Here is a 142,890-nt window from a genome sequence, read left to right on the forward strand (position 1 = left end):
TTGAGTTGGAGGCGTGCGTGGCCACGCAGTCGTGGGTGAACAGGGAGTACAGGAGAGGGCTCAGAACGCACCCTTGTGGGGCCCCAGTGTTGAGGATCAGCGGGGTGGAGATGTTGTTGCCTACCCTCACCACCTGGGGGCGGCCCGTCAGGAAGTCCAGTACCCAGTTGCACAGGGCGGGGTCAAGACCCAGGGTCTCGAGCTTGATGACGAGCTTCGAGGGTACTATGGTGTTAAATGCCGAGCTGTAGTCGATGAACAGCACTCTCACATAGGTATTCCTCTTGTCCAGATGGGTTAGGGCAGTGTGCAGTGTGGTTGAGATTGCATCGTCTGTGGACCTATTCGGGCGGTAAGCAAATTGGAGTGGGTCTAGGGTGTCAGGTAGGGTGGAGGTGATATGGTCCTTGACTAGTCTCTCAAAGCACTTCATGATGACGGAAGTGAGTGCTACGGGGCGGTAGTCGTTTAGCTCAGTGACCTTAGCTTTCTTGGGAACAGGAACAATGGTGGCCCTCTTGAAGCATGTGGGAACAGCAGACTGGCATAGGGATTGATTGAATATGTCCGTAAACACACCAGCCAGCTAGTCTGCGCATGCTCTGAGGGTGCGGCTGGGGATGCCGTCTGGGCCTGCAGCCTTGCGAGGGTTAACACGTTTAAATGTTTTCCTCACGTCGGCTGCAGTGAAGGAGAGTCCGCATGTTTTGGTTGCGGGCCGTGTCAGTGGCACTGTATTGTCCTCAAAGCGGGCAAAAAAGTTATTTAGTCTGCCTGGGAGCAAGACATCCTGGTCCGTGATGGGGCTGGTTTTCTTTTTGTAATCCGTGATTGACTGTAGACCCTGCCACATACCTCTTGTGTCTGAGCCGTTGAATTGCGATTCTACTTTGTCTCTATACTGACGCTTAGCTTGTTTGATTGCCTTGCGGAGGGAATAGCTACACTGTTTGTATTCGGTCATGTTTCCGGTCACCTTGCCCTGATTAAAAGCAGTGGTTCGTGCTTTCAGTTTCACACGAATGCTGTCATCAATCCACGGTTTCTGGTTTGGGAATGTTTTAATCGTTGCTATGGGAACGACATCTTCAACGCACGTTCTAATGAACTCGCTCACCGAATCAGCGTATTCGTTAATGTTGTTGTTTGACGCAATACGAAACATATCCCAGTCCACGTGATGGAAGCAGTCTTGGAGTGTGGAATCAGATTGGTCAGACCAGCGTTGAACAGACCTCAGCGTGGGAGCTTCTTGTTTTAGTTTCTGTCTGTAAGCAGGGAGCAACAAAATGGAGTCGTGGTCAGCTTTTCCGAAAGGAGAGCGGGTGAGGGTCTTATATGCGTCGCGGAAGTTAGAATAGCAACGATCCAAGGTTTTGCCAGCCCTGGTTGCGCAATCGATATGCTGATACAATTTAGGGAGTCTTGTTTTCAGATTAGCCTTGTTAAAATCCCCAGCTACAATGAATGCAGCCTCAGGATATATGGATTCCAGTTTGCAAAGAGTCAAATAAAGTTTGTTCAGAGCCATCGATGTGTCTGCTTGGGGGGGAATATATACGGCTGTGATTATAATCGAAGAGAATTCCCTTGGTAGATAATTTGGTCGACATTTGATTGTGAGGAATTCTAAATCAGGTGAACAGAAGGACTTGAGTTCCTGTATGTTGATGTGACCACACCACGTCTCGTTAACCATGAAGCATACGTCCCCGCCTCTCTTCTTACCAGAAAGATGTTTGTTTCTGTCGGGGCGATGCGTGGAGAAACCAGCTGGCTGCACCGACTCCGATAGCATCTCTCCAGTGAGCCATGTTTCCGTGAAGCAAAGAACGTTACAGTCTCTGATGTCGCTCTGGAATGCTACCCTTGCCTGGATTTCATCAACCTTGTTGTCAAGAGACTGGACATTGGCGAGAAGTATGCTAGGGAGTGGTGCACGATGTGCCCGTCTCCGGAGTCTGACCAGAAGTCCGCTTCGTTTCCCTCTTTTACGAAGTCGTTTTTTTGGGTCGCCGGCTGGGATCCATTCCGTTGTCCTGGGTGAAAGGCAGAACACAGGATCCGCTTCGCGAAAGTCATATTCTTGGTCATACTGATGGTGAGTTGACGCTGCTCTTATATTTAGTAGTTCTTCTCAACTGTATGTAATGAAACCTAAGATGACCTGGGGTACCAATGTAAGAAATAACACATAAAAAACAAAAAACTGCATAGTTTCCTAGGAACGCGAAGCGAGGCGGCCATCTCTGTCGGCGCCGGAAGGTAGCTGATGCTTAAAGTTAGTGAGGGAGATTTTAGTCTTCAACTTCAGCGATTTTTGCAATCCGTTCCAGTCATTGGCAGCAGAGAACTGGAAGGAAAGGCGGCCAAAGTGTGTGTTGGCTTTGGGAATGACCAGTGAAATATACCTGCTGGAGTGCGTGCTACAGGTGGGTGTTGCTATCGTGACCAGTGAGCTGGGATAAGGCGGAGCTTTATCGGAGACATATAGATGAGGCGGAGACATATAGATGACCTGGAGCCAGTGGGTCTGGCGACGAATATAGTGCGAGGGCCAGCCAACGAGAGCATAAAGGTTGCAGTGGTGGGTGGTATATCAAATGTATTTTTATCAATAAAGCCCTTCTTACATCAGCTGATATCTTACACCCAGGCTAAAACCCCAAACAGCAAGCAATGCAGGTATAGAAGCATGGGGCTTTGGTTACAAAATGGATGGCACTGTGATAGACTGCATCCAGTTTGCTGAGTAGAGTGTTGGAGGCTATTTTGTAAATGACATCGCCGAAGTCGAGAATCGGTAGGATAGTCAGTTTTACGAGGGTATGTTTGGCAGCGTGAGTGAAGGAGGATTTGTTGCAAAATAGGAAGCGGATTCTAGATTTCATTTTGGATTGGAGAGGTTTGTGAGTCTGGAAGGACAGTTTGCAGTCTAGCCAGACACCTAGGTATTTGTAGTTGTCCACATATCCTAAGTCAGAACCGTAGAGTAGTGATGCTGGTCGGGCGGGCAGGTGCGTTTAAGAGCAGTTGGAGGCCACGGAAGGAGTGTTGTATGTCATTGAAGCTTGTTTGGAGGTTTGTTAACACAGTGTCCAAAGAGGGGCCAGATGTATACAGAATGGTGTCGTCTGCGTAGAGGTGGATCAAGGAATCATCAGCAGCAAGAGCGACATCATTGATATATACAGACAAGAGAGTCGGCCCGAGAATTGAACCCTGTGGCACCCCCATAGAGACTGCCAGAGGTCCGGACAACAGGCCATCCGATTTGACACACTGAACTTTATCTGAGAAGTAGTTGGTGAAGCAGGCGAGGCAGTCATTTGAGAAACCAAGGCTATTGAGTCTGCCGATAAGAATGTGGTGATTGACAGAGTCGAAAGCCTTTGCCAGGTCGATGAAGACGGCTGCACAGTACTGTCTTTTATCAATGGCGGTTATAATATCGTTTAGGACCTTGAGCGTGGCTGAGGTGCACCCATGACCAGCTCGGAAACCAGATTGCATAGTGGAGAAGGTACGGTGTGATTCAAAATGGTCAGTGATCTGTTTTTTAACTTGGCTTTCGAAGACTTTAGAAAGGCAGGGCAGGATAGATATAGGTCTGTAACAGTTTGGGTCTAGAGTGTCTCCCCCTTTGAAGAGGGGGATGACTGCAGCAGCATTCCAATCTTAGGGGATCTCAGATGATAGGAAAGATAGGTTGAACAGGCTAGCAATAGGGATTGCAACAATTGTGGTGGATAATTTTAGAAAGTACTAGAAAGTAATTTTTGAAAGTACTGCTAAAGGTTATAAGAACTGGTCGTCTAGTGCGTTGGGAACAGAGAGGAAAATGAGCAGATTTCTGGGCATGGTAGAACAGATTCACTTATATTTGTTTATGCCACACAAACTACCAAAATTTACAGGTTAAGAATGGACAGAGAGATAGTCCTGGAATGTGTTCATCTCATCATATTTCTTCAATGTCAAATCGGTGTCTTGTTTGTAACTGTCACGAATATCACCGAAGGTGGCTCCCCTTCCCATTCGGGCGGCGCTCGGCGGTCGCCGTCGCCGGTCTACTAGCTGCCACCGATCCCTCTTTTCCCTTTTCGTTGGTTTTGTCTAATTGTTTTCACCTGTCCCTTGTTGGGGTTTTTGGGTTGGGGTATTTAAGTTTGGTTAGCCCGCCTATGTTTGTGGGTGCTTGTTACTGTTTATGTTAGAGGTGTACTCTGATTATTGTTGGGTTTTCGCTGTCCGGTATTACCAGTTGCACTTGGGTTTGGTATGTTACGCCTTACATCTGAGACGTCATCCGGGAATCTGAGCATTGTACTTTCAAAAGTTAGACAGAGTAGGCTGTCTAACTGTCAAAAGGCAGAGTAGGTTTACCAACTTAGGAAAATGTATGATTTAACTGCAGGCTATGCTTCTTCTGTGGCTTAACCCAACGGGAGAGGGTCACAAGTGTTTCCATAAAGGCTGTCTGGGTTTAAACATCTTCTATTGTCTTCTAGCTTAATCAATTGATAGTGAGAATAAGATTACTTACCAAGCTTCTCAAATCTGGCTTATTGTGAGGTCAATAACTACATCATGGGCAAGAAACATATTGTTTTTGATCAAATCAATTATAGTAGTAGGAAGCTATCAAAGTTGACCTCTGGTCCTCCTTCTCATCTTTAAGTTCTCCTCAAACTGAACAGAACATGGGCTATAGGCTAGTCCGCATGCAGTTATTTTCGGAAGAAGCCTTTGACTCTCCTCCTGAACTGCCACAGTAGGATTGCACAGCACAGCCATTGGTTAGGCAGCACACAAAAACGGTTTCGATCAGCAAGTGCGGAGTAGGCCAGGGCTCAATGTTGAAATAACAATTTGCAGTTTATAATGCAGCCTAGTTTAATTTAGATCCCCCAGCAGACCTCCCCCCCCAGCAGCTATTTTTGAAATATTTATTTTCTTTGTGCTTCTTGAGCATGCACTTTGTAGCCTATAGGATATGAATCATTTGATTGAGACCACACAAAATAGCCTATAGGCGCACTTGATATTGCACGCCCAGCGGGAAATCAGAAATTCACAACATTGGGTCAGAAATGAGGGACGGCATCAGGCACACATCGATATATATATATATAGCCTAATAAGCAGCCAATTCTAAAACACTGAAAAATATTGACATTTCATCAATTACAAATTACATGACCCTCCCTTGGACTACATTTAAAAAAATATGAAACCCTCCGCTTGACTGAATTGAAAAAGCACGACCCTCCCCCATTTTCTTCCAGATACCCATTATGTAAATTTCAATCAATCTCTTACTCCGTCCCAATGTTGTGAATCTTCCAACCAGGATTTCTGGAAAACCTGGGAAAGGTACCAGAATTATGCAACCGTACTCAGGAGCAGGGTCAGAGTGGTGCACTGTGTCCAACACCTCAACCGAGTCAATCCCCTGAGGCAATCCAATCCTCTCCACACAGCTATTTGTCGGTATGGCATTTTATTCTCATACATAATTCACTGACACTCACTCTCACTCGGGCGTGGTGGGGTCTTTGAGAAAACGCTGGCTGCATTTCCTCTTTTCTCTCCATCACTTTGCTTGCAAATGACTCCAGTGTGGCGGTAAGATCTTTGGCAGCTGTAATGGAATAGACTCCCGGATGCGTCACAAATGGCACCCTATTCCCTACATAATGCACAACTTTTGACCAGAGCCCTATGGGCCCTTGTCAAAAGTAGGCAGCATCCCAGAGAGCATCCTTCTAGGCAGCATCCCAGAGAGGGTGGAACGCTTCAAGTTCTCTGCGTACACATCACTAACAATCTGAAATGGTCCACCAACACAGACATTGTGGTGAAGAAGGCACAACAGCGCCTCTTCAACCTCAGGAGGCAGACGAAGTTCAGCTTGGCCCCTAAGACCCTCACAAGCATTTACAGATGCACAATTGAGAGCATCCTGTCGGGCTGTATCACTGCCTGGTACGCCAACTGCACAGCCCGCAACCGCAGGGCTCTCCAGAGGGAGGTGCGGTCTGCCCAACGCATCACCGGGGGCACACTGCCTGCCCTCCAGGACACCTACAGCACCCGATGTCACAAGAAGGCCATAAAGATCATCATGGACATCAACCACCCGAGCCACGGCCTGTTCACCCCGCTACCACCCATAAGGCAAGATCAGTACAGGTGCATCAAAGCTTGGACGTAGAGACTGAAAAACAAGTCCATCAGACTGTTAAATAGCCATCACTAGCCGGCTACCACCCGGTTACTCAACCCTGCACCTTAGAAGCTGCTGCCCTATATACATAGACATTGAATGATGGAATAATAATGGAACACTAGTCAGTTTAATAATGTTTACATATTATTTTACTAATTTCATGTATATGCTGTATTCTATTCTACTGTATTTTAGTAAATGTCACTCCGACATTGCTCAAATAGTTATATATTTCTTTATTCCATTCTTTTACTTTTAGATTTGTGTGTATTGTTGTGAATTGTTAGATACTACTGCACTGTTGGAGATAGGAACACAAGCATTTCGCTACATCTCCAATAACATGTGACCAACACAATTTGATTTGATTTGATATACATTTGAAGATGATTCCTGGGCTTTGATGGACAGTAAAAGGGTTGCAAAGGAAGTGAAGCTGATCAAGCATGGTGCACAAAGATCACTATCTCACAGTCAATCCATAGCCAACCATAAAAAATCACATACAGCAAGTTTTACCATCCTAAAGTGACTCTTCCCATATAACAAAATACTATAGCGTATACAATGGTAGGAACACTATAATTTTCACTGTAGTGTTTTTGTCGACATTACAGTGAGTACTTTAGAATTGACTATATTATTTACAGTTTACTATAATATAAATACTGTAGCAAAAAAAGAGTAGTATAGTAATTACTGTAGTGTTTTTGAGGACTGTAGCATACTGTAGTATTTTCTGTAGTATTTTGATATATGGGGGAGAGGAATGGGCAGGGTATATGCAAATTAAGTACTGTAGTAAAAAAGGTTTTTGCAGACTGTAGTGTTTTTGCAGATATTTCGGTAGTATTTACTACAGTAGTTTTTGTGAGGATAATACTGTGGTATTTACTATAGTAGTACAACACATGATCGAGGGACACTACAGTGTGTAGTATAGTATACTACATTTGACTTCAGACTTCTACAATAAGTATCTAGATAAACAGAATTGATATAGAACGTGGTTACAATGTTCTCAGGATATACAACATTCTAGACACGTTTTACTTTGAAAGAACATTTGTGTCTAGTTTTCTAAGAGTTAATCCATAAAAGTCTGTTGAATGGAAGTATGGAGGTAGTTTTGTGGCAACAAAAATAAGGGGTTAAATACTATGTATCCAAAAAACTAAAATATTTCCTATATCTCCTAGATATCGGACAGCAACTTCAAAACGTTATTCCTTCTAATTATTATTTTTTACTGTATTTTTTTGCCTTTCATGAATGTGTTTCTATGGGCTATAGTAATAAAGGCCAAATTGCATATTTGATCAAATCATTTATTTTGGGAGGGGTACCTAAAGGGTCCTAAAATTACAAATCAAATAGCTAAATGATCCATGGTCTGACCATCTTAAAACAATTCCATATGTTAAGGTCAGTAGAACCTCCCCAACCGCTTCGAAAACATAGTGTTTTCAACTTAGATAGTAGACACACTTGATTACATTTTGCATGTTAATTTATACAGTAATTATTAGTCAACATGTCCTTACCTGGGATATAATCTCACAACCTCTTGGTTCACAACATTCAGATCTTCCTGCTATGCCACCATGTCTGCATCTGTTATTTAATTTGACTATTTCTCATCATTAATTTGATTAACTTATTTAAACAATTTCAGGGCTTTCTGTATAGTTATCTGTTGGTGGGGCATATTAACCTATATTAATGATACTCTTGAATCACCATGATCAATAAAAACAATTATTGAGTGTACTTTTAATAGAGCTGAGCTTTACATCAAAATCCATATTCACCCTATTCTTACACATATCAATTTTTTTCAGATCTACGCAAGTAGGGAGGAGGTGTCACGTCCTGACCTTAGTTCCTTTTTTATGTCTCTATTTTAGTTTGGTCAGGGCGTGAGTTGGGGTGGGCATTCTATGAGTTGTTCTATGGTTTTGTATTTCTGTGTTTGGCCTGGTATGGTTCCCAATCAGAGGCAGCTGTTTATCGTTGTCTCTGATTGAGAACCATACATAGGCAGCCAGTTTTCCCACTATGATTTGTGGGTAGTTGTTTTCTGTCTTTGTATTAGTTACCAGACGGAACTGTTTCGGTTGTTCTTTTTGTATTGTAGTGTTCAATTTAAGAAAATTACAAACACTTACCACGCTGCATATTGGTCCAATCCTTCCTACTCCTCCTCAGAAGAGGAGGAAAACCGTTACAGGAGGGGTTAGGGTTTCTTCTGGACAGGTTCGTACTATACTGGGCCAACAAGCAAACAGTATTCCCTAGAGACATCCCTTATTGGCACATTGGTTAGGGTGTTTGAACAAATTCTTATTTTCAATGACGGCCTAGGAACAGTGGGTTAACTGCCTGTTCAGAGGCAGAACGACAGATTTGTACCTTGTCAGCTCGGGGGTTTGAACTTGCAACCTTCTGGTTACTAGTCCAAAGCTCTAACCACTAGGCTACGCTGCCACATTGGTGCTGGTAGCCTGGGTTCAAGGCTCAAATTCTTAGCAACATATGTCAATGTCATTATTTGGTAACAGTTACAAGACACCAACAATATATGATCTAATTCAAATTAGTTTTTCATTAAAAGATGAGAATCGGTAGAATTCTAGATAGCTGAGCATCTGAAAGCGAATTCTCTATCCTTTAGTTTTTTTTATTCACACCACATGTAGAACAAACGTGTCTCTGATTAGGAATCACATCAGCTCTCGTTATTGTGTTATCTGTAACATTCGTTGCCGAAACTTGGCCCAGGTAGAAGTGTTGCTTCTTGGATGCCATATTCTCATGTGTATATTTACAGTAGCATTTCTGTACTTTCTCACATTTGCCAATGTTAATGCCAGTTACACCAAAACAATACACAACACAGAATTCCATCTCCAAGTTTTAATGTGGAAAAAGACATTTGGGACAAATCCCAGGAATCACAATATGTTAAAGGGGCTAGGAGGGGTTCTGAAAGACACTCATGGGGGTTTCCACTAAAAGTTGATCAGCAACAAGAAACTGGGACCTAAAAGACACCCACCATGAACACCCACTAAATTTGCCCAAGAGGCAAACAGAAAAACCCATATCAAACTTAAAGACAGGAAGCAAACCAAAAAGTGGAGCAAAACAAAAACAGGGAAGATCAGACAAAGGATTGTTTTTCAGAAATCTAAAGGTGTTAACCCTCCACATCTCTCAAGCCAAATGGAGCACTGGGCCAGCCACTCTTAAATATCTCCTGTGACAGCACAGGTGAAACACCTTCTGACTAACGAGATGATAAGCCAGCACAATATGAACATGGTGTCTACTGGCTGTCAACAATTAAATACTAGACAGAACGGCAACTTTTTAAAATAATGTATATATTATGTATCCTTGTAAAATTATAATTTTTACAATCTTTTTCTTATTTTTTCCCCTTTTTTGTACATAGTTTTCTTTAAATTGCTGCCTAAAACTGACGTTTTGAGAAATGGGTAAAATGAAGTATGTTTCTATAACTCTCATCCTCTTGGAACGAGCACAACCAAAACAAAACTCATCTCGAATAGAGCAAAACTTGCAGTCAAACCAAATTTGTGCCAGGGCTACACACAGGCTTAACGCTACACACAGGCTTGACTGTCCACCATTGAACGACAATCAGTAACCAAGTTGTCCTTACCACGGACATGTCTGATTTCAAGGGGAAACTCCTACAAAATGAGTCTGTGATTTGTGCAACGTGTCCTTTGCAGGACAACGAGGGGGTTATGATCAGTATAGATCACCAGAGGAGTAGAGTGCTGAAGAGCCAGCACCAAAGCAAGTCTCCTTCTCGATAGTCGAGTAGGGTTTTTGAGGCCAATATCTTTGAAAAGTATCCCACAGAGTGCTCAACATTGTTATCGTCTTTCTGTAGGAGCACGGCCCCTGCTCCTACATCGCTGGCATCGGTGTACAAGCAAATGGATGACGGAAATCCGGAGCAGCTAGCACCAGTGCAGAGACCAAAAGGGTCTTAGAATTTCGTAACCTGAACGGAAACAGATTATAGACAGGAGTTACAAAAGCAGGCAACTCATTGGCGTGCTCAGTTAGAGGGATCTGCCAATATCCCTTCAGTAGATTGAACTTGCTAACTTTACATAGCAGCGCCAACGCGGCCCACACAATTGTCGACCCTTGGTAAAGGGTACGACTCCGACTTAGTAACGCCATTGAGTTTTTGAAAATTGGAAACAAATCGCAGAGACCCATCCGCCTTAGGTACTAATACACTGGGTGAACTCCACTGACATTTGCCATGTTGTGCAATGCTGTGCTCAAGCATGAATGCCACCTCACAACCAAGTTTCTTTGGGTTTTCAGGGTTCACTCAATAGGCATGTTTGATCGGGGCAGAGTCCACAATGTCAATGTCATGCTCTAGTACATTTCTCTGAGTTGGCACATCTGAGAATAAACCCTGATATTCTAAAAGCAGAAATGTTTCCTTTTTCCTCTGGAGATAAGCGTGCCAGAAATACTTAAAGGTTTTCTAGAATCTCTGAGTTACTCAGCCGTCCCACAGGCACAGGGAGTATTGGGCTTTCTTTGCTTTCTTGAGGAAGACTATAGACAATGGTGACAGCAGTGGCTACAGGCAGAACGTCACCGCAGGTTTCCACTGACTTCTTCGCTAGCGGGTGAAGTGTGGTTTCAACATGTTGACATGACAAAGCCGGGTTTCTTGCGCTCCGGTGTAATCTAGATGACACATTTTTTTCATTATGGGGTAAAGGCTTGAAAAGCGAGCTTGCAACGGTGACCCCAGAATGGGACAAAAAAAACAGGACGTGGTCACCCACATCAAAAGTGCGGCTTCGGGTTTAACGATTGTGCCACACATTTTTGTTTGGGCCTTCTCCAGATTCTTGCTGGCAAACTCACAGGCTCGGTGCAATCTGTATCGAAAAGTTCTTAACGTGCTCCAACAGATTTGTTTTGGTGTTGAACGTGTCGCCCTGCAACAACCTCCTTCTCAGCAAGCTCAAAGGACCTCTAACATGATGTCCAAACACAAGCTAATTCGGACAAAAACCCGAGAGATTCCTGAACAACCTCCTGCACTGCAAACATCAAAAGAGGAACCCCTTCATCTCAATCTTTATAAAACTCAAAGCAGTAAGCTCTCAACATAGACTCTGGGTGGTAGGCACTAGAGGCAATGGGTAACGCCCAACTTTAGCAGCAATTGCTGAAATTCAAAACTTGGTCTGATTGCACTACTCACAGATGTCCAAACATTAAAAATAATTTCACAAGGGCCTTAACAATACTGGGAGCTGTGATTTTCCTCAGTGGAATGGCCTCAGGGAAACGAGTGGCAGAACACATGATGGTTAAGAGAAACTGGTTAACACTTTTATTTGGGCAAAGGAAAAACACAATCCACCAGAACCCTGCTGAAAGGTTAGTCAAAAGCAGGAATAGAATTCGAAGGTGCAACCAGTACAGCTTGGTTCGGTTTACCCGTCCGCTGTCAAAATGCAACAGGATTTACAGTAAGCCACAGCATCCTATTTCAGACCAAAAGTTACTCAAGATACGGTCAGACATCTTGATGACTCCAAGATGGCTGGCCATACTACCATTGTGAGCCACCCTCAGTATCTCTTGTTGAAGTGTAACTGGGACAACAATTTGAGACACACTGGGCCAATCGTCATGCCCAGAAGTGGTGCGAGAATGCCATTTCCTCATCAGGACACCATCTCTGTCAAAGTAACCCGTACAAACGTCACCAAACAACTCCTCTGGATGTATCGCATCAAAAAGAGGGGAGAGGGAAAAATCTTTACTCTGTTCAGCAATCAGCTGCTTCCTAGACATCAAAGTGTCAACTATAGGGACCCTCTCTTTCTTCACTGGTTCTATTTACTCACTCACCTTTTAGTTTAAAGGAGAGGTCAACTCAGTAGGTTTACCAAAATCAGGATCATAAATGTCTCAGATCAAATATGGAGGGATCGCTGACATCCTCAACACTAGACTTGCTCCCTGCGACTTTCTTAGACATAGCACGTGTTACGACGTGGGTACTTTTCTGATAACCCACCAGGTTCCTCTTCTCTGGGTTCCCAAAATCGTTTCACAAAATGAATGAGACCCCCTTCACCAATAGGCTAGGCCTCACTCCAATGGAACCAGAAATAAGATCAGGCTCGAGTTCCACATTATACAAAGGAACTTCCATGCAAGACACAAACGCGTCTAAAACAAAGGGTTGATACATATCTGATCCAAAATCAACCAGAGACATAATAGGCTGGAGTGCTCCCGCAAGAAGAAATGGCTTCTTCTACTCAATTTTTCTGTTTCAATATAGGACACAGAGGCAATGTGTCCTTTCTCACAGTGGTAATGACAAACTTGCGGATACGAAAAAACAGTTTTCTGCCGATCCTTATCACTGTAGAAAAAGACAAAACTCATAGCACAGGTGTAGGTAACTTCTCAGGATTGCTTTTCACATTAGTACTTTACCGAACAATTGTCTGTAGGCATCTGGGACCACCTTGGCCCAAAGGATAGGAGCTTTAACAGTGTCATAATCTGAAATCATAAAGTGGCTTATACTTTGAGCTTTTTCCACAAGAACACTTTGGAGGAGCAATGACCAAACATATAGTGGCCATTTTAGGGATGTGGCAATCCGATCAGAGTAAAATATACGGCCACCTCTTTTTCGTTGAAAGGTCAGTACAAGTTGGCTGTTCTGACCAAGATCAAACTATGTTGAGGGGTGCAGGAGGGCCTGACTGGATTCAGTGTTTCCAGATCCAGCTCTCTTAATCAAACGGCATGCTTACATTCCTGTTCTTGTTGTCAGTCTGCATGTTCTCTTTCCCTTTCCTTGTGCTCAAGCTCTAATTTCTGTTCCCATTTCACCTTCAGTTCTACCTCTCGCAGTTGTAAATCTATGGGGTGTACTCTACACACATTGTATCATACTCCTTCTCTGGAAGGATTTCCTCCAACAAAGCAGTATAGACTGACTACTGCTTTCGAATAGTCATGTGCAACTTTGATGTCATTAAGCTTGGTAATGATGAACAGATTCACCTTCGTACATATATCTAGGGTTTTCCACAAATGCTACCAGCTTAAATGATTCCAACAATCTTATAACCCCTTCGGGTGGAAGTCAGTGACAAACGAACACAAATGCGTATTTTGAAAACTCATATCTGGGCACAGCAAAGCTTCAGAGTAGGTGATTAGAGCGACTGCCATACTCATGGGAAACAATATCCCAGACCAGACCCCCTTTTGTTACAAAAACAGGGAAGAGGATTGTTTTTCCCCAGAAATCAAATAGGGAGTTAACCTTCCACATCTCTCCAGCCACCTAGAGTACTGGGCCAGCCAGTGTTAAATATCACCTTCGACAGCACAGGTGAAACACCTTCTGACTAATGAGATGACAAGCCAGCACAGGTGTAACACATACTAACTAACGAGGTGACGCCAATCAGTGCGCCCAACGTGCTAACTTCAACCTCAAAATATATTTGAAAAAACAAAGCCTGTAACAATATAAAACAACTTGATAGGTGTAAGCAATAGGGTGAATGGACTTTAAAGTAAATCTCAGCTCTGTTAAAAGTACATTCAAGAAAATATTTGATTGATCATAGTATCATTAAAACCGGTTAATATGCTCCACCAGCATTAGATAACCATACAGGAAGCTCTTAAATGGCTGAAATCCGTACATAAAATCAATGATGAGTGGATAGTCAGATTAACTGATGGCATAGCAGGAAGATCGGAGTACTGTGAACCAAGAGGTTGTGACTTCAAATCCCAGGTGAGGAATGTTGAATAATAATTCCTGATTAATTGAACATTCACAATGTAATCATGTGTCAAATATGTAAATTGAAAACACTGTGTTCCCATGTGTTTGATGCCATTCCACTTGCTTAGTACCGGCCATTATTATGAGCTGTCCTCCCCCAGCAGCCTTCACTGGTGTAATAGTATTGGGACACACATTTTTTCAAAGTTCCCATTAAACGTGTCTAGAACATGGCAACCATGTAATGTGTATATTTGGTGGGATGTTGATGGAATATTTTCCTAAACCACATTCCTTGCACATAACAGGAAGATTCCAAAGAAAACGTTAGTTAAAGACCTAATGAGACTCTTAAGGGAACGATCACTAAAGTTGTGGGAACGTTAATTGTTAGCTGGGTCTACAGCCATGCACCAACTCAACTATTTCCTGCTCCCTCCCAACAATTAACCAACATAAATACAGCATATTAGTTGCTAGGTATATAATGAATTAACACTTGTACAATTCACAACAACTAGTTCTCCATACCACTACACAGCAGTCACTAAGAAAACAACAATATCTCTCGTACAATCTTAATATGCTTGGCAAATGTATACATGACACACAGAACTGGAAACGGTTCAGCACTTAAAGGGCCAGTGCAGTCAAAATGTGATTTTCATGTAAAAAAAAAAGTATATTTCCACACTACGAGGATGAAATAACACTCTGAAATTGTGAAAGTGATGATAATGGACTTTTAGTGTAAGAGATGAAAAAAATAAAAACACTTGGCAGTTCAGGTGTGTTGGAGTTTTTGGCCCATAGCATGACATCACAATCTGAATATTCTGACCAGTCATCTTTTATTTGCACATGTATCCTCCTACTTTGAAGGGGTAAGCAGGGTAGGCTCTAGACTAGACGATCTTATTCGCCAATCAGGGCTGTGTATGTAAACATATTTCAATTTCTATCAACACGCCCACACGATCAGGCTGTGCATTTATTTCAATGGCAAAAGGAGGCTCAGGGAAATAAATTATAAAAATAAACATACACAGGGATTTATTAGACATACAGAGATCATTTAAAAATAAGACTGCATGGGACTTTAAGGGATGTTAGGATAAAGAGCACCATCTGCTGGGCATAAGACAAACCGCTACAAAGTCAAGCAAGTTTTAGAGTGAATCTCAATTGTATTTCCTAGGGAGAATCTGTTGGTTTTGCTCCAGAGGTGGCGAGGAGAGGGAACATGGAAACAAAAAAATGAGACTCTTGCATATCATCAGGCAAATTATGTTTACAGGGTTGGAATCCCAAAATAAAAGTGTAACGTGTTAGCTAGTTGTGCGAGACATTTTATATAAAAAAATGTTTTTAAATGTGTGCATGCTTTCCTCTTCTGAGAAAAAACAACAGCTGATTCAAAGGGGATGTGGTGGATTTTACTTCACTTCTGCGCTAGGTCCTGGTAGGATTATTTTGTGCATCCTCTGCTGAACTAGGTAATAGAGGAGGGAAGCATACTCTCCTGTTCACCTACTAACGAATTGACACTCTCCTCTACCACTCGACCACATCGGTTTCCGGGTCACAGAGGAGAGGACGACGGAAGAGTCGAGGAGAGGACCGACTGTTTCCCAAATTGAGAATCTCCCCTAGATTCCTTGCGTCCTCTCTTCGTCTCATCCTCCAATGTCTTTTCAGGAAAAGGTCAGAGCGGAGGAACCACAGATCTTCTACTCAAATGTGATTTTGAAAAAGTGGAGGGAGAATGTGTGTATTCAAGAAAATACAATTGAGATTCACTCAAATGAATACAAACTAACAATCTATTTGGATTGGGGGATTTGTTGTTTATTTACTATTTATTTTATCACAAAGAAAGTCTTCGAAATGCAGACTAGAATTTCTGTATATAAACTGTACACAAAAGCAAGGCACTATACATTCAACATTCAAGTGTTTTTCACAAAGAATTCCATGCCTTTAAAAATACAACTGTTTGTCATTTCTCAGGTACCTGTAAAGGTTAGATGTCATTATGACAGCCCCAGGCAGGTACCATATTTGAGAACGCAAAACAAAAAAGGTACATACTTGGCATGTTTACACCTTTTGACAAGAAACAAAAACACACTCCTACTGACAGATATTACACAGTACTTTCAAGTTGAATACATTGTCCTTCTACCAGATTTTGTATTTTTTTTACATAAATACAAATTCTTCTAAATACTTCACACACACACAACAGTTAAAACATCACACCCAGAGACCACATCAGTGTGTATGTCCATGGTATGAAACTCTGCCCTCCATTGTTATTTTATCTGTTAAACCCTGATGAAGGCTACCAACCAATTTAAACCTGTTGGTTTATTTCAACAATAAACCAGCCTTTTTGTCAACTTCCACTGTCCTCGAAGAGTTGCTGAATTTCCTCGTCACTTCATATGGCATGAGCGGTGTCATAAGTGGAGACTTGTAGTACAGTTTGAAGCAGAGAGAGAAAGAGAGAGTGAGTGCAGGTCCTGGGTTGTACAGTACCTGATATAAAGCCACTCGCATACAATGTGCTTAGCAGAATTTTCATTTTCCTACATAGTTACATAACTGAAAGGTAAAAACAATATGCTACATGACGCTAGCACACCTCAGCAGATCCTCCACCCCACCCCAGCCCACCCCCTCCCCCCTCCCCTGTGACCCACTCAAAGAAGCTGTCCCTGAGAGTGTGTTCAGCAGAGGAAACGGGTGAGGGGTGGATATCTCATAATAATGACTGGAATTGTAACAAACACTTGGAAACCATGAGTTTGATACCTTTCCAATGATTCCATTCAATTGAAATTATGAGCCCATCCACTGATTTTAAAGTACCACCAGCCACTACTGGGGTTCAGTCACACCGCTGGTAAGGAAGTGCTGAGGGGGACAGCTTGGTGGCCTCCATGTCAACAGTCTCTGTGTCCTCTCTCTCTCCACAACCAACCTGATGAAGGCTAGGAGCCAAAAACACGTTGGTTATAACAATAAAGCATCATTTTTATCAACTTCCACTGTCGTCCAAGACTTGCTGAATTTAATTTCTCTCCACACTCCTCATCAGCTTAGCTTTACACTAAAACAGTCCTTTGGCTTTCTTTAAGTTCACTTGCTTCCACCCTGGTAATCCTTCGTACTCCTCTCTCTTCATGTCCAATGCTTTCTGTATAGGGGAAAGAAACAGCTCCAATTATTACACTGAGTGAGAGAGGAAGAAACTCTATGTCACCCGGGGTGGTCAATATATAGTCACATTGGCTGAATTCAAAACAATGTAATGTCAAATAATGAACCATCATTGATTATCATGCTCTGGCCTCAGCAAAGTTCAAAGTCAAATACGTTTTACAGAGAAGTACACACTTAGAAAAAAAGGATCTATTAGAAGTTACTAAAAGGGTTCTTCGGTTGTCCCCACAGGAAAACCCTTTTTAGTTCCAGCTAGATCCCTTTTGGGTTCCATGCAAAACCCTTTCCACAGAGGGTTCTACATGGAATCGAAAAGAGTTCCATCTGGAACCAAAAAGGGTTCTCCTATGGAGACAACCGAAGAACCCTTTTGGAACCCTTTTTTCCCAATACTGTAGTAAACCGCCTGAGCCCATGCTACAAAGACGTGAAGTGATCCACTGTTCTCCACCTTGCTGTGGAGAAAGAAAGAAAAGACCGGTGGAGTGGACGGGTGCAGGTGGAGAAGGCAAGCAGGACAGCCCAGAGGAAGAGGGAAAAGAAGAGTGAACAAGCGTGGTCAGAGGTTATTACAGTGAGTGAAGATGACGTGTGCTTGAAGACAAGTATAATCACCAGTGCTCATTCATCATAGTCTGAGTCATAAATAACTCACCTTACCTGAATCCCCTAGAACCCAGCCTGAAAGGTGAAAGGAGAAGTTAGCCTGGACTAAGAGTTTATTACAGCGCTATTAGACATGAAAGTAATGACGGTAAGATAATCACAAATTACATCAGTAGGTATCAACCATGTCAGGGTAGGAGTGCTGATCAAGGATCTCTGTCCATGTAATCTTATTCATTGTGATCTAAAAGGCTAAACTGATCCTAGATCACCACTCTGAAATGCTTGGTATCTGTGCCATTGGCATGCTACAGACCAAAGACTAAGCATCTCTCCGGGCCCTCTGTCCTCATTGTAACCATGGTCACACTATTTGAGGAGGGGAGTTGACGCCCAAGGAGAGCGAGAACTCATTTCCTGAGTACACAGAGTGAGCTCCGACACTGCAACCACTCTGTCCTCCTCCAGTGTGTGTGTGTGTGTGTGTGTGTGTGTGTTGAATTCTGTAAATAGAGATAAACACAAACGGAGAGGGCCTCTCTCTTGTTGAATGGTGGGAGAGAAGAGGAGTGCACCCAGATTGAGGTAATGTGTGAAATGGAGGGTGACCTGACTGGGCCAGTCTGTCTCTCTCTCCATCGCCAATGGCATCCTATTCCCTATATGGTGCACTACTTTAGGCCAGGGCTCTGTCAAAAGTAGTGCACCGTAAAGGGAATAGGGTGCTATTTGGGATGCACCCACTGTCACTATCAGTACATGTACAGGACACAGTGTGACAGATGCAGCTCTTATTCCAAGCCGCAGCTAGGAAGCAAGGTGGTGCTTCTCACATGTTCTGCTTTTCATCCATCACACAGCGGGGATCACACACACCTCACACGAACGCACACACACACACACTCTGGTTTATGTTTAACATGGACATACTGCATGCATCAGATATCAACATGACTACAATGCATTGATTTCAACAAAACAACGTTTAGAAATATTTCCCAGACAAAGATTTAGCCTAGTCCTGGACAAAAAACTTTCTCAATTAAGATTCGTTTTTTAGTCTGGGAGTCTAGTCTGGGAGTTTTTAGTCTAGGCCTACACCTTTGTCTGGGAAACCAGCCCATTTAGTCTTAAATCAAGGTTTACTTTTCTCACAGGGTGTTGGTGCTGAATGGTGAGAGGGGTGGTCTCACCACATTGTGTATTTAATACAAACTGCAGCTGGACTCCTTTAATCTGTTAATATTAACTATTTCAGAGAGGGTTTGCAGTTAGATACATAAAAAACATTGAACTTAAACTCACTTCAAAGTCCTGGTCTGATAGGTAGATCTCCAGGCGGAGGGGGTCGACGCCCCCAGGTAGGGGACGTGCCAGCAGCTCAGCCAAGGGATAGGTGTTCTGGCACAGCCTGGCCAGCACATCTTCCACCAGGATGATCTGGTTACACACCTCCGCCTCCTGACACACACACACACACTGTTATGGTCCCAAGAAAAAGGACATAAGAGCACTGCACACGTGTGTGTGTGTGTGTGTGTGTGTGTGTGTGTGTGTGTGTGTGTGTGTGTGTGTGTGTGTGTGTGTGTGTGTGTGTGTGTGTGTATGGCCAGAGTATGTGTGTGTAATGTACAAGGGGGCTGTCAGATCACTGTGTGTGGCGTATAACCCACCCTCTCAGTGATCTCTGCGATGTCCTCTCTGTGCTCCCAGCTGGGAAACATGTTGGTAAATGTGAGAGGCTCCAGACCAGCATGGATCAGGTACGACTTCTGAGGCTTCTTCTCATTCTTCTCTATAGGTGGAAGTCAACCCATTTAGGATGCGGCCCCAATGGCACCCTATTCCCTATATAGTGTACTACTTTTGACCATAGCCCCGAGGACATCAAAACTAGGGCACTATTTACGGAATGGGATGCAATTTGGGACACACTTCGGTAACAAATCGTAACTAGAGAGACATGCCCTTAGTGAAAAGTTTGCACGTTAACAGTACAATGAAACTCAATGGTCTTGAAACATAAACACCATGTATGCCCTTCTGTAAATTTAACCAAGAGATACCAGAGGTCAGAGATGACATCATATTTAAAGTGTAATATCACACTGATGTCAAACAGATGACATCATCACATTCTACCTCTGCAGTACCGCAGCACCGTTTCCATGGCGCACTTCCTGTCCATGTCCCATCGTATCCTGGCGGAGCCGGGGCTCTCGCTGTCCTGGGGCCACCAGCCCTGCCACAGGTACACCTCATGGAAGTTATCCACCAGGAACAACGCTACAGGAAGAGAGTCATTTTAGATCAGCTATTTCCAATAGTAAGGCCACAGTGAGAGCAGAGGGACGGTTGATTCCTCAAGTTGAATGTGGACCTAACTTTACGGTACTACTGGTGGTAACAATCAAACAAAGAGGCTCTGACATTTGATTGCAAGTAAATCAATCTAAAACAGACCTAATCCCCTTCCAAGGCTGATCTACAGCATTTGTGTTGTGTTGTACTGTATGGTATGGTACTGTATTGTATTGTAGGACTCACCAGGCTGGGAGGCTTGGTACAGGTCCTCCTGAAGGAAGGGCAGAGAGCTGACCAAGTCTGGAACTCTGGAGGGGTGGTAGAACTCTGTGGCTACAAACTCCCCTGAAGAACTGCTCAGCTGGAACAGCCGAGGGGTGAAGTTAAATTTACCCGGATCTGAAACAAACAAATAATAAGAGTAAGTCAGAAGTATGATGAATAACTGGAGCGCTCTTGTGAATGAGGAATTTCACTGCAATTGTGTGTGTGTGTGTGTGTGTGTGTAACAGTACTATACTGTACCTTGCAACATACAGTCGTAGGCCTTCCTGTCTTTCCTACCGACTGCATCCCAGAATCCAGTGGGCTCTGATCCCTCGTCACACTCGATGATGGTCACCTTACTGCTGCTATGGAGCCCCGCCTCCAACGGACATCTAACAGACAACACGCGGTTCATATCTTCCACATACAATATACAGGTTGTCCCCCAAATTGCACTCTATTCCCCATATAAGTGCCCTATGGGCCCTTGTCAAAAGTAGTACAATATATTGGGCATAGGGTGCCATTTGGGACGCAAGCATCCCATATTACACATTTCATTATGCATTTCATGACTAGGGACAAGGGTTTTTCCTGGTCAACTACTTGGCAATGTAAATTATCAAGAAAAAGAATAGGACCTGGGCAAAAGTAGTGCACTATTTTGGCAATATGGTGCCATTTGAGGCGGAGACTCACTGTTCTTTGACCCTCTGTGCGGTGGTGAGGCCCACTAGGCGAGTGCGTTGCTGGGCCTTGCAGCCGTGCCACAGGTAAATGAGGGCCTTGTTGACATTCAGGAGGATCATGGAGCTCCTGGAGCGCAGGCTGCTGCAGTGACACACTACCTCCAGGAGGTGGCCCTCTACAGGGACATCCCCTCGCACGCAGTACAGACGCCACTCAGCTGGAATAAATTAGAATAACAGTCAGGAGACCTCCCCTCTCACACAGTACAGACGCCAATCAGCTGGTAACAGACGGACACACACGGTCAGTATGATACATACACTGGTACTACTGCTCCTGATCACAGACACACAGGTACACAGTCAGAAGTCCCTCTAACATGGTACACATCCACAAATATGGTTGCACAATTCCTGTAACTTTCCAACCAGGATTTCTGGGAAACCTGGGAATTTGGGGAAAGTTCTTGGAATTGTGTAACTCCATTTACACCACAGCGCTCCTACTAATACAGTAGAGCTGCATCTAACTGCTTAACCAACTCGTCTGAGGGCTATGACGTCATACTGCTAACCAGAAGAGATCCCTACTCTGTGTGTTCTCCTCTTCCTCCTCTCTCTTCCCACAGTGTATGATCATCCCCCCGTTGAAACACTGGAGGAAACAAGGGAGCTCCTTCCCCTGCTGTACCTGGACCTGTTGGGGGAGAGACAGAGGGACAACGCTCACCCAGGTCATATGCATCTAGGGCTGCTCTCAGATCAGTGACAGTAGATACATGTATGCATGGATTTAGGCTCCATCCAAAATGACACCCTTTTCCCTATATAGTGCACTACAAAAGTGTATTTTCTATATAGTGCTCTCTGGTCTGGTATGGGGGCTTAGTTTAAAAGGAGTGCAGTATATAGGGAATAGGGTTCCATTTGAGATGCAGCCTGAGTATTTACAGGTTGACAGTACCTGTGCCCCTCTCTCCTCATCCAGCTCCACTGTCATCAGTGCCGACGTTCCTTTCTCGCTCACGGTGGAGTTCCGTCCCTGCCAGAAGAAGTAGCAGCACTTTTCTTTGCCAGGGCCCGCGCTCCTCAGCTCCGGGTTCTGCCTCCTCCCAACTGCTGCGCTTACCATGTACTTCCACTTCACAACGTACGCGTCCCCCTCATGGAACTGGCCTATACTCTGCTTGGGTAGCCGGCTGAAATAAGAAGAATATCGATTTGATTTATATAGCATTTTCCCACTGTGCATTGCACTTTAAATAGTAAGGACAACAATAGAAATTGTGGTAGACTTTATTGTGCTTTTAATCCTAGATCATTTTAATGTATGTATTGTTGTACTCTAATGGCTGAGGTAGCTCTATACGTAATTTAAAATATGTCAAATCAAGTTCATTGATTTTTGGGGGAAACTGACCTGTAGTCAAACTCCAGGATGTGCCAGACATCCACCGACACCGTGCTGATCTCTAGAGTCCTCATCCTGTCCTCTCCTTCTATAGAGCCGTGGCCTCGGCCCACGTTCATCCCATCCAGCACAGTGCTGACTGCTGTCTGGAGTACAGGCAGCATCAATGCTGCATCATACGGCCTGCACTCCCGCCCCGGCGTCTCCTGAGAGAGAAAGAAAGAGGGAGATAGGAAGGGGTGTAGAGAGAGAGAGAGAGAGTGTCATTCAGAAAACTCTTGGCACATGGGGTCTGATGAAAACAGATAGTGAAAGAAGTATGAAAGGGATAGAGAGGGAGAAGGCAGAGAGAAAGAAGGGTAGACATAGAGCGAAAGAGAGAGAGAGAAAGAGAGACAAAGGGAGCGAGAAAGAGAAAGATCAGGAATGAGAGAGAGAAGGAGAGAGTCAGGAGGACATACCTTCTGCTCACTGACTTGCTCATTGGTGTTCTTTGGTTGTGGTTTCTTAGTGTCTGCCCAGTCCAGGAACTTCTCTTTGAACAGGGTAGTCTCATTGTGCTCGGTCAGCCTGCCGAATATGGCCCAGTCAGGACGCCCCTGGCCCTTCCTGTAGACACACACCACGCATACATGCACAGAACAAGAGAGTGAGAGCACAGGCTTTAGCCTATACTAAAAAAAATCTAGGACAAACAGTCCCTGAGGTGATGATTTGAGTTGTGTGTGTGTGAGAGAGAGAGAGCCTGTGCGTTTGTGTGTTGGTTGCCTGCCTGGGTATGAGTGTATTGCATCCTCCAGGGTCTAGAGGGTTGATGTCACAGCAGGTGTAGTCAAAGGTTCCATTCCACAGGTGTTTAGCCAGCTGGAAGGCTACTTTCCTCTGGGCCAGAGTCACCTCCTTACCGTGCCACACATACACCTCACTGCCAAAGTCAAACACCAACACCTGCAGGGGGGCACAAAAACAACAGTGTGCCAGTGTGGCATCGGAATGGGCACAGAGCAACAGCTAGGGCACAATTATGGCCATTTCGTTAAACATTTGGTTGCAATAATATGAAGTTCATTGATAGCAGAGGAGGCTGGTGGGAGGAGCTATAGGAGGACGGGCTCATTGTAATGGCTTGAATGGAATTAATGGAACGGAGTCAAACTACGTCTAACATACGGAAACCAGAGCCATATATTTAGAGAGCTAGGACCATAGAATTAGGAATTAATTTAATAGGATCTCCATGGCTGGGACCATAGATTTAAGAATTAGAATACTAGCATGGACATTAACCTTCTTATGATGGGATAAAGGTCAGTCATTTTGGTCAGGGCGTTGGTCAACCATGGTTTGCCAGTGCTGTGATAAGATAATGTCTAAAATAATGAAGTTGAATCATTTATCTGCACTGTATGTTTGTTATCTCGCTAGCCAGCCAGTTTTAGAGGAAGGATTCCCTTAATTAAAACAATGCAGTCAATCCACAACCACACACTGGCTGAAATCAGCTGATGACGGGACTTAGACAAGTTATACATGCAACAGGTAGTGATGTTGTATCATACAAGAGCACTCACAGCTTTCCAAGGAAACTCAAATTAAAACATGTCAGTTTACATATATTTTAGAGGCTATTTATACAGAAAATGTGTATAAAACCCATATACACTGTATTATAATTATCAGACAATATTTTCGGTTGACGATCATTCGATTACATCATTTCTGATATATCACATGCCTTACTTGACCAGCCCAATCACGTACCTCTTTGGACTCCAGCAGTGTGCTGTGAGGAACCTTCCCCCACTGGTCGTCATCAGGAACCAGCTTGTCATCCAGCAGACGGAAGATACAGTTTGTCTCCACTATGGCACTCTCAAACAGCTCATCCTCCTCCGGTGGCCCGGCAGCTGTAGGAGGACACACACACACATTACATATCAAGATAACGGCTTCTGATGACTTGTAGCTACATCTTTTCAATGAACTTAGGACCCAATTCTCCACCCTTTCCCAAAGTGTGCACTTGCACACTTCCCATCATGATTTAACAAATGGTAGAAACTCCATCTGCTTTCAAATCAAAGTGTGCAAGTACACATTTTTGGAGGTGGAGAATTGTGACACGGCCATGGCCTCGGATGCTGTTGCTTACACTGGTAGGTTTGCTCTCCTCTCAGGATCTTCCAGAACTCTGTGGCCGCAGTGCTCTGGGGGTTGACCCCCTCCTCGATGGTCTGGATCTGGCTCGCTCTGCAGCCCAGATCCTTCTTAGTCTGGATGAACAATGCCAGCTCAGAAGCCTACAGTACGAGAGAGATACACACAACAACAGAGAAAATGTCACTAACGGAAATACATACACTGTACATGTCAATACTGTACATACAATACAATACCAGTCCTGTCAGCCCTGAAAGGGGCTTAGGTCAGCATTAGATTTACTTGCAAAGGCCAATGTCAGAGCCTGCTAGTTTTGTCCTACGAGTAGTATTTTATATTATAATGATGAGGCATTGCTCATCTTGAGAGATCAAGGGTCTCCATGCTCTAACTGTGGGCGCACTGTAGTTCGATGTCTGCCTAATGATACCCAAGTTGATATCAGTTCAAAATACTGTAGCTAGTATAATAAATATCAGGGTTGAAAAAAACTATGTAGCCTAGGGGAATCAAGCTAAAGTCACTGTGTGTTTGAAACTGTCTACTATACACAAACAGGACACTTTCCATGGGGAATGGGAGCTGCTGTAGGAACAGATGCTTTTACAATGAGAGAACAGCACAAATGAACGGTGTGTCTGTGGCTGAATCCCAAAGGGGACCCTATTTCCATTGAACTGCACTACTTTTGACCAGGGCCAATAGGATATCGCAGAACATATGTCTACTTCAACAGAAAAACACGACAACACATCACCAGCTGTTGCCTGTGTGGGAGACATTAAAGGCCATCCACATTGGCCTGCACCCTAAAATAACCCCCAAGCTTTTAAATCACAAATTATAGCTAACCCAACCCTAGAGGACTGGGATTAACACACAAGACATTTCCCTAATCCTGGAAGTCGTATTTCAACACTGACACAGTTGGAGAGACGAGGACTCACTTTGGCTTTCTCGCCCATCTCACACAGTCATGCCCACACACACAAACACACAGACACACAAACACACAGACATACAGACACACAGACATAAAGACACACAGACATACAGACAGACAGACAGACATATGCATAGTCAGGAAACAGGGACTCACTTTGGCTTTCTAGACACACAGACACACAGACATAAAGCCCATCTCACACAGTCATGCCCATCCCACACATGCCCACACACAGACACACAAACACACAGACATAAAGACACACACACACAAACACACAGACATACAGACACACGGACATACAGACACACATACATAAGCATAGTCAGGAAACAGGGACTCACTTTGGCTTTCTCGCCCATCTCACACAGTCATGCCCACACACAAACACACAGACAAACATAAAGACACACAGACATACAGACACACAGACATATGCAAGACAAACAGGGACACACTTTGACATCGCCCATCAGACACAGTCAGACACAAAGACACACAGACACACAGACACACAGACACACAAACACACAGACATACAGACAGACAAACAGACGCACAGACATAAGCATAGTCAGGAAACAGGGACTCACTTTGGCTTTCTCGATGACATTAGCAAACTCTCCCATCCAAACAAAGCAGTGTTGAGGAGTAACCAGGAGGAAGCAGTCGCCACTGTTCAGGGTCGAGGCTCTGGGCTCCACTAGTCTGGTCTGGACGTGACGGCGGCCTGGGTAGATAAGAGAAAGGGTGAGATTGTGTCTGAAATGGCACCCTATTCCCAATATACAGTAGTGCACTACATGGCACCATATTCCCTGACAAAAGCTTCAAGGGAATAAGGGCCCATAGGGCTCTGATCAAAAGTAGTGCACTACAGTATATAGGGAATAGGGTAACATTTTTTAAACCAACCTGAGGCTCAGGATACAATTCTTTCTCTGTCATGATCCGAGCAACTCTGCTATTCTGGGATTGATTATTTTAGTCTAGAAAGTGGACACGGTCACATCTGCACAGGAAATCACATTCTTGATTTGGTGTGAGAGTGTGTGTGCAACCACATGTTTAACTATCCCAACATGACCCTCTCTTTCCAACTCTAATCCATTTCCTCCTTATCTTTCCCCTTTGCATGACTGGCCCTAATATCTTGTGCTCTCTAGCAGGTTGAACACATACACACACACACACACACACACACACACACACACACACACACACACACACACACACACACACACACACACACACACACACACACACACACACACACACACACACACACACAGAGGTTAGCAGACAACACAGGACCCTGTCTGCGTCTCAAATGGCATCCTATTTCCTAAAAGTGCACTACTTTTGACCAGAGCCATATAGGCCATGGTAAAAAGAACTGAACTATGAAGGGAATAGGGTGCCGTTTGGGTGCAACATCCTACTTCAATGACGCAGAGTTCTCCAGGAATAACTTAATTTGTTCTCTTTACCTGTCTTCATTCAGAAACTACCTGGCTGTGGAATATTCTCTGTCCTGTTCATATTTTCCTATGACATTGGTCAATGTCAAAATAAATGCTGGTCTTGAATTGATACAGCTCACCTCAAAACCAAAGTTTGTCAGACGTTTTAAGACGTTATAATGTGGGATGCGATGAGAATATATCCCATGCTATCTGTACTGTGGATCAAGCTATATGCCTCAATCCCAAAATGAAAGATACTAAAGACACATCTAGGTCATATTCATTAGGAATGAAATGAAAGAAAACTGACAGAAACAGGGAGTTACTGTATCTACATTTTGAAGCAATGTGCACTAATGAATAAAGCTCAGTAACGCAGTAGGCATCTCACCTTTGACCTGCATCAACATGACGTTCTTGTACGGCACAGCGCTGTTGTTGGACATCTGCTCTGAGATGTTGACGCTCCTCAGACTCACATTGCTGAAGTTCTCCTTACTGGCCAGTCCAGCTAGGGCCGCGTCCGAGTACTCCGAAGTCTTATTCACTACAACTCACAGGACAAGGAGCGTGTGAGGGCTAGACACTCTGTGTGAAACACACACACAACACACACACACACACACACACACACACACACTCACACTCACACTCACACTCACTCACACTCACACTCACACTCACACTCACACTCACTCTTCTCATCCTTGATCCTCTTGCTCTCTATGAGGCCGATGTTGAGTCTCTGCTCAGTGTACTCGTGTCTGATGTCCTCCCTGGCCGCCAGCATCTTCAGAGGGTTCTTAGACGACTGGACGTTCCTAGACGGTCTCACTGCTCGTTTGTGCTGCGCTATGGCTGAGGTCAACCTGCATAGGGAGGGACAGAGGTCAGGAAGAGAGGGGGCGAGGGAGAAAGGGACAGGAAGAGGGGCAGAGAGGACATGTAGATGTAGTGAAACTCCATGCAATGGAGCTACACCCAATGCCACATGTCTGCTCCAACCAAAGTAGGCTTGCAGAAATCCTGTAACTCCAGAATTCCTCCTGATTCCAGGAATATTCCAACCAGGATTTCTGGAAAATGTTTGGGAAAGTTAACAGAATGTTGCAACCCTAGAGCAAAGACATCATTATTTGGTAAATGATTTGCTTACTTGGGTGCCTGAGTGCCGAAGATGGCATCAAAGTCCTCGTCTATCTCGATCCTGCTGGGCATGCGTGGGAAGTCAGCCACGTGACGGTAGAACTTGGAGAAGATCTCATCGTCCATCCTCATCACCTCCTTCACAGCCTTCTCTGTCACGGTCAGAGTGGTCTCCTGAAGACCTGCCACTGGGGGGAAACACAGTAAAGTGAGCCTTGTCCAAGCCAGAGCAGCCCATCTGCTCCCTCTCTGTCACGGTCAGAGTGGTCTCCTGAAGACCTGCCACTAGGGGGAAACACAGTAAAAGTCCAATCACTACTGTAAATGACTAATGTAATTAATTAACAGAATACCTTCCTTCTTCACAAGCCCACACCCTTGAAACATCTTTAGCCAGTTACACCATTGAAAAGCATTTGATGGCATGGGTAGAGGCAACTGATAAACTATTAGCACCAACCTTTACTGTTCAGACGTCCCAAAAATGTCTCCAATTTATCGAGCTTTTTATCCGACTCCAAGTTCATCTCTTGTCTGGCTTCAATTTCTGGTGGATAAAACATCAGATCAGACAACAGAGTTACAAATATTCCTGACAGATATCGTATGGTCATGTTGTGATTGTATGTTTTCATAGGATTGTGATTAGGGTTAAACAATTCTGGTAACGTTCTCCAAATCTTGGTTGGAAGATTCCTTGAATCAGGAGGAAATAAGCAGGAAATCCATGTATCCTCCGACCAGAACTTCAGAACAATTTGGGGAAAGTAATTGGAATTCTGCAATCCTACATTGCATCTGTCATTAAGTGTATGACTGACCCTCCTGCGGTTTGATGACAGGCACGTTGCTCTTGAGTTTGGTGGAGACAGGAGACAGGATGGGGCTGATGGCTGAGGAGGCTGCCAGACCTGCAAACACAACCACACACACACACTCTGAGATGAAAGAAAATCATACTATCCTCTAGGGTCCAGAAACCTTTCTTGTGATTTCACTTGCTTTTATAAACTTACTCTAAACAGCGAATCACTTTCTCATCCTTGTTGTGCAATATGGGGGCCCTGAAAAAACACAAAAAAACACCCTATACATCTTTTTAGAAACAGCAAAGCTCTCAGCATAGTGATGCAGGCCTTTAGATGTTGTACAAATGAAGCTGTGTCATTCTGAACTTTATCCGCAACGTTATATTCACTACTTTTGTGCGACTCGAGCAGTTTCCGCTATCCAGCTGTGCCATTCTCCGTGTAGCCTGCTGCTACAGGTAACTGCCAAAATAAAGGAAACACCAACATAAAGTGTCTTAATAGGGCTTTGGGGCACCACGAGCCACCAGAACAGTTTCAATGCGCCTTGGCATATATTGTACAAATGTCTGGAACTTCCTGTGTGGAAGCATCTGCTTTCAATATTCTTTGAATCCCTCATTTTCTCAAGTTTTCCTTTATTTTGGCAGTTACCTGTAGAATGGACAGAGAGGTATCACTCGAGTTTCAACTAAATTTAATAGAACCTTGCGGATAAAGTTAGAAATGGCACAATTTCATGTGTACAACATTTAAAGATCTGCATCACTATACTGAGAGATTTGCCATTTCTAAAAGTAATGTTTTTGGAGCCTTTGATCATGTTTTTTCAGTGGCCCCATACTGCACAACGAGGATGAGAAAAGTGGAAAAAAAGGTGTCTGAACCCTTCTAGAACATGCCATTTACATCAAAAGTAGAGATTTGGTTTTCTAAAAGAAAACTTCTCGTTTAATATCTATTGGTGTGTAGTTGTTGTGATCATCTCATACGTTGTTATGTATGGTGTTTATATATCTGCCATCCTGCCTATTAATTCCCCTTGTGAAATAAATAGTTTTGATATTGATATTATCATTTTTAAAAATTGATGTAGTTGGGTAGCCTCAGTGGACTTGCACATGCTTTGGTTTGGCTGGCTCCTAGCCGAACTCCACTAGGCAAAACAAACAGGTGTGCTCGTGTAACAGTATAACTTTAGTCCGTCCCCTCGCCCCTACCCGGGCTCAAATCAGGGACCCTCTGCACACATCAACAGTCACCCACGAAGCATCGTTACCCATCGCTCCACAAATGCCGGGGACCTTAAAGAGCAAGGGGAACCACTACTTCAAGGTCTCAAAGCGAGTGACGTCACCGATTGAAACGCTATTAGCGCGCACCACCGCTAACTAGCTAGCCATATAACATCGGTTACACTGGCATTCATTCGACCTTCACTTGAAAAAAGAGAAAAAAGCTGCAATAGTACCGTTTGTCCACCTTGAGACACCGTTGCCAGTATAAACTTCCTCAAAATACTCAGATTTAATCTAAGATAACTCCAGAAATCTGTCAATAATTTAGACGTTTTTACCCAGGAGATCTTAGACGTGCAATTTTACATTTAACTAGGATGTTTGGTGCAGTATTTCTCAAGTGAAAAAAATTACATGAAAACGAGTCGTCTATCGTTGACAATGACAACCTACACTTAATTGAAGAATCCCTACTGTTGCCCAATCACCGACATTTGTGTAGACTTTGGTTTACGAACTTCGGCTTGCCTCGAGAACATATTTTGTGTGCACGAACAGCTGACCATCAGTGGGCAGTGCTCTGACCTTTCTTGACCATGCGTGCAGCCACAGTGTACTGACCTTTCTTGACCATGCGTGCATTCACAGTGTACTAACCTTTCTTGACCATGCGAGCAGCCACAGTGTACTAACCTTTCTTGACTATGCGTCCAGCCACAGTGTACTAACCTTTCTTGACCATGCGAGCAGCCACAGTGTACTAACCTTTCTTGACCATTTCTTGACCATTCGTGCAGCCACAGTGTACTAACCTTTCTTGACCATGCGTGCAGCCACAGTGTACTAACCTTTCTTGACCATGCGTGCAGCCACAGTGTACTTTAACCTTTCTTGACCATGCGTGCAGCCACAGTGTACTAACCTTTCTTGACCATGCGTGCAGCCACAGTGTACTAACCTTTCTTGACCATGCGTGCAGCCACAGTGTACTAACCTTTCTTGACCATGCATGCAGCCACAGTGTACTAACCTTTCTTGACCATGCGTGCAGCCACAGTGTACTAACCTTTCTTGACCATGCGTGCAGCCACAGTGTACTAACCTTTCTTTCTGCAGCCACAGTGACTATGCATCCAGCCACAGTGTACTAACCTTTCTTGACCATGCGTGCAGCCACAGTGTACTAACCTTTCTTGACCATGCGTGCAGCCACAGTGTACTAACCTTTCTTGACCATGCGAGCAGCCACAGTGTACTAACCTTTCTTGACCATGCGTGCATTCACAGTGTACTAACCTTTCTTGACCATGCGTGCAGCCACAGTGTACTAACCTTTCTTGACCATGCGTGCAGCCACAGTGTACTAACCTTTCTTGACCATGCGTGCAGCCACAGTGTACTAACCTTTCTTGACCATGCGTGCAGCCACAGTGTACTAACCTTTCTTGACCATGCGTGCAGCCACAGTGTACTAACCTTTCTTGACCATGCGTGCAGCCACAGTGTACTAACCTTTTTCTTGACCATTTCTTGTCCAGCCACAGTGTACTAACCTTTCTTGACCATGCGTGCAGCCACAGTGTACTAACCTTTCTTGACGTGCAGCCACATGCATCCAGCCACAGTGTACTAACCTTTCTTCTTGACCATGACCATGTGCAGCCACAGTGTACTAACCTTTCTTGACCATGCGTGCAGCCACAGTGTACTGACCTTTCTTGACCATGCGTGCAGCCACAGTGTACTAACCTTTCTTGACCATGCGTGCAGCCACAGTGTACTAACCAGTTTCTTGACCATGCGTGCAGCCACGGTGTACTGACCTTTCTTGACCATGCGTGCAGCCACAGTGTACTGACCAGTTTCTTGACCATGCGTGCAGCCACGGTGTACTAACCTTTCTTGACCATGCGTGCAGCCACAGTGTGCAGCCCTATACCTTTCTTCTTGAACATGCGTGCAGCGTGCAGCCACGGTGTACTAACCTTTCTTGACCATGCGTGCAGCCACAGTGTACTGACCTTTCTTGACCATGCGTGCAGCCACAGTGTACTGACCTTTCTTAACCATGCGTGCAGCCACGGTGTACTGACCTTTCTTGACCATGCGTGCAGCCACAGTGTACTGACCTTTCTTGACCATGCGTGCAGCCACAGTGTACTAACCTTTCTTGACCATGCGTGCAGCCACAGTGTACTGACCTTTCTTGACCATGCGTGCAGCCACAGTGTACTGACCTTTCTTGACCATGCGTGCAGCCACAGTGTACTAACCTTTCTTGACCATGCGTGCAGCCACAGTGTACTAACCTTTCTTGACCATGCGTGCAGCCACAGTGTACTAACCTTTCTTGACCATGCGTGCAGCCACAGTGTACTGACCTTTCTTGACCATGCGTGCAGCCACAGTGTACTAACCTTTCTTGACCATGCGTGCAGCCACGGTGTACTAACCTTTCTTGACCATGCGTGCAGCCACGGTGTACTAACCTTTCTTGACCATGCGTGCAGCCACGGTGTACTGGGTGGAGTCGTTGGCCACCCCCTTGCCTTTAGACACCCAGGACTCCTCCCGTGTTGAGATCATCTGCTTCCTCTCCTCTATGGACATCTGAGCCTGGTTCTCCATCTCCTCTCCCATCCTCTGAACACACAGAGTTACACACTGTTACCTACTGGTTAGTACAGGGTTTCACATAGTGTTAAATGCTGTAAGGTCACCAGTGATGTATTAGTATAACGTTGATCACAGTTCGTTGTGACTAAAGTAATGCTCCCTGTACTTTAAATGCATTTTTTCAGCAAAAGGTGGGTAAATGCTCACGCAAACTAAAAAAGGTGCGTAAACAGTGTTTCCCCTCCACTACACCACTGAAGGTCACTGTACCACTCTGATAATATGAGAACCAAAACAAAAAAAGTGGAAATCAGTAGTGGCTGGTGAACGGAGGATGAGTCATAGCCATTAGGCTGGAATTGTATCAAACACGTAAAAACCATGCCGTTCCAACAATTCCGTTCCAGCCATTACAATGAGTCCATCCTCCGACTTAAAGTGACACCAGCCACAACTGCTCTGATTATATGAGGACAGAACCACAAAACCTTGGAAATGATAGCCACAAAGTACAGTAGCTTTGTCTTTGTAGAACTATCCCATAGAAGTGTAATACTACACATACACACCAAACAAAGAGACAGAGTACAGTAGCTTTGTCTTTGTAGGACTATCCCATAGAAGTGTAATACTACACATACACACCAAACAAAGAGACAGAGTACAGTAGCTTTGTCTTTGTAGGACTATCCCATAGAAGTGTAATACTACACATACACACCAAACAAAGAGACAGAGTACAGTAGCTTTGTCTTTGTAGGACTATCCCATAGAAGTGTACACACCAAACAAAGAGACAGAGTACAGTAGCTTTGTCTTTGTAGGACTATCCCATAGAAGTGTAATACTACACATACACACCAAACAAAGAGACAGAGTACAGTAGCTTTGTCTTTGTAGGACTATCCCATAGAAGTGGTAATACTACACATACACACCAAACAAAGAGACAGAGTACAGTAGCTTTGTCTTTGTAGGACTATCCCATAGAAGTGTAATACTACACATACACACCAAACAAAGAGACAGAGTACAGTAGCTTTGTCTTTGTAGGACTATCCCATAGAAGTGGAATACTACACATACACACCAAACAAAGAGACAGAGTACAGTAAGATAAGTAGCAATAGGGGGAGGGGGTTCAAATCATTAACGTAACCAAATGAGATTTTAGTGGACAGGGAAAAGACAGACCTTTCAATGACATGCATGCAGGCGGAGTCTTAAATGACACCCTAATCCCTATATAATGCCCTACTTTCGACCAGGCCCCATAGGATTCTGGTCAAAAGTAGTTCCCTAAATACGGGATAGGTGACCAGAGCCCTATTATGTGCCCTGGTCAAAAGTAGTGCACTACATATGGAATGGGGTGCAATTTGAGACACAACCCAAGCTTCCAGTACAGGCAGAACAGTGAAACATGGCAGGTCCGGTGTGTGTTCTTACCTGACTATGAAGGTCAATAACTTGGCACTTATGGCCAAGGGAGATTGGAGGAAAATATGTGGAGGAAAAGACAGGCTCCTAAGGACAGAGGTGATTGGATACGTGGATAAGAGGAGAAGAGATGTGGAGGGAGGAAATGGAGAGGGATAGGGAAGAAAGTTACAATCAGGCAGACATATACAGAGGAATGCTAGAGAGTAGGGTTGGGCTACCAGGTATATGATCATACCGTATACCGGGGTATTTTGAAGGTATGAAAATCTGGATACTGCCCCAACGCTACTGGAGAAAGGATGCAAAGGAGAGAGACCATACCATTCCAAACCAGAAATTATAATTGTGACAAAGAGACCCAGAGCGAGATACTGAGAACCACTGAGGGACAACTCACAGAGATTATTTTGGATAAATCAAGTCTGAAGTCATGATGATGTTTCCATGGCTGAAGTAGACTGAGCCGGCGTTCCCCAGTCAAACTTTTATCTGGTTCACAGTGTATTTTCCCCTTTAAAGAGAAACAACATCTCCAGAGCACCATCGCCTGAGCCCCTCACATCCATACACTTCACATGTAATGCAAAGACATGCAAAAGAGGAGTCTGGTGAGGGGAGGACGGCTCATAGCAATGGCTGGAATGGAAAAAAATGGAACAGTATCCAACTCATGGAAACAATGTCTTTGATATGTTTGATACCGTTCCATATATTCCGTTCCATCCATTATTATGAGCCCGTCCTCCTGATTGAAAGTCCCACCAGCCACCACTGGCGTGCAAGTGTTAAGTGTTTAATCATGAACATATACAGAGGTGCTTGAATACGAATTAATCGGTAACTGGCCATGCACATTGCAGCTGCTGTAGCTAATACCCATCACGCAGCTGATTCAAATAACCAATTCATCATGCTTTGATTATTTGAATCAGCTGTGGGGTGCTAGGGCAAAAAAACGAAACGTAGACACAGGCGTGACCCCAGAACCGAATAAGGGAAACCCTGGTCTAGACAAGCCAGCGACGACTGTCTCAGTGACACAATCATGAAGACAGGCCAATTGTTCTGTCACTACTGACTTACAGTGGTCTTTCCTTTACAAGTTGTGGCGTACTGCAGCACAGCCTGCGGGGTGCCGCAGAATTCTATGGCACGTTATTTAAGTGTCAGCCATAGTTGCCGGAATGTCGCAATTTACCACAATCTGCCAACCATCTACCACAAACGGTTGCGGCATAACCTCAAAACGTTGAAAGGAAGAACCCCTGTATGATGAATGGCTCTCTCCATCACTACTACGCAGTGTGCAGTTCAAAAGGCAAACATTTTGAGGTGAAAAACAAGCAGTGACTGGCAGCAACGTAGCAACAAACGCGTCTCTGAACACTGTAGCGTAGCTATATTGACTTCAAACCAAGCAAAAGTGCAAGAAGTTCAATCGAAAGCTTAGAAAAAGAAGCAGAGTCAAGTCCATCACCAGCATCCCATAACACAGCCACAAACCATCAGAGGTAGGATAGCATCCGACCACAGCAACTGAAGAGTAGTGAACGGCAACACTGAATAGCAGTGAACAACAACACTGAAGAGTAGTGAACAACTAGAGTATCACTTTTCTGGTCATTTGCCCAAAATTTCCAGGTTTTCCAAGGAGGGAATAAGTAGGAAAATCAGGGAATTCTTCAGATGGGATTTCTGGAAAACCTGGGAATTTGGGGAACGTTCAACCCTCATCAGATCACAGCAACACTGAACAGCAGTGAACAACAGAACAGAACAGAAGAGTCAAAGAAGCAGCAGGTCACACACAGAGCTCAGTGGACCACCGTTGGCACTGGGGCACAGCACCGTCGTCAGGCCTTACCCACAGCTGGTCAGACACAGTGACAGCAGCGAACTCATCAATAATCATCCCTTCCTCCTGAAGACAGGGGAAACACAGAACACGTTCCAAGGGAGAAGGCTAGTTCTAGGCTAGCCTAGTAGAAAATGTGCCAAACAAGACAGAAATGTTGTCTTATCAAATATTGCGTGACATATATTTTGGAATCTTGGCTGGTAGAATTTCACCTTGGCTAGTAGAAATTGTGGTCTGCTAGCCAAACTGGCCAGTGCCCAAAATCTTTCAATTACAACCCTAGCCTCAACCCATTACTGTTGCTACTGTAACATGAGGCTTAGAAGAAGTGTGATCAACGGGAGGATTTAACATGAAGTATTAAGTACACAAACAGACAGGATTTGACCCAGATTACAGCACAATGGGGTGCATCATTAACAGAAAGGAGGGGCGATTCAATTATTCCAAGAAGTCCGTGTCTCGGTTTTAGATCTAATCTGAACTGAATATGCTCAGTTAAACCAGAAATTTTGTGAAGTGGCATAGAGTAGACTAATTCATTAATTCAACGTAATAGTGTACAGTAAAAAGACTGTACATTAAACAATACATATAATGCCATTCTGTAACCATATTGTCAAATTACATATTGGTGGCATTAGCACTAGTTTAAGTGAAACTCAATCTTCAATCAGAGTGAGCAATTTTGACTTGCTCTTGTCCCAGTGTAAAGTAGAAAAGAGATTTCTCCAAGGCCCCAGATTGCTAATTCCACAGGGAGACTGGCCCATATGTTCCATGCAGGGCTGTGTTGGCCCCAGGCACTGGTCCCAAATAGCACCCTATTCCCTATTTAGCGCACTTCTTTTGACCAAGGCCCATAGGGCTGTGGTCAAACTATGGTCAAAAAAAGAAGGGCACAATAGGGAGCCAATTGGTATAAAGGGGGCACCAGCCCACTAAGCTGAGCTGATCTCTCACTGGAGCAGATGGGGCTGATGAATGGCAAGGGGGAAATGAAAGGCACCCTCACATAAAGACCACGAGAGGCCCCTTTAAAATAGCAACCAGGAAGAGTGCCCTAATGAGACTACTAAAAATTGAAACACATTTCATTCATTATCATATGATCTCAAGAGACATTTTGTGAGGTGTGGGGATGCTGCTTGTTGTACTGTTGTAGTTATAGTGCAGTACAGTGAATCTCCACCGAGCGTTTTTGTTTGTATCTCTTTGAGCCCAAAATGTGGCTTCTCTTTCAAGATTCAATTTGGAGGTCCAGCTGTGTGTAGTCTCACCTTCTTCTTGTAAGTCTGCTCTGCCTCCCATCCCTGTCCTTGTACTGTGGAGTGTCTCTCAGTCACAGCCACCTTTACCACTTCCTGCTTCTTATTGATCCTGTTCCTCCAGTCCTCTTCACCACTCTTCTTCAACAGGGCCAGCCTGGGAGAGAGAAGGAAAGAAAGGAAGAGAGAGAGAGAGAGGTTAACCTCCTCACCACTCTTCTTCAACAGGGCCAGCCTGGGAGAGAGAAGGAAAGAAAGGAAGAGAGAGAGAGGTTAACCTCCTCACCACTCTTCTTCAACAGGGCCAGCCTGGGAGAGAGAAGGAAAGAAAGGAGAGAGAGAGAGGTTAACCTCCTCACCACTCTTCTTCAACAGGGCCAGCCTGGGAGAGAGAAGGAAAGAAAGGGAGAGAGAGAGAGAGGTTAACCTCCTCACCACTCTTCTTCAACAGGGCCAGCCTGGGAGAGAGAAGGAAAGAAAGGGAAGAGAGAGAGAGAGGTTAACCTCCTCACCACTCTTCTTCAACAGGGCCAGCCTGGGAGAGAGAAGGAAAGAAAGGGAAAGAGAGAGAGAGGTTAACCTCCTCACCACTCTTCTTCAACAGGGCCAGCCTGGGAGAGAGAAGGAAAGAAAGGGAGAGAGAGAGAGGTTAACCTCCTCACCACTCTTCTTCAACAGGGCCAGCCTGGGAGAGAGAAGGAAAGAAAGGAAAGAGAGAGAGAGAGGTTAACCTCCTCACCACTCTTCTTCAACAGGGCCAGCCTGGGAGAGAGAAGGAAAGAAAGGGAGAGAGAGAGAGGTTAACCTCCTCACCACTCTTCTTCAACAGGGCCAGCCTGGGAGAGAGAAGGAAAGAAAGGAGAGAGAGAGAGAGAGAGAGAGGTTAACCTCCTCACCACTCTTCTTCAACAGGGCCAGCCTGGGAGAGAGAAGGAAAGAAAGAGGAAAGAGAGAGAGAGAGGTTAACCTCCTCACCACTCTTCTTCAGCAGGGCCAGCCTGGGAGAGAGAGGAAAGGAAAGGAAGAGAGAGAGAGGTTAACCTCCTCACCACTCTTCTTCAACAGGGCCAGCCTGGGAGAGAGAAGGAAAGAAAGGGAGAGAGAGAGAGGTTAACCTCCTCACCACTCTTCTTCAACAGGGCCAGCCTGGGAGAGAGAAGGAAAGAAAGGAAGAGAGAGAGAGGTTAACCTCCTCACCACTCTTCTTCAACAGGGCCAGCCTGGGAGAGAGAAGGAAAGAAAGGGAGAGAGAGAGAGGTTAACCTCCTCACCACTCTTCTTCAACAGGGCCAGCCTGGGAGAGAGAAGGAAAGAAAGGAAGAGAGAGAGAGAGGTTAACCTCCTCACCACTCTTCTTCAACAGGGCCAGCCTGGGAGAGAGAAGGAAAGAAAGGGAGAGAGAGAGAGGTTAACCTCCTCACCACTCTTCTTCAACAGGGCCAGCCTGGGAGAGAGAAGGAAAGAAAGGGAGAGAGAGAGAGGTTAACCTCCTCACCACTCTTCTTCAACAGGGCCAGCCTGGGAGAGAGAAGGAAAGAAAGGAAGAGAGAGAGAGAGAGGTTAACCTCCTCACCACTCTTCTTCAACAGGGCCAGCCTGGGAGAGAGAAGGAAAGAAAGGAAGAGAGAGAGAGGTTAACCTCCTCACCACTCTTCTTCAGCAGGGCCGGCCTGACAGAGACAGGACATATAGGTACATGAAATCTTAAGTTAAAAGTACATTTTGCATGAACTACATCATCATGCACTTCTATACACAACGCGTTTAGTGGAAACACACCACTGGTGAGAAAATGCGCATATTTTCTTTTTGCGGATTTTAGAATATCCGCATGAAAATCTGTTGCCAATTGCATGGAAACCGAGCTACTAACAGGCTGACAGGGCCAAGATGAGAGCAGTACTGTTGAACAGTAGCTAAATCTACTGAAACAGCTTTTAATCTCTAAGGATGCACCCCAAATGGCACACTATTCCATTTATAGTTCACTACTTTTTTTGGGGGGTAGGGGGTTGGCAGAGTGGGATTTGGGATGCAGTCAGGTCATAAGTAGTGCAATATATAGGGAACAGAACACGGGTGCCATTTGGGACACTGGGACACAACCTAAAGATGTTTACAGACTGCAGCCTGATCTCCGTCTCCTACCTCTCCTCTCTCCAGGAACAAAGAGGGAAAATGCACAGTGGCCAGAAATAAATCACTTTCACCTCAAAGAGAGGCAGAAACTTAGATCCCACAAGGACACAGGGGGACTCTGAGCGTGCCCCAAATGGCTGCCTATTCCCTATATGGTGCCCTACTTTTCACCAGAGCCGTATGAAAGCAGTGCACTATGTAGGGAATAGACTACCATTTGGGATGCAGGCAGGGGCTCATTCACCACCGCCTCATTCTGTCTCATATTCTTTACATCGTCACGTTTTTTACAGAGACAACAAGGCGAATCAAGTTGAAATCTTTGGCAAGGCGCTATGTCGCCTGAATAATACCTGCGTCTTTCACAACAAAGAGCCCATTCAGACAATTACAAAATTACGGTAACTTTCCCATAAGTATAGAAATGATGGTTGGAAGATTCCCGGCATCAGAAGGGAATAAGACATTTGGAATCGTCCAACCAGTATTTCTGGAAACGTACGTACAGTACAACATCCTGCCATGTCACCACCCCCATTTGAACTACAGTTGGAATTGTTACCCAATCACAGAAACCCAGGCACAGACTAACCTTTCTTTGATGGACATCTGTTTGGAGGACATCTCTGAGAGTTCTGTTTCGCTGGGGGAGAGGAGGTCGGAGACACTGTGTCCTGTGATGTGGTCACTGTGGTCCAGAGGCAGGGACTGAGACTTGACCAGCGGCTGAGGGAAGGACGTGGGCTTGGGCAGAGTCTGGGGGGCGGTCTGGGGAGGAGGAGGCTGGGATAAGGACTGGGGTCTGGGTTGACTGTGAGGGATTAGCTGAGAGTAAGGCTTGGGTAGTGGCTGGGTGAAGCTCCTCTCCCTTTCCTGGGGCTGGGATTGGGCTGGAGGTTCCTGGGTGAAGTGCTGGTGAGTTTTGGAGTATGGCTGGGGCTCAGTTTGTGGGGGAGACTGGGTGAAAGACTGGATCTGCTGCTGTTTCCGCTGGTTACTGGAGGTGTGAGAGACACTCCTGGCCGCTGCCTCTGTTGTCACAGTTCTCAATGACACACTGGTGTGCTCGGTGTCTGTAGACATATAGACAGACACATACACGCACACACAAATTGCATTGTAATAAATCCACAGTGTAATCAATACTCACACAGGGGGAGAAGCAGACCCCAATGGCAGCCCCTCATAGCACACATGCACGCATATGCACGTGCGCACACCGCGTACAGACACACATTCGCGACTGCCAAGATCCTGCATACAATCGTCATGATCGGTGTTCAGTTCACACGGTCTCTGATGCTCAGCCGTCGTCTCGAATGTCCGTGCTCATTAATGCACGGACAATTGTTCTCCGTTCCTTTTAGGGTTCCTTTCCATTGTTCTCTACGAGTGTTCTCTCTCTCTCTCTCTCTCATGCTTGAAGAAAAGACGACCCCGCATCCTCTGGACACAAGGTTTGCTGACGGTCATCCAGACACACAGACGGATGGGCCAGCCGTGTTACACTGTCTATCTGCACTGTCTATCTGCTCTGTCTATCTGCCCTACCGGCACGGCGGAGCACAATGCCAATGCGTAAACCAAAGCCTGCAACACTGACATCCATCCATTGACATCCACACCTCAATCATACTTGATTTCCATCTGGAATCACAATTACAGACAACCTGTCAGTAGGAGTGGTCCTATATTTGCAGACAAAGGGAGCCGCGGGGACAAATGTATGTACAAATATGCTAATTAGATTCAGCTGAAGCCGTGTCTCTAGTCTTCCTGTCTGTCAGATAGTGTCTGTGATGTGATGAGCACAGACGCATTAGGCGTTAAGACAAATCAAACCGCAGACGGACGCAGTGTGTAGCCAATGGAAAGAGTCATGCAATTAACATGCTGCATAATCCAGGAGACAATAAGATATTTCCCTTGTCCTCATCCCAAATGGTGCCATATTCCCTATGTAGTGCACTCTTCTGAATTGAAAAAAACGTCTTGAGTGCATCAACCGTCCGTATAATGAATGCATATAAATATTCCTCTAATCTACATGCATGTTTGTTCAGCATTGGTCAAAGTAGTGTGCTACGTAGGGAATAGGGTGCCTTTTGGGAGGTATACAATGGTCTGTGTTTCCTACCTGAGAGGAGTTCCCTGCTCCTGCTGCTCCGTGTGCTCTCTCTGTCTGCTGTGTGCTGCAGCTCTGTGTGTCTCTCTGAGCTGTGTGTCTCTCCCAGGTAGCTCCCGTGCTCTTCCCTCTCCAGGGTGATGCTGCTGCTACTGCCGTATTTATCTCTGTCTCTGTGCTGCCTGGGCTCCACCAGCAACTCACCCCTCCCGTGCCTCAAAGAGGGAAGCTCGATGGACTCCTGCTGGCTACTGTTGGTGTGCCGCGGCTGGGGCTCTGGGGCTGGGGGCTGATAGTGCTGCTGTCTGCTGTCCCTGTCGGGGGAGTGGAGCCTTCCCTTACTGCTGCTGCCTCCAGCACCACTACTAGCACAGACCTCCCTCTCCTCTCTGCTGGCCCCTCCTTCCCACACATCCTCCTCCTCCTCTCTCTCTCTGTGGCCAGTGGAGGAGCGACTGGCTCCAGGAGCTCCGCCACTGTCTCCTCCTCTCTCTCCGACTCTTCTACTGTGAGCCTGCTGCTGCGGTTGCTGCTCTGAAAGGGGAGGGCCAGGGGAGAACAGATCTGGTTCAGGGAAACCGGAGGACTCACCTCCCTTGGTCAGGCTGAAGTACCTGAGAGAGAGAGGGGGGGGGACACACAGAGAGAGAGAAACACACAGACAGACACACACAGACAGACAGACAATTCATGGTTTCAATACCAGTGAAGGCTGAATTATTTGACACATAAGGAAACACACACCTCACCCCTCCCCTTTCCTGGGTGGTGGTGGGGGGGTTGTAGGGAACGGCCGTAGATTTTCCAAGGTGGACGTTGCTGCTGCTGGAAGTCGCCGTGGTTACCGTGGCGACCGAGACCTGGGAGGTGACGGCTGCCACGGAGCGGACCAAAGAGGCAGACAGCGGCTCCAGCTTGACCCCTCCTCCTCCGTTCTGCAGCTGCAGGAAGCGAGAGGAGGGATGAATAAATGAATGAATGGACGGATGAATGGCGGGGGACACGGAGGGATAAAGGGATGGAGGGATAAAGGGATGGGGGATAAAGGGATGGAGGGATAAAGGGATGGGGGGATAAAGGGATGGGGGATAAAGGGATGGGGGATAAAGGGATGGGGGATAAAGGGATGGGGGATAAAGAGATGGGGGACAAAGGGATGGAGGGATAAAGGGATGGAGGGATAAAGGGATGGGGGATAAAGGGATGGAGGGATAAAGGGATGGAGGGATAAAGGGATGGGGGATAAAGGGATGGAGGGATAAAGGGATGGAGGGATAAAGGGATGGGGGATAAAGGGATGGGGGATAAAGAGATGGGGGATAAAGGGATGGAGGGATAAAGGGATGGAGGGATAATGGGATGGGGGATAAAGGGATGGAGGGATAAAGGGATGGAGGGATAAAGGGATGGAGGGATAAAGGGATGGAGGGATAAAGGGATGGAGGGATAAAGGGATGGGGGATAAAGGATGGGGGATAAAGGGATGGAGGGATAAAGGGATGGGGGATAAAGGGATGGGGGATAAAGGGATGGGGGATAAAGGGATGGGTGGATAAAGGGATGGAGGGATAAAGGGATGGGGGATAAAGGGATGGGGGATAAAGGTATGGGGGGATAAAGGGATGGGGAAAGGACAACATGCAGTCAGAACAGATACCGTAGGTGATGAAACCGATCAAGTAGCTCTTCACATTTGGTCATACAAAAACACTATCGCCAAATCTAAACAAAACATGTAAAGTACTTAAGTAAAAATAATTTAAAGTACTACTTAAGTAGTTTTTTGGGGTATCTGGTTTGGTGTATCTGGTTTGCTTAATATAAGGAATTTGAAATAATGTATACTTTTACTTTTGATACTTAAGTATATTTTAAACCAAATACTTTTACTCAAGTAGAATTTTACTGAGTGATTTTTACTTTTACTTGAGTGATTTTCTATCAAGGTATCTTTACTTTTACTCAAGTATGACAACATATACCTGTCATACAAATAACATCACAATTCACAAGTCATTGCCTCTGACCACATCCCATTTACCCCATTCATAATAAATGACCAATGGAAAGCAGTGTAAGAGGTCATTTTCTTTAGTAGTGCATAATCATAGCATTAAAAATGTTGTGCATTATAATTCATCCTGCTTTTTAGGACTCTTCTGTGATGTTCACCTGAAAGTGAGCACTTACCCTTTCCCATTGTTAAAATGACCTTCACCTTCAGTGCAACCTTAGAACCAAGCAGCATGCATGAACACAACTTCCCTACCATCTTTGACGATGGGTCGAAATGTGACGCCCTCCATCGACCTAATCAAAATTAATTCAACCGATAACATTCCAGCCAAATCTGTATGTATTCACCTTTACTGTACACTCTATTTTCAAGACAAAGACAGCATTTGCACAAGAACCAACCTTGCATGCATCGGAGTCGAATACATTCCTAGAAATAGTATTACTGAAGTGTTCATGCATACTTATTCAGCCACTGGATAAGCATTTTAGAAGAGCAGAACACGATACTAAAGCATCTTGTGGCAGAATATCGTTGTAGTCACTAAACACTACGGCACTTCCATGCCAAAGTCTTCTGTAAGCAAGCACAACGTAGCAGCATAATGTCACGGCGTACTGTAGTCCCTACATGACTATATGAATGACGCACTGTGTGGTTACATCACATCTTCAAAGTGAAAGCCTGAATGAAAATCGTGGACTCTGTGAGGGCTGAGCATTTCAACATCTTCATTAACCTAGCCATAAACACCAAGCCATACTGTTAATGGGCATCAAGGCTGGCCAAACGAACGCACACAAGCTTTTAGGATACTATGAGCAGGGCACTACCAGTCAGCAGCAATGTTTAGGCAGGTTGCTAGGCAGGCTCCTACTTGTTCTCTCTTAGTCAACGGAGGAGGAGGTGGAGGAGGAGGAAGAGAGGTAACCATAGGATCTATCTCCTGTACGGGCACAGCATTACTTCACTTAGAGGGTCGTTTTATACTAGTTCACATGAATGTTTCAGTTCAATATTAGGCTGCTTTTCTTGAATATTTTCTTGAGACTTGGATCACTTACTAAGGGCGTGATTGTGTAATTTCTTTAGTGTTTACATGGAATGATCAACCTGTAGTTGTATTAGGGCAAAGAGAAACTAGTGTTTACATGGAATGATCAACCTGTAGTTGTATTAGGGCAAAGAGAAACTAGTGTTTACATGGAATGATCAACCTGTAGTTGTATTAGGGCAAAGAGAAACTAGTGTTTACATGGAATGATCAACCTGTAGTTGTATTAGGGCAAAGAGAAACTAGTGTTTACATGGAATGATCAACCTGTAGTTGTATTAGGGCAAAGAGAAACTAGTGTTTACATGGAATGATCAACCTGTAGTTGTATTAGGGCAAAGAGAAACTAGTGTTTACATGGAATGATCAACCTGTAGTTGTATTAGGGCAAAGAGAAACTAGTGTTTACATGGAATGATCAACCTGTAGTTGTATTAGGGCAAAGAGAAACTAGTGTTTACATGGAATGATCAACCTGTAGTTGTATTAGGGCAAAGAGAAACTAGTTTCCAAAAATATGGAGAATCTCCATTGGTGGTGTTTTAGTCCAGGACGAGGCTTAATTTGGGTCAGGGAAACTGGCCCTCGGTGTAAGGCTTGACACTTAGAGGCTACAGTTTTGAAAAGCAAGAGAAAGGAAGCCCATCATTTTGTGGTCCCGATTCTCCACCGTTATCCCTAGGTGTGCACTTGCACACTATCTCGCATGGATTTAACAATGGTGGAACCTCCCTACAGCCACTGCTTAAATCATCCCTATGCTTTAAAATCCAGGTGCATACTTCTGGACAAGGGTGGATAAGTGAAACATGTCCATTGTCTATCTGGGTTGAGAGAGGGGCAGGACTCTATACCTGATCCACCTCTCCCTGGGTAATAGGCTGGGTCTGGAAGCGGCTGTTGGCTCTGCGCTGACGGGTGTCGCCCCTGGAGGCCCCGACCCCCTCTGCAGCAGGCTTTGAGGGCTGCTTGGACAGCTGGTTGAACAGGGCCATCTTCTCTGCAAGGCTGTGAGGGGAAAGGTAACATACTGTATGTCAGTGTGTGGTCTGTCACTAGGGTCTATGTCCCCATCACTTCCATTGAATGTTAGCTAGCGGTAAGTAAAGTTAGCTGAAGTTTTTAGTGGCTATTTAAAGAAACATGGATTACAGTTTCTCCTGACCCATAGACTTCTTTCAGGGTGTGGACCCATCTCAAATCAAGTTGTACAATTTAAGACATGTTGCCATGAGTTCAAAGAGAATTAAAACCAAGCTTCAATTGCAACTTATGAAGTGAATGCTGGCTTTTTGCTATTTTTTTCAATGTGATCTATTTTTGCTTCCAAACACCCTTTAATGTGTTTACATAAGAGGATAAGAGTTGAGCACATTCTCTCTTTTTACCTGAGAGTTGAAAGGTCGGGCTCATCTGGACCCAGGTCCTTCATTATCTTGTCAGGCCCAGGCCCTGCTCCATCTCCTTTGGGCTGGGCCTCCCTCTCCCTTTCTTCCTCCCCGTCCTGCTCTCCAATGCTCCGCACCATAGAGCCGTGCTGCGATGCCTCCTGCAGGCTGGGAGGAGGAAGCACACAGACACACGCACGCACGCACGCACACACACACACACACACACATACACACACACACACACACACACACACACATATATGTGACACTGTATTATAATGTACCATACTGTACAATTGACGGACTGTATCTAGCAAGAGCATGTCAACATGCTAGATAATCAATTAGGTAATCAAAACACATTCTGTGAAGTAGCAATACTACATTGTTAATAGTCAGACAAATCTGAAGTTTGCACTGAGCTCAACCACATGAACACAATAATGCTTAAGCCCCGGTGATCCTTATGATCAAACTAACTACTCATCTGCATAAAGCATGTACAGTATCCTGTGAATAGCATCAAGTTCAGTCATTGATATTCCTGATCAGAACATGATGCCGAAACGCTGCAGTCCGATTCTCCACCCTTCTCTGAAAGAGTGCAATTGTACACTCCCTGTCATGGATTTAAAAGCATAGGAGAGTGGAGCACTCAGGATGGTGGATAAGGGTAGTAAGCATTGGCAAGTGCATACTTTGGAGAAGGGTGGAGAATCAAGATGTAGCCATTGGGCGGCAACAGGAGTTATAAGTAGATGTGTGAGGCCTGCACTGAGATAATCCTGGTGCGCATGCAGTCGGCCATCTGTACTAGAGGATATGGACGGTTGGTTCTCTCAGCATGTTAAGTTTAACCTCAGTCGGTAAACAAACCGGGTGCTACACGTTCGCCCGACACGTGAACCTGACACACTGAGCTTTAACTGGCTTTACCTTTGACCTTTTCTCCCTCAGTCATAGCTTTAGAAGACGTGTGACACATTTCAACATAGGAACTTAAAGGGATAGTTCTCACCCGCATTACAAAATGACATGGCTAGGTAAACAAAACCAAAAATATAACCAAAACCAAAGACAGCATGGATTGCTGTCTTATCTTGTCCACGGACTGTTTACAAGGAATCCCATTATGCCATTTTGTAATTTAGGTGAACTATCCCTTAAAGAGTACAAACAACACTGAAAGCAGTAGGGGAGAGTGAGGTACATTGAGCCACCCTTTCTTTCTAGGAAACCATACACAAAACGAATCATGTGACCAAATATTTAGGAAGAGGTCATCATTTCATTGTTTCCACTAGATTGCCCAAACACAAAGTCAAAATTGGCTATTGTAAAAAGTCATGAAAACAATAATGTGCTTTTTGGTCATAATTTAAAGCTAGCATTAAGCATAAGGTTAGCAGTGTGGTTAAGGTTATGGTTAAGGTTATGGTTAAGGTGTGGGTTAGGTTTAAAATGTGATTTTAAGAGGACAAATTGTAGAAGCAGGCAGGGTTTATGACTTTGTGACCGCATTAATTAGTGACAACCACATTTCATGTAGTCTGTGAAGGAAGAAACAACATGGGGAAAGTATTTATTTAGATGTATTTTTTTAATGTCATTTTTATTAATTGTGTTATAGGTTTCATGATGCTTGTATCGAAACTAATGTAGATAGTTGTACGATTTGTAAGAGTCTCTATAAACTACAATATGAGGTCCTAAACCTAACATGAAAGTGCATCCTTGTAAGTGTGTGGGCTAATATAGTCAAAATGTTTGCCTTAGGGTAAATTGAGGCAATGGCCATGGGGTAAACTGAGCCAATGGCCACCATACTCCATACAAATGATGATTACATTTTGTCCATTTTATGCATAATGGGAGGAATTCAGATCTGATTTACGTTGGCATCAATTAAACTGAATTCCCTTTTTATGCACCCTTCTCTCATACTCTGATCTTGAACTTAAGTATTGGCAAATGCATCTGTCCACCAGGTATTCGTTTGAAGATCACAGAAATGGAGGTGTGTCTACAGATATGCTATATTTTGACCTGGACTTAATTCCCTCATAATTCCACCATGCGCAAGGAGACCTTGAATAAAGTCGAGCAACATGCCAGATCCAAGTGGAAAAACATCAACTTTCATTTTTCCGATAGAATGATCTCTTATAAATTGATAAGAGTTAATCCGTTTGGATAAGTAGATTGTAAATATAAACGACAAATGTTTTAGACCTAAGTCATATTTTGGCCTCTTTTCAAGTCTGCCCGAACTTTTCGGTTATTTTGAACCATTTCTCTCATATGAATACTAGTCACTATTGGTAGCCACCGTCAGTAATACCCACATACATAACTGTCACTTGAGTGAAATGACTGTTAGTTTCCTTCAATTTGTAGCCTACATTTTGCATCATACCATTACATCGTTAGTTTACTGTCACACTGTCACATCTGTGTGGTTGGTCCTGATGGTCGCTACAAATAGTGGATCAGATTAGGATAAAGTATTACAAGTTGTGCAATAACTTGGGACGTGTAGCTTATTTGAATCATTATGGAACGCAGACCATACCTAGCAGGTTAAACCTGGCGCCTGGCGCACGTTTCACGACAAACTGGACCTTTTGTCATCACAGTTCTGTGATTAGTGAAGATTAGGGTAGATTTATAGGACTATTGCTCAAACCCTATTGTTCACTTCTCACCTTCCAATATGTCATGGATTGAACTATTTTAATATGGCAACTTTCAGGATACATGAAACCACTGTATGTTTTATATATTTTGTGTGCAAAGGCTGTCCCACTCTGTTTATGTATGGTTCATAAATACTTCCCATACCCTAAATAAAGATCAGAATATTTTTTTTATCTACCAATTGGTGCTGAAAAGGAGACGCATATGCAGGTATTTAGATGGCTTTCTTTCATTGATCCCTATTCTGAACATGTCTCTCGATAAACAGTATATTCTACTGAGACTGTCGAGATTTTTTTTTAAATTAATGGTACACCAAAGTTAAAGGGAAGGCTTTACATAAATGTACTGAAAACCCTATTGAATAAAAACTCCACAAGAGGGTTTTCACTAGTTTAATTGTATTTATTAAAGTGTGCGCAAGGGAGCCACTCCTGAAAAACCCATTACGCACCTGCATACGGTAAGTCTGAATACCAACTAGTGCTTAACTCAAAACGTGTAAAAAGATTATAGATTTCCTAAGTCTGAATCGGGACCAGTATGCATAGTAATTTGCCGTGTGTCATGCATATGAACTCAGGATAGCCGTTTGTATTGTTACAGAGCAGACATCATCATGCCCCGTGTATACAAATGTAAAACAGGCAGGAGTCTAGCTCCCCTTGAGGTTCTTGAGAAAGCAAGAACGGATGAAAAAATAGACTGAATGACACTGAAGAGTTACAATGACAAAAAAAGAACACAAATATGTACGTGTACGAATGAAAGGCTTTGATAGAGTATCAGAGGCATACAAGGTCTTATCTGACGACACGGATTTCTGAGCTTGCTAATCAAGAATTTTGCGGACCAGTTGCATGGACCTCAAATGCAGAGAACTTGCCTACAAATTGTCACTTCGAAACAGCATCCATGTCCCAGACAACTGGTCAATAAATGGAAGGGTAAGTAATATTTAACAGACAAATCTATATCTGAATATAGCATACATATTATTTAAGATATACAATATACCAAACCCCCATTCCATGAAAACTTTGACCTAACCAGCACCATCACCCACTTACCCCAAGGTGGCTCAACATACCCTGCCCCTATGCTCAACTTAACCCATACCAGGGGTAAGTTGTGCCAAGAGATAACTTCTTTTAAAATAAAAATTGGTTATGTTTACATGAATTCTGATTATTTTCAGGGATACACAAAATCCTGAAATATATGTAGAGTTCTTTGTTAGAAAGAAAACTATATTTCCCTGGATGTAAAAAAAGGGCTCAACTTACCCCCTCCCCTAATGCTTGCGGTGTTGAAATGTACTAAAGAATCTATTGTGTTAAAACAAGTTTATTCCCCCGATAAGTTTCAACTTCACACAGCTATTCCGAGAAAACAAGCAAGCAGCATGTGAGTGGGCACTATGAACACTATAAACAGCAGAGGGCACTGTAGAGCAGACGTCTGCCTGCTTAGTACATTCCACCCGTAGCTCTAGACAACAACTACAGGTTTTATTTATTTTACCTTTATTTAACTAGGCAAGTCAGTTAAGAACAAATTCTTATTCACAATGACGGCCTAGGAACAGTGGGTTAACTATCAGATTAATTAATAAAGTTTCAAAATGATGGTAACCTTCCCCAGATTCCCATGTTTTCCAGGAATCCCAGTTGGAAGATTCCTTGAATCTCAGGGAATAAGAAGGACATCCGGAATCAACTAGGATTTCAGAAATGTACTGACATTTTTTGAAACACTATGAATGAATCAATAATAACTTAATATCCATGCATTGCCACTCAAGAAAATGCAAAGCTAAATGGAAGATGAAAAACATCAGTCTTGCATGGAGTAAGAGAAGAGAGGAGGCATGCAAGGTTTAATTGCATTTCAATTAGGTAAACCCATGGTAAGCCCATGTCGAGCACACACACACACACACACACACCTGTAACTGGTCATGGTGGTGCTGACTACAGTGGGGCTGGGGATACGTGCTACTGTGGTGTGGACCGTCACCGATTGTGAGGACAGAGCAGAGACACTTTATATGTGCAGAAAAGTGGCCCACATAGACAGGGACAGTCACATAGGGAAAGGAGTCACAGAGAGATAGAGAGAGATAACGAGAGAGAGCGAGAAAGAGAGAAAAAGCGAGAGAAGTCACAAAGCAGCAGACAAGAGAATCAGAGAAAAAAAAGTAGTAGACAGGGGAAAAGAGTCAAACAAGAACATCACAAGAAGAGAGATTGGAAAGAATTTCTTTACTTTGACCAAGTGTTGTCATTTTTTTTACCCTTCCATTGTAAACAAAATGACAGCAAGGCAGCACTTAGTAATGATCAGAGAGTGTCAGACGTACGTGTGAGCGATGTCCACTTCCTCATTGGTGATAGGCTGTGTGCGCGCACGGTCCTGGACTCGTCTCAGGCGCCTCTCCACGGCAGGGTTACGGGACCGCGGTTTGGGGACGCTATCTGTGGTCTTCTCCAGCTCCTGTGGAGTGGAACGAAGAGACACATGCTTATAGTAAATCTCTGCTCATCAACAACATGCATCAAACCATGGGAATATACTATTTGCGACGGTTCACCGATACACATTAAGTCTAGTCCTGGACTGAAAGCATGCTCAATGGAGAATGTCAATTGAAATCTTTTTAGTTCAGGACTAGGCTTAATATGTGTCTGGGAAACCGGCCCTCAATGTAAACAACTACACACAAGGCAGATACTGTACCCTAAATAGTGACCTCTTAGCAGCCACACTCATCTTAGCTCTCTCATCAAGCTTCTCTTCGTCAGCTGAAAAAGGGAAGGGCGAACAATTGTCAGTCCACAACACATCCACAATACTAAACCCACTGAGGAGTGAGGAGTGGGTTGAATTGTATTCATTTCAGAAATTACAAATTGACCCCAACCCTGGTGTGAATGTATTTCCTTGACCTCAAACACATGTAACCTAAAATCACCCTGCCAGACACAGTACATTCATCTAGAGGAGGATTATTCTTTGTTCAACACCATTCTAATCTTTGTTAACCTCAACACATCCCTCAGACACGTCCATCCATTGTGTTGTCAGATGGTGAGCATTCTGGCTAATGAATAGTTATTCAACTAAGAGTGGTGTTGGTAACTAAATAAAGCAAATCATCTCCACTGATACTTGCCTTCAGGGTTCTGTAGCTCGGTTGGACTCAGACGAGACCTGAGGGTGAAAACAAACAAGACATTGATCCAAATAGACTCAAGAACGGTCTTTTTCTATAGGGCACAAGAGACACATTTATTGAGAGCATAAAATCCCCATGGTCTGCACCATGTATCCCACAAACTCCAGGAGGAGAAAGGAAAGCCACTGTCCACAGTGCCACCCACTGGTGATCTTAGCAAATGTATTCTGTGTACCTTTTCTGAGAGACCTGTCCCTCAGGGCCTTCAATACCTATCAGACTCTGCAGAGGTTACGGACTGTCCTAAACCTCTCACCTATCAGACTCCAGCCGCTCTGCAGAGGTTATGGGCAGAGTCCTAAACCTCTTACCTATCAGACTCCAGACGCTCTGCAGAGGTTATGGGCAGAGTCCTAAACCTCACACCTATCAGACTCCAGCCGCTCGGCAGAGGTTATGGGCAGAGTCCTAAACCTCTTACCTATCAGACTCCAGCCGCTCTGCAGAGGTTATGGGCAGAGTCCTAAACCTCTCACCTATCAGACTCCAGCCGCTCTGCAGAGGTTATGGGCAGAGTCCTAAACCTCTTACCTATCAGACTCCAGACGCTCTGCAGAGGTTATGGGCAGAGTCCTAAACCTCACACCTATCAGACTCCAGCCGCTCGGCAGAGGTTATGGGCAGAGTCCTAAACCTCACACCTATCAGACTCCAGCCGCTCTGCAGAGGTTATGGGCAGAGTCCTAAACCTCACACCTATCAGACTCCAGCCGCTCGGCAGAGGTTATGGGCAGAGTCCTAAACCTCTTACCTATCAGACTCCAGCCGCTCTGCAGAGGTTATGGGCAGAGTCATAAACCTCACACCTATCAGACTCTAGCCGCTCTGCAGTGGTTATGGGCTGCGTCCTAAACCTCTCACCTATCAGACTCTAGCCGCTCTGCAGTGGTTATGGGCTGTGTCCTAAATCTCTCAGAGGACTTGCGGATGTCTCCAGGGGTGATGTAGCGCCGCGGCCTCCGCGCTGTGCCATGCTCCCGATCAGCGCTCCCAGCAGCCGGATCTACTTCCATGGCAGTAAGCTCTACTTTAGTTGGCTCCCTTTGTAGGGTCACGTGTTGGGATGGAGAGAGCGACGAAGGCAACAGAAAAGGAGCATAATAGTGAGAGAACGAACGGCGAGGTCAGTTTTCTTCCACAGCAATCCAGACATCCAGGTTAGAGGTGAAGTCACGCACAAGACGATCACACCGCAAAAATTAACTGTCCTCAAAATGAGGGATTTTGTCACCAGCCCAATTGTGTCCAAATCCACACACAGCACAACATGCAGCAACAAACCCCTCAAGTTTGCCCAACAGGCTGACAATAACAGAATATGTCCAAGCAGCTGGCTAAACAAATAATAAGTTATCCCCCCATACTGGCTTAGAAGATCTCTTGATATCACGTTTGATTATTCAATATACTGCACTCAAAAAACACACAAGCAGAAACATCTCAAGCCTCATGTCAGGATGAGAGTCTATATTAGTGTTAGACAAAGCAAACTGATTAAAGAGTCAGTAAACATGCTGTTCCACCTACAGCTCCGGCTTCCTGTTGGCGTTCTCCAGATATGAGTGTCGGAGCTGGGCCACGGAGACCCTGGTATCCAAGGTCCCCACCTCCCCATTGGGCAGTACCCCCACTGCCACCCCTCCCTCCCTGGCCAGGTGGGCTGCCATGGTAGCCTCTCTGCTGGCGGCTGCCCTCTCCATGCTCCTATAGGCAGCCGAGCGCTGACTTACGCCGATGTCGGACATGGAGCGCGTGCGGACCTTGAGCTTGGGGGGCCCAGCCTGCCCGGCTGGCTCCATGCTCCTGTGTCTGGCCTGAGGGAGGTAGGCACCCCTCTGGAGGTAGACGGCCGAGTCACCCTGCTGCTGGTCCTGCAGGCCGTGTTGACCCTGGAGGTCCTGCTGACTCTGGGGGTGCGGATGCTGCTGGAGAGGCTCAGGAGCCTGTTGCTGCTGGCTGGGCTGGGAGTGGGAGGTCTCCATGCGACTGACTGGACCTGTCTCCTTTGTGTCCTGGCTGTGGCTGGACCAGTGCTGCTGCTGCTCCCTGGGCCTAGTCTCCCACTCCTCCGAGTCCGCCCGACTCGTTCTCCTCCCCCCAGACCTATAGCTCTCATACTCCATGGCGGTTAAGGTGGTGGAGTCGTCCTGGCGGCTGACTGGCCCCAGGTGGGGCTCCCCTCTCTGGGGGTCGTCCACACTCTTCTCCCTGCGGCGGATCTCTGATGGCAGCACGGCCTTCCGGCTCTTCAGCAGCCCCTCGGTGTGAACCTCCTCTCTCAGCGCCTGCCTACCCTCCCTGTGGGTCTCCCTCTGGGTCGTGTAGATGTGGTCAGTGCTCACCCTCCTCCTTGGAGTATCCACCTCCACCATAGGGGCTCCAGGGAGCTTGGTGGCCACAGGGGCCGGCATGGCTAGGTAAGGCTGAGGGTCCATGTGGGCCCCCTGGTGACTCCCCTGATGGGTACCCTGGTGGCCCATGGCGGGGCCTGATGTGTGTGTGCGTGGTGCTGAGGCGTGGGGGTATGGGACATGGGCGAAGGCAGGTTGGGAGGGCTGAGAGGAGGGGCCAGTCCTTTTGTAGGTGGCAGGGTCAGAGCTGTGGCCACGTTGGGGCATGTAGTGAGCTGTGGTGGTGTGAGCACGATCTCGGTGTCTCTTCACTGGGGGCTCTGGAGCTGGACCCCGCTCTGCAGGGGCCCTTTGGACGCCGCTCTCGTCTTTCGATACTCTCTCTCTTACTCTGATTCTTAAAGGGGGAAGAACCGATTAACGAACCATAGCACTCATTTTCAAATTGAAGACAATCAATGAGACACCCAAATAAAGTACCTTGTCAAATTGATGACGTAGTGATTTGAAATGTGTCATCAAAACTGTGTCCAAAATATAGTGCCTGGTCAAAAGTAGTGCACTATTTCGGGAATAGGGTGCCATTTGGGATGCAGATTGAAATACACACCAAGTCGACTATAAATGTCAAGTCACTCTGGACAAAAGTGTCTGCTTAAATAACTAATATGTAAATGTATGTTCCATGTTGTGGTTCAAGTCTAATCCTTGCTCTATCATCTCTAGCTGACTCAAATTTCTCTATGCCAAAATGTGAGCGAGCCTAAACTATTTTTATCTATGACCCCTTGCTCTTAGCAGCCAAAGGTCACGTTAGGATGCGTCCCAAATGGCAGGCCTCTGGTCAAAAGTAATGCACCAAATAGGCAATAGGGTGCCATTTATGACGCAGCCCACGCTAATCTCCTTGTACACCACTAATACCTAATTGACGGGCTGACGCTTCATTTGACATGGCATGGAAGGAGTTTAAACAGTATAACCACGCTCCATAGAGACAACAGCACATCTCCATTGTGATCTAACACTTCACTTATTGTTACTAGGCAGACAAGGTCACACGTAACCTGAGTGCCAATCTGTTTGTGCTACCATGCCAAGTCCTTGTCACTCATGTTGGGCTACGACAATGACAGCAATGGAGTTGGCAAAAGCACAAACAGATCTGGGATCAGGCTAGGCCACACAGGCTGCACTGCAGATCCTATGTTTGTTGGAGTGATTGCCACTTATATACCTGTTGGAAAGTTAAACATAGCTAGAACCTCTTTGTAAATTAACTGCTGTGTCTGTCGAACAGAGAGGCTATTAAATGAACCAGATAGCATTGTCTGCTAATAAATACAAGGGAACAGCCAAGTTTTACAATCCACCCGAGGTGTGTGTCCAAAATGCCACCCTATTCCCTATATAGTCTACTACTTTTGACCAGGGCTCCGGTCAAAATGTGTGCATTACAGTATCTAGGGAATAGGACACCATTTGGAACACAACCCAGACCATGTTTCTACTGGCTTGGTGCAGGGCCTCAGTGGGGTGTGCTCGGTAGACCCACACTCACCTGTCCATACTTCTCAAAGTAAGGTTGGCCTGGCCATGGGCCCAGCACCTCTCACACTTACAGCCCTGCCTTCAGCTGGCCGGTCATGCAGAGGATCTGGGACAAACTCCGCTCCAAAAATATACCCCACTAGCCTAGCGAACACTTTCCTCACGGTCGTAAGACCGGCCAAGCCTAGACAACCCTACACAGTCACTCTAGTGATATCCACTGTGTAGCCTATGTGTCTAGACAGAAAGTTAAGAAGGCACTAATTGTAATTCTAAATAAAACATGATTTATCATAGAAAACGGGTTAGGAGAAATGCGCAATCTGATTAGCTGAAATGCCGAAAGCAGCCATTCACAATTCCCCAATATCCAGCTGACTCTTGTCAACATGAATAATAAGGGTTTGTTTTCAGACTTACACAATCAGGTAATTTCACAGTAATTTTGACTGTGTCTCAGTGAGTGGGCAACCTATATGAGTGCAGACATACTTACTCAGCTGGCATTTTCTGACTCAGTGGACAAGGCCACAAAGGCTGAGTTAGACCGAGCCTCTGACTAATGTTCACACCCCAACACCTACAATACTCAGTACTCACTCACATACAGCCCAACTCTTCTGCCTATCAAACTCAGGGCACACATAATGGCACCCTATGGCACCCTATTCCCAATATAGTGCATTACTTTTGACCAGAGCCCTTTGGTCCTGGTCTAAAATAGTACACAATATAGGGAATAGGGTGCCATTTCAGACACAGGTAGAATCTGCTTGAACTGTGTCACACTGTCATTATGAATTGAATATATGGACATAGATAAATATGTACAACATAGTACATACAGAGAATTCCCCTGAGGGTTCAGGGAACAGAACCGAAAATGTAATTATTTGAGGTACATAACCCGAACCGAAAACAAAAGTCATCTATACGGTTCCGGAACAGAACCGTTATTTTAAAAGCATGGGAACTGGTGAATAATGATATTTCACATTCCAGGCATTTTTTGGGGGGGTGCTACAAAAATCGCAACAAAGCATTTATGCAAAGCTCTTACTCTGTCACTCAGAAACTTATTCCAGCATCTGCCTGCCAGCTGTAAATATTTGCCAGTTGGTGTGTGTGGGGGCTGTGAGCGGAGCAGATCTGGAGTGGAGCGAGGAGCGAGGAGCAGAGCGTGCACAATTTGACTGGAGCTTGGAGCAAGATTCCCAAAGGCTGGAGCGTTGGTCTTCTCGCCCACCCAATATCGTTCCAGTAGCGCTCCAGTAGTGCTGACTTCACAAGCTCAGGGCACGCCGGCCCAGCATGCATTTGTAGTCTACTTGTGTGCTGCTATAGCCCCTTTCTTTAGCTACTGTCATGGAGTTTGCTACATATTTTCATAAAGAAACGGATAAAACACACAAGGTGACATACAAGGCTAAATCAAGGTGACATACAAGGCTAAATCAAGGTGACTTACAAATATGAGGACCAAGAGCAAGAGAGGGAGTGTGGTGATGTAATGTTTCATAACTAAAGAATCATTGTGGAATCTGAAAAGACACGTATCCCAAAAGCATGATGGTGTAACCTACTTGTTATGTGCACATGCTAAAAGAAAGGAACGAGGTGGGTGGCTAATTAAGTGTGTCATTGTAGCAAAGTATTTATAAACTAGAAAACTGATCTCTTAAACTTTTTGTCCATTTTTGTTCTATTACCTATACAACAGGCCATAATTGACTTTGGCCCTATAGGTCTGGCATGTTCCCACGTTCAAGGAGCTTTCTGTTTTGATTGGGTTATTTTGCCTAAAAACCATTAGACCTACCTATAGAAAATAAAAAAACAACTCTGCATCTCTGCCCAGCCTGGCAAGAGTGGCCAAAATGGTGTTTAACATCCCCAGTGGCTCTGCAGGTGTGGAGAGGATTTCTCTGCTGCTGGCCGGCGTTGTGCCGAAAAGCTCCCCCCTGACAGAATTCCCCCTTCCCCCTTCGCGTGAACGAGCACACACTCAATTCTTCATTGCTGCGACTTGCTTGCTAGTTGAGATTTCTGATCACATTAGGCCACGTTTCATTACATTTTTTATGTCGGTTTGATCACAGGGGAGGCACTAGTAATGTCTGAAGTTTTCAGTTTGGCTATTTGTTTCAAGTGTATTAGTTGATAAATAAATCTCTTTGTCAAAATTCATCATCTCTCCCATGTCTTATTCGACTAGTTCTGAAATGTTTATTGCTTGCCTATTTTACTCCCTCCTCTATGTTTAATATAACACACATACATTAATTATTCATTTGGTTGCCTATCCTGACGTGGAGTTTGTTCTATAGAGAGTATTTGACTCAGATGTGTGCCACAGAAAGTATCTGACTCTAGCCACAAAATTAAGGAAATTGGGGGGGGGTAGTATTTCAGCAAGGCTATTTCCTTGCCTTCCTCCCTTCAATCTTGGGACTGCAAGGCCTGGCACACTTCTGAATAATTGTTGGTGACCTATCATGTCCTCTGATGTGTGGAAGTATTAGACTCTCGTCACAAAAGGAAGTGCTTATTTCAGCAATAATCATTTTCAGAGCCCTCTACTGTTCTCTCTATCCATCCCTCAATCCCCCATCCCATCGTGCTTTTCCCTCTTATGGCTTTTCCTGCATTTTTTTACACTTTTCTTTTATAGTTTATAATATTGTAGGTACAGTAGTAATAATAACAATAATAATAAAAATAATACATAAAAAATGTGTACTCTGAGCAAAAAAGAGAGTTCAAATATATAAGTCAACATGAGTGCATATCCATAATCACAGTAAACGGTTATAATAATCGAAAAAAATAATAAATAAATAAATAAATAAATGTAGAATAATATAATAAACAAAATTATGACTGAATGTGCCTCCATGAAGAATCCCCTCCCCAATAGGTCCCTTCCCCTCAGTAGGACACCCCAGGCACCTCCACCATCCCCATCAACCCTCAATAGGACACCCCCAGTACCTCCACCATCCCCATCAACCCTCAATAGGACACCCCCAGCACCTCCACCATCCCCATCATCCCTCAATAGGATACCCCCAGCACCTCCACCATCCCCATCAACACTCATTAGTACACCCCCAGCACCTCCACCATCCCCATCAACCCTCAATAGGACACCCCCAGCACCTCCACCATCCCCATCAACCCTCAATAGGACACCCCAGCACCTCCACCATCCCCATCAACTCTCAATAGGACACCCCCAGCACCTCCACCATCCCCATCAACCCTTAATAGGACACCCCCAGGACCTCCACCATCCCCATCAACCTCCCCCCACCCCTCAACCACAAAACACAATAATGATAATAATAATATAAATTAAAATGTAAAAAATATATACCAAGATATATATACACACACGTACAGTACATGTACAGTGGGGCAAAAGAGTATTTAGTCAGCCACCAATTGTGCATGTTCTCCCACTTAAAAAGATGAGAAGGGCCTGTAATTTTCATCATAGGTACACTTCAACTACAGTGCCTTGCGAAAGTATTCGGCCCCCTTGAACTTTGCGACCTTTTGCCACATTTCAGGCTTCAAACATAAAGATATAAAACTGTATTTTTTTGTGAAGAATCAACAACAAGTGGGACACAATTATGAAGTGGAACGACATTTATTGGATATTTCAAACTTTTTTAACAAATCAAAAACTGAAAAATTGGGCGTGCAAAATTATTCAGTCCCCTTAAGTTAATACTTTGTAGCGCCACCTTTTGCTGCGATTACAGCTGTAAGTCGCTTGGGGTATGTCTCTATCAGTTTTGCATATCGAGAGACTGACATTTTTTCCCATTCCTCCTTGCAAAACAGCTCGAGCTCAGTGAGGTTGGATGGAGAGCATTTGTGAACAGCAGTTTTCAGTTCTTTCCACAGATTCTCGATTGGATTCAGGTCTGGACTTTGACTTGGCCATTCTAACACCTGGATATGTTTATTTTTGAACCAATCCATTGTAGATTTTGCTTTATGTTTTGGATCATTGTCTTGTTGGAAGACAAATCTCCGTCTCAGTCTCAGGTCTTTTGCAGACTCCATCAGGTTTTCTTCCAGAATGGTCCTGTATTTGGCTCCATCCATCTTCCCATCAATGTTAACCATCTTCCCTGTCCCTGCTGAAGAAAAGCAGGCCCAAACCATGATGCTGCCACCACCATGTTTGACAGTGGGGATGGTGTGTTCAGGGTGATGAGCTGTGTTGCTTTTACGCCAAACATAACGTTTTGCATTGTTGCCAAAAAGTTCAATTTTGGTTTCATCTGACCAGAGCACCTTCTTCCACATGTTTGGTGTGTCTCCCAGGTGGCCTGTGGCAAACTTTAAACGACACTTTTTATGGATATCTTTAAGAAATGGCTTTCTTCTTGCCACTCTTCCATAAAGGCCAGATTTGTGCAATATACGACTGATTGTTGTCTTATGGACAGAGTCTCCCACCTCAGCTGTAGATCTCTGCAGTTCATCCAGAGTGATCATGGGCCTCTTGGCTGCATCTCTGATCAGTCTTCTCCTTGTATGAGCTGAAAGTTTAGAGGGACGGCCAGGTCTTGGTAGATTTGCAGTGGTCTGATACTCCTTCCATTTCAATATTATCGCTTGCACAGTGCTCCTTGGGATGTTTAAAGCTTGGGAAATCTTTTTGTATCCAAATCCGGCTTTAAACTTCTTCACAACAGTATCTCAGACCTGCCTGGTGTGTTCCTTGTTCTTCATGATGCTCTCTGCGCTTTTAATGGACCTCTGAGACTATCACAGTGCAGGTGCATTTATACGGAGACTTGATTACACACAGGTGGATTGTATTTATCATCATTTGTCATTTAGGTCAACATTGGATCATTCAGAGATCCTCACTGAACTTCTGGAGAGAGTTTGCTGCACTGAAAGTAAAGGGGCTGAATAATTTTGCACGCCCAATTTTTCAGTTTTTGATTTGTTAAAAAAGTTTGAAATATCCAATAAATGTCGTTCCACTTCATGATTGTGTCCCACTTGTTGTTGATTCTTCACAAAAAAATACAGTTTTATATCTTTATGTTTGAAGCCTGAAATGTGGCAAAAGGTCGCAAAGTTCAAGGGGGCCGAATACTTTCGCAAGGCACTGTATGACAGACAAAATTAGAAAAGAAAATCCAGAAAATCACATTGCAGGATTTTTAATGAATTTAATGAAATTATGGTGGAAAATAAGTATTTGGTCACCGACAAACAAGCAAGATTTCTGGCTCTCACAGACCTGTAACTTCTTCTTTAAGAGGCTCCTCTGTCCTCCACTCGTTACCCGCATTAATGGCACCTGTTTGAACTTGTTATCAGTATAAAAGACACCTGTCCACAACCTCAAACAGTCACACTCCAAACTCCACTATGGCCAAGACCAAAGAGCTGTCAAAGGACACCAGAAACAAAATTGTAGACCTGCACCAGGCTGGGAAGACTGAATCTGCAATAGGTAAGCAGCTTGGTTTGTAGAAATCAACTGTGGGAGCAATTATTAGGAAATGGAAGACATACAAGACCACTGATAATCTCCCTCGATCTGGGGCTCCACGCAAGATCTCACCCCGTAGGGTCAAAATGATCACAAGAACGGTGAGCAAAAATCCCAGAACCACACGGGGGGACCTAGTGAATGACCTGCAGAGAGCTGGGACCAAAGTAACAAAGCCTACCATCAGTAACACACTACGCCGCCAGGGACTCAAATCCTGCAGTGCCAGACGTGTCCCCCTGCTTAATTTAAGCCAGTACATGTCCAGGCCCGTCTGAAGTTTGCTAGAGAGCATTTGGATGATCCAAAAGAAGATTGGGAGAATGGCATATGGTCAGATGAAACCAAAATATAACTTTTTGGTAAAAACTCAACTCGTCGTGTTTGGAGGACAAAGAATGCTGAGTTGCATCCAAAGAACACCATACCTACTGTGAAGCATGGGGGTGGAAACATCATGCTTTGGGGCTGTTTTTCTGCAAAGGGACCAGGACGACTGATCCGTGTAAAGAAAATAATGAATGGGGCAATGTATCGTGAGATTTTGAGTGAAAACCTCCTTCCATCAGCAAGGGCATTGAAGATGAAACGTGGCTGGGTCTTTCAGCATGACAATGATCCCAAACACACCACCCGGGCAACAAAGGAGTGGCTAAGAAGCATTTCAAGGTCCTGGAGTGGCCTAGCCAGTCTCCAGATCTTAACCCCATAGAAAATCTTTGGAGGGAGTTGAAAGTCCATGTTGCCCAGCAACAGCCCCAAAACATCACTGCTCTAGAGGAGATCTGCATGGAGGAATGGGCCAAAATACCAGCAACAGTGTGTGAAAACCTTGTGAAGACTTACAGAAAACATTTGACCTCTGTCATTGCCAACAAAGGGTATATAACAAAGTATTGAGAAACTTTTGTTATTGACCAAATACTTATTTTCCACCATAATTTGCAAATAAATTCATCTCAATTTGTCTGTCATAGTTGAAGTGTACCTATGATGAAAATTACAGGCCTCTCTCATATTTTTAAGTGGGAGAACTTGCACAGTTGGTGGCTGACTAAATACTTTTTTGCCCCACTGTACATAAACATCTTCACAGGACACTCAACTTATCTCTTATCTCTTTTTCTACATCAGATATGCAGGTGACATTTCGACCTGGATGACAGCATATAATCAGCAAGACGGAGATGCTCTTCATCCGAGGGAATGCCGGCCCATTCTGAGATGTTAGATAATCCGAGATGATCACTTCAACTCACACCCTACTGGAATCACTGAAGTCTCAGATTACCCTCTGTTATTAATCTCTATATTGTAATCAATAAAGTGTTTCAAAATCCTGTACTTTTATTAACATATATGTTCAGATCATTCCTGAGAGAGAAGGGGTGTAATATCTCCAGATGGGCGTGTGGTACCCTTCCTCACCCATGCCAACAAGATGTTACTTCTTGTGGGGTCTTTGCCTTGAAAGTAAGTGTACATGTACAATTAACCTACTGAAAGTATACTGACTAAAAGGCAAAGCAGAACTGTCAAATTATATTATAGCTATGTCGTTGTATACTTGCGAATTATAATCTTAAATGTAATATCATTTTGTTGGGGAAAACTGAAATGCCCATCAAATTTCTTTCAAAGGTTTGCTGAATGTGTTCTTAAGGAGGAGTCAATTGTCTTTTCAAATACGGACAAAGATGTTAACATCATGAGAGAAGAAATGGAAGTCACTCTCCTCAATTTCTAACTTCGTTGGGATCGGTGTCCTTTCCATGGGACGGTTGAGCTAACGTAGGCTAATGCGATTATCATGAGGTTGTAAGTAACAAGACAATTTCCCAGGACATAGACATATCTGATATTGGCAGAAAGCTTAAACTCTTGTTAATCTAACTGCACTGTCCAGTTTACAGTAGCTATTACAGTGACAGAATACCATGCTATTGTTTGAGGAGAGTGCACAATTTTGAACATGTAATTGTTATTAATAAACAAATTAGGCACATTTGGGTAGTCTTAACACAACATTTTGAACAGAAATGCAATGGTTCATTGGATCAGTCTAAAACTTTGCACATACACTGATGCAATCTAGTGGCCAAAATCAAAATTGCACCTGGGCTGGAATAATACATTATTATTTTCTTGCATTTCAAAGATAGTACCAAAAAAAATGCAAAAGAACAGTTTTTTTTCTTTGTATTATCTATTATACTCTACCACATTCCTTTCACATTTCCATAAACTTCAAAGTGTATCCTTTCAAATGATACTAAGAATATGTATATCTTTGCATATCCATATACATGTAAAGATGTATAGACTACTTGACATTATGTTTTGCTAGATGACACGAGCCAACTGTGCCACTTCTGTGGGGAGGTGGACATTAATGAGGAAGACACTAACTGGGTAATTGCTTGTTCACTTCTAAAGGAACATTTTTAGGAGTACGAATTTGTGTAAGCAGCAACCAAATGAATAATTAATGTATGTGTGTTATATTAAACATAGAGGAGGGAGTAAAATAGGCAAGCAATAAACATTTCAGAACTACTACTAGTCGAATAAGACATGGGAGAGATGATGAATAATTTTGGTGAAGATATTTATTTAGAGACTAATACACTTGAAACAAATAGCTAAACCGAAAACTGCAAAAATTACTAGTGCCTCCCCCACTATCAAACCGACATAAAAATGTAATTAAATGCAGCCGAACGTGATCAGAAATCTCAATTAGCAAGCAAGTCGCAGCAATGAAGCATTGAGTGCGTGCGCGTTCACGTGAGGGGGGGGGGATTCTGTCAGGGGAGAGCTTTTCGGCACAACACCTGTTCTCCAGGCACCATCGCATGAGCCTGAAGCAGAAGGCTGGCAAAACTTGTGTTTCTAAAAATGAATTCAAAGGCACTAATAAGTCCTTTTTCATTTAATTTGTATTGAATTCTAAGCAAGTTACAGCCTATATGAGCGAATTTATAGACTCTAATGATTTAATACAACGAAATGTTGTTTAAATGCTGAGCCCTTTATTTATTTTTATTTATTTATTTCACCTTTATTTAACCAGGTAGGCCAGTTGAGAACAAGTTCTCATTTACAACTGCGACCTGGCCAAGATAAAGCAAAGCAGTGCGACAAAAAAAACACAGAGTTATACATGGGATAAACAAACGTACAGTCAATAACACAATAGAAAATCTGTATACAGTGTGTGCAAATGAAGTAAGGAGGTAAGGCAATAAATAGGCCATCGTGGCGAACTAATTACAATTTAGCATTAACACTGAAGTGATAGATGAGCAGATGAGGATGTGCAAGTAGAAATACTGGTGGGCAAAAGAGCAGAGTTTTTTTTTTTTTTATAAATATGGGTATGAGGTAGGTAGTTGGTTGGATGGGCAATTTCAGATGGGCTGTGTACAGCTGCAGCGATCGGTAAGCTGCTCTGACAGCCGATGCTTGAAGTTAGTGAGGGAGATATAAGTCTCCAACTTCAGTGATTTTTGCAATTCGTTCCAGTCATTGGCAGCAGAGAACTGGAAGGAAAGGCGGCCAAAGTAAGTGTTGGCTTTGGGGATGACCAGTGAGATATACCTGCTGGAGCTCGTGCTACAGGTGGGTGCTGCTATGGTGACAAGTGAGCTGAGATAGCAAAGACTTATAGATGACCTGGAGCCAGTGGGTTTGGTGACGAATAGGTAGCGAGGGCCAGCCAACGAGAGCATACAGGTTGCAGTGGTGGGCACTGTGATAGACTACATCCAATTTGCTGAGTAGAGTGTTGGAGGCTGTTTTGTAAATGACATCGCCGAAGTCAAGGATCGGCAGGATAGTCAGTTTTACGAGGGTATGTTTGGCAGCATGAGTGAAGGAAGCTTTGTTGCGAAATAGGAAGCCGATTCTAGATTTAATTTTGGATTAGAGATGCTTAATATGAGGCTTTATGTCCCATACTTGTAAATGCTTCACAATGTATTTCTTTGTAGGTGATAGCCTTGAAATAATAGAAATAATATAGCTAAAATAATCCACTTCTTAGGCTCTCTGTCTGGCTCCTGACCTTTTTAGAGTGTTTATATCTGACTATTTGAAATGATTTTAGCTTCTTACATTCACCTTTTCATGTTTATTCAAATACTTTTAATTCAAATCCTTACGTGTTGGTTTCAATACTTAAAAACCAATTGGTTGGCCCAGGTAGTCACAAAAATAGATGGGTGTTGGTTCAATTGTGATTTTAATAAATGGAGTGAATTTGGACCAGCAGCTTTTTTTATTGTGAGCTCAGAATTATTTTTTTTGCAAAGCTGTAGGAAAGGACATGGCCACAGCAGTGTGCAACCGCTCCATGAGCGATGAGCAGGACTCCACTCACATGGGCTACCTGCTAAGCATCAGTATAGAGACAAAGTAGAGTCGCAATTCAACGGCTCAGACACAAGAGGTATGTGGCTGGGTCTACAGTCAATCACGGATTACAAAAAGAAAACCAGCCCCGTCACGGACCAGGATGTCTTGCTCCCAGACAGACTAAGTAACTTTTTTGCTCGCTTTGAGGACAATACAGTGCCACTGACACGGCCCGCTACCAAAACCTGCGGAATCTTCTTCACTGCAGCCAGCGTGAGTAAAACATTTAAAAGTGTTAACCCTCGCAAGGCTGCAGGCCCAGACGGCATCCCCAGCCGCGTCCTCAGAGCATGCGCAGACCAGCTGGCTGGTGTGTTTACGGACATATTCAATCAATCCTTATCCCAGTCTGCTGTTCCCACAAGCTTCAAGAGGGCAACCATTGTTCCTGTTCCCAAAAAAGCTAAGGTAACTGAGCTAAACGACTACCGCCCAGTAGTACTCACTTTGGTCATCATGAAGTGCTTTGAGAGACGAGTCAAGGACCATATCACCTCCACCCTACCTGACACCCTAGACCCACTCCAATTTGCTTACCACAGACGACGCAATCGCAACCACACTGCACACTGCAGTGTGGTTGCGATTGCGTCTTGCGTCGTCTGAACACAGACGATTGCGTCGTCTGTGGTCAGCATTTAACACCATAGTACCCTCCAAACTCGTCATCAAACTCCGCCCTATGCAACTGGGTACTGGACTTCCTGACGGGCCGCCCTCAGGTGGTGAGGGTAGGTAACAACATCTCCACCCCGCTGATCCTCAACACTGGGGCCCCACAATGGTGCGTTCTGATCTCTCTCCTGTACTCCCTGTTCACCCACGACTCCAACTCAATCATCAAGTTTGCGGACGACACTACAGTGGTAGGCTTGATTATCAACAATGACGAGACGGCCTACAGGGAGGAGGTGAGGGCCCTCAGAGTGTGGTGACAGGAAAACAACCTCACACTCAACGTCAACAAAACAAAGGAGATGATTGTGGACTTCAGGAAACAGCAGAGGGAGCACCCCCCCATCCACATCGATGGAACAGTAGTGGAGAGGGTAGTAAGTTTTAAGTTCCTTGGCGTACACATCACGGACAAACTGTATTGGTCTACCCACACAGACAGCATCGTGAAGAAGGCACAGCAGCGCCTCTTCAACCTCAGGAGGCGGAAGAAATTTGGCTTGTCACCAAAAGCACTCACAAACTTCTACAGATGCACAATCGAGAGCATCCTGTCAGGCTGTATCACCGCCTGGTACGGCAACTGCTCCACCCACAACCGTAAGGCTCTCCAGAGGGTAGTGAGGTCTGCACAACGCATCACCGGGGGCAAACTACCTGCCCTCCAGGACACCTAACCACCCAATGTCACAGGAAGGCCATAAAGATCATCAAGGACAACAACCACCCGAGCCACTGCCTGTTCACCCGCTATCATCCAGAAAGGCGAGGTCAGTACAGGTGCATCAAAGCAGGGACCGAGAGACTGAAAAACAGCTTCTATCTCAAGGCCATCAGACTGTTAAACAGCCACCACTAACATTGAGTGGCTGCTGCCAACACACTGACTCAACTCCAGCCACTTTAATAATGGAAATCGATGGGAATTGATGTAAAAATGTATCACTAGCCACTTTAAACAATGCCACTTATATAAATATAATGTTTACATACCCTACATTACTCATCTCATATGTATATGTATATACTGTACTCTATACCATCTACTGCATCTTGCCATCTTTATGTAATACATGCATCACTAGCCATTTTAAACTATGCCACTTTATGTTTATATACCCTACATTACTCATCTCATATGTATATGTATATACTGTACTCGATACCATCTACTGCATCTTGCCTATGTCGTTCTATACCATCACTCATTCATATATCTTTATGTACATATTCTTTATCCCTTTACAGTTGTGTGTATAAGGTAGTAGTTGTGGAATTGTTAGGTTAAATTACTCATTGGTTATTACTGCGTTGTCGGAACTAGAAGCACAAGCAGTTCGCTACACTCGCATTAACATCTGCTAACCATGTGTATGTGACAAATAAAATGTTATTTGATTTGCCCCTCCCCTCTGAAGCATAGGTTACTTTTGCCTACTGACCACGTTACAAGTGTAATTCAGAAATGTGGGAGAGATATTCTGTGGGCCTAATTCAGATAACGCATGTCATGGCAAGATGCCTAGCGCTTTAAGGCAAGCTTCCTCCATCCTTTCTCACTCTCTCACACTCAAAATGTCAGTTGCATCTAGCACCCTACACTGTGACTGGAAGTGCTTGTCCTACTACTGTATACTACATATCTGACCAATCACTAACGTGTGACCAAAGCATTCACTTCTATTACTTGTGTGCATTCAGGTTTCCATCTGATTCCCTGATGAGGACGCTTGATGACATTTGAGAGATAACATTCTTAGAAGTTTTAAGGATCATTCAAATGGATGAGAAGACCAAACGTTAATTTGAAAAATGAGGGGGTTGGGAAGGAGAGTTAAAGAACTGCAATCCAAACCTCACACTGAGAACTAGAAAACAGCAGTTAACTTGGAGATGACAAAGGGGAATGATTACTATGATTATACAGTAATATATAATACAGGATATATTATCATATAAATTATATAGGTTGTCTATCTGTTGGGAGGATGTGTTAGGTAGATGTTTTGGGGTCTACACACACACACACACACACATACGGTACACAGACCTGGGTTCAAATACCATTAGACATCATTTCAAATATGTGCTTGAGTGAACTTGCCTGTTGCAATAGAACCAATAATAAAGTCTCTAAATGACAAACCCCACTGACCTGCAGGCTAAAGCAAATGCGGAAAGTATTTGAACCCAGGTCTGGCCCTACAGTATGTTCCTACCACAGTACCTGGAAGGCCAACTGATGACAGACTGAGTGCCAGCAGCATCATCTTCTGAGTCTGTCTGGAGAGACCAGTCGCTCTGAGACAACACTGCCAGGCTACAGGACCAATGTGGTGAAGATGCCGACATAGCTTAGAATGGTGCTGGGTGATTAGGACTACTATAATACTGTGGTTATGTCCCAAATTGCACCCTATTCCCTATATAGTGCACTACTTTTGACCAGGGCCCAGAGGGCTCGGGTCAAAAGCAGTGCACTATTTCGGAAATATCAATATTAATCAATGCTACAAGAAGACATTTAGACCCTGTCCACTCGCTCTCTCTGGTCTGGCCAAAGATGGTGGATACATGAAGATGTCTTACTCAGGCAGTTTACCATTGGAAACATTTTTCAAGGTTCCTGTCTTTGTAAGTGGGCGTTCACTCTCTCGCGTGAGCATGCTTTCCTGCATGAGCTCACAATTCCTCTCCATAATCTCTGGCATGTTCATGCGAGAGAGTTAAGGCCCACTTACACAGAAAGCATTTCTTTTCAATGAGAAACTGCCCAATAACAGCTGGCACTGGTATAATTATTGTCACCTCCCTGCTCGCATCACCTGACAAGAAAGGATTAGCCAGTGAGATGTCTCGCTTTCTCTACCATCTCGGCTCTGGTCATAGAGTTGGATAGAGGGCACACTTGGCACAAAGCCTGTTTTAAGAGGCAAAGATGAGCACTCTATCTAACTCTATGGGTCTGCCCTTACAGGGCAAGCTGTGAAACCCAACCGAGTTAACAAATCCCCCATCATAGATGGCCCCCTTACCCCTACAAAAACCCACCCTGTAGCCCCTCTGCAGCTCCTGATGAGATACCCAAGCAGGCAGAGTACCTCCTCAGTCCGGATACAACCCCCACTGGCACCACAAAAACACTGTTACCAACAACAGCACAAGCGCAACAAAATACTGCAACTACTCCTTAAAGTGGTCAGTCAATGGTGAAAGCAACTTGTTTTTTACCCAAGCCACTCCGCCCACCCCGGAGACAGTGGGAGCATTCATCACTGTGCCAATATCTTTACATTCTTTTTTTTTGTACTCAGCACCTGCACCTATTTCATACTGAAAGCAACCTGAGCACAGAGATCAAACTCATTGGAGACAGAGTGCAGTATGACATCGAATCTGATCTGAACTCACCCCTGTCTGCTGAGGATGGCCTGAGCTTGCTGCTCGATGAACAGGTCCCCGGGGGAGATGCCGTAGCGTGTGGAGGGCAGGGAGGCCCGGCGGGCCGTACGAGGGGAGCTGGGGATGGCCGCCACGCTGCAGGATTCTCTGGAGGAGGCCCTGGATAGAGGAGGGCTGAGCTGCTGGATGGAGGGGGCCTGGGCATGATCATGGGGCCTGTTACTGGCTCCTCTGAGGCCCCCTGGCATTGTCCTCTCCTGGGCCCGCCGGTAGTTCTCCAGGTTCATCATCCTCTCCCGCTCTGAGAAGGTGCCGGCCCTCTCCCGGGCTGGCAGAGGGGCTTGAGTATGGGTAGGGCCTGCAGGGGCTGGACCGTGACCTGGGGCAGGAGCGTGGCCAGGAGAAGGCTCAGCAGGGTGAGCCTGCATGTAGATCCTGCCCACTCCAGAGCTGTAGGGAGTTCTGCGGGAACTCTCCCGCCCTCCTCCTCCTTCCTCCACCTCCTGTCTTTCTCTATCTCTGTCTCTCCTACACTCTGTGACTGCTGGGGCCACTCTGTCCAAGGCGTCAGACTCTCTACGTGAGCACGAGTAGCGAGGACTGTAGTCCATGTCTATCTCCTGATCCAAGAGGATGCCGTAACGCTCAGAGAGCTGGCGCCGGCGCTCTGCTTTGTAGCGGGCGATCCGCTCTGCCTTGGAACTGAGGCTGGCTGGGTCCACTGGGCCACCGGAAGGGGATAGGACAGGCTCTGCATGGGGGTGGGCGGCCGGTCCAGGATGGTCCCCCGGTCTGCCCCGGGTCCTAGACTGTCTGTCTGGGGAGGACACCGGCATCTGTGGGGCCTCCACCTGCTCTCTGCTGTAACGTCTCACTGTGGAATGAGGAGGGAGACAAGCACACAGTAAGGATGTGTCCCAAATGGCACTCTGTTCCCTTTCCAGTTCACCACTTTTGATATAGGGAACAGGGTGCCATTTGGGACGTACCCTAAATCATATGAACACAACGATGTCTCAAACATGGCATGGTCTCACTGTGGAACCAGGAGAAACCCAGACACACAGTTAAACATACATGCAGACCTACCATGCCTCTCTCCCAAATATAATCTTTCTCCATCCCAAAATAATCAGCACCAAACAACCCATGCTCTGAATAAGGGTCTAGGTGTCATATGCATTCCCCCTCACTAGCATACATTATGAGGCTTCACCTTTTCTTTACGAGGAGCTTAAAAATCTAAGTACAGTAGGCAAAGCCTACAGTATATGTTTCATACAGGGCTTGCATTGCCTTGTGTGGTCAGTATACGTACCCATGATTGGCTCACAGGGGTCTGAGGCCCGGGTGTATCGTGGCGGGTCCTCTTCCAGCATGCGGTTGGCCACCAGACCGGCACAGCTAGGTATCAGGGCAAGAGGAGCCTCACTCTCGATACCCTCCAGGCGCCTGGCTATCCTTTCCTTCCTGCTTCATACCAGGTAGAGACAGACAGGGGGATATAGATATATATGATAATATCATATATTGCCATTTTTAATTTATGATTTTTTTAAGTCTCTTTTGCAAGGGCGCCCTGCTTCTCAACAAGTACACAACAATTGCACAATCAAGGCAGCATAGGAGCATAGGAAATACACCAACAAAATATAACACAATCATGAAAAACAACCACATTCCTCAGTACAGAGGTCCTCAACAGTCACTCCTGTTTATACAGGAGAGGTTTGCAAAATTCCAGGTTTTCCAAAAATCTCAGTTGGAACATTCCCAGAATTAGAATGGAGTAAGCAAGACATAAGGAAAACCTGGGAATGTTGGGAAATTCCCAGAATTTTGCAGCCCTACACAATAACAACATGAAACGGTCTGAGGTAACTACGAGAGTTGATGAAAACTGAAGGATGTATGGAAAGGAGGGACAGAGGGAGTGTTGTCAAGGATTACGATTTCGACATATGCAAACATACCTGTTCATTTCTAAATCACTCGAGACAACGCTTTCAAAATGTTTCTTTAATTCTGAAACTGGGAAAAAATATATGTAAAATATTACAAAACATGGCACGACAGTAATCTGTTAGTTAGTTCATTACTCCTATCGCAATAACTATGTGTGCGTCCCAAAATCCCCTACACATAGTTTACTACATGTGAAAAGTAGTGCACTGTATATAGAATAGGGTGCCATTTGGGATGCTGTCTGTGTTTGGGAAGAAGCTCACCCTTGGGTAGGACTGACAGAAGATTGGCATCGATATCAGTGGCACTCTTGACCAGCTCGGTCTTGTCCCCGAAGGAAAAGTTGTTCTGAAATCTGAAAGTAAAAGAGTTCCAAATAATCTAGCATCTTATCATGAGACTATTGCTATTGAAGATGTACTGTATATAAGTTGTATACCAGTCTTCAGTAAGGTGCCACACAAATTCCTACTGGATATATCATCTCACATATTGGTCAAATGACTAAAAGAAATGATACTATCTCATGTTTCTGTAGCGTGAGGCAGCTTGATGTACACGTACACCCCCTGGACAGCACACTAGTCTCTTGCAGGCCCCTAATCCAACTCCTTAACGCTGAGTGCCAAGCATAGGGTTCCATTTTTAGAGTCTTTGGTATGACCCGAGCTGGGATCGAACCTCCAAACTTCCAATCTCAGAGCTGACACTAACCACAAGGCCACTAAGTTGCTGACTTTGATAAACCATTTTAAGATTGTGAAGACACCGTCATGTCTACTACTATTACTGCCTAAGTGGATAAACATACTGTCAGTCCCCAGGGTCAGTTCGGGTAATTTTGTACTGTGCTTCGACTTCCGTGAGGGAAGAGGGATCTAGCTAAGAACTAGGTTAACCCCTAACCCTAACATGGCACACCTCCAGGAAACGATCAGGATCATGTCCTAGTGGTTTTATCCAGACCAATCAAAAGGACACATAGCCAGGCAAGTATCTTCTAAACATCTCTGCCGTCACAACGAAACATTCTGACCCAAATACGTGTCAATCAAAAGATCTCATAATGGTCCGATGTGAAACAGTACAACTCTATGAAACATTCATGAATGGCCACATGACCATAGAAATCCTATAATTCACAAATTACATTACATTTGCCTACCAATGTAAGAGCGGTCATACAATATAATAGGAATTATAGGGCGTATAGTATCCTACGTCTTGATCGCAACAGGTTGCTTTGACCCGTTCAGTATGATATATTACGTTCGACTGCTTTAGTATGATATATGTAATGACATTAGATTGGTGTGAGCATTGGTAGAAAGGAATGTTTAACACTGTTAAATCCATTTCAGGAAGTGTGCAAGTGCACAATTTTGGAAAAGGGTGGAGAATATTGACATAGACTAGCTTTGAATGGGTACAGAAAATGAGCTGTCAGTTACAGAAGTACACTAATTCCATCAGGATAGGAGGGAGGGACTCCTGAATGTAGGTATTACAGTTCTTCTGTTCTGCCATTTGAACAAAGTATCTTAGGATTAAGCTGCTCCAAGCATGTCAGCTTTTAATGCTTACTGGGCTCATTTTGCCCAGTAAGCATTAAAAGCTGGAGTATTTTGTGGCCCTTGTACTGTTGTTGGTAACGGTGTTTTTGTGGTGCCAGTGGGGGTTGTATCCGGACTGTGGACTGTTCTGGTTTCATAGAGGAGGTACTCTGCCTGCCTGGGTATCTCATCAGGAGTCTAGTCTTAAACCAGTCTGAATTTGTCTTAAACCAGTCTGAATTCATCTTAAACCAGTCTGAAGAACCTACCCTTATCCTTGTCTATCCCTATCTTGATGATGTAGCAGATAGAACATGCTATCGGCCTCATGTTGCTCTTCAGGATTACAATGTGTAACGTTTGCTATAACAACCTGATCAAATTGCCTTACATTTGTTAACGTTCATCTGAAGTTTAATGTTGGCTCAATCACTTTTTTGATAAAAACACTCTCTTTCTGACGCATAATTGTGCGTGCCACAACACGACTGTGAAATGGGTCTACTGTATATGTTAGAATATGACAAGTGAAAAGTGCATACAAAATGGTTTCCTCTACCTTAGAGTTTCTGTTGGCAATGGGGTTGAAGTGCAGAGTTTGACTGGAGCCTCAGTTCCAAAGCCTGGAGAAACAGACAGAGAAAATATGTTAGAAAAATATGTCCTACTTCTGTGTATGTTAATTGGTTAGATTTTTCCTGTCACACGGTGTGGTGAAACAGTGTGGTGAAACTCGCCAAATGACTTAACTGATAAAAAGGACTGATTACATAAATATTACAAAGACATATCAAGAATGTGTCAGAGTGGACCAAAAACAGGAATCCACCACATTTTACAATGACTCAATCTTCCATTGCAATCTGACGATAAAGCATATTACGTCATCATCATAACCTAAATGGAAACATGATGGAATTACACACTGTAGATAACCAGCACATGCCTGCTACGGTGACTAACTCCAGAGTCCAGCCTAAATAAGGCATTCACTTCTTCAATATCAGACTGCCTCGCCTGGTTCACCAACTACTTTGCAGACAGAGTTCAGTGTGTCAAATCGGATGACATGTTGTCCGGACCTCTGGCAGTCTCTATGGGGGTGCCACAGGGTTCAATTCTCGGGCCGACTCTTTTCTCTGTATATATCAATGATGTCGCTCTTGCTGCGGGCGATTCCCTGATCCACCTCTACGAGGACGACACTATTCTTTATGCTTCTGGCCCTTCCTTGGACACTGTGCTATCTATCCTCCAAACGAGCTTCAATGCCATTACAACACTCCTTCCGTGGCCTCCAACTGCTCTTAAACGCTAGTAATTCCAAATGCATGCTTTTCAACTGTTCGCTGCCCGCACTGCCCGCCCGACTAGCATCACCACCATGGACGGTTCCGACCAAGAATATGTGGACATCTATAAACACCTAGGTGTCTGGCTAGACTGTAAACTCTCCTTCCAGACTCATATCAAACATCTCCAATTGGCTTTCTATTTCGCAACAAAGCCTCCTTTACTCACGCAGCCAAACTTACCCTAGTAAAACTGACGATCCTAATGATCCTCGACTTCGGCAATGTCATCTACAAAATAGCCTCCAACACTCTACTCAGCAAACTGGATGCAGTCTATCACAGTGCCATCCGTTTTGTTACCAAATCACCTTATACCACCCACCACTGCGAGCTGTATGCTCTAGTCGGCTGGACCTCGCTACATAATCGTCGCCAAACCCACTGGCTCCAGGTCATCTATAAGTCTATGCTAGGTAAAGCTCCACCTTATCTCAGTTCACTGGTCACGATAACAACACCCAGCAGGTATATCAGCAGGTATATCTCACTGATCATCCCCAAAGCCAACACCTCATTTGGCCGCCTTTCCTTCCAGTTCTCTGCTGCCAGTGACTGGAACAAATTGCAAAAATCGCTGAAGTTGGAGACTTTTATTTCCCTCACCAACTTTAAACATCAACTATCTGAGCAGCTAACCGATCACTGCAGCTGTACATAGTCCATCTGTAAATAGCCCACCCAATCTACCTACCTCATCCCCATACTGTTTTTATTTTATTTACTTTTCTGCTCTTTTGCACACCAGTATCTCTACTTGCACATCATCATCTGCTCATTTATCACTCCAGTGTTAATCTGCTAAATTGTAATTATTCGCTCCTATGGCCTATTTATTGCCTATCTCCTCATACCTTTTGCACACACTGTATATAGATCTCTTTGTGTAATTGACTTGTTTATTGTGTTATTGGCTTGTTTATTGTTTACTCCATGTGTAACTCTGTGTTGTTGTCTGTGTCACACTGCTTTGCTTTATCTTGGCCAGGTCGCAGTTGCAAATGAGAACTTGTTCTCAACTAGCCTACCTGGTTAAATAAAGGTGCAATAAAAAAATCTATCGATAACCATTGGAAAATGAGAACGAAACAACAGCTTTTTAAGCTGGGGGGGGGGGTTTGGCAGGGGGATACTATTTTGCATGACAGGCCTCCAAAAAGCTAGAGCCGGCCCTGAGTATGTGTGGGTGGGTGCAGGTGTTGTCATGGGTGGTGGCCTGAGAGCGAATGTGTCAATCAGGTCATCTAAATCAGAGACAGGTCAGTCGTCCACCCATGACAATGTCCAGTTGGTTCGTGGGCAGCTGTGCGAAAAGGACATGCCAAAGATGAGCTTAGGAGACTGTCTGTCAAAAGTGAGCTCAGTGGAGAAAGGAGATTTCTATAAATACACAGGGGGAAGCACAAGGTGAAAAATAGACCCTGTTAAACAAACTGCACCTCGTCTCAAGGCAGGCAGGAATCACAGGAGCGAATAGACTTACCATGTGTCCGTCCTAAGTTAAAGTCATGGAAACCATCCTCTCTATCAGCCTTCATAGTCTGATAGGAGAGAGTAGGAGAGTTGATCTACGATCAGGTCCCCCCTCTCCATTCCTTAGAATATAAAAGACCTAACAGATCCTAGCGGAAATCTCAATGGATCAGCACCCCTAAGATGCTTGATACAAGCCCTGAAGTACATGGATGAGAGGGGTATAACGATCTGCAGCAATACAGTAATAAAGTACCAAGGATAAAGCACATGTTGACTATTAGGGAAGTTTTTACCAGATGAGAAGAAAGTCATAAAGAAACAGCATCAGATACACATCTTCAGTCCACATGCACAAAGAGATACTTGATTCATTATTCAATGGTGCTACTGCAGCTGTAGCAGCCCACACACACACACACACACACACACACACACACACACACACACACACACACACACACACACACACACACACACACACACACACACACACACACACAAAGCCAGTTGAGTCCCTGAGAAAGCATGCACCATATCAAAGTAACTCAAATCAAAGTAACTCATGTCCTTGGAATCACAGCACAAGGACAGTTCCTTACTATGAATGGTCAATAAGTTCTAGCTACTAAGTGAAAGCCTAGCACACACACACTCCAGAGTCCCCTCCTCCTCCTTGTCCTTACCTTGCCCACCGACACTGTATTTGACATGGCTCAGATAATTAGTGGTCCGTGGGTTCCGGAACATGTTTGTAGGGAGGCTGAAGACAGACAGAACATATGCTGCTGACAGGCTCCCTGTTGTCCCAGGTTGTCCCAGAGCTAGTGGTGCTTACAGTCACAGCAACAGTGATGCAGACAGACTGACAGACTGTGGCAGTGAGGTACTACACAGACAAACACACACACAGCGAGGCAAGTAGCATTAAGGCCTGCCCCCACTGAGTGGATCACCAGCTCAGACCAGCAGCCTGAAAGACAGACAGACACTGTATGTGTGTGTGTAGGTGGGTGTGTGTGTGAGCTCAGCCAGGGAGATCAACGCCGATAGAGAGACAGACAAAGAGAGAAGAGAGAGTAAGAGGGAGAGCAAGAGCAGAGAGAGAGAGAGAGAGAGAGAGAGAGAGAGAGAGAGAGAGAGAGAGAGAGAGAGAGACAGGTGTAAGCAAGAGAGAGAGAGAGGGGAAGAGAGAGGAGGAAAGAGAGAGAGATGAGAGGCAGGAGGCAGTGTGCTAAAGCTGCTCAGAGCCCCTAATCAGATTACTGACAGAAATTAGCCCTGATGATAAAAACGCTGAAAATTGATTGGAGGGCGGTGCCAGGAGGACTGAGGAGTGTAGCAGGAAAGAGATGTAAACGCACGCACACGCACAGACACAGACACACAGAGCCTGATTACATACAGCCACACCCACTCACACATGTACACACACACTGGCATAGACTTGTGGGAAACCTGGACAGGTTTCAATAATGCAGCACAATGGTGAAATAGTTCAGACAGTGTCCAATAATGGACAAGAAATACCCCTTGTCTAAGTCATCACAAATAGAGTAAGACTATAGGGAGGGGAAGCAGAAGAGAGAAGGGGCAGAGAGAGAGGCAGAGAGAGCATGGAGAGAAAGAGATAGTGTGTGTGAGAGTGAGAGAGAGAGAGAGAGAGAGAGAGAGGCATAGAGAGAGGCAGAGAGAGCATGGAGAGAAAGAGATAGTGTGTGTGAGAGTGAGAGAGAGAGAGAGGCATAGAGAGAGGCAGAGAGAGAGGCAGACAGAGAGGCATAGAGAGAGGCATAGAGAGAGGCATAGAGAGGGGCAGAGAGAGAGGCATAGAGAGAGGCATAGAGAGAGGCAGAGAGAGAGGCAGAGAGAGAGGCATAGAGAGAGGCAGAGAGAGAGGCATAGAGAGAGGCAGAGAGAGAGGCATAGAGAGAGGCAGAGAGAGAGGCAGAGAGAGAGGCATAGAGAGAGGCATAGAGAGAGGCAGAGAGAGAGGCATAGAGAGAGGCAGAGAGAGAGGCAGAGAGAGAGGCATAGAGAGAGGCAGAGAGAGAGGCAGAGAGAGAGGCAGAGAGAGAGGCAGAGAGAGAGGCAGAGAGAGAGGCATAGAGAGAGGCAGAGAGAGAAAGAGATAGTGTGTGTGAGAGTGAGAGAGAGAGAGGCACACAAAACTTCCACAAAGCTGTGAACAAGCTGAGAGACAAGGCAAGAAGGGCCTTCTATGCCATATAAAATGAACATAAAATTTGACATACCAATTAGGATCTGGCAAAAAATAATTGAATCAGTTATAGAACCCATTGCCCTTTATGGTTGTGAGGTTTGGGGTCCGCTCACCAACCAATAATTCACAAAATGGGACAAACACCAAATTGAGACTCTGCATGCAGAATTCTGCTAACAATATCCTCCATGCATGACGTAAAACACCAAATTGAGACTCTCCATGCAGAATTCTGCTAAAAATATCCTCCATGTACGACGTAGAACACCACATAATGCAGAGCAGAATTGGGCCGATACCAGCTAATGATCAAAATCCAGAAAAGTGCAGTTCAATTCTACAACCACCTAAAAGGAAGCCATGTCATGGTTCCTCCTGGCACCACAGGGCGGCAGAGACAGAGGCTATTATCACACTCAGGTGTTTCTATTTCCTGTTTCTATTTCCTCATTATTCCTCATTTCCTCACCCTTTAAAAGAGGTGTGTTTGCTGTTCACTTTGCAGAAGCTTGATTTTGGTTGCCCTGTGTGTGTTTGTCGAGTGAGTGAGTGAGTGAGTGAGTGAGTGAGTGTCTTTGTTGTTTTCTCCTGGTTACTGTGATCCTAATGTTATCTTTTCTCAGCAAAGTATTTACGTTTATCCTTAATCATTGATTCCTCGTCTGGTCCATTCTCTGCACCTGAGTTCAACCTCACCACGTCATAGCAAGCTTCTTCCCAAACATAGACCCAGCAGAGATTACCCTGATCAGGAATGTGATAGCCCAGTAAGAAGCACTGTTGGGATGTCAGCAAGGACAACTCTCCCAAATCTCAGAGACCCTCCGGGCACTTACCGATTCCCTCCAACCACGGCACGTCTCCAACCCACAAGGAGCAAATGCACAAGTCTCTTCGCCCAGTGCTACAGGCGTCCCTGTAGTTCCTCCAGGGGAACCTGCACCGGGAACCTAAGATCTCAGCCCCGGAGCGGTATGACGGCCACCCGGGAGGATGCAAGGGGTTCCTCATTCAGTGTTCTCTGGTGTTCGAGATACAGCCCTCCTCGTTCCATACTGATCGGGCCATGATTGCCTACATCATCTCCCTACTCTCGGGCAAGGATCTGGCGTGGGCAACGGCGGAGTGGGAACAGCAGCCAACATCCTGCAGCTCTATATTAGTCTTCATTGCCAAGCTGAGACGAGCCTTCGACCACCCAGTCGGCGGACGAGAAGTGGCCAGCTGACTGTTCAACATCTGCCAAGGGGCCAGACCAGTGGCTGACTTTGCCATTGGCTCCGGTGAGGTGGAATATCAGACCAAGTCCATTCTACTGCAGGTTGGGGTGAACCACTCAGAGACTCTTAATTTATTTTGATCACTGCTCCCGAGAACCCCCTTATGCTAGGGTTACCACTGGCTGGCGTTACATAACCCCCTAGTCTCCTGGTCCATGGGACACCTACTGGACTGGGGTAAGGAATGCCAGACTAAATTTCTTCGACCCCCACCAAGAGCCTCGCCGTGTCCTCCTGCATCCATTGAAGACCAAGACTTCTCCGCTCTCCCTCCCGAATACTTCGCCCTCTGGGAGGCCTTCAGTAAGAAAGAAAGCCGCCTGGCTCCACCCCTCCCCGGGGCTGTCTGTACTCCCTCTCGACCCCTGAAGCAGCAGTCATGGACAATTACATCCGGGAGTCGCTGGAGGCAGGTTTCATTAGTGCCTCTACATTCCCAGCTGGTGCAGGCTCCTTCTTTGTGGGAAAGAAGGATGGAGGTCGGTGTCCTTGCATCGATTACAGAGGGCTGATCCGGATTACGATCAAGAATCATTACCCTGGACCTCCTCAAGGCTTACAATTTGGTGAGAATCAGGGAGGGAGATGAGTAAAAACTGCCTTTAACACCCCTAGTGGTCACTATGAGTATTTAGTCATGCCCTTTGGATTACTGAACTCCCCGGCAGTCTTTCAAGCATTGATCAATGACACCCTTAGGGATATGTTGAATCAGTTCGTCTTTGTTTACCTCACAAAATTTTGATCTTCTAGAAAACCCTTCTGGAACACATACTGCACGTCCGTCAAGTCCTGAGACGCCTCCTGCAGAGTGTGAGTTCCATGTATCCCAAGTTTCCTTCCCGGGTCACATTATCTCTACTGCAGGCATCCAAATGGACCCCATAAAGGTTGGGGCGGTCGCCGATTGGCCCCATCCCACCTCACTCAAGCAGGTCCAGCGGTGCCTCAGGTTTGACCATTTTTTTTACAGCCGTTTTATATGGAGCTCAACGGACATACCACCTCTGACCCATCCTCGTTCATCCTGATCCTTCTCATTCCTTTGTGGTAGAGCAGGGACGGTTCTTTCACACGGAACGAGGAGGGCAAGAAACTGCACTCATTCACCTTTCTCACCATGGCGGTTCACGCCAGCGGAACGCAACAACGATGTAGGCAACCGGGAGCTCTTGGCAGTTAATGTCACGCCTTAGATTCTCTGTTTTTCTATATATTTTGGTTAAGTCAGGGTGTGACTAGGGTGGGTACTCTAGTTGATGTATGTCTAGGGTTTTTGTCATCTAGTGTTTTTGTATGTCTATGTTGGCCTGATATGGTTCCCAATCAGAGACAGCCGTTTATCGTTGTCTCTGATTGGGGATCATATTTAGGTAGCCATTTTCCCCATTGTTAGTTGTGGGATCTTGTCTATGTTTAGTTGCCTGTCAGCACTAGTTTGTATAGCTTCACGTTTCGTTTGGTTGTTTGTTGTTTTTGTTCATTCATTAAAAAAAATGATGTACGCATACAACGCTGCGCCTTGGTCCGATCCTTATGACAAACGTTAAGTGGGCCCTTGAGGGGTGGAGACACTCGTTGGAGGGCGCACCTTATCCTTTCGTAATCTAGACAGACCATAAGAACTTGGTCTCCAAGAAGCCAAGAGGTTGAACGCTCACCAGGCTAGGTGGGCTCTGTTTTTTTAAACAGGTTCAATTACACACTAGCTTATCGCCCGGGATCCAAGAATCAGAAGGCAGACGCCAACATGATGTCTCTAATGAGGAGAGGGACCCCGAGCCCATCATCCCCAGCTCACGCATCTACTTCCATCTTTAAAACATCAAACAGGGCAGGGACTCGGGAGGAATGATATAACTAATATTACATAGTGTAACCATCATCTGTGTACATTTTGTTTATTTATTTGCCTTTCTTTTTATAATCATATTTTTAGTTAATTAAATGTGTCGACTGAAGATTCCACAATACAACAGCAGTAGTGTTGTACCTGTATACATGACTATATGTACTTATTATTATCCCTACTGAAATGAACTGCATTTCATTATCCTCATTGCATTTTACTGTATTTACTGAAATGCTTTACCACTACTGCTACTGCAATATCTACTGGCTGTTTCCAAAGCAGTTAGAATCTGGAGCGTCAACTACTAACACCATAACTTATACACAGACATAGGCAGCCCTACCAAACAGTAGGCCTGCGTCCCAAATGACACCCTATTCCCTATATAGGGAATATACAAAACATTAGGAACCCTTGCTCTTTCCATGACCTAGACAGACCATCCCGGTGAAAGCTATGATCCCTTGTTGATGTCACTTGTTCATTCCACTTCAATCAGTGTAGATGAAGGGGAGGAGACAGGTTAAAGAAGTATTTTTAAACTTTGGGACAATTGAGACATGGATTGTGTATGTGTGCCGTTCAGAGGGCGAATGGGCACGACAAGTTATTTAAGTGCCTTTGGTAGTAGTAGTAGTAGTAGTAGGTGCCAGGCACACAGGTTTGTGTGTCAAGAACTGCAACACTGCTGAGTTTTTAATGCTGAACAATTTCCTGTGTGTGTGAAGAATAGTCCACCACACTCAAAGGACATCCAGCCAACTTGTCACAACTGTGGGAAGCATTGGAGTCAACATGGGCCAGCATCCCTGTAGAACGCTTTCGCCACCTTGTAGAGTCCATGCCCAGACGAAATGAAGCTGTTGAGGGAAAAACAGGGTGCAACTCAATATTAGGAAGGTACTCCTAATGTTTTGTACACTCAGTGTATAGAGAATATATTCTGTATATTCCCATAGGGGCCTGGTCAAAAGTAGTGCACTACATAGGGAATAAGGTGCCATTTGAGAAGCAGACTTTGTTCCTGAAGTAGCAGAGATGTACAGTATACCAGAGGGTCGATGCCTGGCAAATTGGAGCTAGCCTATTGTGGTACCCACTGAGAGTTAATGGAGATTGGACTCACTGCAGAGAACAACACTGTACTGAGGCACAGTGAACATGAAAATAGAACCAAAGTGTAGCAACACACACACACACACACACACAACACACACACACACACACACACACACACACACACACACACACACACACACACACACACACACACACACAGTCTTTTTGGATATTGGAAATGCTTTGCATTTATAAAGACAACATGATTTGTCTCTCTTGAATGGCACCACGTGGGCTTAGATGACAATGTTTACAAGTTTAACTCTGCCTCACCCTTGCCCCTCCCGAGTCCACCTGCCTCCCTCCACTCCCAGTAGTCAACCCAAATAAGGTAACGTGTTAGCTGAGTGGCTGCCTGATGGAGGGAGAGAGAGAGGTCACCCAGTGTTTACCACCAGTGTTTGTGTGTGTGTGTGTGTGTGTGTGTGTGTGTGTGTGTGTGTGTGTGTGTGTGTGTGTGTGTGTGTGTGTGTGTGTGTGTGTGTGTGTGTGTGTGTGTGTGTGCTCGCTTTCCCTCTCCTTCCTCTACTCACCCACCTTCCTGGCAGCCATCACGGCAACAAACATGATCCCTGTGAGCCCCCCACCCCCCACCCACCCCCCCCACCCCATCCCCAGGCACATCTGGCTGTCTCTTTTCTCAAAAGGCCACAACACCCATCACACAAACTCACAATCCAAAACAGACCCCAGTCCCCACAGCACACAGGGGCTTCTTCTTCAAAATAAATCACTGAATGTAACCTCTAGCACAGGCTATGATGTTTCCTCTCACAAGACCACAGTGCTGCTTAGGCACCAAAATTAACTAGGGCACACGTGAAGCACAGGCTGACGTATGAACACTGCAGGTCCATAATTACGAACATTAGAAAAAGTATACGTTTAACCTGAACTTCCGTCTCAAAATGCTCATCAGCCAATTACAATCGTCGACATAAACTCAGCAAAAAAATAAACGTCCTCTCTCTGTCAGCTGTGTTTATTTTCAGCAATCTTAACGTGTAAATATTTGTATGAACATAAGATTCAACAACTGAGACATAAACTGATCAAGTTCCACAGACATGTGACCAACAGAATTGGAATAATGTGTCCCTGAACAAAGGGGGGGTCAAAATCAAAAGTAACAGTCAGTATCTGGTGTGGCCACCAGCTGCATTAAGTACTGCAGTGCATCTCCTTCTCATGGACTGCACCAGATTTGCCAGTTCTTGCTGTGAGATGTTACCCCACTTTTCCACCAAGGCACCTGCAAGTTCCTAGGCATTTCTGGGAGGAATGGCCCTCGCCCTCACCCTCCGATCCAATAGGTCCCAGACGTGCTCAATGGGATTGAGATCCGGGCTCTTTGCTGGCCATGGCAGCACACTGACATTCCTGTCTTGTAGGAAATCACACACAGAATGAGCAGTATGGCTGGTGGCATTGTCATGCTGGAGGGTCATGTCATGATGAGCCTGCAGGAAGGGTACCACATGAGGGAGGAGGATGTCTTCCCTGTAATGCACAGTGTTGAGATTTATTGCAATGACAACAAGCACCGTCCGATGATGCTGTGACACACCACTGCAGACAATGATGGACCCTCCAACTCCAAACCGATCCCACTCCAGAATACAGGCCTCAGTGTAAAGCTCATTCCTTAGACGATAAACGCAAATCCAACCATCACCCCTGGGGAGACAAAATCGCGACTCGTCAGTGAACCTTTTGACAGTCCTGTCTGGTCCAGCGACGTTGGGTTTGTGCCCATAGGCAACATTGTTGCCGGTGATGTCTGGTGAGGACCTGCCTTTACAACAGGCCTACAAGCCCTCAGTCCAGCCTCTCTCAGCCTATTGCAGACAGTCTGAGCACTGATGGAGGGATTGTGCGTTCCTGATGTAACTCTGGCAGTTGTTGCCATCCTGTACCTGTCCCGCAGGTGTGGTGTTCGGATGTACCGATCCTGTGCAGGTGTTGTTACACGTGGTCTGCCACTGCGAGGACAATCAGCTGTCCGTCCTGTCTCCCTGTAGCACTGTCTTAGGCGTCTCACAGTACGGACGTTGCAATTTTTTGTCCTGGCCACATCTGCAGTCCTCATGCCTCCTTGCAGCATGCCTAAGGCACGTTCACGCAGATGAGCAGGGACCCTGAGCATCTTTCTTTTGGTGTTTTTTAGAGTCAGTAGAAATGCCTCCTTAGTGTCCTAAGTTTTCATAACTGTGACCTTAATTGTCAAGCTGTTAGTGTCTTAACGACCGTTCCACAGGTGCATGTTCATGAATTGTTTATGGTTAATTGAACAAGCCTGGGAAACAGTGTTAAAACCCTTTACGATGAAGATCTGTGAAGTTATTTGGATTTTTACGAATTATCTTTGAAAGACAGTGTCCTGAAAAAGTGGCGTTTCTTTTCTTGCTGAGTTTAGTTGCACGTGAAAGAACGCTACATTGTATTTGGTCCCATCAGATAACCTGACACAAGTTAATCCTATACTAACCTCACCAGCTGACAGTGATTATTACCTGTAACAAATTCTGCATCAGCCAATCAAAGATATTAGACTTTATATCCACTAAACAACTGCTTCTCTTAAAATAGGTCAACTTGGAAGGATATTTTAAACCTCCAAATTGAAGGTGTATGTCTGTTCCGCTTGGTCTGTCTCGAGTGTAGAGTGCCAATATTGCATGATTGACTTGGCTACTAGCTACTAACATTACATACAACTTAAAACACATTTTTGCATAAATGACAAAATCCCATGTTTTTGCTAATCAGTTTCACACAAATATACATGTGCTTTTACCAAAAAAAAGATAAAGGAGGTTTATACAGCAAGTTGTAAAACAAACAAGTTTTACATTGTAAAACAGAAAAAAGATAATGGAGGTATATACAATAAGTTTATTGTACATTGTAAAACTAAAAAAAGTCAAAGAGCCTTATTGACTTGTCAGAAAGCTGTCATGAACTTAGAATTGTATCCTAGTGTATCCAACCACTGCTAATAGTGGTTGATTCTAGAATGACAGTGCACATTAACCGTGCTTTTGAGCCCCCTTCGTGTCAGGATATATATATATATATATATTTTTTTTACCCCTTTTTCTCCCTAATTTTGTGGTATCCAATTGTTTTTAGTAGCTACTATCTTGTCTCATCGCTACAACTCCCGCACGTGCTCAGGAGTGACGAAGGTTGAAAGTCATGCGTCCTCCGATACACAACCCAAGCAAGCCGCACTGCTTCTTTACACAGCGCGCATCCAACCCGGAAGCCAGCCTCAACAATGTGTCGGAGGAAACCCCGTGCACCTGGCAACCTTGGTTAGCGCGCACTGCACCCGGCCCGCCACAGAAGTCGCTGGTGAGCAATGAGACAAGGACATCCCTACCTGCCAAAACCCCCGGACGACACTAGGCCAATTGTGTGTTGCCCCACGGACCTCCCGGTCGCGGCCGGTTACGACAGAGCCTGGGTGCGAACCCAGAGTCTCTGATGGCACAGCTGGCGCTGCAGTACAGCGCCCTTAACCACTACGCCACCCGGGAGGCCCCTGTCAGGATATTTTGGGGGATAACACTGTTCACTGCTGGTCCGCGAAGCTCGATTTAAGAAAACAAACATATGTGACGAAGTAGATGATTATAATAATGTATACAAAACGTTGTACATGAACAGCACCAGTCAAAAGTTTGGACACTCCTACTCTTTCAAGGGTTTTTCTTTAGTTTGACTATTTTCTACATTGTAGACTAGTAGTGAAGACATCAAAACTATGAAATAACACATGGAATCATGTAGTAAGCAAAAAAGTGTTAGAAATATAACAGATTATTTGAGATTTGAGATTCCTCAAAGTAGCCAACCTTTGCCTTGATGACAGCTTTGCACACTGTTGGCATTCACCTGTGTCAGTTTAGTATAGGTACAACTGTCCCAGAGTCCCGGTCAGAGGACTGATAATGACCAGCAGGAGACAGGGGTACAATTTACACTTTTTTTCACACCCAAGACAGACACACACAACTTTACAAAGGATGGAACTAGTGGTAGTAAATAGTGTATAGTGTATGGTGGTTGTACGGTCAGTGACGCACTAACGCACGGTCTGGAAGTCCAGGGTGGAGGTTTATCCTAGTAAGGGTCCAGTGGTGGAGTGTGTTGTAGTGCTGCAGTTTTTCTAACCTGTTGTCTCTCTGCAGCCATGTCCAACTGTTCCCTGGCAGCCTGGTCCCTAACACAAAGGTGTGAAGTGGCCTCTGCCACTAAACCACACTGTCAGGCTGAGGCAGGGGAAGGTAGTCTACCTCAGCAGTAAAAGGCTTCAAAGTTGGTATTTTCAGTCACAGAGCCAGGAAGAGAGTTTGAATGGTTAGTGTCTGAGTTTTTAAGGGTTTTGTATAAGAAGGTGGCCCTCTGACCCCTCCCTCTCAGCCCAGTCCTTTTCTGTCCTGGCACCCCAATGGTGGAACCAGTTGAAGCTAGGACAGCAACGTCCCGGGCATCTTCCAGAAACATCTGAAGCCCTACCTTCAAATATGATCTTAAATAATCCTCCTTCTAACCTCGACCCCCCTTCTAGCTCTGACAACTCTATGCCTGTGATATGTATGTTGCCCCACCTAGCTATATTAAGATGAATGCACTAAGTCCATTTTGGATAAGAGAATCTGCTACATGACAGGAAATGTGAAATGGAAATGTGTTTAAGTTAGGCTACTTAGACAGCCGTCAGCAGATCAGCCGTGTGTGTATGGTTTACATGCTGTCTCTACGAGTTAGCCACAAGGAGCCTGTTGCACAACTTCTAACCTGTGTAGGTCTCAAAGGCAGCATTTATTCATTTTTGGACCAGGACAGATATGGTCAGTAAATCTAAATTGACTTAGTCAGATTATATATTTACACTGTGTGTGTGTGTGTGTGTGTGTGTGTGTGTGTGTGTGTGTGTGTGTGTGTGTGTGTGTGTGTGTGTGTGTGTGTGTGTGTGTGTGTGTGTGTGTGTGTGTGTGTGTGTGTGTCACAATGCTGTATCATCCATCATGACTAACCACATTTTAAGGACAGGAGCTTCCCTGAACACATCACCCCCCCTCTGCTCCCCCGAAAGTCTGTCCTCTCTGTTGATGTTCCACAGAACTCAGTGCGTCTCTCCACCTCTTCAACTCAATCCTCCGCTCATCGATACCCATATAAGACCAGGGAGAATTCTGCACTGACGCCCCGAAAATGTCAGCTCCAATGACACAAGCCAGGAATGAACGCAGGAACGTGGCTCTCATGTGGAAGCCAGAGTAAACGTTCTGAAGGAGCAGGATGGGCCTCTATCTAGCCCTGGCCAGGCTCAGCTCAGAGCAGCACATTGCTAACCTAAACACACAGCCTGCCTGCCACTGTCTCCTAATAAAGGCAGGATGGAGAGACAGCGGGATAGGGCAGGGTAGGGGTTGGGCTACTTCTGCGGCTGCACCGAGGGGGGGGGGGGTCGTTACAGGTAAGGTAGCTACTTAAAAAGATAAGAGAGCTTCAAGGAGAGTCTTGGGTTGCCTGTAAAAGTAGTGCAGTACAGGGAATAGAGTGGCATGTGGGACAGTATCTTGTTGACTGGGATTGTGGAAGACATTCCTCACACACTAGGTCCACCTGAGGCTCAAAGAGCATTCTGCTACTATAGGCGTACAGTATGCTCTATATCAAGAAAGCACGGCACGTTTGTGGACCACATTTACAACGCATCGTCATCCTGTGGGTGGTTCAAATCAAATGTTGCGTCACATGCGCCGATAACAACAGGGGTAGACCTCACCGTGAAATGCTTACTTACGGTTGCCGTGTACTGCTGAACAAGTACTCAGTACAACAGAGCATCTCTCACACACACACACACTGAACATCAGATCAATTGATGGTTGTACCATGGTGTTGGTTTTACAGAGTTCAATGTACTGTAGGGCCTAGGCTATGTGAAGTATTTTCCCCAATTGTTATCCACTGTTTATGACCTAGTATCAATTTTAAATAAATATGCATCTGTGTTGGTAACTTTTGTAATATGAGCTTTAACAAATCATGAACTCCGGATGCCCTTGTAGTGAAGAGTACGGGTATAAAGCATATCTGATGTATGGAAGCATAGTACCTGACCACAGTAATCAGTTTAACTGCAAAACTTCAAAGCCTGAAATATGTTGAGTGATCACACACTGTGGGGAGGGTGGTGTCCCAATAATCTATATTGTGTGTGTGCTTACATGCAGGAGTGTGTGTTTTGTACAGAGAGAGAGAGTTTCATGGAGAATAGCAGTAAACCTGTCTGTTTATTGTGATGGAGGTGACAGGTGTGAGAAAGGGACACTAAACAGCTGCAATATCCAGACTTAGTTCCTTCCAGCAGGCCCTCCCTTACACATACACAATATGGGAAACTGAAGGCTGGACCCACTGGACAGCATTGAAAACACACAGACAGGAACAACAAACTGTAAGTCTTTGTCACTGTAAGTCTTTGTCTATAAGTCTTTGTCACATTCCTATCAGCCTTATTCAAGTCAGTTGATATCAAAACCAATAGTGTTTTCTGGGAGGAAAGCAAAAAGGGGGCACACACACACACACATACACACACACACACATACACACACACACACATACACACACACACACACACACATACACACACACACACATACACACACACACACACACATACACACACACACAAACAAAAGAGAGTAAATATACCCAATGACTATTTCCAGACAAACTATCTAATACGTAGGGATGTAATCAATTCGGTCCCCAATTCAAATGTTAAAGATACTACTGCGTCGTTCCACGGACCCTAAACCGATCCAAATGTAGAAAGCATCGGTCAGAAAATTAAAAGATGAGAGAGGCCTGTAATTTTCATCATAGGTACACTTCAACTATGACAGACAAAATGAGAAAAAAAATCCAGAAAATCACATTGTAAGATTTTTAATGAATTTATTTGCAAATTATGGTGGAAAATAAGTATTTGGTCAATAACAAAAGTTTATCTCAATACTTTGTTATATACCCTTTGTTGGCAATGACAGAGGTCAAATGTTTAGTTTGACACTTTCCATTTTTGGAAAGTAGAAATAAAATAATATGAGCAATAACCAAATATCGTGAATTTCAGATTCGTTATGAATCTGAAATTCACAATATTTGGTTATTGCTAATATTAGTGTACCTATGATGAAAATTACAGGCCTCTCTCATCTTTTTAAGTGGGAGAACTTGCACAATTGGTGGCTGACTAAATACTTTGTTGCCCCACTGTACCTAGGTGTCTGGTTAGACTGTAAAACTCTCCATCCAGACTCACATTAAGCATCTCCAATCCAAAATTAAATCTAGAATCGACTTCCTATTCCGCACCAAAGCCTCCTTCACTCATTCTGCCAAACCTACCCTCATAAAACTGACTATCCTACCGATCCTCGACAATGTAATTTACAAAATAGCCTCCAACACTCTACTCAGCAAATTGGATGTAGTCTATCACAGTGACATCCATTTTGTCACCAAAGTCCCATATACTACCCACCACTGCGACCTGTATGCCCTCGTTGGCTGGCCCTCACTTCATATTCGTCGCCAAACCCACTGGCTCCAGGTCATCTATAAGTCTTTGCTAGGTAAATCCCTGCCTTATCTCAGCTCACTGGTCACCAAAGCAGCACCCACCCGTAGCACGCGCTCCAGTAGGTATATTTCACTGGTCATGCCCAAAGCCAACACCTTCTTTGGCCACCTTTCCTTCCAGTTCTCTGCTGCCAATGGCTGGAACGAATTGCAAAAATGACTGAAGCTGGATTTTTATATCTCCCTCACTAACTTTAAGCATCAGCTGCTAGAGCAGCTTACCGATCATTGCACCTGTACATAGCCCATCTGTAAATAGCCCATCGAATCTACCTCATCCCCATATTGTTATTTATTTTTTTGCTCCTTTGCACCCCAGTATTTCTACTTGCACATTCATCATCTGCACATCTATCACTCCAGTGTTAATGCTAAATTGTAATTATTTCGCCTCCATGGCCTATTTATTGCCTTACCTCCCTACTCTTCTACATTTGCACACACTGTACATACATTTTTATATTGTGTTATTGACTGTACGTTTGTTTATGTGTAACTCTGTGTTGTTTTTTGTCGCACTGCTTTGCTTTATCTTGGCCAGGTCGCAGTTGTAAATGAGAACTTGTTGTCAACTGCCCTACCTGGTTAAATAAAGGTGAAATTATTTATTTATTTTTTAAATGCGAGGTATGCGGCCTGTTACTGTAAGTTTTGACCAGAAGTGATGCCTCTTTCTCTTCGCTCCAAAAGACTGGCTACTTCGTGGGCGTAGGCATGAACCTATTCAAGTAAGTAAATACATTTAGAAAATGTTAAATAACAATGTATTATTAGCTATCTAGTTAGCTACACCAGGCCACTGTGTGTAGGATAATGAGCTGCTTGTTAGCTAACCAGCCAACTTTACATACTATAGCTCAGTGAAATATCATCAGCTAGTTAACCTATCTTGATGTAGGCCTTTTTAAGATTGTAGATTAAAAACTCACGCTCCAAATGCATTTGTAAATAACAGCAATGTTATTCTTCTCCAGCTGTCACAAAAGGGAGTAGGTGTACTAGCTAGATACTGCAGGTTGTGGGATGACATTTTGAAAAAATATTTCTCCAGTTTGATACCTAGAGAGGAAAACTATGAAGACAGACAGAAAGATAATAGTCAGGTCTGTCTGATTGTAATATAATGAAGTCTGTGTCTTTGTGATGTCTGTCCTCAGATATGGAAAGCTGTGAAAGCCTGTCGGCAGATGAAGAGGTCTCAGTGAATGTCCCAAGTGACTGCTGGCACATCCTTGTATGCCATGGGTTGTACTTAAGTTAGGAAATGTTGTATACAACATTACACTTAAAAGCCACAAACAATATAGGCTACAAATGTATATTAAAACTGTAGCAGGCCAATCCTTCTCCTAGAGGTATGCTGGGTGTGCAGGCTTCTGTTCCAGCCCACCACTAACACACCTGATTCAACTTGTAAAACTTAAATTGATATTAATGTGCATTACTGCTGGGCTGTAATTGAAGTCTGCTCATACAGTAGATCAGGGAGTGGAGCAAGTTGGCCACCTCTGGTATGAACTTTTTTGTTCACCCGAAAGTATGCTTTAGTAATAATAGCCTACTTACTAAAGATGTATTACAATTACAAACAAGTTATATTATTTGTACATTTTGAAATTATATGCTGATTATTTCAACGTTGATTCATTGAAGTGAAGAGTTTAAAGTTGTGTTAACTGTTAACTTTAAAACGTTTTTCAAGATGAACTAGTGTCAATGTTCATTCATCACAGATCACAATTCTGCAATAAAAATGTGTGAATGGGATCTGTCTGTAATCTGTGTTTCTGTGTTGCTTTCTCAAATTAACATGAGCTTTTTGTCCAGTTGTGAGCTCTCCAAACAGTTTTATTTGATTGTCACTCTGTCTCAGGATATCAGCCATGTGAACCCATTTTGCAGCTTGTCATAATGGCATGCATCCCCAATGCAGCCATAGGCCGACAGTATGATGGCGTAACTGTCGTATACAGTACCAGACAAAAGTTTGGACACAAATACTCATTCCAGGGTTTCTTTATTTTTACTATTTTCTACATTGTAGAATAATAGTGAAAACATCAAAACTATGAAATAACAAATATGGAATCATGTAGTAACCAAAAAAAGTGTTAAACAAATCAAAATATATTTTATATTTGAGATTCTTCAAAGTAGCCACCCTAGAGCCTTGTTTACAGCTTTTCACACTTTTGGCATTCTCTCAACCAGCTTCACCTGGAATGCTTTTCCAACAGTCTTGAAGGAGTTCCCACATATGCTGAGCACTTGTTGGCTGCTTTTCCTTCCCTCTGCGGTCCAACTTATCCCAAACCATTTCACCTGAGGTCGGGTGATTGTGGAGGCCAGGTCATCTGATGCAGAACTTCATCACTCTCCTTCTTGGTCCAATAGCCCTTACACAGCCTGGAGGTGTGTTGGGTCATTGTCCTGTTGAAAAACAAATAACAGTCCCACTAAGCGCAAACCAGATGGGATGGTGTATCGCTGCAGAATGCTGTGGTAGCCATGCTGGTTAAGTGTGCCTTGAAATCTAAATAAATCACCAGCAAAGCACCCCCACACCATAACACCCTCCTCCATGCTTCGCGGTGGGAACCACACACGCAGAGATCATTCGTTGACCTACTCTGCGTCTCACAAAGACATGGGGGTTGGAACCAAAAATCTCAAATTTGGTCTCATCAGACTGAAGGACAGATTTCCACCGGTCTAATGTCCATTGCTCAGGTTTCTTGGCCCAATCAAGTCTCTTCTTCTTATTGGTGTCCTTTAGTGGTGGTTTGTTTGCAGCAAATCGACCACGAAGGCCTGATTCACGCAGTCTCCTCTGAACAGTTGATGTTAAGATGTGTCTGTTACTTGAACTCTGTGAAGCCTTTATTTGGGCTGCAATTTTTGAGGCTGGTAACTCTAATGAACCTATCCTCTGCAGCAGAGGTAACTCTGGGTCTTCCTTTCCTGTGGTGGTCCTCATGAGAGCCAGTATCATCACATCGCTTTTTACTACTGTACTTGAAGAAACTTTCGAAGTTCTTGAAATTTTCCCAGATTGATTGACCTTCATGTCTTAAAGTAATGGTGGACTGTCGTTTCTCTTTGCTTATTTGAGCTGTTCTTGCCATAATATGGACTTGGTCTTTTACCAAATAGGGCTACCTTCTGTATACCACCCCTACCTTTTCACAACACAACTGATTGGCTCAAATGCAATAAGAAGGACATAAATTCAACAGATTAACGTTTAACAAGGCACACCTGTTAATTTAAATTAATTGACTAGCTCGTGAAGCTGGTTGAGAGAATGCCGAGAGTATGCTAAGCTGTCATCGAGGCAAAGGGTGGCTACTTTGAAGAATCTCAAATATATTTTGATGTGTTTAACACTTTTTTGGTTACTACATGTAGGACTGTCTTCACTATTATTCTACAATGTAGAAAATATTTAAAAAAATAAAAACACTGGAATGAGTATGTGTATCCAGACTTTTGAACGGTTGTGTATGTTCTCAATTTAAAATGATACTATTAGATAATGTATATGAGGCTAACCATAAGGCACATTTTCAACATTATTTTTCTGACATTAAATTGTTTAGTGCATATCCAACCCTTGTACTCTAGGTACATTAAAATAAAGAGCTGGCAACTTGTAAGCTAAATAAACATATAAAAAGGAAAATAATGTGGGGTGGAGAGCATTTTAATTCTACCTTGTTCATTTGCTGAAAATGATTTTAGAATAGAGACCAAATCAGAAGGTCAATGGCATGGGGGCATACAGAGGTGTTGGTGTTGATGAGGGGTAAAGAGAGATTTGCACAACAATGTTTGCAAGTCAACGCCACAATTTCCTTTACCCAAAGTACCCATTCATTTGCATGTAGGCCTATGTATTTCACAGGAAGTAAGCTATAATGATCAATGTCATGACACAAGTATAATTAAAGAGCCATAAGCTATTACATTTCAGAATCATAATGCCAGATAGCAAATTATACACTAAGAATTAATTTTACCATGTTATACTGCGTGTTACTGGTAATGTATATCCTTTGGTAAACAAATTTCACAATTTGGTGGCTTTGATCAGTTTTTAGGCTGCTTGACGTTCATAGCTAGCTAGCAGCACAATCAAACAAGCTCTGCAATCCTCTTCCATGCCATTGACCTTATGATTTTGTCTCTGTATTGTACCAAAGCAAAATCATACAGAATTGGAAAACCATGATGATTGGCTTTCCTCCATATTTTTTGGTTGTCCTTGCCTGGGACTAATGCCAGGCAGAAACTATAGTATGTTCCAATGAAAGGAAGATCTTCAAGCAAACATTTGCTTCTCACCTGATTGGTTAACGGCAGCGGTGGCATAGAGCAGAGCTGAACTTTTTCTACTGCTCCGCTCACCGTCCCACGATCTCCTGCGCATTGCTCCGCGTTCTCCCGTTGAAAATGTATGGGGGCGGTACATCGTCTGGCTAATTCGGAAGTGGTGGAAATTCTATGTTACTGATCTTGCACATCTACGCGGCACCTTCAGCATTCAAATGCTAAAATGGCTTGCGTGATATTGGGCTTTATTAGTTGAGTGACATCCTATGTAATTTGCTAGGTTATTGTTATCTATGTGCTGTTGAAAATGGTGTTTTAGGGTTAACAGACACATGTCTCTTCTGGCTGTACCTGCTGAATGGGGTTTATGGTCAAAACCATTTGATTTTGAGATGGGGGTGAAATCCAAAGTTGTGCTATATAGTCATTGTTTGGGGGGGGCAAACCATAGGCTACATTTGCCTTTCCCCCCCTAATCAGATAGTGATAGTGGGGTGGTAGATGCCGAGTCTCCTTTATTCCTCAAATCAGGTGCCTAAATAGTATGCGCCATAGACATACATCATTTACACACACACATAGTACATACATCATTTACACACACACATAGTACATACACCATAGACATACATCATTTACACACACACATAGTACATACACCATAGACATACATCATTTACACACACACATAGTACATACACCATAGACATACATCATTTACACACACACATAGTACATACACCATAGACATACATCATTTACACACACACATAGTACATACACCATAGACATACATAATTTACACACACACAAAGTACATACACCATAGACATACATCATTTACACACACACAAAGTACATACACCATAGACATACATCATTTACACACACACATAGTACATACATCATTTACACACACACATAGTACATACACCATAGACATACATCATTTACACACACACATAGTACATACACCATAGGCATACATCATTTACACACACACATAGTACATACACCATAGACATACATCATTTACACACACGTCAGCTCAGAGAGGCCCAGCTCATGAGCTCCATCTGATTAAATAATGAATATGTTTATGCAGCAAGTGTTAGTTAGTGCATTGAATCGTATCGCATCAAACCAAATCGGTTAGTTCTCTAATAAAACCGAATTGCACCGAATTATTTCAAACTATGACACATCTTTCCTGTATCATATTGGAGCCCATGTATCGAATCACCTTGAAAGGGAAAGATGCAGATCCCTACTAGTACACGACAGCAACAAATAGATTTACAGCAAATCCTGTTTCTGTCTGAGAGTCACAACACACCACAGGCTATATATCTAGATGTGGTCAGGGGATATATTGTTAGCCTACATAAATTCTATTTTGATGCCTTCTGAGGTAAGGCATGACTGAGGTAAGGCACGACTCCCCATACAGTGGGTTTGGGGTTTACAGTGGTGTGATCTGCGGTCTGCAGTAGACAGTAGTGTTCCCTTTTCTCTTAACCCCAGGCTAAATGGGAGAGCACTTAAAAATGACAAAATAGCACTTTACTAATCCTATGAATGACTCAATACATATCATACATATTCACATCAACATTGAAAGATGAATAGCACAAAGTAAGACTAGCAAGTCTTAAGTAAACAATAAGAGGAAGGAAGTAAATTCACTTACTTTTCCTTGGTTCCAACTACATTCAAACTCTCAGCAGGTGATTGATATTGTGGCGCAACACCACAATAGTGAAGTCCACCTGTCCTGAAAAAAAAAAAAATTCAGGGTTTTGAAGCCAAGGAAGGAAAATATTCTTATTAGTCCTGGGAGGCCAGTAGTCTTATCAGTGGTGAGGAGGCTGGAGGTGGTGCTGGTGTGACAGGGTTAGGGTTAGGGTCCACACCTTCCCAAAGGAGCACCAGGATTCAGCCTCATCCACGATGGAGAAGATAGCTTCAGCAGCCGACAAATATAGAACAGTGCATTCCAGACCGCTCTGGAAAAAGCTGTGCCAAATAAATCAGTCCAAGAAGTAGACACAGCAGAGAAAAGACGAGAGGGGTGAGAGGGGTAAGGAGAGGTGGGCAGGGAATGGGGTTAGGGAGGGAGTGAAAGAGGACGAGAGGAGAGACAGAAAATAAACAGGGGTAGTAAAAAATAAGCAATAGTCCACAGGTGGTTCTTCTTAAAACTATTCCAAAAGTTCTCAATTCTAACTTCCTTCGATTCTACTCTGAACTAGTCCAGCAATCCATCAACCGGTCCGCTGTTCCTGCCTGCTGGATTTTCAAAATGTCCATTCTAACAACTAACATTAGGCCTCTGACTGTCTCACACCAAGAAGCAGAGAGATGCCGGCCTTGCGCGCTTCCACGACTGTGCTGAGGAGGACTGTGTGCCAAAAGCAGCGTGGTGGTAACTTCATACAGGAGCAACCATGTATGGGCTGAAGAGAGGAGCTTTGATAGCGGGGAATCTGCCATAAATAGCCAGGGAGAGGCTAGCTCAGAGGGAGAGAGGGATCGAATCAGCTGTTGGAACAACAATCTAGTCTACCACTGCAGCTCCAGCAGTCTACACACACAGGGCTCCACTTTCACCATGCTGGGAAGAGCAGAGCTAACTAACACCATAGATCTATAACACAAAGGAGTGCAGCATAGCAGACACATGAGGTGTTTCTTGAATGCAGTCAATTCAGGAAGTAAACGCAATAATTCAATAATTGAAAAGAATTGCATGTATTTTTCAATTACTTCTCAATAAACTGAAAAGAATAAGCTATTTAATTTTTTCAACAATTTGAGTTGACCCCAACTCTGTGCTCGGCAGAACAATACAAAGCATAAGCTGACTCACACCCCTTAATAGACACAGAGGTGCTGACCAACGGAAAGGTAAACTTATAACACATTGTAAGTCACTGCCAAAATAAAGGAAACACCAGAGTAAATGAGGGATACAAAGAATACTGAAAGCAGGTGCTCCACACAGGTGTAGTTCCTGAGTTAATTAAGCAATTAACATACCATAATGCATTTAACGTGTGCATGTTTTTCTCTTCTGATAAAACAAAAGCTGATTCAAAGAGGGTGTGGCAGATTTCAAAACTCTTCCACGGTAGGATACACATCAATATCCTCGATGAACGGTGGCTATTGAGGAAGGGAGGACACTTCTGTTTGCCTACTAACAAATTGACACAATCCTCGACCACTTATTGGTTTCCGGGTCACAGAGGAGAGAGTACTGAGGACTGAGGACATACTTTTACCTAAACTAGAAAACCCTTTTGATACTTATGTGTATCCTACCGTGGAAGTGTTTTGAAATATGCCACACCCAGAGTGGGTAGCAAGGAATGAGTTAGCCCTAAATATTTTTTAAACTAAATGCATTGTATTTGAACAAAACACTCACTAAACCCTAAACCTCAACTAAATCTTGTAATAAATCATGTGGAAATTGAGCAAGTTGAGATGACTAAACTGCTTGGAGTAACCCTAGATTGTAAACTGTCATGGTAAAAACATACTGATGCAGTAGTAGCTAAAATGGGGAGAAGTCTGTCTATACTGTACTAAAGCAATGCTCTGCCTTCTTAACAACACTATCAACAAGGCAGGTCCTACAGGTCCTAGTTTTGTCGCACCTTGACTACTGTTCAGTCGTGTGGTCATGTGCCACAAAAAAGGACTTAGGAAAATTGCAATTGGCTCAGAACAGGGCAGCACGGCTGGCCCTTGAATGTACATGCATATGTTAATCATATGCTTGTCAATCTCAGAGATTGACATCATAGCTACTTTTACTTACGAGAGGTATTGACATGTTGAATGCACCGAGCTGTCTGTCTAAACTACTGGCACACAACTCAGACACCCATGAATACCCCACAAGACAAGCCACAAGAGGTTTCTTCACAGTTCCCAAGTCCAGAACAGACTATGGGAGGCACACAGTACTACATAGAGCCATGACTACATGGAACTCTATTCCACATCAAGTAACTCATGCCAGCAGTAAAATTTGATTTAAAAAACAGATTTAAAAAAACACCTTATGGAACAGAGGGGTCTGTGAAGCAACACAAACATTGGCACAGACACATGCATACACACACACACACACACACACACACACACACACACACACACACACACACACACACACACACACACACACACACACACACACAATAACATACGCACTATACATACACATGGATTTAGTACTGTAGATATGTGGTAGTGGTGGAGTAGGGGCCTGAGGGCCCTCAGTGTGTTGTAGATATATGGTAGTGGTGGAGTAGGGGCCTGAGGGCACACAGTGTGTTGTAGATATGTGGTAGTGGTGGAGTAGGGGCCTGAGGGCACACAGTGTGTTGTAGATATGTGGTAGTGGTGGAGTAGGGGCCTGAGGGCACACAGTGTGTTGTAGATATGTGGTAGTGGTGGAGTAGGGGCCTGAGGGCACACAGTGTGTTGTAGATATGTGGTAGTGGTGGAGTAGGGGCCTGAGGGCACACAGTGTGTTGTGAAATCTGTGAATGTATTGTAATGTTTTTAAAATGGTATAAACTGCCTTAATTTTGCTGGACCCCAGGAAGAGTAACTGCTGTTTTGGCAGCAGCTAATGGGGGTCTATAATAAATACAAATACAAAATATACCCCCTTTGAATCGTCTTTTTTGTCAGAGGAGAAAAACATGCACAAGTTTAAAAAAAACAATATGCTATGTTTTATCTATGAAATGTCTTGCACAACTAACATCACTTTACACATTTATTTTGGCATCCACCCCTGTAAACATCATTGTCCTAATGACGTGCAAGTGGAGAAGGACCGTCTCATTTCAAGCAAGGGCTTTCCCATCCATGTTTACTCTCCTTGCCGATTCTCCTTGATTAACTGTGACCTTTTATAAGAGAGGCAAGAGGACAGAGTAGAGAAGACACCGGAGGTGAGCAAATCTACAGCGCATTCAAAAAGTATTCACACCCCATTACTTTTTTCACATTTTGTTGTGTTACAGCCTAAATTTTAAATGGATTACATCTAGATTTGTTTTGTCACTGGCTTACACACAATATCCCATAATGTCAAAGTGGAATTCTGTTTTTAGAAATGTTTACAAATTAATAAAAAATGTAAATATGAAATGCGTTGAGTCAATAAGTATTCAACCCCTTTGTTATGGCAAGCCTAAATAAGTTCAGAAGTAAAAATGTGCATAACATGTCACATACAAAGTTGCACGGACTCACTCTGTGTGCATTAATACTGTTATTATTATTTTTTGAATGACTACCTCATCTCTGTACCAGACACATACATTTATCTGTAAGGTCCCTCAGTCGAGTAATGCATTTCATACACAGATTCAACCACAAAGACCAGGGAGGTTTTCCAATGCCTCACAAAGAAGGGTAGCTAGTGGTAGATGGGTAAAAATAAGAAAAAAGCATACATTGAATATCCCTTTAAACATGGTTGTTATTAATTACACTTTAGATGGTGTGTCAATACACGCAGTCACCTTCCTAACTCAGTTGCCGGAGAGGAAGGAAACCGCTCAGGGATTTCACCATGAGGCCAATGGTGATTTTAAAACAGTTACACAGTTTAATGGCTGTGATAGGAGAACACTGAGGATGGATCAACAACATTGTAGTTACTCCACAATTACTAACCTAATTGACAGAGTGAAAAGAAGGAAGCTTATTTAAAAACATGCATCCTTTTGCAACAAGGCACTAAAGTAATACTGCAAAAAATTAAGCAAAGTAATTCACTTTATGTCCTGTGTCAAGAGCAGTAGGCTAAGGCCCAGTTGTCTGTGACACAGGTCCTGGGTTGTAAGGTCCCACTTGCATACACCCACGCACACACTCATATGTTTCACTTTCACACCTGGAGCACAAAGAAGAAGGAACATTAAGAGAGAATTGAAGTTGATTAAAGAGAAGAAGAAAAATATGATTTTTTTTATTTTTTATTAAAATAATATTTAAAGGTTAAATATGTTAAATGTTAGTATACAGTGGGATATATTTAAGGGTGATTAAAGTAATTTCAGTAATGGTTAACAATGTTGTTTGCTTTAAGGTACTGTGTGTGTCACGTTCTGACCTTAGTTCCTTTGTTTTGTCTTTTGTTTTAGTATGGTCAGGGCATGAGTTGGGTGGGTTGTCTATGTTAGTTTTTCTATGATTTTCTATTTCTGTGTTTGGCCTGATATGGTTCTCAATCAGAGGCAGCTGTCAATCCTTGTCCCTGATTGAGAACCATATTTAGGTAGCCTGTTTTCCTTCATGTTCTATGGGTGGTTGTTTTCAGTCTTTGTCCGTCTGCACCAGATAGAACTGTTTCGGTTGTGACTTTGTTGTTTTGTATTTTTTAAGTGGTCAGTTTCTTATTAAAAAGATGAACACTAACCACGCTGCGCTTTGGTCCGATCCTTCTTCCACCTCTGAATGCCGTTACAGTGTGATGCATATAGACTATGTTTATTAGGCTTCAAGGACAAGGCCTTAGGAGGTTGATAATGAGATGTTATAATGATGAAATGTTATAATGTTGAAGTGCTTAAAATGTTGGATGTTTAGGATGTATTGGGAGTAATAAATTAGGTTGGAGTGAAATTGGAATTGAGTGGAGTAAGAAAGGTTCATGTTTAAAAATAAATGTTTTAAAAATGGAGTGTACTAAGGGTGCTAGCTTGCCCTGGAAATCACCAGGTCAGAGCTTCTAGGAGGAGGCATCCTGTCAACGAGAAAATGTGGGGGCTAGTGAGTGCTGAAAAAGCACCTTTTGAGAAATGGCCGCATTAGGTGTCAGCCACTGAATGTGTAATCTGGCCAGGTGTTAGCCACGATGAGTTAGCAGAAGATGAGGATTAGGGTATAAAAGAGGCAGGAATTTTGGGAGAGGTGGGACTCTGAGCTTGCTAGAAGAAACTGTCGTCTGCTGAAGGAAGATTGATTGATTGATCTGGGATTTTTTTATGCCTGTTTATGGAATTAACTTGCTTTATTGTTCTGGAAACCTGTGTCATGAAAGAGTCATACAAGCAATGTTCTCTCTAAATTGCATGCGTGCAGCTCCCCCTGGACTGCCACACAGAAAAAGCAGCCCACAGAGCATGAGATTGAACTTCACTCAACTTTCTAGAGCAGTGGTCACCAACAAATTTAGCGCTGGGTAGACAAACTGTTGCCATTCTGAACCATTTCATGTGTCTGAAGGTAAAACCTCTGCCTTCCCGGTGGGCCTAGAGAGCAAATCAAGTGCACTATAGGCTTACCGCTGGCCAATCGGATGGCTCAGATGACGTGTCTGCTGTAACATAGCAGGCATAAAAGAAAGCTACAGCAAAGTTGATACTGTGACATTTCAAAATGTTCAAAACCATGACTGGAGAGAGACTGTCAACAAATACAGCAAAGAGATGCTTACTCTGCATTGTCAACACTTTGTATTCAACACTTTTATAAGCCATATCTTGACTCAGAAAAGGTTGGTGACAACTGTTAACACTATCAATGTTTCCATTTACTGGGGCAATTGTGATCTAATCAACGCAACATCAGCAACTTTTTTTAAATCATGCTTGCATTTTGACTCAAAGTGATCTTGACTCAGAAAAGGTTAGTGACAACTGTTTTCCTGTTAACACTATCAACGTTTCCCTTTACTGTGGCAATTGTGATCTAATCAATGCAACATTAGCAACTTTCAATGCAACATGCTGAAACAAAAATAACTATGCAAGAGATTTTGTTGTAGGCAGAACGCATCAGAGTAGGATTCTAATGCATTGACACACTACTCAGCCCGTACTCTACACAGACCGGTGAAGCATAAACAATCAGAGCTGAAGTAGATCTACGGCAAGCAGTACCGGAGGGCCAAGTCTAGGACCAAAAGCCTCCTTAACAGCTTCTACCCCCAAGCCATAAGACTGCTGAACAATTAATCAAATGGCCACCGGACTATTTACATTGACCCCCCCACCATTTGTTTTCTACACTGCTGCTACTCGCTGTTTATTATCTATGCATAGTCATTTCACCCCTACCTACATGTACAAATGACCTTGACTAACCTGTACCCCCATTGCCATTGACTCTGTATTTCGTTGTGTTACTTTTTAGTATTTTTTACTTTAGTTTTAATTGGTAAATATTTTCTTCACTCTTCTTGAACTGCACTGTTGGTTAAGGGCTTGTAAGTAAGCATTTCACGGTAAGGTTGTATTTGGCGCATGTGACAAATTAAGTTTTATTGATGTTATGGGTATGCTTGTAATTGTTAAGGACTGCAGAGTTTTTCAGGATAAAAAGAGAAATAGCACAGACAAAATCCTAGAGGAAAACCTGGTCCAGTCTGCTTTCTACCAGACACTTGGAGATTAATTCATCTTTCAGCAGGATAATAACCTAAAACACAAGGCCAAATCTATACTGGAGTTGCTTACCAAGAAGAGAGTGACTTTTCCTGAGTGGCCGAGTTACAGTTGTGACTTAAATCTATTTGAAAATATATAGCAAGAGTCACTTTTTCAAGCTGAAAGACAATGGCCAGAACCTACCCATGATATTGCGCAACGATTTAAGTCAATAAGTCATAATTTTAGTCAAAGTATGATATATTTGGTCTTGAAGTGAAAAATCTAAACTGCCCACTTTGTGCAAATCTGTGTGAATGCAGTCTTTTCCTATGACAAGACATACTAATTGTTTTCAGCCTACGTTTCAGGGCTGAGTTTTATTTGAACGTTACCATCCACCAGCATGGCTATTCAATCAGAAACAGACTAAGATGATCCAAACAGCCTTGCCTTTACTTGGCCACCTGAGCCATGGAACAATTAAAAATAGGGGATGCAAACTTCTGTTTTTGCACATCCACTTTTTGTACCAGAAAATTATCATAATCCATTGGATAATTTGGACATTTTCACTTACTTTTTTAGGTAGTCTCTCGCTCAAAAAAATCTAAAAATAAATAAATAAATATATATATATTCAGAAAGTATTCAGACCCCTTGAATTTTTCCACATTTGGATTCAATTGTTTTTTTTCACTCATCAATCTACACACAATACCCCATAATGACAAACCAAAACAAGTTTTGCATTTTTTTTGAAAATATATTACAAATAAAAAAATGTAATTATCACATTTACATAAGCATTCAGACCCTTTACTCAGTACTTTGTGGAAACACCTTGGCAGCGTTGTTGCCAGCTATTTTCAGGTCTGCAGGTTTTTATCAAGGGTCTCTCTGTACTTTGCTCCGTTCATCTTTCCCTCGATCCTGACTAGTCTCCCAGTGCCTGCCGCTGAAAAACATATGCTTCACCATAGGGATGGTGTCGGGTTTCCTCCTGAAGTGACGCTTGGCATTCAGGCCAAAGAATTCAATCATGGTTTCATCAACCAGAAAATATTGTTTCTCATGGTCTGAGTCTTTTAGGTGCCTTTTGGCAGCCTCCAAGCGGGCTGTCGTGTACTTTTTACTGAGTGGCTTCTGTCTGACCACTCTACCTTAAAGGTCTGATTGGTGGAGTGCTGCAGAGATGGTTGTCCTTCTGGAAGGTTCTCCCATCTCTTCACGATAGGGAACTCTGGAGCTCTGTCATAGGGACCATCTGGTTCTTGGTCACCTCCCTGACCAAGTCCCTTCTCCCCAGATTGCTCAGTTAGGCCAGGCGGCCAGCTCTATGAAGGGTCTTGGTGTTTCCAAACTTCTTCCATTTAAGAATGATGAAGGCCACCATGTTCTTGGGGACCTTCAATGCTGCAGAAATGTTTTGGTACCCTTCCTCAGATCTGTGCCTCGACGCAATCCTGTCTCGGAGCTCTACAGACAATTCCTTCGACCTCATGGCTTGGATTTTACCTGAGCTCAATTTATCAAACAGTTCTAAAAATCAGTTTTTACTTTATCATTATGGGGTATTGTATGTAGATTGATGAGAGGGAAGAATATTTCATCCATTTTCGAAAAAGGCTATAACGTAACAAAATATGGAAAAAAGTCAAGAGGTCTGAATACTTTCTGAATGTACTGTATGTCGGTCTTTACTAAAGGTGTTCGATGCCGCTACTGTTTGTAGGTGTACTGCCGATAGCAAGATTAATTGTTGTTATGGGTTACTAGAAGTGAATATCTTTGATTGACTATTGACTGAACTGCTGTATTTGCTACATTACTCTGGAAGTTATTAGTATTATATATAGTATTATTATATTTGATAAACTATTGCGTTAGAAGGAAAAGCTATCTCCTCTCTCAGCCCCAAAAAACGAACTAACAAGAAGCACTCTAGTGTTAATCTCTCGTGGACAAATCTATGTAAAACATCATTAATGGTACAGTATAATCTGTGGGGAAGGAGCGTGATGTGTGGGATTAACGAGCAGTGTAGTCCCGGTGTTTAGGTTTATTAGCACTGGTTATTTGGACATATCACAATTTCACAGGTGTTAGCATCTTTTGAATATCAAAAGAGGAGGAACATTCAGCCCGTAACTTGCAAAGAGAGAGGGTGGAGCTCCTCGTTCTAGCATCTCTTGATCCCTTCTCTTAAAACGTATGGACCCAGAACTTAATCGAGCAGCTGACCATTTACACAAGAATTTTAGGTCTCTAGAGATAACATTGGCTTGTGGGGCAGTAACATCACTGTTAAAGAGTGAGTGGGACAATTTGGGATGAAAATTCCATAGTTCCCGCTTCCGGGTGGGAATAGCACGTGACAGCGTACAGTACAACGTTTTGATGTTTGGCAAAAGGACATCACGATACTGTATCTAAACTAACACTCTAGAACAAAACTGTTTGATTGATCACAAAGACAACCTTCATGCAAGGAGTTTATTTATGAATCAGAGTGCAGTGTCATACAACAGTAGCACAATCATTTGACTATGTATTATGCTCATATTCATCAATACAAAGCAAATTAAATGCTTTAAAATTAAAAATAAATGAATGATTTTCCATTGGATTTTACTCAAAAAATTGCCTTTAAATACTTGGCATAGTTTTGTAAAAAAATTCTGAAAGATAATGGTTGCCATTTCGTTCTTTTTGACTACTGGAGAGTACCAAATGCAAATATACTGTATGCAACAACAAAAAAAGAATCCTCCTCTCTCTTGCATTTCATGTAAGAAAAAAATGTCAGTGAGTACAAAAATCTCTTAATTAAATCTCTTATGAAAATAGAAAATATTACAACAAGTGTGCATAATTATTCATGTTGCACATAGCCTGCAGTACAAAACGTCAAATAACACTAAGTTCTAGCTTCATCTGGCATGCCAATTCATCGGGCCTAGCTATGCTCTGTAATGGCCATTTTAGTGGCATGATTGAGGGGCAGTTTCCTTCTTTAGACTGAGGCCTTCATTATCATCAAGCAAAAGTCTTGAAAATGGTACTTCGTTCAGACCAACTGCGGCCGGCAACAACTGTGGGTAATCTATCCACCTGGTTGCTTTTCATGTGATATTGAGCAATGATATTGATCAATGGACTCAACAGATCAACAAACTACTGAGTTCTCTTGCTCTGCCTATAGTTGTTTTGTGTGAGAGTTGTGCATTTAAGAAGCCTGTACTATGTTGGACTAACTGCACGGTTCTCCTCATTTTTGAATGACTCAGTCAGAGAAAAGTAAGTGAAGGGCAGTCACTATATAAGTATGCAGTCAACATTGCTACCTTTCAGGCTTAAGAAGTGGCAGAACCTGAATAAGTTGTTTGTAACACCTAAAATGATGTAACAGTGTGCAATTAGTAATTATTTGGCATTGCCTTAAGAATAATGTAATGCACACAATTGCCTTAGGTGCCATGATTATTACATTTTTAAAAATATGTTGGTCAGATATATTAAGCGTAGCATCAAGTTCTAAGTCAATTAAATACTACAGCCGCAATAATGCTACATTAAAGTATACGTTATAAAACTGGGATTGAGCAGTAGATGTATTCACCTTTGACAAATAGGAAAACAACATTAATGTGCACCTTTATCGATGCATTATACATCCTTCCCTAACCATTGTATCATTGACGGCTGTCTGAAACTCAAACGTCACTCAATGTATAAAGAAATGTTAAGTTGCAATAATAAAATAATGGATTTATTTTAAATTTGTAAACGTGTTGCTATGAATCAGCAACAAAACAACAGTATGTGACTTGGCTTGGAAGACATAAAAAAACAAAATAAGACAGGTCAGCGGAGTTGGGGTCAATTCCGGAAGTGATCTGAAACTACGATTCTGATTCCACATTTTTCCATACACCAGCATTGAGCATTATGTTCCGGGATTCAAATGGAATTGACCACAACACTGCAGGTCACAGCTGACCATAAACATAAGAACACAGCTGCGATGGATCAAATATAATAAAGAATGCCCAACATCAAATGTTCAACTGTTTTTTCATGTGAAAATGCACTACAAATAGGAACTCATGGCACAACCAGATTTTCCCATCAAGTCAAGACTCAGAAAGAAGATAAACCCTCATCTTGTCACTACACAGAACAACCGTGTGATCAAGGCACACGGCAGACAGCTTTACTTGTAAGGTCATCCTTCTTTATGTCAATCTATTTTCTTAAATGTTTTTTTTTGCACTAGAAAATTATATACTCTCATTATGGTACTGTACAGACACTATGATACTTTCAACTTGTGATCAAAGTATGCAGAAATAAACCATAATGGTTAAATACAAAATACCTCTTAAAATATTTAAAATATACTTTATTTTGTACATTATGCAAACTGATTAACAATTCAATGATAACAAAAATAAATATTCAGTGAAATGTAGGCTGCGTCTGAAATGGCACCATATTCCCTATATAGTGCACTACTTTTTACCAGAGCCCTATAGGTCCTAGTCGAAGGTAGTGCACTATATAGTGAATAGTGCCATTTCAGACACAGCCATAGTTTCTTCACATGATACACAAGTATGGCCACTGATATTTTCAATGAAATAAGCACCCACCCACACCCAGTATACTCTGACACATTTCCATTTTGCTGCGGGAAGTGTTACATCCCAAATGGCACCCCATTGACTATTTTGTGCACTACTTTTGACCATGACTCATTGGGCTCTGGTCAAAAGTATTGCACTATATAGGGAATAGGGTGGCATTTGGGTACGTATACAACGAGATTCCTGACAATGGTTCCCAGCTCCACTGACTAAGCCACAGCTGTTTGTATGACAATATTGCTCTATCTTGTCCATATAATTCTTGTTTACAACTCAAACTGCCACACTCCATGCCATTATTGCTTACTGAAATGACCTGGGAAATTGAGCTATACACCAGATTTTTTACAACATTTAAGTTAACTACCCAGAATGGTCTTATATATCCTGACCCAGCTTATACATGCACATCTGGATACAGATGGCAACTACTAGCCTGGTCCTAGATTTGTTTGTGCTCTTGACAAGTCCAATGCTCATTGTCAATCCAACAGGGTTGGGGTCAATTTCTTTTCAATTCCAGTCAATTCAGGAAGTACACTGAAATTATTTTAAACTTTTTTAAATGTATTTTTTAAAACATTTTGTTTACTTTCTGAATAGACTGGAATTGAAATGGAATTGATCCCAACCCTGAAAGCCAATGAGTGACATGATAGCACAAATATACTGACACTCAGGCTAGTCAACTCCCTTCCCCCCATAATGTAGAACCAATGCCTCAGAATACATATCACTGATTTACCATTATGCCACATAGGTAGGTATAGAGTGACTCTTCATTGAAGAGCTTTATGGGTTATGATTATGCGGGAAAGCGACGAGACAGACAGGCCACAGTGTATCAAAATAATAATAGACTGATGGATTGATCGATTAATCTGAAAAAGAAAACAGTTCTCGAGCCAAAGACATTGACGTCCAATATAATATATTTCTTCTCAACTCTCCATAATAACAGTACAATGTAACTATTTTGGTGTAATCGACACTGAATGTAATGGAACAGCTTTTATGATGAATATTCTCCCTATGTATCCGTTATGTAAAACATAAGTACTTACATTTATATCTAAACAGCTCGCCCATAAACAAACAGAATCATACAGCATGTTAACGATGAGTCAACTAACTGTATTCAATTTCAACATATTTTAAGTTGTTGTACGCTTGACAGAATTGCATAATGTCTGCCAATTAAAAGAATCTGGGAGGGTAGAATAAGAAAGGAGAAAGGACAAGCCACTACCAGAAGACTAGGAATTCAGTCTGAAAAGGCACCCTATTCCCTATGTAGTGCACTGCTTTCTGGGCCCTGGTCAAAAAGGGCCCTGGTCAAAAGTAGTGCACTACATTGGAAGTAGGGTTACAAAAGTCATGCACTACATAGGAAGTAGGGTGCCATTTGGGCCGCATCCTAGTAGAAACACAATTAGAGGATGGGTTGAGGGGAGGTAAAGGGGAGGAGGGGGGTTAGTTGGAAGCTAACACCTCCCTTTTGGCAGTGGGACACTTGGTACTCATAGTACTCAACAACGCCGAGGGTGAGGGTGTACACAATGCTCTTGTCGGAGAAGAAGGCCATTTCTGTGTTGGGATAAGATGAAGGCATTCTAGTGGGCTGCCAGGTCACAGTGTTGGAGGGATCTAAACCTCCGATGGAAAAAGATGATGGGCGTCTCAGTCGCTCTACACTTTCTCCACTCCGCTTGGGTCGTAGGCCTCTGGTATAATACAAAGAAAGAAGGGATACATTTAATCATTTAGAGTAAATATGTGTGCATTAAAAATGGCACCCTATTCCCTATACAGTGCACTACATTTGACCATGGGACCTGGTCAAAAATAGTACACAACATAGGGAATTGGGTGCCATTTGGGATGCACCTTATATCATGTGCAGTGGCGTGTCCAGACAATTTAGAATGAGGTGGCCAAGGTGAGGCACAGTCCAAGAGTAGGGAGGGGGCATAAAATGTTGAACCTTAATCGATGCAAGGTGGATTTGTTCTATTTAATTATGATTATCAATGCATTAAATGCTTCAGCTTAGGTTTGGTACATTTCCCTGTTCAAATGAATCAATTCCAAAACTCTTGATGCATTATATGCATTCAAGGTCAGAATTTTATATAAGGGTATTAACATACAGCAGAAAATTCACTCAAAAGGTCCATTCAACATGTGCAAATTAAACCGTGACATTCGAGGGTCTCTGTTAATTTTTTTGCTACCCTTTTTTCTCCCCAATTGGTAGTTACAGTCTTGTCCCATCGCTGCAATTCCCGTGCAGACTCGGGAGAGGCGAAGGTCGAGAGCCATGCATCCTCCAAAACCCGACCTCGCCAAGCCGCACTGCTTCTTGATACACTGCTCGCTTACCCCAGAAGCCAACCGCACCAATGTGTGGATGTGCCTGCTAGAGCGTGATGGAACAAGGACATCCCAGTCGGGAATATCCTCCCCTAACCGGTACGACGCTGGGCTAATTATGTGCCGCCTCATGGGTCTCCCGGTCGCGGCCGGCTGCGACACAGCCCGGGATCGAACGTGGATCTGTAGCGATGCCTCTAGCACTGATCAGTGCCTTAGACCGCTGTGCCACTCAGAAGGCCCTGGGTCTCTATTTTTTTTAATGGGACCTCCTACAGTATGTATGCAAGGCTTTATAGTAAAGACATGTCGTGGTGTTTAAATCTGATTGTCAAACAAATCACTTCAATAGTAGGATAAGTAGGTACCTGCGCACGTTTGTTTACTCCAAAATAAGTCCAGCATCTGCCATTTGAATGGAATCTATTACAAACACTGTGTAATGACATTCAGCCTACAAAGTGATGTGCATTTATGGATGCCAAAGTCAGGCTTACCCAAAAATGTTAGCAATAAAAAAAGAAACAAACTTATCAATTGATTTCTCATTTGTGTCTATCAGTGTTTCAGAATTTTCTTTCAATTCGCAAGAGGCTGAATCTATTTCACCGGAGGAAGCATCCGAGTGAGGCAAACAGCACCCCTCTGTGTTAGTAGTGTTAGTGGCCACCCTGGGCCACCCTCTTGACATGCCACTGATCATGTGACAGTCATCATAAATTATCCAAAATGTATTTCATGCAAAAATGTCTGGAAAATGTATTAAAATAATTATATATCAGTTGTGTGTGGTGGTAGGTTTGAAGAGAGTCCTGCATTGGGTCGGATAACCATGGTTACCCGCGGTTGACCCACCAAAAAAATCAGCTCGCGGGTGGAATGAAAACATTCTTCCAACCCGCGAGTCGGCTCACAGTTCAGAACAATTATATTGTGGGTCGGAAACATTTTAAATAAAGATCAGTGGGGAACTATCAGGGCCTTCTAGAACATCAGAGAAGGCCTAAGGATTTATAAAAATGTATAAATATTTTATTTTTGATCAAATTACGTTTTAATTTCTATTTCATTTTACAATAATTGTAATCATTTTCTGATTTAATCTCCTCAATTTGTGTTGGAAAGAGAAGGGTTAATACTGAATAGAAAAAAATCCAGTAAGGATTTTTTTTGGTGGTCTCTGGGTAGAAAAATCTAGCTAGCTCTGCCAGCCATTGGCTAGGCCTTCAGAAGCTGGACAGAAGGCCTCTGCCATTCAACTGTATTAGAGCAGAATTTTGGAGTGACAGTGGAATGAACCAATCACATTTATACTTGCAATGAGTGGGACCGTTTTTTGTTGTTGCTGTGACATGTCTAGGACTTCTCCAAGGCCTACACACCTCACTAGTCTGAGCGCAAGAGGTAATGAATTTATAATACAGAATAGCAGGCTGATAAACAGCAAATACAGTAGGTGGCGGCAATACACTAATAGGTTGTAAGTCGCTCTGTATAAGAGCGTCTGCTAAATGACAAAAATGTAAAATGTAAGAGCATGCAGGAGAAAATAATCAGTGTCGCAAGCAGTAGTCTTCCCACGCTAACATACTGACTACATCGGGCACGCGCATTCGCCCGCTTGCGCCATCTCGCATGTTGATTTTGTCCATCAGGACACGCAGTTTGAAATATCAAAACTAATTCTGAACCAACTATATTAATTTGGGGACAGGTCGAAACACTTATGAAACATTCATGGACATTCAGCTAGCTAGCTTGCAGTTGCTTGATCATTTGTCCTGGGATATAAACCTTTTGTTGTTATTTTACCTGAAATCTACAAGATCCTTCTTTTGCTGGATCTTTGTAGAATATCAACCCATTTTGAGTCACACAAAATAGTGTATTCTCTACTCCGACAATTAATCCACAGATAAAAGGGGAAATTTAGTTTGTTTCTAGTAACCTCGCCCCCTTCAGTCTTCTTCTTCATCTATGGACTTTATATGGCGGTTGGCAACAAACTTTAAGGTGCATTACCGCCAACAACTGGACTGGAGTGTGGACCTCAGTTCATCTTTCAATTACACCACGTGGGTATATGCTCCTGTCGCTTGTGCTCCCTCTCCGGCCTCGTTATGGCACACACCTGTCAGCATCCTTACGCTCACCTGGACTCTAATCACGTCCTTGATTACCTTCCCTATATATGCCACTCCCTTTGGTTCCTTCCCCAGGCGCCATTGTTTCTTTTTCAGTTTCATGGCTGTGCGTTGGTCATGTTTTGGTTATGCATTATATTATTCACTCCCTGAACTTGTTTCTTGTTTCTTTGAAAATAATTACTGTGAAATATTGTTGCATTTTAAACTTCAGATCACCGGTTAGTGCGATGAACGTGATTAAAATATATTTGCAATGGGAAGTCATAGTTGGTTTGTTAATTTAATTTTGGACGTGAAATGATTGTGCTTTTGTATTGGTATGATTTCATGGGGCCAACTGGAGTGAATGGGATGCATAATCTTGAACATTATTTGATGCTGTGTGTGACTGCTGTTGCCTGTTTGTGAGCCATGTATGTGTTTGACCAAAATGGTCTCTCCTTCAGTGCCATGGAGTGCACAGGTATTACGGTCGCTGTCCTTTCAGCACCATGAGCCTGTCACCTTTTGATGTGTTTGATTCATTCATAACGTGATAAAAAATATCACTAGAATGGTCCCAACTACAGAAGATATCATGTCGGGTGCATTAAGTGATATGTCTTCTGTTATTTACTAGATGTTTTTATTTATACAACGTATTGGAAGATTTTGGTCCCTCTGAACGCCTAGGTCCTATAGTCACGATTCAGCACTGAAGATAATATATATATTTTGTGTGTTCCATTAGGCTATGTGAGTGGTGAGGCAGACATAGCCTAGGCTTAGGTTACCAGCCACTCAGCGAGGGAGGGAAGCATGGAACTCTCCATTAGTAGACCCCAAACATGACCCCATTGGCCCCATGTGGGAATTTGGTGGGCATGGCTAGCCCACACCAAGCCCAACACAAGCTACCCATATCATCCCAACATGGGCTAGCCTACACCAGCACAACACAGGCTAGCCCACACCAGCCCATGGTGGGCCAGCCATACCAAGCTCAACGTGGACTAGCCTACACCAAACCCACAACAGCCCAACACAGACTAGCCCACACCAGCCCATGGTGGGCCAGCCACACCAAGCTCAACGTGGACTAGCCTACACCAAACCCACAACAGCCCAACACAGACTAGCCCACACCAGCCCATGGTGGGCCAGCCACACCAAGCTCAACGTGGACTAGCCTACACCAAACCCACAAAAGCCCAACACAGGCTAGCCTACAACAGCCCAACAGGGGCCAGCCCACACCAGGCGGGGGCTCATTAGAATATTTTTGTGTGTGGTTTGCACACAGTTCTTTTTTGCAACCATTACTGAGTCATTCTAGTTAAAAGAAAATCACTCTGCCATTTCCTGGTTGCTACAATTCCTGGTTGCTACAGTTTGCCTAATTTAATTTTATGTAACAAAAAAAGCAAGTAGAGTGTAGAGAATCCTTGTACCATCTAAACTGCTGTGAAACACATTTTCCATAAACAAAAATATTGTATTTTCAGCTGTTTGAAGCTGGTGTACACAAGTAAAATATGCAAAAACAAAACTTAATAATAGGAAGCAAAGAAATGGTGCACACAGAACAGATTTACCGCTTCTTACACTTGCTTACAATGAGAATTACAGATCTATAACACACATTTCTGTTATATTGGTCAGGTCACCCAAAAAGTAACATATTGCAGCTAAGTGTTCTGTGTGAAAGTTTGATGCCGATTTAAAAAATAATCTTGTACACTACCAATGATAAAGTCTTTAAAAAAAATACCTAAAGTACATGTGACATGAGAAACTTAAGTTTCTCATGTAAAAATATATGTATGATAGTAACAACTTCATTTTCTTTCTGATACAATGTATCACTTTCCCCAAGTACATTCAGGGCTTAAATTATTACATTTATGCATTGAATTAAATTGTTATTAATAAATCAATTCCTATTAAATAGAAAAGGCACATTGGCCCAATGTTGGCAGCCTACATGGGGTCAATATTTTAGCCCGCATTGGGTCACATCGTGCGAATGTGGACATCTTTGCTGGGAGCCTATTTGTGTGGTGCTGTCCACGTGCAGGGCTTATGTTCCCTTTCGCCACACGACAATACATAGCCAAGTTTGTTTTCCCTGACTCCTCACTTGGCTAACGAAACAGAATCAATAAAAAGAAAGGTTATAACGCTGAAATACACCTTAGTGGAAACAGGTGGTGTCCGAGTGAAATGCCCGGTTTGGAAGGATTTTGGAGTCATTGTGGAGAAGGAGATTCAAAGATGTCTGCAGAAAGAATTGGGTGTCAGCTATGACATGACACCTTGAGTTAGGAAAATATTTTGGTTATTGAACTACAGTAGGTGTGAAGTGGATTTACATCCGGAAATGGAATTACGGTAATCAGGTCCCTGATCTGTACTATACAGAAAGTCATATCCATAATTATGCATATCAATCTATTAATATAGATGTATCCTGAATAGACACACAAAGATATAAATATGCAATATCCTTTAGCATTTGTAGGTATTATTCCACACACTGTGTAGAGAATCCCCTGCTGAGGGCGCTGCAGCATACTTTAATTTACAGGGTTTTTGTGGCAATTGTTTGTTTGGCTCTGCTGAGTCTGGCTCTCATGTGAGGAAATATTGTTCAGTATTCAGCCCTGTGGTCTTAGCCAATCAGCTGGTGACCACTTGCCCCACACTCTGTACATGAGCTGATCATACAACCTCTGATTGGCAAAGGACATCTAGCTGATCCTGCACTGTCTAATCAGGCCCGATGCATGCTCTTGCATCCCTATAAATGGACACAGTCTGGATGATCTTTCCTTCAGCACAGATAAGAGGTGGATTTATGGCAGTGTGTTCATGGAATGCGTGGGTAGAAGTGGGTAGTGTTTATTGTTGTTATGGTTGAGATTTGTGTGTGTTTACTGTTACTGTTAGTAGCAGTTGCTATTATCTATTCCCTGTAATGTTATTTCTGTTCAGGTAACATGTTTATGTTTACATTTCTACAGTTCTTTGTTCTATTTATCATTATCACTACTTGAGCTATTGTGGTCATTACTCTATGCATTACTTTGCACTGTTTATACCCAAGTTATTACATGTATAGTACTCATTATTTCTCTTTCTCTGTACTTTCAGACCATTTCCATGTCCATACTTCTTTCAATAAAGTTCCCTGTGTGTGTGTGTGTGTGTGTGTGTGTGTGTGTGTGTTAACTCTGTAAGGTTCCCTTATTCCTCTGACTGGGAAAGGTTTTACTTGGGCCACAGGACATTCAAATAGGAGGGGATTCCCTCACACACTGGCTATTATTCTAATGAGCTCCGCCACCAAAAAATATCACATTTGGTTGGACCATAGCAGGTGACCAACCTGTGGTTTGTGACTACTATGATTTCCCATTGTATCCAAATCAATTGCAGTAATTCCGTTACAGATTTTTCTGTCATTCTGCTACCGATTTGGTAACAGCAGAGTTTTAATCACTTTAACTCATAAGCAAACTTGAATTCAGTAAAAAAAAAGTTGGTTAATCTTAATTTTTAGGATGGAAATGTATATATGCCTTAATTAAAATAAAAAAATAGACAAAAATAGCTTTCATTTGACATGCTCCTATGAACTTCATATGTTGGTGCTCATGGGTCCTTTGAGATGCAAATGCCCCTACTAAATAAATCTGCAGCCTATAGAGTTTTGGAAATGTTTAATTAGTTTCAATTAAACTACTTGATTAGCTAAACAATATTGAATATAAAACTATTGTTTTGTTCTGTCGGCAATAGGCTTTCATTAGGTAAGAAGAAGGCTAATTACAAGGCTTATTTTCAAAGGGATTTGAGCATCCCATTGTGAAAATAAGATTTTATTATTCTTAATTCATGGCAAGGTTTCCTTTTATCCAAATGTTGAATTGACAAATGAATTCATGAAGGGAATGGGAATAGCCTTAAAGCCTACTACGCTGTTGTCGTAAAAACAATTAAATAAATGCATGTTATTTGGCGGGTCACGGATCGGCTCTCAGAACAATTCTATGTGGGTGGATGTGCGGAAAAAAATCTGTCCTGATGTCAGATGGGGCTCAGACTTGATGTGGCCGGCACAGGGTGGGGGCGGCTCCAATAAACTGACCTGTGCAGGTCTCTAGTTTGAAGTGTTATATCTAAGTACAATAGCCCCCTCTTGTGGAAAGACTCCATAGTAACAGCCAGAGTTTCACTGCTTGAAATGCTTGCCTCAAAATAACACTAGGTAAAACTAAACACTCAAATAATAATAACAAAACATTAAGTCATTGCCAAACAAGTTTTGTGTTGCCATACACTATATACACAAATGTATGTGTATAAAGCCACACCTGTTGCTGACAGGTGTATAAAGTCGAGCACACGGCTATTAAATCTCTATAGACAAACATTGGCAGTAGAATGATCTCAGTGACTTTCAACATGGCACCGTCATAGGATGTCACCTTTCCAACAAGTCAGTTTGCCAAATTTCTGCCCTGCTAGAGCTGCCCCGATTAACTGAAGTGCTGTTATTGTGAAGTGGAAAGTGGCTCATCCGCGAAGTGATAGGCCACACAAGCTCACAGAACGGGACCGGCGAGTGCTGAAGCGCATACAGCATGAAAAATGGTCTGTTCTCGGTTGCAACACTCACTACAGAGTTCCAAACTGCCTCTGGAAGCAGCGTCAGCACAATAACTGTTCGTCGGGAGCTTAATGAAATGGGTTTCCATGGCCGAGCAGCCACACACAAGCATAAGATCACTATGCGCAATGCCAAGCGTCGGCTAGAGTGGTGTAAAGCACGCCGCCATGGGATTCTGGAGCAATGGAAATGCGTTCTCTGGGGTGATGAATCAAGCTTCACCATCTGGCAGTCCGACGAACTAATCTGGGTTTGGCGGATGCCAGGAGAACACTACTTGCCTGAATGCATAGTGCCAACTGTAAAGTTTGGCAGAGGAGGAATAATGGTCTGGGACTGTTTTTCATGGTTCAGGCTAGGCCCCTTAGTTCCAGTGAAGGGAAATCTAAATGCTACAACAAACAATGACATTCTAGACGATTCTGTGCTTCCAACTTTGTGGCAACAGTTTGTGGAAGGCCCTTTCCTGTTTCAGCATGACAACGCCCCTGTGCACAAAGCGAGGTCCATACAAATATGGTTTGTCGAGATCGGTGTGGAAGAACATCTCTGTGCATGTCCTGCAGAGAGCCCTGACCTCAACCCCATAGAACACCTTTGGGATGAATTGGAACACCGGCTGCAAGCCAGGCCTGCAGGCCTAATCGCCGAACATCAGTGCTCTTGTGGCTGAATGGAAGCAAGTCCCCGCAGCAATGTTCCAGCATCTAGGGAAAGCCTTCCCAGATGAGTGGAGGCTGTTATAGCAGCAAGGGGGGTCAACTCCATATTAAAGCCCATGATTTTGAAATGAGAGGTTCGACGAGCAGGCATCCACATACTTCTGGTATTGTAGTGTATTTTGCAGTGAAAATGATGCACAAATGTGTAACAAATATTACATTATTAACTCGATGAAACACTTGTATTCAGAATAACATGTAACACAGTTCAACAGAAAAAATACTTGAACAAATCAAATGTATGAAGTAGCTACCTGAGAGGGATGACACCTCATCTTGCAACACTGTGTCTTCAGAGGCCTCTCTATCTTCCACAGTATAACTCTGGGAGGAAGCAGGTAGGGAGAGCACTTCCACTTGCCCACCGCCACGCTTGGTCTCACCCTCCTCCCCAGAGTCTGTGCTCCTGATGCTGAGGCGTCTCATGTGTGACACTGGGTCCACTTCCTTCATCCATGCCCGGCGCTCTACCGCCACCCGGTGGCTGGGCGATGCAGCCAGCTTATCCTGCAGGGCGTCTACGCGCTGCAAGGGTCCTCTGCCCCTCATCTCTCCCTCCAGGCTGTGGGACAGCTTAAGGTCAGGGTTAATGGGGACCGAAAGCGGTAGTCTGTCTGGCGGAAACTCCTGCATACCTGGAGTTTCTCGACCCAGATGGGTCCATTTGGCACTCCTGATGTACTCTGGGTTATCCTGTGGTGTCTCCTTTTCTTTTGCCTCCTGCCTGTCAGGAGGCACTGTAGATACCATTCCAGAGTCCAGTTCCTCAGAATCTGGATCTCTCACATGTGTTTGTACTGTCTGTTCGTTTGCCCTGCTGCTTTCTGTATCTTCACTAGCAGCGGGTTTACTCTCTGTTGCCGTCTCACTAACCCGCTGCTCCCCTGTGACTAAAGACTTTGCAAGTACATCAATCCCTAATATCCTGGCTGCCCTCTCCTCTATGGATTCATTCTCTGGAATGCCCTCAGCACATTTAAGTTTGTATAGATTGCCAATGTCCTCTGCCACTGCCAGAGCTTGGTTTTGTTTGGTCTTCTCAGCAGTGACACTCCCCTCCACCTTCTTATCTATGAGTGACAGCTGCTTCCTCCAATCGCAACATATAGTCTGAGCCTCTGAATGATTTGAGCCAGAGTCAGAGGATACCTTTGTGTCTCCTTCGCCTTCAGCTGGTTCTTCGGACGTTTCAGCTCCTTGTGGACTGTCACGGTCGCCAACAATCGTCGCGCTACTTTGATCGGATAAGTCTGGGCTTGACTCCTCGTGGAGCGGAGACATTGGACTTGGTCTGGACATCTGGCTCTCGCTCTCTCTTTTACAAATGGGGCATTCCTCTGCAGAGTCTAAACAGGCTCCCCCTAGAGGCTCTGTATCGCAGCTACCACCACCAGGTTTAGATATGGCGGTGAACGTTTTGTTAACCTCTGAGTCTCGGGTCTTTTGTAAAGACTGACATATGTCCTCATAGTCAGGGGGACTCGTAAGTGTGGAGGCGTCCTGCATCGGCTGCCTATCTGCCCAGGGGACTTCGGCTGCAGTGTGCGTTGTTGGAGTCATTGGACTGAAGTCTCTGGTCTTGCTGGGATCACTAGGAGAGTCAGTAAAGTCACTAGGGCCGGTGAAGTGACAAGGCGGTGGTGTCTCTGAAGGCGAAGGGAGGTCTAGCTTCACTGTCCTGCCACTGCAGCTACTTCTCCTCTGCGACAAGTTCGAAACAACCCTGTATTCTCTGAATCCTGTAGGCTTGCGTGGTGGGACAGGGAGCTCCTCTCTTAGCTGCTTGCTGAAAGTCACAGATTTTCTTTCAGCAGGTCTGGAGAAAGCGCTCTTAACCTCCCCGTACTCCGGGTTGACGGACACAGACCAGCTCTCGATACTGCGCCTAAGGCTGCTGGGCTTGCTGAGCCCCGCCTCTCCCGCCAGCCTTATCTTGATCCGCTCAGGGATCTGCACAGCACCACTATTGTTGGAAATGTTATTGCTGGCAGTGCCTAGCTCTAGGATGTCTTTGTAGGCCTCGTTGAGGTCCTCAATGCACTGGTCAACACTGGGTCTCTTGCTGCTCTGCTGCTGCTTCTGCTGCTGATCCTGGAACTCTTTGTTGATAGTCTCCAACTCCTCGATGGCGTCCCATGGCCGCCTGCTGACGGGCTTCAGCAGGAACTGACCGAAGGCTTCCTGCCTACTGCAGGTCGCTGCTGGTTTGGCCTCCATCGTGTTTCCTGAGGGTGGTGGTGGTGGTGGTGGTAGTGGCGCTGCTGGCGGCTGTGCTGTGCTCTTGATCAGCTGGCTGGAAATGGAGAAAGTGGCCGTCCTGGAAAAGGCGCTGTTGCTGGATGGTTTCAGGCTCTTCACCCCTTTTATAGGACAGCTGAATGCAGTATTGCCCACACCGCTGGGATCTTGGGTGATGACGTCAGAGGAGCCTGGGGCAGGGACGTGAGGGTCTTGTGCTTCCTTGTTTTCAGTGCCTGGAGGAGGGGGATGCTGAGGCTTTCGGGCTTCTGGGCTAGTTTGGGTCTCCTGGTCCCGGTATTGGTTCCCAGGCCAGGCACCTGAGAGTTTCAGCTCCTTGTGATGGTTTATTTTGGGGGGTTTAATAGGGAGTTTTCTCACTATTTTGCTGCTTGATCTGCTGCTCGCTATGCTACCGGTTAGTGCTTGCAGCTCAGCCTCTGCTGAAGATGTGCTTTGGAAACTTTGGTTTGTTAAGTGGCCCGTTTTGTTCTCACTCGGACTGTCCACTGGGCTTGGTGGCCGGACTGGGCTTGGTGGCTTCTCGTCGTCGTTGTTGTTGTTTTGATCACGGGACGTACCACCCGGCGTTAGAGGGACGGGAACAGACACCAAACAGAATATTGTCTCACTAAGTTTTTGTTTTACACTCTTTTTCTCATTTTTTTCTGTTTTCTCTGAGTCAGTTTTTCTTGGTTTCTCTTTCTCTGTGGAGTCAGGCTCATTGACTGACGTTTTCACTTGAGTTACAGTTTCTGACACACCTTGACCTTGGTCCACATGCCTGATCACTTGCTGAGCAGGTCTAATGTGAAAAGCTGTTGGATAGATACCACAGCTCTGATCAGGAGCTACACTGTCTATACTTCCTTTGTTTATTAAACCCCTGTTGCACCATCTAGTACTACTACCACCGTCGTTGTCATTGAGAGATGTCTTGCGGCAGTCGTTATTGAGAGAGAGCCCCTGTGGGGGGGGAAAGGCACTATCGTGTGTAGATTGTCCTAAAACCTTAGCGCAGGGAGTCTCTTTCTTCATGTTTCGGTTAAACTTGTCAGTGTCAGTAAGAGAATTTCCACCAGGCCCTCCTGAGATATGTCTCACTCGCGGATTATCAAAGGGTAAATAGTGAACATGACCCAGATGCTCCTCGGTGTATCCAGGGTTAAGGTTTGGGTCAGCGTTAACCTGTTTCCTGTAGGGTATACCCCGATCCCCGTAGTGTTCCAGCCACGACCCTCCTGTCTGTCCGGAGAACCACTTTCCCGCCTCTGAGCTCATAGGCATGTGCATCTGTATCTTCATCTCCCCCCTCCACTTATAGTTTGCCACTTCGTTGCGGTTGATTGGTCCTCCCCTGATTGGGGGCAGGGCTCTCTTATAAGACGGGGGCGGGATATAACCGGGGGGCTCCATGCCAAAGATAGCAGAGTGTTGTGCAAAATAGTCTTGTCTTTGCAATTCTCCACCCCGTGGGTAATAGACAGGCCTGTTGTCTTTCGGTTGTTTGGACCCTCCCTGCTGATCTATTACAGCTACAGCGAGCATCTCCTGGCTACCCCTAGTCTGCTGGTGTATTTCATATGATGGAGGCTTGACAGGCCTGCTGAACCTGGGCTTTGGTAAAAGTGCAACATGTCCGACGCTTTGCCAACTGTTCCTGACCCACCGGTCCCTGCTGACTGCGGCACTGTGGTAATACCGACTATAAGGCCCGGAAAATACGGTGCTGTTCACTCGCTGTCTATCAACCTGGCCTGGTCGAAGCTGGAAACTGACCAAACTGGACAGTGTGTTTGCATGTTCAGTAGCTCCAGCAGGTGACAACACTCTGGGGAGGGACTGGGACATCCTTCTGGTTCTGGGGAGGATAGAACCAGTGCTCTCTTGAGTCCTCAGGCGGTGCTGCTGCTCCTGAGCCCACCTCTCGCCCTCCCCATCCGACAGCTGCCTCCCCAGCCCCACTGCAGGCTTCCACTCCTCTGTGCCCAGGCTCTGGCACTTCCGCTCCCCAGTCATCCCAGTCACTACCCTTAACTGTCTAGGAGCCGCATCGGCCTCTCTCAGCCAGGAGATGGAGGTGTCTTCCCATAGCTGCTTCTGCTGCTGCAGCTTCTCCCTCTCTCCCCTGTGGTCCTCTGCGATCAGGGCCTGTGGTCGCCATGCCGCCTCAGAGGCCTTCAGAAAGCCAGCGGATGCTCTCAGCTCCCGGCCGTCGGCGTAATCCAGGAGGACACTGAAGTCCTGGCCTCTCCTCCTCCAGTAGAAGACATCCCTCTCATCCAACTGCTCTCTTCTCTCGACCTGCTCAGAATAGGTTAAGCTGGGCGCGTCATAGAACCTGGAAAGAGAAGAATGCACAATTCAGTGCACAATATTAATTCATTAATATAAAAAATGTAATATTTACAATAACATCAAAACATATTATAAACCGTAAACATGTTGTAACACTAACAACCTGTATGTATGATTATTTGGTTTTTGCACATGAACATAAATGGCAAAACTGTGGCTAGGTTGCAGTGGTAACACCAAAAAAAAGGAAGTATTTTAGGTTGCAGAAGCTTGTTTAACTGTGATGATACAATGCTGACCGGCCTGCCATGATTTGATGCAATATTGATAATTGTGACATTTAAAACGCTGGTATCTCTGGCTAGCCTCTAAGCTGATATTTTGGCTTTGAGGGTGAAGAGGTACTGCATCCCACATGGCCCCCGATTCGTCTATATGACTCTGGTCCTAAGTAGTGCACTATATAGGGAATAGGGTGCCATTTTGGACATTGCCGTAGGAATCTACAACTGTCCATCTCCAACCCAAGAGGGGAGAGCCAGACAGCACACATATCTGATGGAAGTGTTTGAGTCAGAGACTCTCAACTCCCTTGAAGATACCATTAAAATGTACTGCAATATGATCTGCATATTAAAACACACGCTGACCTTAATTCAGAAAGCTGGGAATCGTCCCAAATGACATCCTATTCCCTATAAAGTGCACTACTTTTCACCAAGGTTCATAAGGCTCTCTGGTTAAAAGTAGTGCACTATGTAGGGAAAAGGCACTGCCTGCCTGCCCCTGCTGCCACTGCTAAGCGCGCTTCAAGTCTGAGCAAGAAGTTATTGACTTGTTTATAAAGGCCAGTTCCCCATCACGTGATGTGACCATATGCTGAGTGACAAACAACTCCATTTTCCTATTTCTTATCCATTCAATCCAATTCAGGAGACTTGGCTACTGGCAGGAGACTTGGCTACATTGGGGCTTTGTAAAATTTAAATTAATCTAAAAATAAACTAATTTATTTCCAAACCAAGTTCTGGGATATATTCTGAACCGAGTACTTAGAAAAACTTGACACAATATATGTGCTACTTCCTACTTTTTCACCGCCCCTTTCGGAGGACCAGAAATAGGATTTAATGTAATTGTGTAATATTGATCCTAAAAAAATCTAATGCAAAAAGAGTGGCCTTCAGGCTGTGTGATGCACCTGATTATCTATACATTAAGGCATGCACCCAGTCAGTCCAATGGACAGCAGTCAGAGTAATGTCCCTAATGGCACCCTATTCCCTATACAGCTCACTACGAGCCCTAGGGCACTATATAGGGAATAGTGTGCCACTTGGGACGCAGACTAATTTAGTGTGCCACATGGGACGCAGACTAAATATCAGTAACCTAGAGTAGTAATGAAGTGAAATTCAGGGAGGGCTATAATATAATCTATTGTGAGCTTTATGCAGTTTCATGTAACTATGAGGCTACATATAGATCTATAGTAGCCTATCTGAACAACCATACTGTAGGTACTAAAGACTGTGAAGAGTCTATTGACGAATACTAAATCAATTGGAGGATAACCCTGTATACATTATCATCCATCATGGTGTCATTACAAATGGCACCTTACTCCCTATATCAGTGGTCACCAACCGGTCTAGCCATTCTTAGTCGATCATCCAAACATTTCTATAGAAAAGTTAATGATAAACGATTGCACCCCTTTTTGACATGTTTATTTGTGTTTTGCCCTGTTAGTTTTATTCAGAAGCCCTGCGCACTGGGTGGGCAAAGTGTTCCCATTTTGAACAATTTCAATTGTCTGAAAAGACTAACTCCACCTACCCGGCAGACTGGAAGAGCTGTAGCTAAATCGAGTGCCCCTACTGCGCTCAAATCATCACGCCTACAGCATCCACGACACCGGCCACAGCAAAGTTTATACTAGCCTATGTGAGATTTCATCACTTTTAAAACCATAACCAGAGAGAGACTGTCAAAGAACACTCCAAAGAACTGCTGTTTTTATGAGTGAGTTCATGTCTACGTTTTATATGTCACTATTACAAAACATAAAACGTGCTGCTCCCTACTTCCAGTTGAATGAGTAGCCAAGTGTATCGATAGTGTCTTTATTTCTCTGGTCATAGGAACAATATGAATTTGTGCATGAGGTAGATGCGGTGCGACTGGGGTTTTGCCATCAAGTGGAAGATGATTTCCCCTCTCTCTCTGTCAGTCTCACCAGAGAAAAGGAAGGAGAGAGCAGGTACTGTGAGAGGCAGACCCTCTGCTGCTCTCCCCCTCCCTCCGTTGAGACTAATGCTGTGTTCAAAACAAATGGAAATCTCCAACTTCAGTGCATTCAAGACAACTGAGAACTCGGGGGGGGGGGAAACGAGATCCGACAGAACATCTTTTTGAACTCGGAAATTCAAGTAGGAAACTCTGGCATCTTTCTAGACTGCCAACTTTCCAACCTGATGATCACTGACGTCATGATTTGACCTCTCTCTTTTTTTCAAGTTCCCAGTTGTCTTGAAAGCACCATGATCATCAGATGCAGGTACCATCAGTCCAGTGAAATAAACAAGCAAATTATTTCAATTTATGCTCCACAGTGCCTCGCAAGTGCTACACCAACTGATCTATTTTGTTATCAAAGCTTGAGTTTTGAAATATGGCCTGAGAATAACAATATTGGCTGGACAGGCATTTTCCTATATGCTATGATAATGTATTAGACCTACTGCACAAACTTCAATCCTACAGAATGGTTTTTAGTAGGTTAATGTTACATTTTTGAAGTCATGTTAATTAATTTTTTATCTGAGTGGTAGATCTCGTCTTGCTTTTTGACTGGGAAAGTGATCTTGACTCAGAAAAGGTTGGTGACCACTGCCTTATACAGTGCACTTCTTTTGACCAAATGGAACCCTAATCCCTATAAGTAGTGTACTATATAGGGAACAGTGTGGTATTCGCAGCATCTGGCAAGACAAGGCAGTGGTGCAGCACTGGAAGGAAGAAAACACATCCTCCTGCGCAGTGTAGACTGAGTGGCTTGGCTTTGCATGCAATGCCGAAGGGCCCGGCAAAACAAAAAAAGGGAGGGAAGGTATGGTGGGGGATCTCAAAAGAGAGAGAAAGAGAAAAAAACTCACCCGCTATCCGTGGCGAGAGAATCGCCCAGGGGCTGTGCGAGGCTGTCACCTAGGTTACCGCTGACAGCTTCTTTTCTCCTTTGGTTCCTTTCCTCGCCGCTCTCATTGTCGCAGCTGCCGGGGTATCCCTTCGCCAGTAGTGCCTGCCTGCTGCTGCTGAAGACGCAGGCCCCTCTGTCTCCCGCCTGTTCATTCCCGCTCAGTGGTCCACCACGACCAGATCTCTGGTTCTCTGCTGCTGGGATTTCATGGTGGCAATCAGCGGCGGCGTGGCGCTGCTTCTCGTAAGGCGCGGTGGCGGATGAAGTTGAAGAGGGGCAGGGGATGCTTGTCTTGGGCAGTTTGTATCCGTGAGAAATGAGGAGGTCCTCCACGCTGTACATGGTGGTGTGTGTCTGTCTTGGCAGCAGGAGGGCGAAGGTGATTATTTTGTTCCTTAAGCGCAGTGCTGGTGGTAGAAACTGGAGCACAACGGCTCAGCAGAGGCCATCCCTATGGGGAGAAGAGAGGTAACAATTAGCTAGCTTCAATAGCATAACTACCAATGATTTCTAGTTACACTAGATGTCTGACAGGGGGCACTGTTTTGAAGCCACCGCGCTTCAAAACACTCCCCCACCATTGTAAAGCTATAGAAAGGTATTTATTAATGTCTACATTCTTTTTTGCCATGTCTATTCTATTACAGACACCTTAATGCATACTTTTAAATAATATTATTGCGAGCTAAACATAAAAATGTAAATATATAAACATTTTTCTTTGAAAGTAATAATGTTACTGTTCCCACTACAACAAAAACATATTTAAATACCTGTCATTTTGTACTTGAAACATTATTAATTCTATAGAGCAGGGTTTCCCCTTCTAGGTCCTGGGGCCCCCCTGGGTGCACGTTTTGAGTTTTGCCCAGCTCTACACAGCTGATTCAAACAACCAACCCGTCATCAAGCTCTGATTATTTGAATGAGCTGTGTAGTGCTAGGGCAAAAATGTGCACCCGGGGGAGGTACCAGGACAATGTTTGGAAAACCCTGCTATCGAGGACTGCTCCTTCTGGGTAGTGCCAATATGGCCTTCTGGTAGCTTCAAAGCCTCTCATTGGCCAATACATAGCATCAGCAATATAGGGTTTGTATACATCATTGATAGCTACTTGCTGATGGTATGGAACACTAATGTATGTACACTACAGTGTATTCGGAATGTATTCAGACCTCTTGAATTATTCCACACTTTGTTATGGTACAGCCTTATTCTGAAATGGATCAATTTGTTTTTCCCCCTCAACAATGTACACACAATACCCCATAATGACAAAGCAAAAACTGTTTATTTTAATTTTGCAAATGTATTAAGAATAAAGAAGTGAAATATCAGATTTACATAAGTATTCAGACCCTTTACTCAGTATTTTGTTGAAACACCTTTGGCAGCGATTACAGCCTTGGGTCTTCTTGAGTATGACGCTACAAGCTTGGGACACCTGTATTTGGGGAGTTTTTCCCATTCTTCTATGCAGATCCTCTCAAGCTCTGTCGGGTTGGATAGGGAGATACCCCGGACAATGCTGGGCCCATTGTGTGCCGCACTATGGGACTCCCAATCACGGCCGGATATGATACAGCCTGGATTCAAACCAGGGACTGTAGTGATGCCTCTTGCACTGAGATGCAGTGCCTTAGACCACTGCGCCACTCCTGCGTTTTCTTGGCTGTGTGCTTAGGATCATTGTCCTGTTGGAAGGTGAACCTTTGCCCCAGTCTGAGGTCCTGAGCGCTCTGGAGCAGGTTTTCATCAAGGATCTCGCTGTACTTTGCTCCGTTCATCTTTCCCTCGATCCTGACTAGTCTCCCAGTCACTGCAGCTGAAGAACATCCCCACAGCATGATGCTGCCACCACCAGGCCTCACCATAGGGATGGCATTGGCCAGGTGATGAGCAGTGCCTGGTTTCGTCCAGACATGATGCTTGGCATTCAGGTCAAATAATTCAATCTTGGTTTCATCAGACCAGAGAATCTTGTTTCTCATGGTCTGAGAGTCCTTTAGGTGCCTTTTGGCATACTCCAAGTGGGCTGTCATGTGCCTTTTACTGAGGAGTGGCTTCCATCTGACCACTCTACCATAAAGGCCTGATTGGTGGAATGCTACAGAGGTGGTTGTCCTTCTGGAAGGTCCTCCATCTCAACAGAGGAACTCTGGAGCTCTGTCATAGTGACCATCGGGTTCTTGTTCACCTCCCTGACCAAGGCCCTTCTCGCCCGCATGCTCAGCTTCTTCCATTTAAGAATGATGGAGGCCACTGAGTTCTTGGGGATCTTCAACGCTGCAGAAATGTTTTAGTACCCAGATCTGTGTCTTGACACAATCCTATCTCGGAGCTCTACGGACAATTCCTTTGACTTCATGACTTGGTTTTTGCTCTGACATGCACTGTGAACTGTGGAACCTTATATAGACAGGTGTGTCTCTTTCCAAATCATGTCCAATCAGTTGAATTTACCCCAGGTGGACTCCAAGTTGTAGAAACATCTCAAGAATGATCAAAGGAAACAGGATGCACCTGAGCTCAATTACGAGTCTCATAGCAAAGGGTCTGAATACTGTAAGGTATTTCAATTTTTAATATATTTGCAAACTTTTCTAAAATCCTGTTTTTTCTTTGTCATTATGGGGTATTGTGTGTAGATTGATGAAGAAAAACATTAATTCAATCAATTTTAGAATAAGGATGTAACCTAAAAAAATGTGGAAAAAGTGAAGAGGTCTGAATACTTTCTGTATGCACTGTATATGTAGGGGAGAACAAACAGGGGAGAGAGACAGGAAACAGGTAACATTCTGTCAACACTGTCCCAAACGGTCCAACCTTTCGGTTACTGGCCCAACACTCTAACCGCTAGGCTACCTGCCGCCCACTACTTAGAGAATAGGGTGCAATTTGGTTATGGTATAGGGTGCCATTTGGGACACACAGTTTCAGAGCTTGTTATGTCTGATTAGGTCACTGGAGGGCGGACAGTAGACTATTTGTATTTTGTTCCTGTTCCTGTTACGGCCAAGTTACACCAGGCACTACTTCTAGCGATCGAACTACCGGAGGTCAGTAATTTCTTGAACCTAGAAGTAATTTTCTTGAAGTCTCTTCTAAAAAATAGAATTAGTATATTATGTGAAAATGTATTTCCTATAATAGATTGAGCACTGAATAGAATGAATAGTAGTTTAGTATGTTTCCCAAATGGAACCCTATTCTCTACATACTGCACTACTTTAACCAGAGACTATGGGTTCTCATCAAAAGTAGTGCACTAAACATGGAATAGGGTGCCATTTGAGACACAAACCTGTAACACATTCCTTTCAGTATTTATTGAATGGCTGTGTATTTTTTTCTCTGTCTCCAACTGACTCAGCCCAAATCAATCTGTTTCCAGATTAGCACAGCAGGGGTTGCTATAAACAGATGCCATTCAAAAACAAAGTTTAAAAATATATTTTATGACATGTTGCTCTTCTTTCTGACAATAATTGTAGTCCCAGTCATTTTAATAATATTAAATTGTCTTGCCAGATAAAAGAAATGCCTCAATGTTTGACATGAAAGAAACGTATAAACTGAAAAGTGGTATTGTACAGTAAGAACTTTTGAATTACAACCCAAAACATTGTGTTTGTCCTGGCTGAGTGACTTGCAACATTGCTCGGGAGCAGTGTTGGAGAAGCTACTCTGAAAATATAGTTACCAATTAGAAGTTAAGCTACACTAAAGCTCCCCTTAAGAAAAATAAAGTTTAATTAACTAAAGTAACTTTGAAAAAGTAGTTCACTACATCCAAACTACTTCATGAAATATTATCATATCTAAATATGAAATGTCATAGCATACACAAATTGCAAGAACAGATCACTTTGGAGTCTGATTTTAACAGAATGTGTAATATAGTCTAGTAAACACAAACTATTTATTTTATTTTTTGGTATTTTACCCCCTTTTTCTCGAACTTGTCTCATCGCTGCATATCCCCAACAGGCTCGAGTCACCAGATGACTGAGGTCAGCCTGTTGGCGCCTGTCCTGCCACAAGGAGTCGCTAGAGAGCAATGAGCCAAGTAAAGCCCCCCAGGCCAAACCCTCCTCTAACCCGGACGACGCTGGGCCAATTGTGCACCGCCCCTAGGGGACTCCCGATCACGGCCAGTTGTGATACAGCCCGGGATCAAACCTGGGTCTGTAGTGACGCCTCTAGCACTGCGATGCAGTGCCTTAGAACGCTGCGCCACTCGGGAGTCCCCAAAAACGATGTTTCAAGTGAGAATTAGGCAGGTCGGGCCTACCCATATTTTCTTTTTACAAAAAAATTAGTGTGTGAGTGTGTGTGTGTGTGTGTGTGTGTGTGTGTGTGTGTGTGTGTGTGTGTGTGTGTGTGTGTGTGTGTGTGTGTGTGTGTGTGTGTGTCTATAAACAGTAGGGAGGGAAAACCCATTTTGGTGATTATTGGTATATCATCAAAATAAATCAATCACGACACGTTTCTGGACTGATTCAGCAGTTTTTACCTCATTAGGTACAATACTGTTGGAAATATATGTTGAAAGTTAAATGTATATTCCTGAAACACAAGTTTCAAATGATACTGTCGCCGCTTCCTGTTGACAAAACCTATTAATAAATAGTCCAATGTTGTTACTGGTGTAATTACATTATTGCTGCACATGTATAAGTGCAACTTAAAGGGGTAGTTCACCCAAATTACAAAATGGTTGCCTGGCGGGTAGGAGCGTTGGGCCAGTAACCGAAAGGTTGAAACCTAAAGGTTGCTGTATCAAATCCCCAAGCTGACAAGGTAAAAATATGTTGTTCTGCCCCTGAGCAAGGCAGTTAAAACACTGTTCCCTGGCGTCGATGACGTGGATGTCGATTAAGGCAGGCCACCCTTAAGGCATCCCCCCGCACCTCTCTGATTCAGAGGGGTTGGGTTAAATTCGGAAGACACATTTCAGTTGAATGCATTCAGTTGTACAACTGACTAGGTATCACCCCTTTCACTTTAAGTTAGCCTTTGAAGACAGTCTCCAGGTAAACCAAACCAAATCATGGATTGCTGTCTTACATCTATAAGTACCTAGGTGTCTGGCTAGACTGTAAACTCTCCTTCCAGACTCATATCAAACATCTCCAATCTAAAATCAAATCTAGAGTCGGCTTTCTATTCTGCAACAAAGCCTCCTTCACTCATGCCGTCAAACTTACCCTAGTAAAACTGACTATCCTACCGATCCTCGACTTCGGCGATGTCATCTACAAAATAGCTTCCAACACTCTACTCAGCAAACTGGATGCAGTTTTTTATTTTATTTATTTCACCTTTATTTAACCAGGTAGGCTAGTTGAGAACAAGTTCTCATTTGCCACTGCGACCTGGCCAAGATAAAGCATAGCAGTGTGAACAGACAACACAGAGTTACACATGGAGTAAACAATTAACAAGTCAATAACACAGTAGAAGAAAAAAAAAGAGTCTATATACATTGTGTGCAAAAGGCATGAGGTAGGCGAATGATTACAATTTTGCAGATTAACACTGGAGTGATAAATGATCAGATGGTCATGTACAGGTAGAGATATTGGTGTGCAAAAGAGCAGAAAAGTAAATAAATATAAACAGTATGGGGATGAGGCAGGTAAAATTGGGTGGGCTATTTACCGATAGACTATGTACAGCTGCAGCGATCGGTTAGCTGCTCAGATAGCAGATGTTTAAAGTTGGTGAGGGAGATAAAAGTCTCCAACTTCAGCGATTTTTGCAATTTGTTCCAGTCACAGGCAGCAGAGAACTGGAACGAAAGGCGGCCAAATGAGGTGTTGGCTTTAGGGATGATCAGTGAGACACCTGCTGGAGCGCGTGCTACGGGTGAGTGTTGCCATCGTGACCAGTGAACTGAGATAAGGCGGAGCTTTACCTAGCATGAACTTGTAGATGACCTGGAGCCAGTGGGTCTGGCGACGAATATGTAGCGAGGGCCAGCCGACTAGAGCATACAAGTCGCAGTGGTGGGTGGCATAAGGTGCTTTAGTAACAAAATGGATGGCACTGTGATAAACTGCATCCAGTTTGCTGAGTAGAGTGTTGGAAGCTATTTTGTAGATGACATCGCCAAAGTCGAGGATCGGTAGTTTTACTAGGGTAAGTTTGGGGGCGTGAGTGAAGGAGGCTTTGTTGCGGAATAGAAAGCTGACTCTAGATTTGATTTTCGATTGGAGATGTTTGATATGAGTCTGGAAGGAGAGTTTACAGTCTAGCCAGACACCTAGGTACTTATAGATGTCCACATATTCTAGGTCGGAACCATCCAGGGTGGTGATGCTAGTCGGACTTGCGGGTGCTGGCAGCGAACAGTTGAAAAGCATGCATTTGGTTTTACTAGCGTTTAAGAGCATTTGGAGGCCACGGAAGGAGTGTTGTATGGCATTGAAGCTCGTTTGGAGGTTAGATAGCACAGTGTCCAAGTACGGGCCAGAAGTATACAGAATGGTGTCGTCTGCGTAGAGGTGGTTCAGGGAATCGCCCGCAGCAAGAGCAACATCATTGATATATACAGAGAAAAGAGTCGGCCCCAGAATTGAACCCTGTGCCACCCCCATAGAGACTGCCAGAGGACCGGACAGCATGCCCTCCGATTTGACATACTGAACTCTGTCTGCAAAGTAGTTGGTGAACCAGGCAAGGCAGTCATCAGAAAAACCGAGGCTACTGAGTCTGCCGATAAGAATATGGTGATTGACAGAGTCGAAAGCCTTGGCAAGGTCGATGAAGACGGCTGCACAGTACTGTCTTTTATCGATAGCGGTTATGATATCGTTTAGTACCTTGAGCGTGGCTGAGGTGCACCCGTGACCGGCTCGGAAACCAGATTGCACAGCGGAGAAGGTACAGTGGGATTCGAGATGGTCAGTGACCTGTTTGTTGACTTGGCTTTTGAAGACCTTAGATAGGCAGGGCAGGATGGATATAGGTCTGTAACAGTTTGGGTCCAGGGTGTCTCCCCCTTTGAAGAGGGGGATGACTGCGGCAGCTTTCCAATCCTTGGGGATCTCAGACGATATGAAAGAGAGGTTGAACAGGCTGGTAATTGGGGTTGCGACAATGGTAGTTTAAGAAATAGAGGGTCCAGATTGTCAAGCCCAGCTGATTTGTACGGGTCCAGGTTTATCACAGTGCCATCCGTTTTGTTACTAAAGCACCTTATACCACCCACCACTGCGACCTGTATGCTCTAGTTGGCTGGCCCTCGCTACATATTCGTCGCCAGACCCACTGGCTCCAGGTCATCTACAAGTCCATGCTAGGTAAAGCTCCGCCATATCTCAGTTCACTGGTCACGATGGCAACACCCACCCGTAGCATGCGCTCCAGCAGGTGTATCTCACTGATCATCCCTAAAGCCAACACCTTATTTGGCCGCCTTTCGTTACAGTTCTCTGCTGCCTGTGACTGGAACAAATTGCAAAAATCGCTGAAGTTGGAGACTTTTATCTCCCTCACCGACTTCAAACATCTGCTATCTGAGCAGCTAACCGATCGCTGCAGCTGTACATAGTCTATCGGTAAATAGCCCACCCAATTTTACCTACCTCATCCCCATACTGTTTATATTTATTTACTTTTCTGCTCTTTTTGCACACCAGTATCTCTACCTGTACATGACCATCTGATCATTTATAACTCCAGTGTTAATCTGCAAAATTGTAATTATTCGCCTACCTCCTCATGCCTTTTGCACACAATGTACATAGACTCTTTTTTTCTACTGTGTTATTGACTTGTTAATTGTTTACTCCATGTGTAACTCTGTGTTGTCTGTTCACACTGCTATGCTTTATCTTGGCCAGGTCGCAGTTGTAAATGAGAACTTGTTTTCAACTAGCCTACCTGGTTAAATAAAGGTGAAATTAAAAAAAATAAAAATAAAGAAATACCTTGTCCATAGACTGCTTACAGGAAAACACGTTATTTTTTTGTTTGGGTGACCAAAATTTGGATAATTAAGTTGAACTATCCCTTTAACAGGACTTCACAGCATTTTTCAATGACAGCAACATGAAAGGATATTTTAACTCTACATGGCAACAGGTAACTGAACCTTATTCTGTGTTCCTCAATACAATCCCTCCCAAGGGTAGCACATTTACTAACTAAGACGCCTGATTCAACTAATAAGGGTTTGGTGATTACCCCAATCAGGTGTGTTTAGTGCAGGGCTGGAACAGAAATGTGCACACCCTGTGGAATGGCGCTGAAGAAATGTATCAATGTAGCAATTCCAGATTCCTCGTTTAAACTGCTTGTTCTAAACAGATGGAAGCTGCTTGTTCTAAACAGATGGCTTAGGCCATAAACAAATGCACACAATTTCAAATCCAAAGCAGTAGAGAAGTCAGCAACATATGTCCATATGGAGCACTTTTGGTAGGACATCAAAACAATTCAAAGCTTACATCCCAAATGGCACCCTATTCCCTATATACTACACTACTTTGACCAGAGACCTATGGGTCCTTCCCCTGGTCAAAAGTAGTACACTATATAAGGAAAATGGTGCCATTTGGGACACAAATAAATTCTAGTTGCCCATTATAAACAAGACTCAAATTAGGTGGTATAGTTTGTGGGGGGAAAGGTAGCCAAGGTGTGTGTTTAGTGTTTAATAATATAGTCATAGAATGGAGAAACATTTAACCTTCAAACTGTGGTTAGCGGGGCTGATTCATATCTGCATTTTCCTGATACAAGTTATTACAAATATTTATTATGCAGGAATAAATCTGTGCATATATCCCAAATGGCACCTTATTCCCCATATAGTATACTACTTTTGACAAGATCCCTATAGGCCCTGGTCAAAAGTACTGCACTATAAAGGGAATAGGATGCCATTTGGGAAACACCCTTCCACTTTATCTCCATCTTGAACCAGAGGGACCACTAATGGACAAGGGTCATATGACTGTACTGTATGTACATCCACATCATTTCTCACTTGCCATGTACTATTTACATTACGTTTTTTCAGTTTCAGTCTACTTATAGTCCAGCAAATTCTCATGACCTCGAATTGACCTTGGCACATTCATAATTTAAAAACATTGTAAATGTCCAAAATGGCACCTTATTCCCTAACCTTTACAGAAAAAACACATGCATTCATGCGATCACATGGGATCTTATATGAAGTTAATGTAACATGTAAAGCAACGTGTGATAACGTGAAACTACAAGTGAAAACGTGATGACGTGAAGTGTTCCAAAAACACCTGTTTTGCACATTTTCCACAAGTGGAATCATGTATTTTTTCTGTAAGGCAGTGGTCACCAACCGGTCGTTTGCGATCGACTGTTCCATCATCTAGGCATTCCTAGTCAGTCACCAAACATTTATGCAGACAAGCCAACGATAAAGGCTTGCTCTTTTCCCGGAAGATACACTTGATTCAGAAACCCTGCGCAACGGGTAGGCAGTGTTCGCATTTTGAACCATTTCATTTGTCTGAAGGGACAAACTCCGCCTACCTGGCAGACCAGGAGAGCTCTGGCTAGTTCAAACTTTTAAAACCACGACCAGAGAGAAACGGTCAAAGAATACAGGAAAGAGCTATATGTTCAAGTTCATGCAGCACTGTCAACACTGTTTTTATAAAACGCACTTCTTCCAGACTCCCGCGCTGAAGCTGCACTGGATCAGAAGTGTATCGATTGCCCTGTGTTTTTATTATGAGCACTTCCTCATGTCTATTTTAATATCAAGGAATATTTCACGTTCTCTGGTTATATGAAGAACATGAATTTGTGCATGAGGCAGAAATAATGAAGTGCGACTCGAGTTTCGCCATCAGTGGGAGGACGGTATCCCCTCTGGTCAGTCTCACCGGAGGAAAAGAGAGAGCAGGGACCATGAGGCAGACCCTCTGCTGCTCTCTCCCTCCCTCCGCCGAGACTGACCAACAGATGGCAGCTACCGTACCACTCGTCCAGTAAAATAAAATGAAGAAGCTCATTATTTCAACTTGTGTTCAGCTATGCCTCACAAGTGATACAACAAGTGATATTTTTGTTATCAAAGCTATAGTTTTGAAATATAATATGGTCCGAGAAGAACAATATCGGCAGGCCTAGAATATAGCCAATATACTGTGCTAATGTATTAGCCCTACTGTACAAATTGCATTCCTACAGACTGTTTTTATTAATGGTAGAGCTCGGCTTGCTTTTTTACTGCGAAAGTGAACTTGACTCAGAAAAGGTTGGTGACCACTGCATATAGTGCACATAGGGCCCTGGTCAAAAGTAGTGCACAATACAGGAAATAGGGTGCCATTTGGGACTCACTTCATGAGTCTCTAGTAAGCACCCAAAGGTGGCACTTGAGGTAGAACTTTGAGTAAATAACATCTTCAAATCATCTCTGACATCTAAAACAGCCTACGTGCCCTTTGATGACTCCAGGCCCCTTGTGTGTGGTGTCAAAACAGCTGAAGCACCTGCTGCCTGCCTGCTTCTCTACAATAACACACAAAATATCTCAAGGGTTTCCATTGGAAACCAGCACACACACCAGGCACAATGTAGAAGAGTAAATATGGCAAGTCTAAATTGACACAATGGAAAGTAGATGCTTAATTACTCTCTCTCTCTCTCTCTCTCTCTCTCTCTCTCTCTCTCTCTCTCTCCTCTATATATATATATATATATATATATATATAACAAACCAGCAGACCAAACAAAGTGTAGCCTACAGAGAGAAACTACTTTTGAGGAGCTGAAGGAGAGATGTGGCTATATTGAAAACATTCAGTAACTACGTCCCTGATGGCACCCTATTCCTTATATAGTGCACTACTTTTAACCAGGCCCTATGGCTCTAGTCAAAAATAGTGCACTTAAACAATGCCTCATTGAGCAAGGTCACTACTGGAAGAAGAACACCATGCAAACTCCAGCAGAGAAGGTAATGACATACGGTAAAGACTGACTGATTCAATGCATGCAGGGTGTGCTGAGGTTTCCAGAGTTACTGTCTGCTGTTGACCTGGCACACACCTCTTCCTCCCCTTCCCTCAGCTCACCTCCGATCTCCTGGCTCTGTTGAGTGAGGCCCCACTGTTGCCAGGGTTGCATCCCAAAATGGCATGGGCGCTGGTCAAAAGTAGTGCACAATCTGGGTAATAGGGTGCCATTGGGACGCAAGCCTTGCAACACCATGCATCCTAACTCTTACCTTAGGATGGATATCTACCATGCCATTTTATTGGAGACCTAAAAGTCAAACAGGCACACTGTTTTGTATGGCTTAGGCAGGTTTATGAACTTTGTCATCTAAGTTGAAACCAAGTATTTATGTTTGGACCTTTTCCTAGATATTTGATTCCACATGCCTCTATGCAGGCACTATCATTAGAAACAGATAGGCCTACTTACTATATGCCACCACTGCCAATCAATAACAGATCCTGCTACTATGTAGACTAGATAGATACAGTAGGCTATGGTATGACCTACTCCATAGAACCTTGCTATAATGCAGTGTTAACTGATACAGCCTATACATAAAATTGACCTGTTAAGAATGATTTCTCAAGTCAGCTTTGCACTCCATACAAAACACATTGCTTTACACTGTAGGCTATAGGTTACTGCAGGTAGGCTATATAGGCTACTAGCGCCTATGGAGAAAAAAATCGATACTTGCACACAAGTAAAATGAAAATGTGAGCGGTCGGGCATTGACGAACAGTCGTTAGCCAAATCATAACCCCATTGCAATTTTACATGCTCCCCGAAATACACCCATCATGTCATAAAATACACATTCAGATCTCGCCATCAACCGTTGTTAAATGTTGATTAATCAAAGGGTGAACATTTTCCCGAGTGCAAATTTAAAGCGCCGTTAATTTAAGGCTTTTGCAGATGCGTCTTGGCTGACTGTGTGTGTGTTTACCAAGACTCAAACAGTCACCCTGCGCTACCTTGTACGTGAAGCAAAAATAGACAGCCCCTCCCCTGAAAAAAAAAAACAATATCTGCATGGTAAAGAATACTCCTAGTATACATATTTGCGAGATCGTTATAAACGCTTAATGGCATAGATACGCATCCTACCTGGAAGATGTTCGGCGCGGCGGTTGCAGTTCCCCTGCGCCCAGCTTCAGTCGCTGAGAGCACAGCACAGCCCTTCTGCTGAGCATGCCTATAACGATAGGGGAGGACGCGTTGCCAGGGTGGAGTGTGTTCTTCTCAAGCGCTAAACCAGCCGCTACACTGTGCGTTCGTTGTTCGTTAAAAAGGGATTTCAAAATGGTTTCTTCCAAACTGTGTAATAACTTGTTTTTTTCTTGCCAGAGGCAGAAATAAATGTTTCCCATATCATTGTGTGTTTATATTGAAACGAGTATCCGTACATACAGAGCCATTTATTCCATAAATATATGGCTCTGAATACATTGAAGTACTGTGTATACATGAGTATACATGATTGGTATACATGGGTATGCACATACACATACAGACAGGGAGCACACAGCATACTAGCCAGGGCTAGGGCACGTTGCCTATGTATCGTGCATCCCAAATGACACCCATTCTTACTCTCCCAAATGACACCCATTCCCTATATAGTACACTACTTTTGAACAGGTCTGGTCAAAAGTAGTGAACTATACAGTATAAAGAATAAAGTGCCATTTATGAACTATGCTGCCACTGAAAAACAATACAGTGCAACTTCATCTTCCAATCAGCATTGGACATGTGTCCTTTTGCTCTCTGATGTTATTTCCAATCGCACACCAAAAAAGTGGGGGAAATAAAGCTTTTCTTGTCTGATGACTGGATTGCAAGTCCTCCATCCCCTCCCTCTGCTATTTACTGTAGGCCTACGTTGTCTTAGCTTGCATCACAAATACCACCATATTCTCTACACAGTGCACTACTTTTGACCTACTATTAACGAGAGCCCTGGACAAAAGTAGTGGACTATATAAGGAATAGGATTCCATTTGGGATCCACACTTTGTTTCTATTTGCCTTGCTTGGGCTTTACAGTAACACTTGGTTGGTCTGTAATACACAAATCTTTCAGAGAGCGGTGAGGCTGTCATGGCACACACGGGTTCCCTCAAAGTGCAGTATGTCACAGTTGGCACAGGAAGGAAGGTCTGAACAGAGTGCATTTAATTAACCAAGCTGTCTTGGCATTGGACGGGAGGGGGGACACTCACTGGCGAGTCATCACCATCCACCATGCACCACCAAGGGCATGTTTCAGCTCTCTGACTGCCATACAGTTACACATTAGCACCGAGGGAACATGCTGCTGTGCTGTCTGTGGAAAACTGTGCTCTGATAGTACATGCTTTTTAGGAATGTTGTCAGTGGTAGTACAGTGCCAGTCAGTAGTACAGTACCAGTACTGTTCTCAGAGGAGAGGAATATAATGTACTGTAGAGGATATGTTAGTCTCTTCTCTTACTGTAGAGGGTCCAGTAGTCTCTGTTTTTACTGTAGAGAGTGCATATTAGTCTTTCATTTTTATATTTGGACTCATTTACTCCATTATGATGGATGTGTCTGAAATGGCACCCTATTCCCTATATCATGCACCACTTTAAACCCTAAGGTCCCTGGTCAAAGGTAGTGCACTACAAAGAGAATAGAGTGCCATTTGGGTTAGGCGATGACAAGCAGCCGTATCTCGCGCCACAGGAATCACCAGGCTCTGAGTGAGTGCTGCATCATCTCTTCCAGCACTTTCAAATACTTTGACTTTTTGCTTTGCCCTTCCTGGAGTGCCAGATGAAGTAGGGTTTACAGATTTGAAACTATTCTATTGGTTCTATTGTGCCAGTCAAGCTCAATCCAGCTCAAAGTATTTGAAATTATTTCAAATAGTATTTGAACTCAGGTCTATACTGCTAGCTAGCAGTGTTTGACTCTGTAATAGGAGCATATCATTAAATGACAGAGGGGAAATCATTCAGCCTTACCCATTTCCTGCCACGTGGCACAATGTCTGGCGGTCCATGGGTGGTTTAACCCTAACTGAAGCCATGTTGGGCCTATTTTAGAACAGAGGGTTGACTTACGGGGTAATAAAATCCTTTCAATACAAAATGACCACTTCTGACTAATGGGAAGTTCATATGTTGAAATGCAAAGCCAAAAGAGCACTTGGGTCTTATGGAAGTTGTATCAGACTGGAGACACAATATGTGACCCAAATGGAAAAACCCAAAACACCAGTCTCAATGTCAACAGTGAAGAGGCGACTCCGGGATGCTGGCCTTCTAGGCAGAGTTCCTCTGTCCAGTGTCTGTGCTCTTTTGCCCATCTAAATCTTTTCTTTTTATTGGCCAGTCTGAGATATGGCTTTTTCTTTGCAACTCTGCCTAGAAGGCCAGCATCCCGGAGTCACCTCTTCACTGTTGACGTTGAGACTGGTGTTTTGTGGGTACTATTTAATGAAGCTGCCAGTTGAGGACTTGTGGGGCGTCTATTTCTCAAACTAGACAGTTCAGTCAGTTTGAGTGGTAGTGTAGATTTATGATTGGACTGTTTCTCAAACTAGACACTCTAATGTGCCTGTCCTCTTGCTCAGTTGTGCACCGGGGCCTCCCACTCCTCTTGCTATTCTGGTTAGTGCCAGTTTGCGCTGTTCTGTGAAGTGAGTAGTACAAAGTGTTGTACAAGATCTTCAGTTTCTTGGCAGTTTCTCGCATGGAATAGCCTTCATTTCTCAGAACAAGAATAGACTGACGAGTTTCAGTAGAAAGTTATTTGTTTCTGGACATTTTGAACCTGTAATCGAACCCACAAATGTTAATGCTCTAGATACTCAACTAGTCTAAAGGCGGACAGTTTTATTGCTTCTTCGATCAGAACGTTTTCAGCTGTGCTAACATAATTGCAAAAGGGTTTTTTAATGATCAATTAGCCTTTTAACATTATAAACTTGGATTAGCTAACACAATGTGCCATTGGAACACCGAAGAGTCATGGTTGCTGATAATGGGCCTCTGTTACACCTATGTAGATATTTCATTAAAATCAGCCGGTTCCAGCTACAATAGTAATTTAACAAAACTAACAATATATACACAGTATTTCTGACAAATGTTATTTTAAATGGACAAAAAAGTGCTTTTCTTTCAAAAACAAGGACATTTAAGTGACACCAAACTTTTGAACAGTAGTTTATCTAGAAGTAAAGGAGACTATAGAAAGAGCTGCCATTTTGGTTTTTGCTACAAATAGTTGTGGTAGAGCCATGTGGCTCATCTAGTTGATAGACAGTTTAGGACCCTGGAAACGATCATCACATAAGTACCATATCATATGGAGACCATTGATGTGTCCCAAATGGCACCCTATATCAGTGTTTCCCAACCCTGGTCCTCAAGTACCCCCAACAGTACACGTTTGTAACCCTGGACCAGCACACCTGATTCAACTAGTCAACTAATCATCAAGCCCTCAAAGAGCTGAACGAGCTGTGTTTATCCAAGGCTACAACAAAAATGTGTACCGTCAGGGGTACTCAAGGACCAGGATTGGGAAACAATGCCCTATATAGTGCACTACTTTTGACCAGAGCCCTACGGCTCTATGAAGACATTACAAAAAGACCAGGGGTTTTATTCCTTGACGTGGTAAATACTTGAGGACACCCACTGTCTGGCACTGTATACATGGAAGTGCAACAGTAATATATGTAACGTATTCAAGACCTTTTAAATTGTCATGACATAGTTAATCAAAGAATGAGCACTCGGGTGAGAAATGTCCCACGCATACAAAAGTATTCCATCTAGAGTACTGTACAGATCGCCACCTCATGGGGCACCAACCAACAGCACCAAAGTTCTGCTACCAGTTGGAATTTTGTGACTCACTGGCATTCCTTGGCAATAAGCCATGGGAGGGGGAGATATTAGTTGCATCCCAAATGGAAGCCTATTCCATACATAAACGCACTACTTTTGACCACAGCCCGATGGGCCCTGGTCAAAAGTAGTGCAGTGCATAGATGCCATTTGGGTCGGGACACAGCCAGTGAGAGGTTGAAGTGTCAGTGAAAACAAACCTGAATTCATCCGTTTCCCCAGAAGAGATACATTTGCACTCATAACTGGCACAACTAAAACAAAGCAGTGGGAGTGACAGCAACAATCTCCCAAAATCTCAGATTCAAACAGACTTTCCTTACTTCATTCCACAAACAGAAGCATACATTTCCATTGCTCTTATAACTTTGGCCTGGCAGGGTTTACACACACTGGCCTCTCATTATGAAATGTAAGTGGTGCCTGTGAATGGCAAATATGGGGTTGTGGAGCACACAGGGGAAAATACTAGAAACCAGACTACTGGCACTTGGGCTTTATTTTTTTAATGGAATTGGGATGAGAGCTCTTTTTGTGGCATTGTCTAAAGAACAGAAATACTAAATATCATTCATGGGTACATTAGGAGTCCTCACTTGTATAATGCTTCCACTACCCTAAAAGAGGGAAAATTGCAAAGACCGAGTTAGGCCTACTATAGGTAAGATTGACTATAGAACTGCAATATGGTTTACCAAATAACTTTTTTTGTGGGGTGGTCAAGGCCTAATGAGACAGTGACTGAGGATCCAAAATGGCACCCTTTTCCCTTTATAGTGCACTGCTTTTTACAAGGGCCCATAGAGTGCAATTTTGGATGCATACAGTATGTATAAGGAGTTTAAAGCTGTATGAAGACACATGGCCCTGGTATTCTTGTGTTTGTCCTTTTGTGGAGCTTTGAAAGGAACCTGGACTATGTCCATGGATAAATGCAGGACTTTCAGTAGTCCTGTATGTTACTTACTGAGCATAACTACACAATTCTACTGCTGCAGACTACCCTGACCCTCTATCCCCTTCAAGCTCCAACTAAGGATACATTCTAAATGGCATCCTATTTCCTAGAGCCATAGGGCTCTGGTCAACAGTACTGCACCATACAGGGAATACAATTGCCATTTTGCACACACTCAAACTTAGTGAAACCCACTTCCTCAGATCATAATACTGTAATAGTTTATTAGATAATGACAGCAGGGTTTGCATGCCAGCTATTATAATACACTTTGTGGCGGATGGCTTTCAGGGTACTCAAGGACATTGAAGAGGCTCAAAGTAATTTGTTAAACAGTATATGATAATTATATTACAACACAGCTGCATTGATCCGACTAGGATGAGAATGTCAACACTTGTTAAAGGTATCCCCTC

General features: G+C 43.9%; 2 protein-coding genes across 15 annotated transcripts; both read right to left on the minus strand.

Annotated features, from left to right (window-relative positions):
- Nucleotides 1-15,907: 15,907 nt before the first annotated feature.
- Nucleotides 15,908-97,348, minus strand: LOC112227309 (supervillin). 14 transcript variants are annotated; one of them, XM_042308371.1, is made up of 44 exons: nt 96,854-97,348; nt 96,631-96,709; nt 74,200-74,263; nt 72,351-72,442; nt 71,441-71,592; nt 70,132-70,996; nt 68,948-69,040; nt 53,725-54,945; nt 53,059-53,238; nt 52,135-52,172; nt 51,699-51,763; nt 51,322-51,455; nt 50,908-51,003; nt 46,260-46,427; nt 45,726-45,879; nt 44,695-44,763; nt 42,545-42,741; nt 41,813-42,414; nt 40,268-40,748; nt 37,549-37,693; nt 36,275-36,331; nt 34,808-34,921; nt 34,417-34,494; nt 32,841-32,994; nt 29,126-29,215; nt 28,765-28,851; nt 28,315-28,492; nt 27,855-28,027; nt 27,550-27,705; nt 26,286-26,422; nt 24,739-24,886; nt 24,348-24,493; nt 23,359-23,534; nt 23,048-23,195; nt 22,596-22,792; nt 22,140-22,374; nt 21,767-21,872; nt 21,186-21,393; nt 20,745-20,878; nt 20,463-20,618; nt 20,058-20,201; nt 19,589-19,710; nt 19,221-19,376; nt 15,908-17,283 (listed from the first exon to the last, which is right to left on the minus strand). In XM_042308371.1, the coding sequence occupies exons 5-44, from the start codon at nt 71,499-71,501 to the stop codon at nt 17,197-17,199; spliced, it is 7,956 nt and encodes a 2,651-aa protein (XP_042164305.1). In that variant the 5' UTR covers nt 71,502-71,592; nt 72,351-72,442; nt 74,200-74,263; nt 96,631-96,709; nt 96,854-97,348; the 3' UTR covers nt 15,908-17,196. The 14 variants fall into 14 exon arrangements, with proteins under 14 accessions (XP_042164305.1, XP_042164304.1, XP_042164296.1 ...); XM_042308370.1 differs by having other exon boundaries at nt 96,631-96,714; XM_042308362.1 differs by lacking the exons at nt 96,631-96,709; nt 96,854-97,348 and adding exons at nt 72,096-72,153; nt 77,152-77,345.
- Nucleotides 97,349-105,821: 8,473 nt separating this feature from the next.
- LOC112226561 (junctional protein associated with coronary artery disease-like) lies at nt 105,822-137,870 on the minus strand. The gene is made up of 4 exons (XM_024390960.2): nt 137,738-137,870; nt 125,576-126,067; nt 118,136-122,460; nt 105,822-109,712 (listed from the first exon to the last, which is right to left on the minus strand). The coding sequence occupies exons 2-4, from the start codon at nt 125,956-125,958 to the stop codon at nt 109,678-109,680; spliced, it is 4,743 nt and encodes a 1,580-aa protein (XP_024246728.1). The 5' UTR covers nt 125,959-126,067; nt 137,738-137,870; the 3' UTR covers nt 105,822-109,677.
- Between the last annotated feature and the right edge of the window lie 5,020 nt (nt 137,871-142,890).

This window comes from Oncorhynchus tshawytscha, linkage group LG28, assembly GCF_018296145.1.
Source record: "Oncorhynchus tshawytscha isolate Ot180627B linkage group LG28, Otsh_v2.0, whole genome shotgun sequence".
In the NCBI taxonomy this organism is placed as follows: domain Eukaryota; kingdom Metazoa; phylum Chordata; class Actinopteri; order Salmoniformes; family Salmonidae; genus Oncorhynchus; species Oncorhynchus tshawytscha.

Bases quoted from the DNA above. Each gene is read 5' to 3' on its own strand.
- LOC112227309 (XM_042308361.1), bottom strand. From the start codon at position 77,215: ATGTTCCGGAACCCACGGACCACTAATTATCTGAGCCATGTCAAATAC. The intron at 54,946-68,947 runs GTACTGTGGTAG...TCCCCCTTTAAG, and splicing joins GTCATCAGTTGGCCTTCCAG to AATCAGAGTAAGAGAGAGAG. The intron at 28,852-29,125 runs GTCAGTCATACA...TTTATCCACCAG, and splicing joins TGTCATCAAACCGCAGGAGG to AAATTGAAGCCAGACAAGAG.
- LOC112226561 (XM_024390960.2), bottom strand. From the start codon at position 125,958: ATGTACAGCGTGGAGGACCTCCTCATTTCTCACGGATACAAACTGCCC. The intron at 122,461-125,575 runs GTGAGTTTTTTT...TTCTCTTTCCAG, and splicing joins TCTCTCGCCACGGATAGCGG to GTTCTATGACGCGCCCAGCT. The intron at 109,713-118,135 runs GTAGCTACTTCA...GTATTATACCAG, and splicing joins TGAGGTGTCATCCCTCTCAG to AGGCCTACGACCCAAGCGGA.